This window comes from Gopherus flavomarginatus, chromosome 11 (assembly GCF_025201925.1).
Source record: "Gopherus flavomarginatus isolate rGopFla2 chromosome 11, rGopFla2.mat.asm, whole genome shotgun sequence".
Taxonomy (NCBI): Eukaryota; Metazoa; Chordata; order Testudines; family Testudinidae; genus Gopherus; species Gopherus flavomarginatus.
This window is the reverse complement of record NC_066627.1, coordinates 50,903,153-51,025,381: the sequence shown is the minus strand read 5'-3', so window position 1 is coordinate 51,025,381 and position 122,229 is coordinate 50,903,153. Positions and strand designations below refer to the sequence as shown.

The window sequence follows — 122,229 nt, the reverse complement described above, 5'->3', positions numbered from 1 at the left end:
ACACACTCCTCACCACAGACATGGCCATTCACCCTCGTGTGAACACCCTCCTCACCACAGACACACGGCCGTTAACCCTCGTGTGAACACCCTCCTCACCACAGACACACGGCCGTTCACCCTCGTGTGAACACACTCCTCACCACAGACACGGCCGTTCACCCTCGTGTGAACACCCTCCTCACCACAGACACACGGCCATTCACCCTCGTGTGAACACCCTCCTCACCACAGACACACGGCCATTCACCCTCGTGTGAACACCCTCCTCACCACAGACACAGCCGTTCACCCTCGTGTGAACACCCTCCTCACCACAGACACACGGCCGTTCACCCTCGTGTGAACACCCTCCTCACCACAGACACACGGCCGTTCACCCTCGTGTGAACACCCTCCTCCCCACAGACACACGGCCGTTCACCCTCGTGTGAACACCCTCCTCACCGCAGACACACGCCGTTCACCCTCGTGTGAACACCCTCCTCACCACAGACACGGCCGTTCACCCTCGTGTGAACACCCTCCTCACCACAGACACACGGCCATTCACCCTCGTGTGAACACCCTCCTCACCACAGACACACGGCCGTTCACCCTCGTGTGAACACCCTCCTCACCACAGACACAGCCGTTCACCCTCGTGTGAACACCCTCCTCCCCACAGACACACGGCCGTTCACCCTCGTGTGAACACCCTCCTCCCCACAGACACACGGCCGTTCACCCTCGTGTGAACACCCTCCTCCCCACAGACACACGGCCGTTCACCCTCGTGTGAACACCCTCCTCCCCACAGACACACGGCCGTTCACCCTCGTGTGAACACCCTCCTCCCCACAGACACACGGCCGTTCACCCTCGTGTGAACACCCTCCTCCCCACAGACACACGGCCGTTCACCCTCGTGTGAACACCCTCCTCCCCACAGACACACGGCCGTTCACCCTCGTGTGAACACCCTCCTCCCCACAGACACACGGCCGTTCACCCTCGTGTGAACACCCTCCTCCCCACAGACACACGGCCGTTCACCCTCGTGTGAACACCCTCCTCACCACAGACACACGGCCGTTCACCCTCGTGTGAACACCCTCCTCACCACAGAGAGACAGGGCCATTCACCCTCGTGTGAACACCCTCCTCACCGCAGACACACGGCCGTTCACCCTCGTATGAACACCCTCCTCACCGCAGACACACGGCCGTTCACCCTCGTATGAACACCCTCCTCACCGCAGACACACGGCCGTTCACCCTCGTGTGAACACCCTCCTCACCACAGACACGGCCATTCACCCTCGTGTGAACACCCTCCTCACCACAGACACACGGCCATTCACCCTCGTGTGAACACCCTCCTCACCACAGACACACGGCCGTTCACCCTCGTGTGAACACCCTCCTCACCGCAGACACACGGCCGTTCACCCTCGTGTGAACACCCTCCTCACCGCAGACACACGGCCGTTCACCCTCGTGTGAACACCCTCCTCACCACAGACACACGGCCGTTCACCCTCGTGTGAACACCCTCCTCACCACAGACACAGGGCCGTTCTCCCTCGTGTGAACACCCTCCACACCACAGACACACAGGGCCGTTCTCCCTCGTGTGAACACCCTCCCCACCACAGACACACGGCCGTTCATCCTCGTGTGAACACCCTCCCCACCACAGACACACGGCCGTTCATCCTCGTGTGAACTCCCTCCCCACCACAGAGAGACAGGGCCGTTCTCCCTCGTGTGAACACCCTCCCTACCGCAGACACACGGATGTTCACCCTCGTGTGAACACCCTCCCCACCACAGACACACGCCGTTCACCCTCGTGTGAACACCCTCCCCACCACAGAGAGACAGGGCCGTTCTCCCTCGTGTGAACTCCCTCCCCACCACAGAGAGACAGGGCCGTTCTCCCTCGTGTGAACACCCTCCTCACCACAGACACACGGCCGTTCACCCTCCTGTGAACACCCTCCCCACCACAGAGAGACAGGGCCGTTCACCCTCGTGTGAACACCCTCCTCACCACACACGGCCATTCACCCTCGTGTGAACACCCTCCTCACCACAGAGAGACAGGGCCGTTCACCCTCGTGTGAACACCCTCCTCACCACAGACACACGGCCGTTCACCCTCCTGTGAACACCCTCCCCACCACAGAGAGACAGGGCCGTTCACCCTCATGTGAACACCCTCCTCACCACAGACACAGGGCCATTCTCCCTCGTGAGAACACCCTCCCCACCGCAGACACACAGGGCCGTTCTCCCTCGTGTGAACACCCTCCCCACCACAGACACACGGCCGTTCATCCTCGTGTGAACACCCTCCCCACCACAGACACACGGCCGTTCATCCTCGTGTGAACACCCTCCCCACCACAGAGAGACAGGGCCGTTCTCCCTCGTGTGAACTCCCTCCTCACCGCAGACACACAGCCGTTCACCCTCGTGTGAACACCCTCCCCACCACAGACTCACGGCCGTTCACCCTCGTGTGAACACCCTCCCCAACACAGAGAGACAGGGCCGTTCACCCTCGTGTGAATACCCTCCCCACCACAGACACATGGCCGTTCACCCTCCTGTGAACACCCTCCCCACCACAGAAAGACAGGGCCGTTCACCCTCGTGTGAACACCCTCCCCACCACAGAGAGACAGGGCCGTTCTCCCTCGTGTGAACACCCTCCCTACCGCAGACACACGGATGTTCACCCTCGTGTGAACACCCTCCCCACCACAGACACACGGCCGTTCACCCTCGTGTGAACACCCTCCCCACCACAGACACACGCCGTTCACCCTCGTGTGAACACCCTCCCCACCACAGACACACGCCGTTCACCCTCGTGTGAACACCCTCCCCACCACAGACACACGCCGTTCACCCTCGTGTGAACACCCTCCCCACCACAGAGAGACAGGGCCATTCTCCCTCGTGTGAACACCCTCCCCACCGCAGACACACAGGGCCGTTCTCCCTCGTGTGAACACCCTCCCCACCACAGACACAGGACCGTTCACCCTCGTGTGAACACCCTCCCCACCACAGACACACGGCCGTGCACCCTCGTGCAAACACCCTCCCCACCGCAGACACACAGGGCCGTTCTCCCTCGTGTGAACACCCTCCCCACCACAGACACACAGGGCCGTTCTCCCTCGTGTGAACACCCTCCTCACCGCAGACACACGGCCGTTCACCCTCGTGTGAACACCCTCCCCACCACAGACACACAGGGCCGTTCTCCCTCGTGTGAACACCCTCCCCACCACAGACACACAGGGCCGTTCACCCTCGTGTGAACATCCCCCCCACCGCAGACACACAGGGCTGTTCTCCCTCGTGTGAACACCCTCCCCACCGCGGACACACAGGGCCGTTCTCCCTCGTGTGAACACCCTCCCCAGCACAGACACAGAGGGCCGTTCTCCCAGGTGTGAACACCCTCCCCACCGCAGGGACACAGGGCCGTTCTCCCTCGTGTGAACACCCTCCCCACCGTGGACACACAGGGCCGTTCTCCCTCGTGTGAACACCCTCCCCACCGCAGACACACACAGCCGTTCACCCTCGTGTGAACACCCTCCCCACCGCAGACACACGGCCATTCACCCTCGTGTGAACACCCTCCCCACCACAGACACACACGGCCATTCACCCTCGTGTGAACACCCTCCCCACCACAGACACACAGGGCCGTTCTCCCTCGTGTGAACACCCTCCCCACCACAGACACACAGGGCCGTTCTCCCTCGTGTGAACACCCTCCTCACCGCAGACACACGGCCGTTCACCCTCGTGTGAACACCCTCCCCACCACAGACACACAGGGCCGTTCTCCCTCGTGTGAACACCCTCCCCACCACAGACACACAGGGCCGTTCACCCTCCTGTGAACACCCTCCCCACCACAGACACACAGGGCCGTTCTCCCTCGTGTGAACACCCTCCCCAGCACAGACACAGAGGGCCGTTCTCCCTCATGTGAACACCCTCTCCAACACAGGGACATACGGCTGTTCTCCCTCGTGTGAACACCCCCCCACCACAGACACACAGGGCTGTTCTCGCTCATGTGAACACCCTCCCCGCCACGGACACACAGGGCCGTTCACCCTCGTGTGAACACCCCCACTCAGGGCCATTCACTCTCATATGTACACCTTCCCCACCACCAACACACAGGGCCATTTACGCTCCTGTGAACACACGCAGAGTAATTCACATCTGAACACCTCCCACACACAGAGAAGGTTGTTCATGCTCATGTGAACACACATAGGCCCATTTATGCTTGTATGAACCACACCCCCCTACAGGGCCATTTATACTTATAAGGCGGGACACAGTTTTTAAACCACCACCATATAGGGTTGTTTGTGCTCACGTGAACACCTTCCCACACACAGCCATTCACTCATATGGACGAACACACACACAAACACTTTGCCTATGCTTGCACACTCACCTCTTGCAACCCTGTGTAGCAGACTGAGAGAGGCATGCACAAGGGTTAAGGGATTTGCCTGAAGCCATACACCTAATCAGTGGCACAGCCAGAAGTAATCTAGAGTAGGCCTTTAGGCTGCAGGCCTTTAAGCCCAGCTCCATCCTGAATAGAATGGGCACAGTCCATCCTAATATTACCCTTTTTGTTCTATCAGAATGGTTACTGAGCCTTGATCTATTTTCAGATAAGCCTAACTACCTTGCTTGTGAAGAATTCACAGCCATAAGTGCCATAACTATGACAACATAGCCCCTGGTGTAGATATGGCTAGGTCAGTCAAAAAATTCTTCCGTTGACCTAGCTACTGTTGATCAGGGAAGTGGATTACCTGCATCAACAGAAAAACCCCTTCCATCAACGTAGGAAGTGTCTATGGCACTACAGTGGCATAACTACACCTGTGTTGCCTTAGCATTTTAAAAGACAGAGCATGTCTGCAGTAAAGGCTTGTGTTCCAACTCTGGTCCAAGGCAAGTGAAGAGTAACAGTGAAAGACTTTGGCACTCAAAGTTTAAAAAAGACATTCTAGGAATAACGTTTTCTTACATTAGTGACAAAGAATAATCCCCCTTATAAGAGAAAATAATAGAATATTGTGTCCAAGTATCTTAAGATGAATATGAGGAGGACTTTACAGAGCAAGTGCTTTGCAGAATGAGACACTCAACTGAGAGGCACTATATTTACCAAGCCAAAGGAAGGTAGTTTCATAGGGACGTCACAAAGTACAGGCAAATGACACTGTTGCAGTCTCGGTGGAATCTGGTTTGATCTAATTAACAAAGAACTGGAATTGCACAGATAAAATAAACATAACCACCCCCTCACCCCCGAGATGCTATTGAACCCTTTCCTTTATCAAACATAATAGGTTGTACCTTTATCCCAGAACTAGAAGAAAAGGCTGAAATGTGACTGAGTATGTAATCCTCAGTTCCTTTCTTTTAGTATATAAAAGTTTAGGTCCAGATTTCTATCTCTACTCTGTTTGTGAAGAAGTTTGGGTCATAGATTTTTGCATCAAAATGTTGGAAATTTGTGGAGATAAAATCATTGGAGACAGGACAGTTGAAATCAGTGTTTTGACAACCCTTTTTTTGAGGCTCCTCACTCCTGGTCAGCCAATTCAGTGTCAGTAAGAGCTTCATTCACATAGGTTTGATCAAAACCTCATAATAAGCTAGGCCCTAAAATAGCAAATAAGTTGGGAAATGTATGTTTGATATCTAATCTTAGATACAAAAAAAATGACAGACATTAACAGTAGACTGCAGACTACAAATATGCCGCTGTGGTTTACTTATACAACTGGAGCTTTTAATTTTGTATGTCTTTTTATGTTTGAGGAATAAATATGCTTACAAAGTATATTAAATTTGTTTCATTTAACAAAAAAAAATGTTTTTCCTATTCTCATTTAAAAAGTGAGACTTTTTCCCCCTAAGTGGTGAAAATCACAACTTCCAATGCCAAAAGTCAACAGCTAAAGTAATAGAAAAAAAAGTACCAGAAGAACAATTTGAAAGCAAACCATTTTGTTTTAAAGAACTGATTTAGTCATATATTCAGTACCCTGTAATCTTATAACAAAAAGCCTCTCTCTATCTCATGCCATTTGAGAAGCAGGAGTGGTGAGGCAGGAGGGAAGAGAAACGGTTTGAGTATTTGACTGATACCACAGTATTTAAAAAAAAATAAAACTAGAATACAACAGATTAACATCATATAGTTATTTGGGTGCTAATTATATTCTGTGATCCAGGAGGTTGCTATAAATACATAATCAAAACTCAAATTTTTGCAATTAAAACAAAACTCAAAAGGTAAAATAAGTATTACAAATTGTAAAAACATGGCCCTCTAACTAAGTGGTTGGTACCACAAAGTCTTCCTGCTATAACAAACTCTCAAGGCCAGCTTTAAGTTGCTTTTAGTGATGGGTTGTATCAGTGCTTCCAATACAGCTTTTCCTGATCACACTTGTTTATCTTCTACAATCAGCTGAATTGCTGTCCTGTAGATGTCAAGGCTCTCAAGCAATGTAAATAACACAAGTGCTGGTTTGCAACTATCTTACTTTATAACCTTGACCACAGTGGTTCTCTTTACCTCTCTCTCATGAGAAAAATTAGAGACTGCGTGCACTTCCAATCTTACTTTCCTTGACCAAAGAATTTAGGCCCAGTTCCTCAAAGTATTTAGACTTCTAACTTCTATTTATATCAATATAAATTAGGATCCTAAATACCTTTGTAGAGCTGGGTCTTACTGCTGAGTGTGTGTAGTGAGAAAGGCTTGAAGAGAATGAATGCTTAGGGTTTTTCCATTGGAGCTTTTTTTTATTTTGGACACAGGTCCCTCATCATGTCATGTCACAAAATATCTGAGGAACAGAACACCAGCTTTCATTGAAAGATGAGGTAGCATTACAGCTTATAAAACTTAATACATTAAACAGAAAGACAGTGTTTTTTTTTCCCTCAACCAAAATACTAAACTTTCATTAGAGACCTCATTAGAGACCATACAGTGACTTATATGAAATGAGCTTAGTGGTCTCACTCGATTTTCCAGATGTTTACATCACAAAAACCTCCACCATAATTACCACTAACTGGATCCCTTTTTGTCGCTCAGCAGAAAGGACAAAAGGACTAACCTACCCTTCCAGCCCCACAAGTGGTCTCTCCAAGGTAGAGGTGAACCACATTTGCGGGGAGGGGAACGAGGATGTTTGTGCTGCTATGGCTTGAACTATACATATTCTGTTAATAACAAGAGTACGTTATTCTCTGGGGCTTCTGTCTGTCACCTGTCACAATGACATTTACATTCCACTGTTTAGTTATAATAAGGCTAGCTTCTGCAGACACTTTCTAATAAAACGAGGGCCTGGTGTTTTACAGCCACCTAAAGATCTGTGAATATTGCAATGATTTATAAATTCATTTAAGAATGAAAAACGGACAAGTTTTGGTAGATACAATAAATCAGATTGATTTTATTACACATCTTATTTTAGGATTACTTTTACATTCCTAGCCAAAAGAGATGATACAAATAAATATAAGTTGTAAAACCTATTGACAGAACTAGAGATGTTCTTTGTCTACAGGTCACCAAAGAAAAGGTCAAGATCAGTGTAAGACCAAGGAGTGAAATCTCACAGACAGTTATGCCCACAAGTACCCTTGGGCACTTCATTCCAGAAACAAGAGAAATCGGGCTGAGGGGGGTAAGGTAGTAAGTGCCTAAATCATAGGGAGCTAAATGACCACTGCACGGTGCAGAGCAGCCAGGCACCACTGTTCTCGTTCAGTTCCAACTGAGCATCTGATTATGGTTTTTGCATTGTGCACATATGTTTTTCTCATTTGTCTATGTGTTTAACACTGTAGAAAGCAAGCCACAAGAATCACTTCTTTCCCTTTTAAGGCCTGGTTGTATGATCAGATATCAGAAATTAAAAGACAGGACAGATAAAATATCCAGATTCACAGGAATCAATGCTTCTCTGAAACTTGGCAATGAATCTAGACACAGTGAGGAAGGACTGCAACTAGAGAGTTCTGTATTAAAACCAAACGTCTGTATAATGCATCATTACAGTTCAAAAGGTCATCACAGAGGTATATGTTCTATAAGATTCAAGCAGCATGCAAACCTTTCAACAAAGGATGATCAGACCTATATTAAGAATTGGAAGTGCTGTAATTTCTTTGTGTTCGGTTTCATGTGGGATTTGACTCTGGAACAGAAAAGCTACCCTTACTGCATGTAACTTGAAAAATAAAATCGTATCCAATTATACAGAGCAGAGTGAAGAGCAGGAGGATTTTAAACATTCCTCTGAAGAGACTGATTGTGCACACTCTCCCAGGGCCTCTTCCAGGAACTTGGTGGATTTCCTGTCTTCTTTGGCTGTTAGCTTGCAGGAAGTCCAGATGGTTCAGATCATACCCACATGCAGCAGAGAGGCACAAGCCTGGCAGGATCACTTGTTAGACATGTCGATCCTGAACTTCACTAACATTGTATAATTTAACACAAATGTATTCATTTCACCCCAATGTCACTGCCACAAAATGTCTGCACTGCAATTAGATACCCGTGGCTGGCCTATGAAAGCTGACTTGGGCTCACAGGGTCAGGCTCAGAGGCTGTTTAATTGTGGCAGAGATGTGCGGGCTTGGACTCCAGCTTGAGCTCAGAGACCTTGCAGGATCCTGGAGCTCAGGCTCCAGCCTGAGCCCAAAAGTCTACCCCACAATTAAATAGCTCCTTAGCCTGAGCCCCACAAGCCCAGGTTGGTTGCCCCAGGCCAGCCACAAGTTTTTAATTGCAGTGTAGACATACCCTATGGATTTGCTTATTCTCTCTTATTCACTGGACATACTGTTTAAAATAGAGCTGTGGGTAAAGGTAACTAAAAGTCAATTTTATACTTTGCCTACCCCATTCCCTTTCTCTCACCTTAACGTATACACATTTATAAACAGGGCTTTCTGAGGCGTAGCCATTCCAGCACATTAACAGTAAAAGCAGAACAGTCTGGGTTTGGGCTGTGATTTCCAATGTACTGATTCCTGCCCCATGGGAAATCTTACAAATTTCATACAGAAACCCGGTGGTATAGTAGTGAGTGAAGAAGCACAGCTATATCATGTATATATTACCATCTCAGGCTATACAGTCACTTCATCTCATTTCAATTCTCTGAATACTTAAAACTATACAATCCTCCTTTTCAATTATGAAGTAAACAAGATTATATACCAGGAGGGTGGACAACCGTTGACACTCTGTTTTATACCACAAGAGAGAATTAAAAGGCTTTTTGTACAGAAACAGTGGTTTACAAAAAGGAAGGTTATGCCAGGCTTCCATCATTAGAACAGCAGAAAATGAGCAGATGGCTCCTCCCTCACCCATAGGCAAAACTCTCCTCCCCGCATCAAAATTTTAAAAAATATTCATCTGGTCCTCATCCAGAAATATACTCCTTGAATCAAAGCAGCTGATTTAGAACTTAATCCAAGTCCACCCAAGCAGCTGACTCACCAAGGCACCATGCCAGCAAGATGCAGAGGAGAGCTTTAAGCTAGAAGTGTTGTGTTCCTTCTGCTCATGGCGGTCAGATACAATGGAGTTTTTCCAGACTGGACAGAGTCAGTCAGTGGATACTTAACAAGAACACAAAGTAGAGTCCTTACATTAGAGTATTTCTAAAAACAGGCAAGTTCTCATACACTGGTCAGTTTAGGGAGAGGTCATCTGCAAGGGAGAGGTAATAGGTAAAAACAAACAATCACAGGACAACAGTTGACAACAATCAAGAAAAAAAAAATAGCCTGACTCTCAAAATACAGGGAACTAAAACTTAGAAGCTGAACAGTGAGATGCAAGACAGGAACACCTTACTCTGTCTTCTCAGCCCATCCAATACAGCAACTCCTCTCTCCTCACTGGACCATGCAGGCCTGTGATGTTAGTCATAGGGCAAACTTTGAAAAGACACCACCTAAAGTAGGAGTTCTTCCCCTTTCAATTTCAGTGTACCACCCCTGGGATTTATATCAGATTTCCTTGCAACCCCAAACTGGTGATGACACATTGCCCTCATTCCCATCTAGCCTCACTGTATTCAGGAAAGCTTAAGACTGAAAAGGGAATGTTCTTAACTTGGAGTACGATGAGACACAAAAGGCAGCTCCTGCACTGAAGCGCCTCATAACATCAAGGGAAAGATTGCACACTTATCAGAAAAGTGCCGTCTAATATGGCTTTGCCTCATAGTGCTCCAGATTCCATCCATGTCATAGGGAATGGCAGAACTGGCCATGTGTGCCTCTTGGCAGAGACCTAGCACCAAGCTAGATCTACATTTCCTACAAATGGTGGAAGATCTGAGAAATGGCCATACACGGTGTAGGGTTTAGATATTCAGTATGGACGCTGGTCTAAAATGCCAGGTGTGGGATGGAGAGAGAGAGGAAGAGAGCTAGTATGGAGCTGGCACTGGTATGCAGATTTATTCTTTGACAAGGTGGCCCCTGTCAATAGGGGTTGAGTCTTTAGCAGGGCAGTTTAGAAGAGCTCTTACTGATGTCTGTAAACAGACAGAGAACTTCAGTTTCTATTGCTTCCATTCTACAGGAGCAACATATACTTCCAAGATCCTCTCTTGTTCTACATTTCTAAAGGAAAGCAGAGAGGTCTAGCTTGAAGTGCATGGAAACAGCTCTCCAATCCTACCCATCTCAGGGTTGTTCAAGCCAACTCTAACCCCAGATGAAGATGCCATTCTTTCAATAGAAAGAGGAAAAAAAATGCACCTAGTCAAGTTTGGATACGCCCTCCACTTTTTAACCTCACTAAGTTTTCATCCTGAGGTTCTGGAGAATTGATTCTGTTGAGATGACTTTCAACTCTTTCCTGTTGCCCAAGAGCAAGAGAGCCCAGTACACCAAGGAGGCTGGAACTGAAGGAGAGAGGGTGATGCTGTGAGGTGATCCTCATGCTTCCCATTGCTTCTAAAACACTTTAACGTACCTCATGCATTTCTGATTTCCTAACTAAAATCTGTTCCCAATAGGGGCTGATTGCTAGATTGCGAGCAAATCTTTTCCTGCAAGGTTCAGCACACCTGGCTCTGGCACATTTTGACACAAGTCAGTTAAACTGCAAAGAGGCCATTGCTATTCCTCAAAGGAAAGGGCTTGGAGTCTGGCTGAGAGTCCTCTCTGCAGGTTTTCACTTGTCTTTGCTCTCAGAAGGCAAATGCTGTTCACGCCCTGGAGAGGAATTGCTGTTTTCACTTAGGAACCAGCCCCCGGGACTGTGGATAGAGCTGAGACCCAGAGGTGCCTGAGGAAGAGGATCCCCCTGATTTCCTTCCAGTTTTAGGCCTGAAGAAGTAAAAACAAAGAAAGCTGCCTGTCACACATCAAAACGAATCTCCCAAAAGCTGAATGAGTTTGACTGGATATAATTCTCTATCAATCTCAGCTTGCTCCTGTGCCTTATTTATCCATCTCTCTCCACCGACCTCAGAGCTCATTTAGTTTTCATCCCACTGACCAGTCCTGCAGACAGATAGTGACCTATGCATGCATACATTGCTGACTGGGGTCCAATGGACAGAGGTGGACATAACCTACTTTCTACAACTTGACTCACCTGGATTTTGATTTTTTATTTGACATGCTCTCAAAAGTGGAGGCATCCACCTGTATCTCATCTTCATCCTGCAGAGCTGCTTCTAGAGCAGCCTGCACTTTAGGAGCAATGGCTGGGCCCTCGTAGTCTCTGGTTGTTCGGCTAGGCATATCTAGCTCCAGTAACACAATGTTTTCTGCCTAAGAAAGTGGAAGCAGAACCGGAACCATCAATGTCCACACATACTCATACTTTCCACAAACTATACTGACGTATTCCACGCTTTGATAAGGATTGTTACGAGAACTCCTAGATTTACTGGAAATTTAGATATCCTATGTGCTCATGGTCACATTACCCTCTCACACTCTCGGGCCACTTCATTCTCTCTGGCTTGTGACTTTCCTATCATCCTGCATAAGCTTTTACTTTGCCACTTTCGATCTACACCAGGTGAAGGTAACTTAGTAGCAGCATGAAGGTGATAAACTCTTCTTGAACAACACCAGACTGCTGGGTTTAAGACACATTTTTAGTATGTCAAGAGGGAGGCTTCCTCTCCACAGTCTTCTGCATCTGTCACACAGTTTATGTATATATCCTCAGAAATTCATACTTCTCTGAAAACAAGAGGAAAACAGATGCAGGCTGCATCCATGTTTGGGCTTACCCTATAGCGGGCCTCTGGACGAATCATCATGGACATCCTGGCATGCTGACTCAAAGGCCTCTTGTATCCCACTGCTGACACTGGCCTTTTCATCATCTGCTGGTTACTGAAAAGGAGATGATTACTGAATCTATCACATGTCAAAAACTGACAAGATTTTTCATTGTTTAAATAAATCAAAATATCTCCTTCCTTAGAATCTCCTTCCTTAGAGGTTTTTAAGGTCAGGCTTGACAAAGCCCTGGCTGGGATGATTTGGTTGGAGATTGGTCCTGCTTTGAGCAGGGGGTTGGACTAGATGATCTCCTGAGGTCCCTTCCAACCCTGATATTCTATGATCTGCAATGCACTGAGGCAATCCAGTGTATCTATTTGGAAAAAGAAGATTGCTACAGGCACCTAGGAATGTGCTCCAACTGGACAGTAAAAACCCAGCAAGCGGTATTAGATACAGTCCTTCACAAGTTGGCCTCTCCAATTTCTTGTTTTCTGCTTACTGTGGGATTCCTATAGTACAAACCATAGGATGATGTAGAGTGAAAGGGACAGAGGAATGTACATTTGCTCTTTGGAACCTCTTATATATAGTCAGAATTTGCCAACAGTTTCTATACACTGGCCTCTGAGATATCTTATCTTTAAAATAGGAAATACCTATGGTAGTAGATATGTTGAATCTGCTGACTTTTTAAATGGTGAACACAATGCTATATGCAGTTTGCAAAGCAATTTGCAATCCTTTGGAAGAAAAACGGTGTGTGTGTGTGCGAGTGTGAGTGAGACATTATCAGTAGAAATTCCTTCCTCTCCTCACAGGTTAGAATTTTCCTAACTCTGCCTTCACCTTTACTGTACTCAGGTTACAGTTTGGCTAAAACTTTATTCTGACTTTAAGCACTCTTGCTGGATGAGGCTAAAACTGTGTGGAGAATCTTGCTCTGGCCAGCTTAAAGTCTTCATGGGATCCAGTCTTAAAGTAAGGTTAGGGGGTAAACTCACTCCAGCCGGGTTATGGGATACAGTTTCCACTGGTCTTCCTCTTCATCAAAGAAAGATCTGTTCATGATTTTGTTCTTTTCCTCCAGGGGAATAAAGTTCTCAATAATCAGGTGCCTGTAGATAACAGACAAGAACAAAGATAGGACGTATGCAGACAGGAGAATTAACATCTCTATTTTGAATCTCCCCACCACCTCTCCAACACAGCCCTAGACAAAGAGAAGGAATTTCTAGTTCTCTCTCTTGTTCTGTAAGCAATTGGCTTGCAATCCACATCCAAGAATAAAATTCCTTTAGTAAGAGTTAAGGGCAGCATATGGAGCAATGGGACCTACTTTAGTTTTAACTCCCTGGTAAGCTCATTCTGGGTCTGTTCTAGTTCTTGCCGCTCCTTGATGTGCTCCTCCTGGAGGTCATGGATCTCTGCCTTCACAGCTTGCAGCTTGGAAAATAGCTGGAACAGGTGAGAAGAACCAGAGCAATGACTATTCAATGTTGCTATCACCTTCACATGCAGTGCCATTCAGTTTCTAATTCATCTGACCTAGCATTATTTACTTTTTACCTTTTTGAGTTTTTTGGTTTTGATGTCCACCTCTTGCTGTAGGGAACTATAGGTTTCTTTCAGCTCCAATGTTTCCTCATCCCGACTTTCCATCTGTTGCTGGATTTCTCGCTCCCGACGTTTCTAAGGAATACCACAAACAAGACTAGATCAACACTGTCATATTGTTGCCTTCGGTGCCTGCACACATGAAAACCACATCCAAGGCATCCCTTTAGCCTGGGATCCAGGACTCCTGATTTAGATTCAAGTATCAGAGGAATAGCTGTGTTAGTCTGGCTCTGTAAAAGCAGCAAAGAGTCCTGTGGCACCTTAGACTAACAGACGTATTGGAGCATGAGCTTCGTGAGATTCCAATTTCAAGTTGTTTTTTACCTTAGAAAAAACAAGAACATCAACCCTGTGTTTATTTGACTTTGAAGAGTTTGTTGGGTGCCTCATAGGACATTTATTGTGAATAAGCTCAGTTAAAGAAGTGGGAGTGTTGAAACCGTAGCAAGGACCTTCCTTCTCCAAAATCTTAATTAGTCATTGCAGTTAAATATGCACCAACAAAAACACGAAATACCAAAAGTTGTAAATAGTCTGACTAAATATCCCTCCCCTCATTTAATTGCTGCAGCTTTCACTCTCTAGGGCCTTAAGATATCATCATTTCATCAGTTCTCCACCACAGAAATTTCTAACCAAGACAGGACCAGAGTCTCTAATGTAAAAAGCAATGAGGAAAAAAGTTTACAGGCCTTCTTTATACATCATAAAGCCCTTTTCTCTCTCTTTTGCCAGTAATCACTAAACTAGGGCTAGGGATCAATCATTAATCTCAGGAACACTAGTTTATAGTTTCTCTTACCTTCATGTTTTCTGAATGGTCTAGAATAGCAGCTCTTTGCTACAAAATAAGAAATTGTTTCCCCCTCTCTTACCTGTTCTGCAATTTCCTGACGTTTCTGCTCCAAGATTTTCTGCTGTTCATTTGTGTGATCCACAATGTTTTTCCCTCCAACAAGGAGCTTGCTTTCCATTGCCTGAAAAAAAAAAAACATACTGAGAGGTTAACCTCTCAGGCAGCCATGTAACTCATCCTTTTTAAAAAACTCTAACAACTCCTTAGATAGTTACCACTGAACTCTCCTTTATAAGGGGTGTCACTCACTCAACATCCAAATTTAAACCTGTTATGGAAATTGTTCTCTCTGTGAAATCCTACATAATTGTAAGGTTAATGCACTAGTAACTTGTCTTGTGTTCTGCATTGTGCCAATCTGTCCCACATTTTGTCTGAGAGGTTGACATGGAGGCTTTCATATATATAAATTTCTAACAATCAGTAACAGAAGGAAGCTTGTTAATAAGTTACAGCATAATAAGTGTGTATATCACATTTAATCTCTTGTACTGACTTCCCAGGGACCTACAAGTAGGTTCTACAACCACAGTTTAAATTATAAAACATATTACAAATGTGAACCACTAATTGTAAATTCAATTTTTAACGGAATTCCCACCTCTGTTTACATAAAGTTGATTTTTAAAACTTCTGACTCAGGCACACCCTCTCACTATTACTCTGAAACTTTCTCTACATGGTGGTTATCGTCCCACTTTGATGAACTGCCATCCTTCCCTAAACCCAGAGAACATTCCCTTCAAGGAATCCAACAAGCACTCTACCTTGATTTTGGCACCCAGCATTTCTGCTGCTTCCTTCTCTCGCTTCAGATCCTCCATCTTCTTCTCCTTCTCCTTTAGCAGCCTCATCTTTTCTTCTGCCACCAAGCTGTGATCCTCTACAATAGCTTTCTTCTCAATTTCCAGCTTTTCCTGCTGCTCTCTCCAGTAGTCATCTTTGTCATCCCCTTCATCACCCTCTTCTCCATCCTCCTCTTCCTCTTCCCCACCATCTCTTCTCCTTTCTCTCCTCTTTCTTTTGCCAACAGACCTTTTTTCCAATTGTGCCTTGAGCCGAGCGATTTCTTCCTGGAATTCTCGTAGCAGTGCATCCTTAGGATCCTCATTAACTCTTGGTTTGTTCTTGATGTTTTTGGCACGGTTGGCATATCGCAGGGTAGTAAGAGTTTCTTCTACATTGTAAGAGGCAGGGCCTATATTGGCCACCATCACAGTCTTAGCATTGCCACCTAGTGAGTCCTGAAGTAGCCTAGTTAGTTTTGAGTCCCGGTATGGAATGTGAGTGCTTTTACCATCTACTAGGGCAGATATAACATTGCCCAAAGCTGAAAGAGAGAGGTTAATCTTGGTAGCTTCCTTCAACCTTTCCCCCTGCGCTCCAGTTTTGGCCTGGCGTTCACTGCCTGCAAGGTCCACTAGGTTGAGTTTTCCTACACGGATGTGATTCTCCCCATCAAGTCCCACCTCACTGCACTCAATAGTGATCACAAAAATGGCATGGGAACGGGAGCTATGCTCATTCATGTTGGTAGCACCAACGGAGCGGTTTTGGTTCCCCACATTCATGACGTGCTCGATCTCCTTGACACTCTTTGTGACAAAAGATGACAAGTCCTTCACATACACCCCAGTGTCTGGTCTCTCTTTCAGCTCCAGCCTCTTGGACTGATCTTTTGATAGCAAATCTCTGATTTCTTCTTGGTATATTTCCAGATAAGATGCTCTAACCAAATACTGCTGGTTTTGAGATCGAGAGATGTGGGTGAAGATGTGGTCAAATGAATTGGGGATGACCCCTCTTTTTTCAGGATCACCACGCACTCCTTCCATTGTATATGTTTTCCCTGTCCCAGTCTGTCCATAGGCAAAGATAGTCCCATTGAACCCTTGCAGGACAGAATCCACCAGAGGTCTAAAGGTCTCATCATAAAGTTCAAACTGCTTGGAATTCCAGTCATAGACAGCATCAAAGGTGAAGGTTTTAGGCAGCTCATTAGATGTTCCCCTGGGATTCTTCACTGATACCTGCCCTAACTTGACATCCACATCAACAACTTTATCATATGAAGCTGCCTTCTCTTTCCCATTCATTGGCCGGCACCGCACCACCACCCTGACAGATTCAGAACTCTTTAACTTAGACATGACGACAGGACGGTGGGTGGGGAGATTTGACAGGCGGGTGATCCAGGAAGGCCAGGAGAGCTGAAAACCTAAAAAATAAACAAAGAAAGGGCACCTGACTAGTTTTTAGTAAATTTTTGTGCAAAGGCACAGATTCAACTCATTTAATTCCGAAGGCTTTGGGTCAACTGAACTGTGAAGGATTCTAAAGCACAAAAATAATGGTTACGATAAACATTTTAAAAGTCTTAATTATTTGAAACGAACTCTCAGAATCTTACATATCGATTAATATTTAGTTACATAAAGAAATGTTGCAAAGAATCCCCATGAAATAAAATCACTATAGTTGATAAATTTACCCCTTTCCCTTCCTTTAAAAATAATTAGAAATGCTGTTTATTGCAATGGGTTTATCTAATTAAAAAAGTATTAAACTTCTTCTACATTCTGGTTTGTAATAGTCAATTAAAAGTATTAGTTTCAGGTTCTAATCACAGCGCTTATAAATCTAACATACACGTGCACTTTTGAGCCACTTTATCTGGTGCTTATGCTGCTGCCTACTCCATTAAAGATGCTGTTTAGAGGTTCTTGTGAGGAACCCAACCAGTGTTTAGATCAAGTGCTACAACACATCCAGCAAAATTATAAATTCAGGACAGAACTGAAGAAATTATACATATATTTAAAGTTGCCTCTGATGAAAAACTACCTTCTGTTACTAACCATTTTCATTTCATAATGAAGAGTTTACAGTAGCCACTCCCTTGCCAATACCCTTCCTGGCAGATCACATTTAATTTCAGGGAAGAGGCATAAAACAGTTACATTAACCTAATGTTGCTGCCTCCCCCTCTTCAGCTGCCCTTATTCTGCAGAGAAATGGAAGGTCACAGAGCACCACTGCAGGACAAAAAGGAACCGGTGAACAGCAGCCTTTGTGAACCCTCTTATGCACTACCAGCTTTAACTGCCTGCATTTTTAGTTGCTTAAAAATTGTCCTTGACTAGATTGTGAGATTCTTTGGAAAACAAATATAAATACACTGGATTCTGGAGGGAGTCACATTTGGGTTTTGGCACTTCAGGGTCAGGATTCAGATTTAATTAGTTCTATGTTATTTACATGTTATGTCATCAGAAAAATGCAGTGCTTCAGTTTCCTGCCATAGGTTTAAAACTCATCTATAGAATCTCTTAAAGGAAAGATATTGCCTGGAATAGTACCACGGATGCTTTTTCCTTTTCTTTGTTACATTTTAAGTCACCTTTTGTAGATCTAATTACAGTACAATAAATCTTTAATGGACTTGCCATTGCTCCCAGGATTCAAGAGAAACCCATAAAGCTTCTTTTCACCTTTCAGCTATTATAGCTAGTGCTGTGTGTAGTCTGTGTTTCCAGAGAATTTAATGCAGAGAGTCTACTATCCATGATAGAAACATGTGGCAGAATCTAAGGGCTTGTCTACACTTACAGCACTGCAGTTGCACTGGTGCAGCTGTGCCATTGTAGCGCTTAGTGAAGATGCTACCTTCACCAACAGGAGATCTTCTCCCATAGGCACAGGTAACTCCACCTCCCCGAGAGGCTGTAGCTATGCCGACAAGAGAAGCCCTCTCGTTGACATAACACGGTCTACACCAGGAGTTAGGTTTATATAACTACTTCACTCAGGGGTGTGGTTTTTCCACTCCCCGAGAGATGTAGTTATACTGACATACATTTGTAGCGTGTATCAGGGCTAAACAGTCTCTCTCTCTCTCACATGCATGCGCACACACACACAAATGCATTTCTAGTCCTTATAATTGCAAAGAAAACTTCAGTGTGAACTGGCATGCATGAACTAAGGCAGAGTTGTTTGCACACTTGGGAAAGTAGAGTAAACCATCCCCATTCATCTTAATGGTGTGTTAACTCTGAAACCAACTGGCAATTATATAATCAACTCTTAATTTAACTACTGTGCTTGTTGCAGATGTTAGAGATAGTGGATGATGCTGGGGCAGGCGCAGTCAGACAGCTTTTTGCTGTTAAGGACTGCACTGCTGGTTATGACAAAATTTCAAGTCACCACCAACTATGCTCACAAGGTGGAAGGAAGGAATATTCCCATCCAGTGTTAAAAGCTGTAAAATTCTGCTTCCCTCCCCCATTGTTGCCAAAACCTTCAGGTTCCTCCTTACCAACATCTATGGTGCAGTTACGCATTTGCAATAGAAACATCTGTAGCATGTTAAAAATAGAGGATGCAGTTCCAATTCACAGTTAGCATAGTGGAGCGGGTAGGAAGAAGCCATGAAGATGGCTCTAGGTTATGTTTATGCCTCTCTGGTCTTGAACCAGCCCCTAGTGCAACTTAGATCAGCCATAGGCTATTACAACTTATACAACCTAGGACAACTAAGCTAGCAAGGGATCAGCAAAGTGCACTGCAGTCTGGTCCTGGATCTTCATCCTCCAACTCCCATCATGCCCCTATCCCCTCACATCCTGCCCCAATACATATTCTGCATGGAGCTGAGAGATGGAGAATGGGAGATTCGGGATGCCAAATTTACATCAGCCCAACATTCCTCCCTTCTAAGGCTGGTTTAAGGCCCATTTGCATCACTTCGTATGAGAGGCTGAGGACCCTGTCCTTAAAAATTAGAGGAAAGAATAAAATAAATTTAACTTAATATCAAAATAAATAACATGAGCAAAAAGTAAATGGGTCTTTGATCATACTCCACCTTCTTCTAGTGTACCTGCTACTTCAGGGTTGGGGCTTGCAAAGTAATACCAGTTTCCCCCAGCTTCATCCCGTACATCTTAAGCTGAAGATAGCCATGTGTACTCTAGATGTCATGGGGTCAACAGTTTTCAACAGATCTATGCCATAAGTATTCCCATCTCAATATACTTTTATTTGGATTCTTTGTATAGGCCAGCTCTGCTCCAGTACCCAGAAAATGATTAAATATATTCCACATCCAAGTTCTAAAGTACTAAGTGATCGAATGCCATCTGGTTTTACAAGGTTCTACATTACACAAAACTCATGCTACATAACAATTTGATTCACAAAGCCCTGCAGCTTATGGATTGTGTAATGAGGAGACACCTGGAGATGGTGAAACATGTTGATCCATCCTCAATCATTAGCATGCTTAGCTTCCCTTTAAAAGAAAATATGTAGCCATTCATTGATGGGCTGCCACTAAAGGCATGTGACTGCATAGCTCATGAAATGCAACTGAGTTTTCAGACAAACCAATTTTTAAAAAATGAACCCTCAAAGAAGAATGCCTGTTTGAAATCTTTCCAACAGCTGGACCTAAGTATAAAGCAAGTTCAGAAAAGCCCATCTAGGATTTAAAATCAATTTGTTTGGTTCCCTCAGGGCTTTCCCTCTATTCTAACGCTAGCTGGATCTGTAGCAAAAATACCACATTTGAGGACTAAATTTTTGATTCTATAATTGCATCTTGCCTCTGTCTCTTTACTTGAGGGGACCTCCTGAGAAGTTCAGATGTAGAGCTAGAGGACCAAAAACATTTTCTATCTCAATGCCCGTGCTGTGAACAAGGCATTTATAAGAACAGGAGGTAATCTTAGAGCACCGAAGAAACACATGTAATAATATTTACTGAAATTTCAGTAAGACCTTTAAAATTATCTCAGTGTCTTAATGGAAACTGCTTGCCTCCCTGAGTGGAGAAGGTATGCCATGTGAAGACACTTGGAACTCAAAGTAGATGATCCGGAATGTGCATCAAGTTGACCAAAGTGGCTGAGCATCTGCAGTGCTTTATAAACTTGCATAAAGGATTCAATACAGTGCATAGCCAATGAGTCTCCAGATGCTACTGACTAAAATACAGTGATCTTTTCTCTCCTGAGTTACAACTCCAATAAGGATAGGCTCACTAATATATATTTAAAATGTCAGTCTAGAGAAAATATGAAAGTCAGATTCAAGACTTGTAAAAGCACACAAAGCATACTCTCCTTCTTTGCTGATAAACTCGTGAATGCCACCCAAATATACGCTGCTCCCTCCACTTCTGCCCTGGCATTCAATGCTCCTGCAACTGAAAATATCTCAGAACTGCATGGACAAAAATGAATGTGCATTGTATGCACCTTTACCATCACACGTACGTTCAAATTAGGCATGGAAATGCTCATGAGATTCTATATGGGCTATGATCTGTTACGGAAATGCCACCTCTAATCAATGTGGTTAATCTCTGAATAGGACTATCTCCGACTGCTTCGGTAGCACTCTTCTGTCAAACAAATTAAACTAACATTTGTAGCAGCCAAACTGTTCTACCGGATTCTTTGAAGCAGACTCTGTTAATCAAAACTATATATAGGATATATTCTCCAGATTCTTCTTGGGCCAAAAAGTTTATGAAAAATAAAACAAAAACGATACAATAATTAACATTGCTGGGGATGTACCTTATCAACAACAGACTAATTTTTTATTCACAAATGAAATTCATTCAGCAGCCAGAACCAGAGGTGTGTTTTATCTTGAATGTTATCCTCTTGCCTTTATCTCTGATATCTTCTGCAAGAGATATTGACTAGGATTATGTGATCCTAGGTTCATTTAATCTACTGGTAGATTTTTTTTTTTTCAGTACAAGAGCATATTGGTATTTACATGTGGCCATCTTGAATGTAAAAGAAAACATACATAACAGTAGAGGACTCAACCCTCACTGTTTGGTATCCTGTATATATTTAGTGAGAATTATGTTGTCTATTTGTCAGTCACCTAGGACTGCCTTGCTCAAATGCACACCTCAGATCTACTTTTGCCAAAAACCAGTCAGTCCCTTCATTTTATCTCACCCCTGATTTGCACTATTGTCATGCTAACACATCACGATCCATTTCCATCGCTGCTGGCTGCTGTTGTTAACAGTTACTAGTATATCAATTAATTAGTTGAACTCTTCTTCCAGGTGAAAGCATTACATGTTATTCTGGGGAATCTGAACAGAAATTTGTCTCACCTAAAAATTAAAGGGCAATTTAAACTATTTTTTATAGTCACCAAAAATTATATTGCAAAATTTGCACCAGCTCCAGCTGTTTCTTGTAGATGGGATAGAATAGCTTGTAAACTATCACTTGCTTTACATCACAGCATCATTTATTTGTATGCTATGATTAACAGTTGTTCTTCATGAAACCAGTAAATCCAAAGAGATCTGGATAAAATCCCAGATTGCCTCTAATCCGTTAGACTTCAAGACTGAGATTAGTGTATTTTAAATTTTGCCTTGAATGACCGCAGGAAGAATTTTAAGCCCTATTCTCTTTTAATACACTGTGAAGTCATGCCTGAAAAAATAAGTGATGTCACAGATTGTCACATTTAATCATCAGAAAATTTTATAAATTAAAGATAGCAGTGAACAGTTGGACCAACCAGTCCATGTCCCTGGGGCCAATGCAGGACTGGTACCATACTGGACCTGTGCTAGTGTGCTTTAACCTCTCTACTTTTAACACTCCCAAGCAAAGGAGCAGCTATACTTCCCTGCAAAATTTAACAGGTCTTCCTGTCAGGAAGACTTTCTTAATATGCAGCCAAATTCTTACTTTTCATAATCTCATCTCATTACTTAGGTTATACTGCCAGGTAGCACCCTAAATAACCGCATTCCCCTCTTGCGGTGTACGGTCTTCAGATATTTGTAGACTTATGTCCTCACTTAACTGCATTTAGTTCTTTTAATCTTTTCTCAGAACCCAATACCTCCAAACCCCTCTCTGTTGCGCTTTCCCTCTAATTTTTCTCTCTCACTCCCTGCTAAAGAAGTGACCAGAACTGAACAGATTATCCCAGGTGTGAACACACCACAGAAAAGGACCATCACCCCTCTGCTCCTTTTTTGCTGCCATATGACAGTGCAAACCCATGTTTAATTTGTTGCCCACTACCATCCCAAGCCTGTTTGGGCATTATTACTTCCCAGATACCTCCCTCCCACTGACAGAGAAACCAGAGCTTACAGAGAGCTATGTAAACCCCAAGCTACATGTAAACATTTGAGGCTATAACTTTATCTCTGATTATGAGAGCACAAAGTTTCTGAGTGTCAGCCTTCATCTTCAAACCAACATAAGAACCACTCTCTGTAGACTAACAGTCCTACACTGTAGTTACTGTGACACATTAGATCTCTGATACGACATTAGGTGTCATGATAACACACAATAAAGGCAGCTGAGCAATAGTGAACTTTGTGGTAGAGAGAACTCAAAGCTATTGCAGTGGGTTATAAGATCATGCAACAGCGTGTAATGCCACAGAAATCATTCTGGAAATACACAGCAGGCCTATGAGGAGGCTGACACAGGCATAGGAAAGGTGTGGGGGAAGGAAGAGTGGCCATTTACATGCCCACATGAGAGATTTCTTCTTTTCTATACTCGTGGGGTTGGTTCCTCCTTCACCTGCTCATCTGGGTGGAAACTCTCCCTCTCTGCATGCCCAGGTGTATACATACATGCATGACAGAGGCTGCCATCCCTCCTTTGCATATAGATGCACACATTATAGACAACAGGGGCTGCCATGCCCCCTTTGCATGCAAATGCACAAACGTCACTGCTTAGCATGTCCAGATATGCACACGCATATATGACAGGGACTGCCATCCCACGTTTGTATGTGTAGGTGCACACACGCATGTGCAACAGGGGCTACCACCCCACACCTTTGCATGCCCAGGTGCACGTGCGCGCGACAGGGTCTGCTGACCCTCCTTTGCAAATCGACGGGGGCACACACGCGTGCAACAGGGGCTGCCGACCCTCTTCACACTCAGGTGTGCACACGTGCGTAATAGGGGCTGTCGGACCTCGTCTGCACACCCAGCTCCACACACGCGTGTGCAACCGGGGCTGCCGGTCCTCCTTTGCACACACACGTGCGCGACGGGGCTGCCATCTCTCTTTTTCACGCCCAGACGCGCATATGAGTGTGCAACAGAGCTGCCCGGCCTCCTCTGCTCGCCCCTATGATGGGGAGGGGGCTCCCTGCAGGTAGCTACGAAGCCCCCCACCCCCCAGCGCCTCCCCCCGCTGGGGCCCTTTAAGGCCCGGTTCGGACCCTGTCAATGGGTGGCGGGGTCACTGCGGGACTCACCTGCGCTGTCACCATGGAGCCTCCTCCCCCGCCGCCGCCACTCCTGCTGCACCGGATACGGCGGGGATCGACCACCGCTCACTTCCTTGGCAACCCGCGCGCCCGCCCCCAAGCCATCACTTCCTTAGCGACCGGCCCCACAGGCCGCCTTGGCAACTGGTCTCACTTCCTTGGCGACCGGACAGAAACGAGGCGCCTTCGCTTCCCTAGCAACGAGCCCCGCCCTCCCAAGGCGAGCTGCATCCGGGGAAGTGTGTTCAGCTGGCGGGCGAGGAGGGAGCCCGGGGCTGGTAGCTGGGCAGTGGCTGTGGGAGTGCAGGACGGTTGGATTGGCTGTGTGGGGCCAGGGAGACATATAGGATGGGGTGGGAGGGCGCGGGAGTAAGGAGCTGCTTTAACTAGCCAGGCCGCTGTTGGAAAAGTAAGATGGCAAAATCATATTTCTGATAAATTCTTGGAACATATTGGGGACAACCTTTTATTTCAGAAAGTCAGGGATGTAACTGGGGGCAGCCATTCTGGGCTTGACTCTGAACAGGGAGATGCAAATCTGAAGGTTGAGGGCAACTTGGGTGAAAGTGACCAAGAAATGATGAAGTTCATGATTCTAATGAAAGGAAGGAGTATCAGAATAAAGACAGTGGAATTAAAACAAAAAACCACCCACAGACTTTAACCAATTAAAAAAACCTGATAAATAAGGTTCCATAGGAAGAAAAAGGAGTTCAGGAGAGCTGGAAGTTTCAGTCTTCAGAGTGCAACAACAAACTATCCCAATGTGAAGGAAAGATAGGAAGAATAGTATGAGGTCAATATGGCTCCATCAGGCAATCTTTAATGGCCTGACAATCAAAAAGGAATTCTACAGAATGTGGAAACATGGATTAATTGATAAGGAAGAGTACAAAAGACCACCACAAGCATGTAGGGACAAAATCAGAAAAGCTAAGGCACAAAACGATTTGCATCTATCAAGGGACATAAAAGGAGCTAAGAGGCTTTTAAAATACATTAGGAGCTACAGAAAGACAAAGGAAACCGTAAGTCCTCTCCTTAACGGGGAAGGAGAGCTAATAATGGGTGACATCAAGAAGGCTTAGGCGTTTAATGTTGGTTTTGCTTCAGTCTTATTACAAAGGTTAATGGTGACCAGAGACTCAGCACAATTAATATTTACAACAAGGGAGAAGGAACACAAGCCAAAATAGGGAAAGAACAGGCTAAGGAACATTTAGCTAAGTTAGATGTATTCAAGTTGGCAGAGCTGGATTAAATTCATCATAGGGTACTTTAGGAAATAGCTGAAGCAATCTCTGAACCGTTATCAAGTATTTTCAAGAACTCATGGACAATAGTTAGGTCCCAGAAGACTGGAGAAGGGCAAACATAGTACTGATGTTTAAAAAAAGGGAACAAAGATGACTTGGGGAATTCTAGACCAATCAGCCTAACTTTGATTCCTGGTAAGATACTAGTGGCTAGGGGGAAATAGTGAATGTGTTATATATTGATTTTAGTAAGGCTTTTGACACAGTCTCACAGGGAAATGTGGTCTAGAGCAAATTACTATAAGGTGGGTACACAGCTGGTTGAAAAGACTTACTCAAAAAGTAGGTACCAATGGTTGGCTGTCGAATTGGGAGGGTTTCTCTAGTAAGGTCCCACTAAGGTCACCCCTGGATCTGGTACTATGGAATATTTTAATTAATGACTTGGATAATTGAGTGGAGAGTATGCTTATAAAATTTGCAGATGACATCATGCTGGGTTGTCTTACAAGCACTTTGGAGGACAGGGTTAGAATTCAAAATGACCTTGACAAATTAGAGACTTGGGCTGAAGTAAGATGAAATTCAGTGAAGACAAATGCCAAGTACTATACTTAGAAAGGAAAAAATCAAATGCACAACTACAAAATGGGGAACAACTGACTAGGTGGTAGTACTGTTGAAAAGTATAGTGGATCTCAAACTGAATGAGTCAACAATATGATGCAATTGCAAAAAGGCAAATATTCTGAGGTGCATTAACAGGAGTGTTGTATGTAAGACATAGGAGATAATTGTCCTGCTCTGCTCAGCCCTGGTGAGTCCTCAGCTGGAATACTGTGTCCAATTTTGGGTGCAAAATTTTAGGAAAGATGTGGATAAATTGGAGAGTCCAGAGGAAAGCAACAAAAATGATAAAAAGTTTAGAAAACCTGACCTATGAGGAAAAGTTAAAAAAAAAACTGGGTATGTTTAGTGTTTAGAAAAGACAACTGAGGGGGGAATCTGATAAGTCTGAATATATGTCAAGGGCTGTTATAAAGAGGATGGTGATCAATTGTTCTCCATGTTCACTGAAAGTAGGACAAGAAGTAATCCACTTAATCTGCAGCAAGGGAAATTTAGGTTAGATGTTACAAAAATGTCCTAACTTTAAGGATAGTTAAGTTCTGGATTAGGCTTCCAAGGGAGGTTATTAAATCTTCATAATTGGAGGTTTTTAAGAACACATTGAACAAACACCTGGCAGGGATAGTCTAGGTTTACTTGATCCTGCCTCAGCACAGAGGGGTGGATTTGATGACCTTCCAGCCCTACATTGCTGTTGATCTATGTGGGGTTGCAGAGGGTGGAATGCAGGATGGGGGTGGGAGGAAGTGGATGTGGGGTAGAGGGGGAGGAACACAAGATGGCTGGGAATGGGGAGCACTGGTCATGGATATACATAGGAGTAGCAGCCTGTAGCAAAGACCACTGAAGAATTTGGGGGCAAGCCCACAGGTACTTGGCAGAGATGAGGGGACAACTATTGTCCTTAGCTAGGTAATTACTAGATGCTTAAAGGCAGGGAGAGAGAGTCTTATGGTTGGACCACTGTGCCTACCTCCCACATTGCATGCCAAGTAGCATATACATTCCTTAGCTCTGTAATTTCACAGGGATAAATCCATGCACAGGCAGCTTGCCCTCTGAATTTTATATTCCATTTGCCATGCTTCTTGAGTTTTGACACAAGCTGCATATAGCAGAACACAGAACTGAGCTGAAAGCATGTATAAGTTTAAATTGGGGAATACATCAGCCTTGGAGGTTGTTGACATTTTAATTGTGGTTTATGTATTGTGTGGGACATTTTAAAGGATTTTGTAAGAGATAAAGGAAATTGCATTTCAGGCTCTAAACCCCTCAGGTTTCTGGAGCTTGGGCTGCTGCCCACAGCCCTTTGCAAGTTTTCTGTAACTGTCCAGCATTCCATTTTCAAAAAGGTGGCAGCTCTAATTTAGACTCCAATGTGTTTTCAGATGTTAATGGTTTCCATTCTCAAGTGTCTGATGATTTTTTTAAAGAAATTATGACAGGAAATTCCAGCTTATTCTTTCAATCTTCTCTTGACTAGCAGGGTACGCTCTTTCTAATGTGACAAAGTTCCTCCTCTACTCTGGTGGGTCCTGCGCTTATTGGCATATTTGCTCACCTCAGTGATCTTCCTCACAATCTGGGTCAACTCCTCCTGTGTCTGTTCAGGATTTGGAAGGTTTGGGGGGAACCCAGGCCCACCCTCTACTCTGGGTTCCAGCCCAGGACCCTGTGGATTGCAGCTGTCTGTAGTGCCTCTTGTAACAGCTGCATGACAGCTACAGCCCCTGGGCTACTTCCCCATGGCCTCCTCCAAACACCTTCTTTCTCCTCACCAGAGGATCTTCCTCCTGGTGTCTGTTAACACTTGTACTCCTTAGTCCTCCAGCAGCTCTTGCTCCCAGCTCCTCAGACACACTTCATCTCCTCTGGCTCCCTCCACCTGACTGGAGTGAGCACCTTTTTAAACCCAGGTGCCTTGATTAGCCTGCCTTGATTGGCTGCAGGTGATCTAATGAGCCTGTCTGCCTTAACTGGTTCTAGCAGGTTCCTGATTACTCTAGTGCAGCCCCTGCTCTGGTCACTCAGGGAACAGAAAACTACTCATCCAGTGACCAGTATATTTGCCTTCTACCAGACTCCTGTATTCCACTGGTCTGGGTCTATCACACTAAATTTAAGATATATCCTTACTTTAAGGCAGAGGTGGGCAAACTATGGCCTGTGGGCTGGATTTGGCCCACCAACTGTTTCAAGCTGGCCCTCAAGTTCCCGCTGGGGAGTGGGGTCTGGGGCTTGCCTTGCTCCGGCGTTCCAGCCAGGGAGTAGGGTTGGGGGCTGCTTCATGCTGCTTCTGGAAGCAGCAGCATGGCCCTACTCTGGCTCCTATATGTAGGGGCAGCCAGGGGGCTCGCTGTGCTTGCTGCTCCCACTCAAAGTGCTGCCCCCACAGCTCCCATTGGCTGGGAACTGTGGCCAATGGGAGCTGCAGGGGTGGTGCCTGCGGATGGGGCAGCACACAGAACCACTTGGCTGCGGCTCTGTGTAGAAGACAGAGTGGGGACATGACCGCTGCTTCTGGGATCCACTTGAGCTAAGCACCACCTGCAGCCCTGAGCCTCTCCCCATGCCCCTGCCCCAGCCCTGATCCCCCTCCCACCCTCCAAACTCCTCGGTCCCAGCCCAGAGCACCCTCCTACACCTCAAACTCGTCTCCTCCAGCCCCACCCCAGAGCCCGCACCTTACTCCTCTGCCCCAACCTGAAGGCCCCCTCCCAATTAATTTCTGGCCCCACCCTGGAGCCCTCACCCCAACCCCAATTTTCTGAGCATTCATGGCCCACCATACAATTTCTATTCTGAGTTGTGCCCTTGGGCCAAAAAGTTTGCCTACCTCTGGTTTAAGGGCTCACTGGTTGACTAGCCAAATGTCTTTTATTGCTAATAGGTCTAGAAAATTTGGTTCAGATTCCCTTTATTTTCTTATGTTACTGTTTTTGCATTGCTTAGATGGTTGTGTGATATATATTGAGCAGCAATATCTTTCTTGTACACAATACAGATTTAATTTTTCTAGTTGAGAGTTTCAAGGGTAAAGGATATTTTCCTGATCCCAAGAAGAGAAGTATATTCTTTTAACTTCAGCTCTTCTATAATATTCCAACTTAGTTTCTATAGGGGAAATAGTGAGCATGTGTGTGGGGAAGGGGAGAGTTCTGAATTTGTGCAAATTAAACTGCGTGTTTTAGAACAAATGTGAGTTTTACTATCCAGACAAATCAAGCTCCAGTTGTGTATAGTATTAGTACAGCAGCTCATTTTTTATTTTGTAAATCTTCCCTACAAATAAATTAGCTAGAGAGAGGCTATTTTTTTTCATTTTTGTTTTGTAATTTATATTTGAGAAGCAAATTGCTCTCTGTTGCAGTCTGCTGCAGAACAAATACTGGAGTAAACACTGGAATTACCATACTAGAGCAAGTTAAGATCAGACCAGAAGTCCATTTTGTTCTATCCAAATATGGACAGTACCACATACCGTAGAAAACAATTTAAAACAACCCTGCATTGTAGGCAGTTATGGAAATACAAATATGGGCAGAAGTATTCATTCTCAAAAAATAATTTAAAGGTTGAGGTTTGCAATAAGATATTTGACTGAAGTTAGTTTATAAGGTTCCATCAAATTGTGTTTTAACTAATGATCACTCCAAAGGCAGTGTAGCATCATCCTTCTGACTGGACTGAACCATTACACCAAGTGACAGGGGTAGCACTGTTATATTAACATCTGACCCCCAAAAGTGCAGCGACAACAAAACATTAGGGCTGTTCATTTTAGAAAAGAGACAACTAAGGGAGAATATGATTAAGGTCTATAAAATCATGAATGGTGTGGAAAAAGTGAATAGAGAAGTGTTATTTACCCTTTCACTCAATACAAGAACCAGGTAACAGTCAAAATTAATAGGCATCAGGTTTAATACAAACAAGAAGATGTACTTTTTCACACAAAGCACAACTCCCATGGATCTCAGTGCCATAGGATGTTGTGATGGCCAAAAGCATAATTGGGTTCAAAAAATAACTGGATATGTTCATGGAGGATAGGTCCATCAATGGCTATTAGCCAAGATGGTCAGGGCCACAACCCCATGCCTGGGGCAACACTAAACCTCTGAATGCCAGAAGTCAGGAGTAGAAGACTGAGTAGATCACTCCAGAATTGCTGTGTTCTGTACACTCCCCCTGAAGCTCAGGTATTGACCACTGTCAGACACAGGATACTGGGCTAGATGGACCATGGTCTGACCCAGTAAAGACTGTTCTTATGTTCTTGTATCAGAGGGGTAACCGTATTAGTCTGGATCTGTAAGAGCAGCAAAGAGTCCTGTGCATGCATCCGACGAAGTGGGTATTCACCCACAAAAGCTCATGCTCCAATACGTCTGTTAGTCTATAAGGTGCCACAGGACTCTTTGCTGCTCTTATGTTCTTGGATATTCCTAACTGAAGTGAGATGACAGTACTGATTGACCTTCGTAGGGGATTTGTATTTATATTTTTTAAAAAGATGTGACAGCCTTAGAGTATATTGATCTGGGCAGAACTATGGCCAAACATGTTAATCCAAACTGGGGAGAAGGGGAATCAGTAAGCTCTGAAACACTCAAGACAAAGATAAATTTCATTGTGTTTTATTATGAAAAAAATACAAAAAATATTTTCTTGCCAATGCTCCTTAGGTCAAAATACATCCTCTAAACCATGATATTTTGCAAATCTCAGTAATCGGTCTAAATCATTAGCCATTTCTAATCAATGCAGCCTTTGATTGCATCTTTCAATACCATCATAAATTGGAGGAAAATACTGATGGATCTAAACTGCTTAGGTTTATGAGCTTCCACAGTTACATAAATTTCCAGCTAGCCTAAATCCTGCTCACAGTTAGCACCACTGAAATAACCAAATCTGACACGTTTTTGAAATTAGCACTGAAAAGCACGAGGCTAGTGTATAGTGACACAACACCTTAGTTAGCTTTCAATTTAACATGGGCCTCAACTCCTCTGACATTTGCTATAAGGCACAGGAACACAAATAAGAGGAGACAGAGTTAAACCAAAGAAAAATGCTCAGATATGAGTGAGTTCCCCAGATGCAAAGAGCACATCAGGAGAAGATGCCCTAGCTGTACAACTAATCCCTATCGAAAAGGGAGTGAGTGCCAAAACTCAGTAATTTACCAATAGCCACAGGAGTAACAAGATTGTTCCACACAGGGATAATGATGTGGATCATCACAGTTACTCATGCAAAATTAAACTGTACTGGTCAAAAGTCTTAATCCAGGTTTCTGTTAGCATCTCACTGCAAAGGGACAATGTCCCTAATTAATTTAATGGGAACCATCACTGTGGATCAGATTTTGCTGTCAGTGGAGAGGGCTCTTTGTGAGAAAATGCAGAAAAACCATTAGCACAAACCTACATTGGATAAAACCCACCATACTGCCTCCTAATGCTTTACTGAGGTTATTTTAAAATTTCAGTTCCATTTAAAAATATTAGCTTCTAATATTTACTGATCTCCACCGATCCCTGTGACCGAATGTCAATCTCCCTCTCAAAGCAAGAGACAACAGCTATGAAATCATAAAACACCAGTCCACGACAAGCTAAAGAAGACTGCCCCCATGTGTTCTCTGTGCCATGGTCAGCGCAGGTACTAAACAGACAACTGCATCATTATGATATAACAACGCCATACTTCTGCAACACCCTTTGGCGATCTCAGTAATTTACAGACATTATTAAATATAGTCTCAACACTCCTGTGAGGTAGAAGTATTAAACCCATTTTACAGATGGGAAACTGAGGCACAAAGGTGACTTGCCCATATCGGACACCAGCAGTCCTCAAAATAAAACTCAGATCTTCTGATGCTCAGTTCTAAGCTTTAGGCAAATGCTTCCCAGCACTTGCAGGAGAAACAGTAAGATATGGGAAATGAAGAGAGGGGAATCTGAGCCGCTATCTGATTCTGGTGGCTGCTAGATCCCAAATAATGAGAATGGAAAGTTTCCTACAAGAGGTCACCCCATAGTTTAAAATTGATTTTCCATTTCTGATCTTATGCTGACATCATGGAATTACTGAGAAGGTGATCAGAAATGAATCCAAAGATTAATGTGAGGCCAGGATGAAGGTATGGGGACAGGCTTGTCATAGTGGAATTGAATGTCCTAAGATTACATTTTTATCATGATGTGTCTGCTAACAGTGCATTAGTGTTCAGAACTATAAGAACAATTAAAATCTGCCTCTTCCTCTCCTGATCAGAATTCATCCCGCAACCTTGGGGGGTGGTCCATGCCAAAAAATGAGGAGGGCCTCCCATGCACATCACGTTCTCGTTTCACAAAGGCAGTAAATGAAGAGACACAGTTCCCAATAAAATGGTCAGACTGGCCAAGGATATACAAGTCTATCTGAGCCACTTCGGGCTGCAAATTCACCACTTTGATCTGCAAAGTGAAAGGAGAAGAACAAATTAATCCAGCCATCACTGTACAGAACAGATAATCCCAGAGCATAAGAGTCCTGGCCATAACACAGCAAATGGGTACAAACTGGAATCAATTTAAACTTGCCTTTTCAAAGGCTCCAGCAAGTACTGCTATTACATAGGCATCTCAATTCAGCTCAAGTCCTTGCCAGCACACAGGACTGGATCTTTTAGTTCTGGAGGAAACTGAATTCTTCAAAGGACCCTTAGTACTTTAGTCCTGTAGCTGTGGGTAAAGCTCACTTCTCCTTCCATGCATCAGTAATTAAAGTTCCTAATATGAAGGTTAGCGGTCCCTGAAATTCAAACTGATCTAAACTAAAAGGACTTGAAAATTTTACACTTATTAGCCCAAACAGTAAACCTACTAGCCCGGGTGGAAAATATCTGTGCTACCATATTTTCTGTTTCTCTGAAACTTCTTTTTTCTAATATATCTCATCAATTTCTCCCACTACACTAACATGTGGGCTGGGGCTCCACTGCCCAGGGACAATGCCTGGGTGAAAACTGATGTACCCCACCCCAACTGATGGGAAAGGGGAGAGAGTGTGGGATTCTTAAAATGTTAGGATTATTTATTTAGGACCGAATCCTGCAAGGCTTGAGTGTCCAATTCTTATGACACTCAGAACCTCAAAGGATCAAGCCAATAAACATCCAATCCTTTGACACTCACTGAACTATCTACCTCAATTTTACCGCAGCACCAAGGCACAAAGAGTATTTCCTGTCATCTGTTAGTCAGTCAGTCTTAATTTCACTGAACACATACGAGACAATCAAATGTCCAGAGCATGCAGCAGCAGCAAATATTGCACTAACTGGGGAAGGACATTATTAGAGCAGTCCTGTCAGTCTGAAAGACTTACTTTTCCTTCGAAAAGCTGCTGTATTTCTGTAGTGTAGGGCTCAGAATCAGTGGCAATGTAGACAGACTTAGCTTCCATCTTCTTCACCCAGAGCTTGAGCGCACGCTTGATTTCCTTTAGGTCTGGCAGGCACATGTCCATTGTGAGAGGCACAGCATTGTTTCGGTCATAGCCTACGCACTGTGGTGAAGCCATGAAGTGTGATCCAGCTGTCCCATCCTTCAGCATATTACATGCATTCTTCTATTAGAGGACAAAAAGAGAGAATACCATATGTGAACAGTAACAGCTAAGAATAAAGAACTGACTCCAACTCAGTCAGCATTTCTCGTATCTAAACACAGGCAGTTACTGAGTGCAAACTAGGTTTAGACTCATCTCAGAATGACTGACCATATCAATGCTACTCCATTTCTCTTTTGGTGTACTTTCGATAGGGTTGTGTGGTGATGACACTGACTGCATTTACCAGACCCACTAAAATCTACATAACAGCATAAGAGCCATACCCAGTCAGAGCCGATCCGCAGATGAATTCCTACATAGGGTTTAACCAGGAGAGAATGAATATAGGCCTCTCCCTTCTGCACCATCTCATCAGACCACACAACATACTTGTGCAGAGGCCGATGCTCCTCTAAGACTGGAAACTGGGCTGGAGCCCCAGGCAGGGCAAGAACAGGGTGCTCTGATGGTGGAAACCTGGAAGGAGAAACAAGACAGGAGCTCCATGTGTTTTCATCATCTCTGGGAAAGAGACGGAAAAAAAACAGTTGTGCAGGAAATCTTTTGGCCTTGTTAGAGTGCCAGGGTAAATCAGACAAGACAGTTACTCCATGGAATGGAAAGAACTGAGTGATCCTGCATTATAGAAGTCCAGAGAAACAACAAGCAAAGAAGTAGTTCAAGCAATACGTGTAATTTCAGACTAAAAACTATGAAGAGATGACATGGACAGCCACTCATAATCAAGAATTGCCAAAATTAGAGCTGCTTGAATGATTTTAACTCCACCCCTTTGGGTACATGCATTAGGATTCAGTCATTAATTACTTGATCACTGACATTCTCAAGAACAAACAAAATGCATTCTTCACCCTCACCATCCTTGCAGTTCTCTCACTTGTCCTTGGGTCTCTCCATACCTCACCCCCATCGATTGCCCTTCCAAGCTCTGGCCAGCTATAGCTTCTACATCCTAAGGGATAGAGAAATTCCTACTCTTCCCATCTTGTGGGCCTTAAGAGGTGTAAGGAGGAGTCTAACTTGTGTGCACTTTAAAACAACCATAAGAGAGATGTAGGCACTGAACCCTAGTCTCCACTCCTGCACTACAAGTTTCAGTGCATAGCTAGTTAGCCCTACATGCACGGTGTAGCCATCCTTAGCTGTGCACTTTATGAGTATAAAAAGTATAAAAGCTTGGTATAAAAAGTACTGAAAACAGTGGATTGAAATGGAAACCATTATGCAACCTGAAATATAACAGTGTCTATCACTCCTGCTGTCAGAAAAAATTAATCTTCACCATTTCAGCCTGTGAATTATACACAACTCAGTCTCAAGACACTGCTTTTTACCTCAGACTCAACAGCAAAGCAGAAGTGAATTAATGAAATTTGAGGGACAGAACAATGACAAGACAGCCTTGACATTCACAGCGGTGGATCAGTTATAACAGGGATCGGCAACCTTTGGCACACGGCCCATCAGAGAAAGCCCCTGGCGGGCCAGGACATTTTGTTTACCTGCCGCATCCGCAGGTTCGGCTGATCGCAGCTCCCACTGCTGCGGTTCGCCATCCCAGGTCAGTGGGGGCTGCGGGAAAGGTGGCCAGCACATCCCTTGGCCCGTGCCACTTCCTGCAGCCCCCATTGGCCTGGAGTGGTGAACCACGGCCAGTGGGAGCTGCGGTTGGCTGGACTTGCAGATGTAGAGGTAAACAAACTTGATGGGCTGTGTGCCACGATCCCTGAATTATAAGTTCTCTTTAGTTAAGTGTCTCTCACTCCAAGTTAAAGTAGTTCTGATGCCCAGGCCCACTGCTGTAATAAATATTAGGCCACTTGTGGCTCTGATAACAGATAGATATTGGACTCTCTCGGCTCTCTGAGCTAAGAGGTGAAAACATTATCTAAAAGTTGTTATCTGATCTTTGTTTATTAGCTGAGACCTGAATTATTTCTGATTTACTTCTGAAGAGTACAATTAAAGACTCAGCCAATAAACATGGTAATTAAATGTTATCACTTATTGGCTGGCAAGTTGCTCAGCCTTACATACTTCACACCTAATACTGTCAATAGAACACAGTGTTGGGTCAATTGACCATGGAAACAGCTTCAAGGTTTTTGTCTCAAGATTATATACTCCTAGCTGAAACATGAAACTATCACTTCAAGCCATCCCAAATGACACTGGGGCTCAATGGTGTGACTAGAGTGAGCGTTTCCCTGAGAGCCACTTCAAGTGCCTAGACAAGTTCAGCTATTGGCATCACTACTCCACCACTGTGCACAGCTTCCCCAGGTTCTTGCTACCTTTGGATCCAGTGGTCCTTGTAAGAGACACTGAAGGAAATGCCCCCAAAGAGCTCAGACTTATTGAAGTGCACGTTGAATTGATCCCAAAATGGACCAAAGGGATTTCCATCCTGCAAAACAAAGATAGATGCTTATTCACCACAGCACATGGAGCCCTGGCCGTGTGGAATTAACAGGATCCCTAGCCTTAGAGCTGGAATGTAAAAAGTGGAGGACCTGGAGAGGTCTGCAGCCAGAATTCTGCTACAGAAAGACATGCTTACCAGGGGGTTGACTGCAGTCTGGTATGCCTACCATCTAACTTACTGGGAAGGAGCAGATAAACTAAGGAGATCCTTGTATTAATATAAAAGACTATTCCAAAAGCTGTCCTAAAATATATCAAGTAACAGGGGTCTGGTGCCCAGTGACCATTTGTCCTGAAGGAGACGGACTTTTAAAATCAGTTGGGGATAACTGCTGTATAGATGTGATAGCTGGGTAAAAGGCCAGTAGAATATCTGCTTTTTTTTGTGTTAAGGTCTTGTTTTTACCTAAAATTACAGTTACTTTGAATATGATAAATACACACTTAAACATACATCTCTATCGACTCCCAACCCTTTACTGTAACCACCAGACCTGAAGGTAAGTACCTCACAGATAGGTTTAGTGGAAGAGCAGCACATGGATGGATTGCCTGAAATGCTCTGCAGAGTGTATAATCTGGAATGCAATGCCTAAAGGGATAGGCAGGGGAAGAAGTGCCTCATATAGTGATCTAGGACACCAAGCCTTAGGAAGGTCCCAGAATAGCGAATAAATACCAGTCTCGGACTCAATCATTCCTCTGACCTAAGCTAGCAAAACAAGAGTGAGACACTTACCTTCATGGGACAAGTCCTTTTGTCACTGCTTCTCTGAGCTGCTGCTTCAAAGCAGTAAGCCACACGCTTGCCAGGGGGCCAGTGAATGGGTGCTAATCTCTTCATGAAGTCCTCCAAGCTGATAACCCGGTGATATTCTAAGAGAGGTTCCAGCTTAAAGTATTCCTTGTAGGAAACATGCAGCTGTGAATGAAAGAATGAGGCCTACTCATAGTGCAATTGGAAGTCACTTCCAGCTAAATCTACTCAAAACGAATAGAAAACACTGCGGTCTGTACCCTCTTCTTCATTCAGTGATGGCAGGATGAACAGGTCAGAACATATTATGATCCAAGTAAACAAATGCTTTAGAATTCACAACTCTATAGAATTTGATGGGGGGGAAACAAGGCTATCTACATAAGAATGGCCATATTGGGTCAGACCAAAGGTCCATCTAGACCAGTATCCTGTCTTCCAACAGTGGCCAGTGCCAGGTGTCCCAAAGGGAATGAACAGAACAGGTAATCATCAAGTGATCTATCCCGTCACCCCTTCCCAGCTTCTGGCAAACAGAGGCTAGGGACACTATCCCTGTCCATCTTGGCTACTAGCCATTGATGGGCCTCTCCTTCATGAACTTATCTAGTTCTTTTTTGAACCCTGTTATAGTCTTGGCCTTCACAACATCCTCTGGCAACAAGTTTCCCAGATTGACTGTGCGTTGTGTGAAGACATACTTCCTTTTGTTTGTTTTAAACCTGCTGCCTATTAATTTCATTTGGTGACCCCTAGTTCTTGTGTTATGAGGAGTAATTAACATTTCCTTATTTACTTTCTTCACACCAGTCATGATTTTATAGACCTCTATCATATCCCCCGTTAGTCGTCTCTTCTCCAAGCTGAAAAGTCCAAGTCTTATTAATCTCCCCTCATATGGAAGCCACTCCATACCCGTAATCATTTTTGTTGCCCTTTTCTGAACCTTGTCCAATTCCAATATATCTTTTTTGAGATAGGGCAATCACATCTGCACGCAGTATTAAACATGTGGGCCTACCATGGATTTACATACAGGCAATATGATATTTTCTGTCTTATTATCTATCCCTTTCTTAATGAGTCCTAACATTCTGTTCACTTTTTTGACTGCCACTGCACATTGAGTGGATGTTTTCAGAGAACTACCCACAATGACTCCAAGATCTCTTTCTTGAGTGGTAACAGCTAATTTAGACCCCATCATTTTAGTTGGGATTATGTTTTCCAATGTGTATTACTTTGCATTTATCAACACTGAGTTTCATCTGCCATTTTGTTGCCTAGTCATCCAGTTTTGTGAGATCCTTCTGTAGCTCTTCACAGTCTGCTTGGGACTCAACTATCTTGAGCAGTTTTGTATCATCTGCAAATTTTGCCAGCTCACTGTTTACCCCTTTTTCCAGATCATTTATGAATATGTTGAATAGGACTGGTTCCCAGTACAAACCCCTAGGGGACACCACTATTTACCTCTCTCCATTCTGAAAACTGACCATTTATTCCTACCCTTTGTTTCCTATCTTTTAACCCGTAACCAATCCATGAGAGGACCTTCCCTTTTAAGCCATGACAGCTTACTTTGCTTAAGAGCCTTTGGAGATGGACCAGGTCAAAGGCTTTCAAAAATCTAAGTACACTATATCCACTGGATCCCCCTTGTCCACATGCTTGTTGACCTATCTCAAAAAAGTAGCGGATTCTACTAGTAGATTTTAGTAGATTGGTGAGGCATGATTTCCCTTTATAAAAACCATGTTGACTCTTTCCCAACAAATTGCGTTCATCTATGTGTCTGACAATTACTATAGTTTCAACCAGTTTGCTCAGTACTGAAGTCAGGTTTACTGGCCTGTAATTGCCGGGATCAACCTCTGGAGCCTTTTTTAAAAATCGGCATCACATTAACTATCCTCCAGTCATTTGGTACAGAAACGGATTTAAATGATAGGTTACAAACTATAGTTAGCAGATCTGCAATTTCACATTTAAGTTCCTTCTGAACTCTTGGGTGAATACCATCTGGGGTCCTGGTGACTTATTACTGTTCAGTTTATCAATTTGTTCCTAAACCTCCTCTAATGACAATTCAGTCTGCGACAGTTCCTCAGATTTGTCACCTAAAAAAAAGTCTCAGGTTTGGGAATTTCCCTCATATCCTCAGCTATGAAGACCGATGCAAATAATTCATTTAGTTTCTCCGCAATGGCCTTATCATTCTTGAGGGTTCCTTGAGCATCTCGATTGTCCAATGGCCCCACTGGTTGTTTATCAGGCTTTCTGCTTCTGATATATTTAAACAAAAATGTTGCTATTACTTCTTGGCTAGCTGTTCTTCAAAATTTTTTTTTTGGCCTTTCTAATTATATTTTTACACTTCATTTACCTTTCTATTTTCCTCACTAGGATTTAACTTCCACTTTTTAAAGGATGCCTTTTTGTCTCTCACTCCTTCTTTTACTTTGTTGATTAGCCACAGTGACATTTTTTTGGTTCTTATTGTTTTTTAAGGCACTTTTGGGGTTTTCTTATGTTTTTTAAAAGTTTTAATCTAGAGATTAGAAGAGGGGACTTTAAGTCAGGACTCCTGGGTTCTCAGCTCCACCACTGGTATGCTGAGACCCTGAGACATAACAAAGAATAGGCAATTATATCTTTCCCCAATGCCCCTTACAAAGAGTAGCTGATTAAACCTTGTATAGTACATAAGTATTATCCCTAGTTTACAGATGGGAAAGCTGTGTAAAGTTATGTAATTTATGTGGCTCAATGTTTATAATGTGCTTTGACATGTTCAGATGAAACGGACTATATAAAGGCAAAGCTACTCTAAAGAGAAAATAACCAGTGTGTACCCTTATCACCTCCTAATGGAGTCATCAAATGCAGCATCAACATCCAGGTTGGCTTGTGAGAAGCACCCCTGTGATCACTAGTTATCACTTTGACTTTTATACCCCATTTACAACAGGGTGATACTTTTATAAAAAGTAGCACTGGGCCCCTGTTACAAGGATGCAGAGTTCAGCAGCTGATACAAACCCCTCAGTAATAATGTTTTCCCATGACAACACTGACTATGTTAACTGGGACACATGTGGGACTTAAAAAAAAAAAACAACCCACGAGATGCCATGTTTTTATTCACATTCAGTATCTTCAGTGCAAGAGAGCATACTGGTGGTGAAAGGAGCTAACTTAATAGCTCCAAAGACTAAAATCCTCTGGGTATCCACAGAACAGGTTTGGTGCGTGCAAACAACAGGCCAAGAATCCCCACACTGCCTTGGCAATGTCCCTTAGCTGTAGGGACCATTTCTACCAGCACAATGGAAATTCAGTCCCCACAGTCCATTCAAATCTTGGCCCCCCTGCTGAATCTGCCAATAATGGGGTCATTTAGAGCCAGCGGAGTCATGCAACATCTGTTCACTGGGAGCTAATCTAAGATCACCAAACTCAGGAATCAGAGGGGAAGGCCATGTTAGTCTGGATCTGTAAAAAGCAACAAAGAGTCCTGTGGCACCTTATAGACTAACAGACGTATTGGAGCATGAGCTTTCGTGGGTGAATACCCACTTCATCAGACGCATGTCAAACTTAGGAGTCCCTTTATATATTGTGCATCAGCACATCAGTGCTTAATAAATAACAATAATAATGCTGAAGAGGCAAAAACCCAACTGGTTTTCACATTTCAAACCCAACAACCAGAGCCATTATGTAAATATGCAAATAGCCATGTAGAATCCTGTCTCCCTAGAATATTAGAATGTAAATTGTTTGGAGCAGAGACTATTTTTTTCCTTTATGCCTGTACAGCACTGAGCATGTTTGGCCCCAATTGTTTTATTAAGTTGTGCTGAATGTATTTATCAGGGACATGTATGTAGCATTACAAACGTATGTGGCACCACACCAGCAGCGAGCGGGACATGGTATAATTTGTAGAGAACCCAACATCGAAGTATCGAGGGGCTGAACAGGACTTACATTAGTATAGGGAGGCCTGTGGTGTCGGTACTCGATCCAGGGAGGCACAGCCAGGGTACGATTCAGAGTCTTGGCAAACGCCAAGGAGCCCAGGAAATGATCCGCCTGGTTCCCAAATCTCCCTAAAAAAAGTGTCAAGAGCTGGATTTACTGGCCAAATCAGGAATGCCCATGTTGCCACAAAGACTCGCTACAACTCCATGCCCTCCCCCATCTCTGGGTCATCAAAAAATGTGGAGGTTTTCAGGAATTACAGGGATCTGGGACCCACGGCAGGTGGAGGGTGGGATAAGAGAAGGCCCGGGGGGAAAGGTGCAGGAGTGAAGGGTGATGCACCCTGTTGGGGTGGGAGAAGGGAGGAAGGAAGAGTGGGTGTGGAGAGCTGAGTCCCTGGGGGCTGAAAGTCTGATCGCAACAGAAAAGACTGGACCGGTGGGAGGGAGCTCCGAAGGGGCGGGAACCCGGCAAGGGGGAAAGCTCGGGGGCTGGGACTGGGACACAAGAGGGCTCTGGGGGGCTAGGGGCCAGGAAAGGGGCCGCTGGGGTGGCTCCGGGAAGGGGGACGCCACGGGGGTGCGGCTCTGGGGAGGGGCCCGCTGGGAGCAGGGGCCCTGGACACTGGGGGTCCCGGCGGGGCCGGAGCCATCTGGGGCCCTGCAGCGAGCCCGCAGGGAGGGTCTCACCCATGCAGGGGCAATAGAGCAGGTAACCGGCTGGGTCCCAGGCGGGCGCCGCCGAATCGCCGGCCGGTACCAGCAGGAGCAGGAGCCGCAGCCCGAGCCCGAGAGCACCCATCATCGCTTGGCAACCAGCGGGGCGGGAGGCCTATCCCGGCATGCACCGGGCTCCGGAACGGAAGGGGCGCTCTAGGAGGGAAAGGGCACCATAGAGGCGGAAGGAGCGCGAGCGAGCGCGGCGTCACTCCCACAATGCCCCGCACAATGGGGCCGCCGGGGCCTGAGTCGGAGCCGAGCCTGGCGGGGCCCAGGGGAACGGGGTGAGTGCGGGGACGTGGGGAGCCCCGGGGCAGGGGGAGGAGCCTGCCAAGCCACGCCCCCCGCGAGCGGGCCTCTCCCCGCGGCAGCCGGCCGAGGGGCGCGCCTGAGGGACCCGCGCGCGAGGAGCCGGCGCCGCCTCATGCCCCCTGCCCGGGCCGTGGCTTGGCAGAAGGTTGTGGAGCCCCGGCCCCATCCCTGCCCCTGGGCGGCGTGAGAGACCCGCCAGCGTGCGGCGAGCCCGGGCGGGGAGGCTGCCCTGGTCCCGATCCGCACGGCGTGGGCCTCGGCTCCCGGCTGCGGGGAGCGCGGGGAGCCCGACCAGCCCCAGCCTACGGGCACATGCCCCGCACCAGGGGCAGCCCTCATTTCCAGCTCGCTCCTGGTCCCGTGTTTCATCTCTAGCGCTGGCTGCTCAAACCACGGAATCATATTCTGCCCCCACCCCCGCTTCTGCCCTGGCCTCTATAGTGATGGTCTCCCAAACGTTGTGCCCGCCATTCAGAAGGAGAAAATGATGATATATAGGCTGGTTAGTCTGACCTCAGTCCGGGACACTATCCTGGGGTAGGCGATGTGTAAATGATAAAGAATAGGAATATAATTAAATGCCAGTCAACATTCAACATAGTTTGATGGGAAATTGGTCTTATCAGATTTGATTACATTCTTTGGGAGAAGGGAGCAAGGAGTTTGGTTGATATAAGGTAACTAGATAGGCAAGGTGAGTGAGGTAATATTTATTAATAAAGATGTGATAGAGTTTTGTAAGGCATTTGACTTATTACTGTGTGACATTTCAGTTTTTAAAAAGCACTATACAAGATCAATAAAGCACATGTTAAATGGATTAAGAACAGACAGATTCATGGTATTTGTCAATTAGGAATCATCACAGTCAATTCTAGGTCCAATGCTATTCAACATTTTCATCTATGATGTGGAAGCGACTACTAAATTACTGCTGATAAAATTTTCTAATGACACAAAAGTTGGTGGTGTGTTAAATCAGGAGGAAGATGGGGCTGTCACACAATAATCTGGATTGGTTGGTAAAGTGGCCCCATTTCAATAAACTATGTTTTTTAATACAGCCAGAGTAAGGTATACATTTATGAACAAGGAATGCAGGTCATACCTATAGAATGGTGGGGGAGGGGCACTGTGTCCTGAGAAGGATTCTGGAATGATAGTGGACAAGCAAACAACATAAGCCCTGCTGTGATACTGTGGCAAAAAGGGCTAATGCATTCCTTTGACGTATAAACAAGATATAAGGAATAGGAGTAAGGAGAGGCAATTTTACCTCTGTATACAGCATTAGTGAGACAGATACTAGAACACTGCAGACAGTTAGTTCCGGTGTGCACATTTAAAAAAGGACGTTGAATTAGAGAGGGTGCAGAAAAGAGCACAAAAATTATTCAAGAGCTGGAGAAAATGCTTTTGTGAGGGATTTAAAGAGCTCGGTCTGTTTCGCTTGTTAAAAAGACGGTTGAAAGATGACAATAATAGTGTAGAAGTATCTTCATGAGGATAAAATAATGGGACACCTGCCAGCCAGTAGCCGACATGAAATTTGAGATTCCTGAACACCCTGGGGAAAGAGGAGAGGGGACCAGCACATTGCTACTGGATTTTAGAGCTGGGGTACCTTAGTTTCTTTTTTATTCTCTAATAGGTGTCTGGTAAAGTTTTCAAGCTATATAAAAACAAATTATCTTTCTTAGTATGACTTCAAAACACAATGCTTATAGATACTAATTCTGGAGTCCTCCCATCCTCACTATTTTCCATTGTCTGAGGGAACCATTTGTAGTGTCATGGTTTCATCCTGTATCCAGGGCCAGTTCTTCTCATCTATTTATAATCTTCATTGGGGCTTTGTCTTAACAGAAGGACTAGTTCTTTCCCTTCCTGGCTGCAGATCTGACCCACATGTGGCACGGCTGTTGATGTGTGGGTACAAAGTTCTTCCCTCATATGCAATAATTGAGAAGGGGTTAGAGAGTTTGATGCTATTTTAAGAAGAGTTTCTCATGCTGCTAAATTTAAAGGAGGAGGATATATTCCATTGTGACTTTGGTAAAAACAGTCATTCAAGTTAACCCTTTCCTACCACATGAGGTTGTGGAGATGTACAGGAAACAGTGTGAAGGCAAAACAGGGGAGAGATTAGATTCAAATCTCAGGAGCCTCCTACTAGAGCTGTAGAGAGAAATCAATATGAGTTTTAATCTACTAACAGAAACCCTCCAAGAGAAACCAGAAAATCCATAAGGATACCGCCAAACGTGTAGTTTTGCTGAAAAGCAACTGCTGTATAAGATCATGTCAGACAGTAAAAGGAGGGCTGTCTGTCATTACAGCAGGCTTGTTGATCCAGATAGCCAGGAACAATTCCACATATGGTGGAAAGAAAATTCTCAGACTAGTCAAACTCTGAAACAGGGGCAGCCTACATTAACCTCCCTCGGAGGGTCATATGTGCTTGTCTTATTGACCCATTTAGAGGAACGCACATTTGCTACACAGGAGCTACTTTTGTCAGCTCACCCAACTCTAGGCAGCTGTAGAATACCAAAAAAATATGAGACACTTTTGGAATTTCTGTGACAGATGCAAGAAGGAAAGCCCAGCAAAGCACAAGAGCGAAATATATGAAGAAAGGGACTAGGGTGAGGAGGGGATGTTAGTTTGAAGAAGTAGATGAGAAAAAGGTGACAAGTTTACAGGAGTAGAGGCACGACCAGCCACTATGTTCAAAGGAAATGAATGCCTCAGGCAGCAATGACTTAATACGGTAGTTTAAGTTATGTGATCAGATAATGGTTATTGTGTGGGAAAGTTCTAAACTTCACCTCATTTTATTCATAAAAAATTAGTACAAGTGCTTTTAGGACCCCTGAGATTAAGGGAGGAAGGGGACTGGTGAGAATGTGACCTGAGACTGGAGAAGAACTTTCTCTCTTTCCTTGGCAGCCTTCTGTGCTAAGAGTGCTCCAGCCTGTTAGGAACATTTCTCCTCACAGAGCAGATGATTGGGTAGCAGGGTTAATCTCATATCCAGATTTTACCCGAGTGGAAGCATTCTCAAACCAATCCCTTGTACCAGGCCATGTTATATTGTGTTTATTCAGAACAAAATGTGATACAGGAGAATTTCATATGTCAGTGGGCCAGCATAATATGCGTGGCTTCATACAGGCTGTTACTAAGGTATATTTGTACTCATTCAGGTGAACAGCTAGAACGATGCAGTACCTTTACCCCACCTGTTCTATTGTTTCAGATGAAGATTTCTTGCTGTTAAAGTCATATAATTGCAAAGGTTCCACCTCTACCTGGACAGCGTAACAGCAAGTCGCCCACAGATATGAGTTCTGCTTAACATGGCCCTGTTCTACTAGGCCTGCCATGACGGCATTTTATACAAGTGTTCCTACCTGGATTCAAGATGCAAAGCAGGAGGAGGAGGAGACAGGCTGGAAATTAGTCCCCAGGCAAAGGGGTCGAGAGGCCGAAAGTCAAGGCAAGTGCCAGTGTGAAATTTCTGGGACCTCCTTTACCAATGTGGACAAGCTGAGAACTCACACGTTTGCTCATACGGAGCAGAGACCTTACAACTGCCCTCAGCTGCACTGTGGAAAGGCCTTTGCATCCAAGTACAAGCTCTATAGGTAGGTGACTATGCTGAGTGTGTCCAATTAACAGTTCTCTCCCCTCATAGGACAAGGAGAATCGTGCTACACTGGGGTTTTGTCACATCTAGTGACAGGGTGGAGGAGAGAAAATCCTTGTTACTTTGCAAGTAGTTAAGTTCCAGGTGTTATCAAATTTCTTTAGCCCCTTCTATCTGAAGACCTCACACTACTTTAAAATTTAAGGCCCAGGATAAGTATTTTTTGTTTTATTGATGAGGATATTGAGGCGCACACGTTAATCTTACAAAGCAAATGGTAGAAGGCCAAGAATCCTTGTCCTATGCTTTAATCACAAAGATCATTTCTGTTACGCTTAGTAGCCAGCCTTGAAGAGCCAGACTTTGGTGCTGAAGAATGGGATGGGATCATTAAATTTGCTAAATAAATTCACTATGAAGATAGGCTGGATGGATCAAGGTTTTTGAGAGGGTAAAGAAAATTCTATCTGTAAGTTTCATGTAAGAATTCAGCCCAAATGGGTAGTGACAAAATGTTACCACCCTTTGATGGCTGCTGCTGAAATGCTCTGCTGGTCTCACTCCAGTCCCCAGTAGACAAGTGTCCAACACAAAAAACTACTAAAGTTGGCACTGGCTAGTTACCCTGGTTGGCAGGCTCAGTAGAGAAGGCAAGAACTGAATGGAAGATTAAAGTATACTTGTGTAGATGTGATGCCTTCTGTCAGGAGTGAAACAACTTAGAAAGGACATTGTGAGGGAAATTTGAAATGCTACTGCCCATGATCCTTTACTGGTTTTGTGGATGGAGGACTTATGCTTCTGGGGCTGTTAATACAACCACTTTAAAAAGCACTAAAATTTCACACAAGATTTTAAACAGAAAAAGGTTTGAGGGAGTAGGGGGAGAGCTTGCAAAAGCAGCACTTACTGTGCTGTGGGTCGAACACTACCCTAACTTTCCTTCTCCGTTTTCCCTCACACAAGGCACATGGCCACACACTCTGCCCAGAAGCCTCACCAGTGTATGTACTGTGAGAAAATGTTCCACCGGAAGGATCATCTCCGCAATCACCTGCAGACTCATGACCCCAACAAGGAAGCCCTCCACTGCCCTGAGTGTGGCAAGAACTACAACACCAAACTAGGCTTCAGGCGACACCTGGCTATGCATGCAGCTGCCAGTGGTGATCTGAGCTGCAAAGTGTGCCTGCAGACCTTTGAGAGCACTCAGGTCCTCCTGGAACACCTCAAGGCTCATTCCAGGAGGGCATCTGGTGGAACAAAGGAAAAGAAGCACCCATGTGATCACTGTGACAGACGCTTCTACACACGTAAAGATGTGCGGAGACACCTCGTGGTGCACACAGGGCGGAAGGACTTCCTGTGCCAGTATTGTGCTCAGAGGTTTGGGCGGAAGGACCACCTGACCAGACACATGAAGAAGAGCCACTCCCAAGAATTGCTGAAGATCAAGACGGAGCCAGTTGACATGTTAGGTCTCCTAAGCTGTAGCTCAACTGTGGCAGTGAAAGAAGAGTTGAGTCCAGTTTTATGCATGGCATCCAGAGACATGATGAGTGGTAAGACCTTTCCAGGCATGCTGCCTATGGGCATGTACAGTACACACCTCCAAGCTATGCCAAGCTCAGGGATGCCCCATTCTTTGGTTCCCAACTCTCTTCCACTTGGAATGAGTTATCCTCTGGAATCATCTTCTCCTGTCTCCTCCCCACCACAACCTCCTCCGAAGTACCAGCTCGGATCTACCTCATATTTACCTGAGAAACTACCCAAAACAGAGGTGGAGAGCTTTCTGTCAGAGCTTCCTGGCAGTCTGTCTCTCTCATCTGGTGAGCCTCAGTCCTCCTCACCTCAGCCAGTAACTCTGGACGAGACTCTGCTTTCCAAGAGCCCTGCTAACCTTTCAGAGGCTCTCTGTGCTGCTAACATGGACTTTTCTCATCTTCTGGGCTTCCTCCCCCTGAATCTTCCTCCATGTAACCCACCTGTGTCAACAGGGGGGCTGGTCATGGGCTACTCACAGGGGGAAACCCAGCCATTGCTTACCACTTTGCAACCTCAACCTCAAGAATCTCCTGGAGCTGGAGGCTCCCTGAACTTTGGTCCCCTTCATTCATTACCCCCCGTCTTCACCTCCAGCTTGAGCACAACCACCCTGCCACGTTTCCACCAGGCATTCCAATAAGATGACTGTGGCACTGGTGAGCGGATCTTCCGCTAATACTTGCTCAGAGAGCCTTAAAAATGCACAACTCTTGTACTTTTCTGCTGGGATGTGAAAGCTTTTGAAAGCTGTTTCAGACAGGACGATTCTGTTGTCTGGAGGGAGCACTTGTAGATTGGAACAGCAGATATCCCTGTGCATGTCCCAGTCCTCTATAGTGAAAAGGTTTCAGCTGTTTTTTTTTTTTTTTTTCTATTTTTTAATCTGTGAATCAGGAGCCACACTTAGCACTGACCTTCCCTGAGGTTTTGGAGCCTTGTTCCACTTTGGGAAGGGATTGAATCTGAGGAGCTGGGGCTGTTTCAGCTTGGGCAGACTTGGACAAACCTTTTTGAAGAGTCCAACTTCCATTTTTATGTTACCACATTGCAATCCTGGCATTACAACCAGTACCTGCAGGTGAATCAGGAGGAGGGGGAAATCTAGAGACCTATCCCATATGGAGCAGACGGGGAGAGCTGTCCTTCCCCATTACCCCCATCCCATCACCTACACAACTTATGCCATTTTGCATCAGTGTTAAGCAATGATGATATCATCAACACGATGGATGCAGACCACCTCATTTCTCATTGCCTCGTTTCTTTTTGCAGAGCCATCAGATTAGACTCATTCTAGTGATTTTTTTTTTTTAAACCACAACATGAGTCTCTTTCCATCATTACAAAAATAGGAGGCACCAGTGTACATTGGTTTTGTATCTGGTATAGCTAGAATACTGTTTACACAATGAAGTCAGGTAGCACTGATTTCTCCTCTTCACTTGTCACATTTTTCCCCCATGGGGAAAGTAAACTGACTTGGACTACTTCAGCCACTGCCATTTTAAATGGTAGTTCTTTGCACATTCCCTTTGACTTCCCATATGCGTCAGAGGGGGATGGAGCAACTTGGACATCTGGCTCACCTTTGTGGTGTTTGAAGTGAGCCCTTTTAAAAACACCACAACCACACAGATCCTGCCTCGGTATTGGAAACCAAAGCATGTGAAAAAGCAAGGTTTAGAGCTAGTAGCATCAAGTGCTGTCGTACAGGAGACCCAGGTTTGGGAGTGATCTCTGGGCTTATGCTCCATAGGTTAGGCATCGATATGAAGGACAGGGTATGAGCTGACATCTTTTCTGCCACCAGTATGCCAGGGTCAGTGCCCTCCTGGCTGATCCACAGAGCAGCGTCAAGAGACATATTTTGACCTCCACAGTGGAGTGATAGCATGCAAGAGTCAGGAGAAAACAAAACTGGCCCTACTTTTGTTTACACTTAATCACTGTATTTGAACTGTTTCCCCAACACTAATTGTCCTAATAGCAGCTGAGGTCTCTGGGATTACAGTCCCCCTTCCTCTCCTCTAGCCTGGAGTTGGGGGCCTTTTTTATTCCTCCTTTCTCCTGCCATACTCCCTGAACCCTGGGTTCCACTTCCCTCGCCCCATATCATCTGCAGCCCTTGAGTTCTCCTTTGTGGAATCTCCACCGATAGCAAAAAGGTTAAACTTTTAAGGGTCGGTGGACTCCTAGTCTGATCAGCTCGCATAGTCTCCTGTTCACATCATGCTCAGTAGCCCATACTCTTGGGTATGTTAAATCCAGCTATGTTTTAATGCACATCTACAAACACAGACATGCAGCTTTTCATACCTCAGCACATAGGAGCATAACAGGCTAAGATAACCCAGGGAGTTTACCAACATCTCTCTTTACGAACTCCAAAAATAGAGATCTACCTCTATCCTGTTATCTTAACTCCATAAATGAAAGTCAGTTACTGTCCTCCTGCATTCTCTTCTTTCCCAAGAACATGTCCACCTTCTCTTCACTTCAGCTGACATTTTTTGCTTCTACCTTCAGCCATTTGTCTCAAACCGACAGCGTGCAATTAGTTCTGTTTCATTTGCTCATATACCTGGCTCTTCCTCCACTTTACTCAAGGATTTCCTATAATTTTTTAGTAATATCTTCCTAACCCCAACTGGTGAAAGAGCTGGACCTTGTCATTTAAGTTTAGCCAGTGAAACTGCAAATACTACTTTCGTTCATATCAGTGTAAGTTTTTACCTCAGCAATATCCTGTGAAAATGAGTTCCCTGGATTAAAAGTAGTACTTCCTTTTATCCATTTTCAAATGTTGCCTTTCAAATTTCAGCAAGTGCCTTCTTTTAATTTGAAAAGGTAAATAGGGGGATCTCAGCTGGTCTTCTCATAACCATTCTTTATTTTTAAATACCTCAGTCATGTCTATTTTTCTCTTTCCAAATTAGTTTCACAATTTCACTTTAAGTCTGATTCCCGTCTTTATATATATATATTTTTTAAACAAAAGCAAATATGGAAAAAAAGTCAGAGAGGTGATCAAAACTGAAAGCGTTATTTAGATTTATGCAGTGTCATAATAATTTTTCCTCATCTCTATATTTGTAACATCTGATTCTCTTTTGGGTTTTTTTTGCCTTCATTGTGCTTTGAGAACAGGTTTTCACTGAAATATCTTCAGCGGTAGCCAAGTCGACAGCCAGGCAAATGCCTCCATTTTCTACAAATACTCTCTCAAAAAAATCAATGGAATTCACTTCACTAGGTTTTGCACCTCTTGGTTTGCTTTCCATGGCTATTCTAGCAAGCAAGTTTCAAAGGATGTTCACATATAAAATGGTTAACCAACATTAGGGAATATATTAATGGAAAGCAAGTCTGGAACTCAAACCAACGGTTTACTTTGGGAACTTGATGCAAAGATTCATCCTGACCCATAACAGGTCCTGTTGAGTTCAGTGGATATAGGATCAGACACTAAGTGTGCAGATAAGATTAAAATGTTAAGTGTTGTAAATACCATTGTGGACATAGAAATAATGCAAAAGAGATCTAGCGAGATGGGAAATAACTAAAGAGATTCATGCAGGACAAATGCAAGTTAAAACATCTTGGCGGAAATAAAGAATTGGAGAGGAGATTTGGAAAGCAATATTGTGAAAAAGACTAAAGGGGTGATAGAGGACAGCAAGTTAGATGTATGTTTACAATGAAATGTGACAACAAAAAAGCCCTGTGGGATTTTAGACTGGATAAAGCAAAGCAATTCATAAGAGGAATCAATTTCTATAACTGGTAAGACCTCATCTGTAATAATTATATTGGCATGTATGTAGTGGTTTACATCCCTAAGGCCTGGGCTACGCTAGCGGGGGGTTCAAACTAAGATACGCCACTTCAGCTACGCTATTCGCATAGCTGAAGTCCAAGTATCTTAGTTCGACTTACCTGGCCATCCTCACAGCGGCGAGTCGACTGGCGCGGCTCCCTTGTCGACTCCGCTTACTCCTCCTGCCAAGGTGGAGTATGGGCATCGATTAGCGGATCGATTTATCACGTCCGGACGAGACGCGATAAATCAATCCCCGATATATCGAACACTACCCGCCAATCCAGGGGGTAGTATAGACGTACCCTATGTCTCCTACCACTTACAACTGAATATCATTTGCTCCATATATAAAAAATAGGGATAATGAGACAGAGGTTAAAGTCAACATCAAAAGTTCAGAAGTGCCTTTTAAGAATCTACATTTGGCTTGCTCAGTGGTAGAACCCATGAATCAACTTCTTGATTCTAGCCCTGCACCATGCCTGATCATGCTGTGTCCTAGAATTCTGTATGTTTATAAGCACCACTGAACCAGAAGGTCATAGACAAATTGAGTTTCAGAGGAAAGCAATTAAAATGGCTAAGTGGCTGGAGGAGTTCACTTTAAAAAGAAATTAATAGAAATAGACACCGTGTAATGACCCTCAAATTTAAAGACCCAGGATAGAGAGAGGAATTACTGAGGGTAGTACAAGGGGGATAATAAGGAAAGTTTAGGTTGAATAGCAAGAAGGCCGTCAGTCTCCCAGCGGAAGTTAAGATGTTTCAGACTAGACTGGCTCAATTTTAGTAAATATACAGTAAGGAATAACCCTGCACTGCCAAGGGAGTGGGCTTCCTGGTCCTTCCCAGGCTCAGATTTCTAGAACTGGGAGAATGTCACTCACCTAGATCTTTCCCCTGAGGAGTTACAGCTGGTTCAAGAACCCTTCTGTGTGCAGGTAGCATAAATAGGAAGAAACAATGTCCATTACTTTGCATTTGTCTGTGCTGAATTTCATCTGCCACTATGTTAGCCACTTACCTGGTTTTGCTAGGTCCTTCTTGAGTGCTTCATAATAGCGCCTGCTCTTTAACCTGAGTAATGTTGGAAAATCGCCTCACTGTTCATCCTCTTTTCCAGGTTAAGTGGATGATAGATTTGATTACTTTTGTTTGGAAGCTTGGCTCTTTGTTCTTTTAATTCCTTCAGCACTGACAGGTGAACAGCAGCTCTCTAGGTGACTTATTGTAATTCAGGCTGGAGTTTCCCCATCACTCCTTTCTGACATTGGTGCTTTACCTTCACTGCCTGGAAAAAAATAATACTGGAAAAGGCATTTCCCATTGTTTTCGGTGATGAAGGCTGGTGGAAAAAAATCATTTAAGATGCTTTCCCAGTCTTCGTACACTCTGGTCATCCCTTTTACTCTCTTCCAGACCCACTGATTCTTTCATGGGCTGCCTCTTTGTAGTTAATTGCTCTTCAGGTTCCCCCTTAACCACATTTTGATGATAATTTTCAGTTGATCGAGAGTGTAGGTGGTTTTCTTGTCCGTAATGATCTCAGTAATTACGCCCATAGTCCACAATTGTCATCACAGACAGCAACAGCCAAAGTCTCTAAATTACAACAGTAGTTAGACTTATTGGGCTTGCGTACACAAATCCAGCACCAGACACCTAGTATCCAGAATGTTCTATGCTGGGAACAGATCACTGTACAAATTGTTTAATCTCCCTAAAACACTATAAATGCACTTCTCCCACAAAAACAGAGTGGAACCTGCCTATAGCGAAATGGTTTGCACAGAAGTGTATCATTTAAAAGGTCTTTCCATCCTAGCTGGTCAATATTTCTTCATCTCTGCTCCTACAGCCACTTGTATCATTTTAATCCCCTCTCTGTATATTTTAATCTTCGCACTGAGACGGCTGATACCTGGGATTCTGAATACCGCTCATTTGATTTTTATACTCTGCTGAGGGGCGGTGTTGCCTAGTGGATAGAGCACTGGATCAGGACTCTGGAGACCCGAGTTGTTTGCAGATCTACCACTGGCCTGCTGGGTGACTGCAAGCAAATCACTTCTCTCTTTCTCAGTCCCCTTATCTGTAAAATGGGTATAAAGATGATACTTCCCTCCTTTGTAAAGTGCTTTGAAATCAATAGATGAAAAAGCACTAGTTCAGAGATATGTCAGTAATAATACCTACGAGTTCTTTCCTTTCACAGGACACCCTTGTTTCCAGTCCTGGACCTGTTTTTCCAATGTTAATTGGTCAGTCCCAGGTTCTCACTATACTGCCCAATAATGAGTTTGTGTTTGTCTACCTTAGATCTAGAGAGATTGACTTCCATTTCCTCTTTATTCTTTGAGGATGCCAGCAGATTACAAACCAGAACCTTTGTTTAGAATCCAACTGTACTCTGAGTCTCACTGTTTTGGCATGATTCTCATTCCTTCGGCCTCAGCACAGGCGAGAGCCCATACCTACCAAGGTAGTTTCATAGACTGCTTATTAGACACTTCCTCTCCTTTCTATAAAGGCAGGTTCAGCAAAACCCTTTGAGTTGATCACCAAGAATATTAGACCTTCAAAATGGAGAACACACAAGAACTTATCACTTTACTTTCAATTGGAAAACTAAAAAAAATCCACATTTTGCTTCCTGTGTTACTAATAGGGTACTGGAAACTATATGTACAGTCTTACAAGAAAAAAAAATCTGAGCAGTATCTCCTCATACATGAAACCAGGTGCTCAGTTCTATCGTATGCTGTACATGTCCCTCCCCTCAGCCATGCAATCTTGCTTCTCACCAGCCTCATTCACAAAGTGAACACAAAACTTGGAAAACAGGGAAAATCATTTCAAATTATGTTCTTGCAACATGTAGCAAGAGAAACCAGTGAAAGTGACCAGGAAACTTAAAGCCTGACAGAAGAAAACAGCGAATTTGGGATTTTATTTTCATTTATTAAACAGGGCACTTGCACAACCCTCAGAGTGAAAGCATCTGAAATTCCTTATTTTTTAAGACACAAGCATATTTTAACAATTCTTCCACTCCATTGCTGTATTCTTAGTGATTAGCACAGGCACTGCATCTTACTCTGAAAATGCTATAAAATCAGAACAACAGGTCTATTGCATAAGATATGCTGAGATGATAAAGGGAGAGCTCTGTGTGAAACAATTTCTGCAGTACAGGAATAACACCACGTGTCACTCAGAGAATGGGTCCTAATTAAATTAGATATCCAACTGAAAAGACCAGTTCACATTTGGCATCTGTGCCAGCAAACTCAATTTCTTTCTGCATTTTGTTGTTCCTCTTCAAGGTAATGTACCATTAAGGTTTCTGCTTGTGGAATTCACCAGGACATTCTGTTCAGAGATGCAGCCTTTGGCAAGTTTGGAGAAAGAACCTGAATTTCAGCTCTTTCTGAACGCTGAAGTCTGCCTAGCCGATTTGATTGCTTGTGCTGAAAAGCCTCATGTCTTGAGCTTATGAGTTCTCCCCACCCCTTTAGTGCCTCATTAAGTTCTTGATTTTTTTTTTGTAGTTTTTCCCTAATAACTAGGAGCTGTTTTAGAAAGTTTTTGTAACATTTGTATCAATATTTTACTTTAACAAGGATATTTAACTAAAAAAAGAGAAAGAATTGCCTTAGTGTAGATTCAAAAACTGGGTGGTAACAAAAGGGACAGTGCAGGGAACTTCTGGAAACCACCCAGATTCACTCTTCGAAGTAGTCAAGCTCTGAACCTGCTGCTGGAGGAAAAGCTACAGTGGCCTTCGCAGCTATGGCAAACTCAGGCTGAGGATCCTCTTCAAGTCAGGGTGAACTTTGTCACTAGTGGAACAAATTCTGCCTTCAGGCTCCAGTACACAGGAGTGGAACCTCCAAGGGCAGTATTTGGTCCAAAGGCTGGGGGCACCCCTTTCCAAAAGCAGCAACTTGGAATTTCTCTGCTACTGTAGCTGGAGTGGAAGGGAGTCAGCATCTTTTTTCTATTACCAGGGATGCAACTCAACCTTTTCCATGCTGCACTTTCAGAGCACCAGTTCCCAACTTCCTTTCCTACAGCCACAGCTGTCAAGGCCAGCAGCTTCCCCTCCTTAAAGCTGGATTATTTTTTTAAAGAAACTTTCTAGCACTTTTATACACACAGTGAATAACCTCTTTTTATTGGAGTATTTTTGGGCTTTATATAAAACAAGGTTTTGAATTGTAAAAATTATCAAGTGCCATTAGGAAATGTACAGCTCATCTCTGTTAAATTAGCTTTTCCATTGTCTTACAGAATTAAGTCCAAAATGAAAGGGTTTTTTATAACGAAGTTGTTTATTAAAAATGTTTGAACTGTCTGCCTTGAACTTGCACTTTCTCTCAGAGGCTGAAGCCCAGGGTAGATCACAAAGCTCCAATTCTTGATATGGATGTGGATGTACTTTTAATTTCTGCCTTCATGTATATGGAGTATATCTGAGCTAATGGATAAAAAGGCAGTTCTCTTGTGTGTGTCTTTATGGGGCTGGTTCTGTTTATCTTGTACCAATGAAGGGATGAGAATACAGTATTTTGGAGGCTTACATTTAAACACCCTGGCCACTTGATTAAAGGTAAAGCTACCGGCAGTGTTGAAACATGACTGTTCCTGGTACCGTAGTACCAGGAACCTTAGCACCATTTTCCTGACCAGAGTGAACAAAAGTCTTGTTTACTTTCAAGGAAGCATGCTAGCTAATTCCCCCATCTGTATTATACAAAATCAGTCATAGCGGGAACCTGTTCATAACATAGTTAAAAATGCAGTATCAACTTGTAGTGTAGGCTAGAATTGTGCTCAAGTATTGAATGAGATTAAAAGTCATACATCCACACTGCACCACTAAACCACAGCAGGAAATTTTCACATTACACTATGAATTCAAGCAGGCTACGGATAGTAGACAGAACCTGTAATGCTTCTCAAAAAAAAAAATCCCTATTAAAAGTACTAGCGACAATCTTGTTTTGACAGTTTGTTGATAATGTGATAAACTGATGTGGTGACAAGTCTTTGATAGGTTCTGCTGAAGCTTTTAAATCAGGAATCAGAAGTTACCAGAGTCAATCCCTTAAGCACCCACTGATGAAAGTTAAACGGCTGTTGTATCATAAATAATATTTTACATGTAAGGCACTTTTAAGAGCACTTCAAACATTAAAGTTTCACAGTACCCATTACATGGGGATCATCCCCATTTTACATAGTTTCCCTGGGTCACTGGTCCCACCTAAGTAACTTGCACAACCACACACAGCAACTCATTGGTAGAGCTAGGAATAGAACCCTACAAGCCTGAACTAGTTCTGCTTTAACCTCTGCACAGTCCTCTCTCAGAAGAAGCTAAGAGCCCTACAAATGAACCTTGATTTCCATGCAAGTAAAGAATCCAGCACCTTTCCTCTCCAGAGACGTTTTAACGCAATCTGCATTTCTTAAAAGCTTCACTAGCCCAACAACTGTGGTCAGATCCAGACAAAACAACTAGGAATGTGGGAGGAACCATGCATCCTCTCAGACATTCTCTTCATGACCCTAAAACCTCCATTAGTCACTTCCTAGACTTCAAATTGCTGTTTTCCAGGCTAAACAATATTGCAGAAACCCCCAAAAAAGAGTTAAGAGTGGCAGTAAGTGGCCACCTACCAACCAAGCAACCATTAATTGTTCTATGCAGAGAGGCAGGTGCAGATCTAAATTTCTTAGCTTGACAGAACTTTGCAGGCAGAAAGGAACATGTATTAAGTTGTACAGCTCAGCCCAGCCCAGCCCAGGTTCATTGTATAGATAACAGCAAATTGTCACTTCCTAACCACACATAAGTCTGTGATGAGCCCTGTAGGGGCCTGTACATCACCACCACAGTAATCAGAGCTAAAGATGGAGATCCAGCTCTCCTCTTTTTGGGAAGGATACTTTTGGGAGACTTAGCCGAAGTGTGAAAAGAGAGCCCCTGCCTAGCCAGTCACTGAGATTTAGGGTGAAATTGCTGCTTTAATAACTTCACATGCCTGCACCAAGCTGCAGCAATATTTCTGAACTCAAACCGCTCTTCCATCACATCTCCAATCACTTTATAAATGTGACGCCTAATTCCTTAACCCCAACCATAGGAGACAGAGGAGTATCCTCTCCATTTTACAGGTGACAAAACTGGGAGAGAGAGGTTAAGTGCTTTGTCTAACATTGCACAGGAAGTCAGTATCATAGCCAAGAACAGAACCTCAACTCATGTTATGTTTTAGCCACGTGATTGTGTTTCAGTTCCCCTCAGTATGAAGAGCATGTTGCACTGGTAAGAGCCTAAATGTTACAGTGAAGTTTGCTGGAGCAATAAAGTTAAGTTTTCTCCCTAAGTAGATTCACATTGTACTTCCTATTGCAATTACACATCAAGCTTTATCATCTTTTAAGAACAAAAGATTGGGTCACAACCGGTGTTATGGGAGAGAAGACCATGAAAGGCTGCTCACACAGGACAACAGGACAATGGCATATTTATTTACAATAGGACACAGAATACATACATTAATTAAAAATACAAAGTAGAATACAGAGAACAGTATGGAGGAAGAGAAATTAATGCTGGCTTAAACTCTCCACTAGGAAATCAACCAGAATCTCAGAGAGAAAGATATTTTAAATCACCACAGTTAACTAGTGAATCCCGTGTTCCCGCTTTCCATCTGATTCCAGGCTGGGTAACTGAAGATTATTAGGTGAGAAGTAATGCACAGGAGAAGCTGAATGGTTTAGGAGTCTAGTTTTCCATTCTTCCTGCTTGGGGAGTGAAAGGTCACCATTAAAGTCAGAACCACTTACACAGTACGGACTGTTAAGGTGATACCCAGGGCACAGAAAGCCTCAAATATGCGTGACGCACTGTTAGCAACGGAGAGAAGTTTTGTTTGGTGTCGCGTCTATTCTGTCTTTGAATCCTATCACTGTCACCTGTGACAGAGCAGAATATTTGCAGATTTTTTCCCCCTGTCCTGTTGAAGAAATAAAAGGAATTCTTATAGCTCTGACTAAAGTGGCCCCACAGATCTGGGGATGGAGGGAGGCTTCACTGCAATTTGGGACTAGATTTGCCAGGAGATGTAGTTTTGTTTTAAATGAGTCAAATAAAAATTCAAATGTATTTTTAAAAGCACCTCCCGTGGCCAGAGCCAGGCATCCAACTACGGGAAAGGAGGAACCCCCTATAGAATAGCACTCTTGGGCTATTCCTGACGGCTCATCGCCTTTGGCAGCGAAGAGCAGAATGCAGGTTACTGAGGTGTGAATCTTCCCTGCTCTCTGGAGACAAAGTGTCTGAGAACAGGAGACAGGAATTGAGAGCGGGACCAGCCAAGAGACAGAGTAGATGGGACGGATACCTCTCCTTTAAGAAATAGAAGTGGGGAGGAAATCCTCAGGAACCACTGACTTCATCTCCCCCTGGCCACTTCCAGACAGCCTCCATGCACCTTGGTAGACATGTCTCCACACTGATGCAGAGATTTCTTGGCACTAAAGCAACACAGTAATGAGTTTCTCTACACAGGGCTTTACCCAACCTCAGAGGCCTCTCCTAAGTAGTATGACTATCCTGTTTCCTCAGGTGGCCAAAGCAATTAATGGAACAAAACCATGTGGCCATCTCATAAATGCTCTCCAGGGTACACGGCCTTGTGCTCTAGAATCAACAACTATTTATGCTGCTTCTGGTACAACTCCATGTTCTGCTTCTTCACGCTGCCAGTAAAGGTGACCCAGCTCTTCCACCTTCCAGAAGAGAATCACTCCTGCCCTCCTCTGAGCCCCTCCAGTTTATGCATCTGGGATGTTATACACTGTCCAAAGTAGGGGGAGGGAGAAATGGTGCAGAGGGTTACGGTTCTCAAGCCATCTCAGAGTGAAATTGCACTTGCCAGATTCTGAATGGCACTTCCATGGAACTGTAAACCAGATGGAACTGAAATCGCTGTAGTCAAAGCAAGCCAGACTCATTCATGCAGGGGAAGCCTTTGAGATTCTCCTAGCTCACCATGGACTGAAGCACCCTCCACCTCTTCCAAGCAGAACCAAGACAGGAGACAAACCCTGTGTGTTAGTGGTCTGAAGACTCTCCCTGAACCCAAGTGCCATAAGGGCTGAAAAAAATGTTTCACACGTTTCCATTGCTGATCAAATCCATTCGTTATTCAACATAATCAAAAGAATGAATGACCAAAAAAAGGGGCTTACTTACATAGAGGATATTTTTCTGCTAAAAATCCCTCAAAACTGGAATAAAATAGTAAACTTAAAATGCAAGGTATCTACACACCCTCCCCCAGAAGTAGCCCCAGAATCCATGTACGCTGTGCCAAAAGTTACATTCCAAAATGAGCAGGAGTTATTTATTTCTCTTGTCACGCCCCCATTGGATTTTGTTTCCTTAAAAGAACTGGGAAAGGATCCCCCTCTTCCTTTCCAGGAGGAAATGCACACAGAGGTGTCTGCGTTGTGCTGAGTCTGTGCATCTTCAGTCTATTTTAACCGCAGCATAGATCTTACGGACAAACATGTAGGCTGCGTAGAAGCCAATGGTGCCAGTGAGGAGCCAGAAAGACAGGACCATGAGAGCAGTGTAGCCAAAATAGAGTAAGGAGGGAATGAACTCAACGATATCCAGCTAGAATAGACGAGAAAAAGCCAAGTGAGCCTTAATACAAAGTGATGCTAAGAGTTAACTCCCCAGCTCAGTCAATGGCCTATTCCTCTTCCACAAGAGGATGGTTGAGGGAAGCAGAGTGAGGAAAGAAAGCACAGGATAAGTTAGACATGGAAGCTAAATTCCTCTCCTCTTAGAAGATGGAGCTCCCTCCATGTCATAGCTGGGATTCACTGGGGGATGGGGGGGGGAGGGTAAAGCCCAACCTGAATTTCACCCCAGCTGGGGATGATCCCCCCCACGGCAGAGTTTGAGAACATTAAGCAAACATTACTCCCAATAGGTGGATGCAGGCCAGACTGGAGTCTACAAGTACCTGAACCTTCTTGAACTTGAATAGTGTAATTAACAGAATCATCTCTAGAGACACAAAAGAGCACTGGACAATGAACAAAAGAAGATACTGCAGAGAAAGAAGATACTGCACTGGCAGGGGGATGGACTAGAACCAGATGACCCAATAGGTATTCTCTCTTCAAATTCTACTATGCCCTCCGGGAAGATAGAGGCTTTTACACAGTGGGGATTGACAATACCTTATTCACAAAGTAAAAGATGGCATAAATCAGTACATAGAAGGCAGATCCTCCAGAAACCAAGAAGGTCCTCCACCACCAGCGATAATCCTGACAGGGTAGAAGAGAGAGAGACTGCATTACTCCAAGGACTTCATTTCCCTCTTGGGCTCCTAGGTACACATGACCCACAGTGCCTCCTTGGTCCAGATGGGGTACGAATGATCTCCTGAGGCAGGCAGGTTACCACCCTCCTTTTTTCAAAGGAAAGCCACCATTTGGGGAATCATTCATCTTGAAAGAAGAAACTACTATGAATCATTTACAAATTGTCTTAAGTATATCAGAGAACAAATAATGATCAATGAAACAAAGCCAGCACCTTACCAGGCCACTGTTATGGCAAATGCCATGGGAAATATGACAGAGCCCTCCCTCAAATAGCTGCAGATTGGAGGTATTTCTCCAGGAAATTATACTTGAAACAAGACTTCCTGCACCTGTCTTTTGCAGCTTCCTTTGAGACAGAGTCTGGGCTCCATCCTGCAAGGTGCTCAGCAACCTCACACCTTTTGAAGTCTGTGGGAGTTGAGGGCATTCAGCACCTTATAAGCTTGGGCCTCACATCAACGGACTAGACTTCTGTGGTGAAGTAACAATCAAGTAACAGCACTTCTTGAAAGACACAGGGTCTGTTCACAAATTGCTACTGAAACTGCAATGGGTAAGTCTCACCTCAGCACAGAGCTGGAAATATACCATAACGATGCTGATTTGGGAGCAGGATACCACCAGGATTATAAAAACCAGGAAGAGAAAGCCAAAGAGGTAATAGAACTGGTTCTCCCAGATCGCCTGAAACAAAGACAGTGTAAGTTCCTCACACAACACTGCAACAGACGACACTGGTGTAACTCAATAGACATTAATCTAACTTTTCATAACAGCTGACCCAAGTAACAGTAAGTGGTTTGCTCACTGCTAGGGTGGGTCCAGCAGATACATGAAGCCTGTTATACTTTACAACATGCCTTGAAAGGCATTAGGCTAAAAGAGGAAATTCACAAAGCTAGGCAAGAAATAGCTGCCTGGACCCTGAAAAGCTAAAGGAAAGGGGCCAAGCAATCTCAGGGACACAGTATGAGGCGGGAAGAGCCACCATGGTGACACCTTCCTTCCCAAGATAAGGATTCTTGCTCATGGAGCAGGTCTTTGTTCTCCACAGTAACAAGACCTCTATAATTTCTTCTGGTCACTTCCATGTGAAGGTGAGAAATGGGAAGAAACTGCACTTGTCTCATCTGAATAGCTTGACACCTGTGGTTTTTATGCTTTGTAGCAACCGTAGGGCATCCCTTCACCCTGGCTGTCCTTAGCCAAGAATAACCCAAAAAGATTCTGTAGGATCAAATCTAATCCATGACATCTTCCAAGAATCCCAGCAAGAAAACAGTCTGGAAGACCTATGGTCCAGTGCTTCCCATTCACAGGGCCATAAAGGGGCAGCAAAGCTGTTACCCACTCCCTGCATGCACATGCCAAGATAGGTCTACTCCAGGTGGATAATCCCTCTCTCCTTAAAGGCACAATGCAGAAGTGGTAGGATTCTTATTTTAAAAAGAGGTGGATTTGGTGCTTACACTGAAGATGAAGAACAGTTCAATGAACATGGCTCCAAAAGGGAGAATGCCAGCCATAAGAATCCTATGAGTGAAGGAGAAATTCTGTTACCAGCAAAACATGACTGTCTTTACTCAAAGACTAGAAAAACCACCACCCAGAGCCAGATACACTTAGGGTCAAAGGATACTGCTAAGAACATAAGAACGGCCATACTGGGTCAGACCAAAGGTCCATTCAGTATCCTGTCTACCAACAGTGACCAATGCCAGGTGTCCCAGAGGGAGTGAACCTAACAGGTAATGATCACGTGATCTCTCTCCTGCCATCCATCTCCACCCTCTGACAAACAGGCCAGGGACACCATTCCTTACCCATCCTGGCTAACAGCCGTTAATGGACTTAACCTCCATGCTGCTGGAGTAAGTCTCTCACAATTAAATAAGCAATTCCTGCTTTTCTGGCACTTACTAAATGTCATTAGATAGATAGTTGGCAGGTACTAAGATACAGACCAGGGTACATTTACTATTTCTCTGAGCAGCACAGTTTTACAATGAGTAAAGTGGGGTGCAGTGGGAGGGGCTGCCCACGCACCTGCAATTCACCTGTGATGTCCAGAGACCCCCAGATGGCTGACTTGTACAGTGGGCAGAGGGGCTTGGGGGAGTCTTCTAATAAACCACCAGATTTACTACACATTTGCCACTCACCCAACGAATCTGTTCATGTACCACCTCTGCTCCGGGATCTGCCTTGGAATCTGATTGGTCCGCACAGGATTATCATATGGCTGTTTGCGAAATCCAAAGTAGTATCCCAGGTAGACCAAGGGCAAGGAGATACCGAACCACATGCAGAGCAAGGCCACCATGGTGGGGAAAGGAACCTGGAACCACAGCAAGCGTCACCACTAGGGTCCTAGCAAGTCTACTCACTAAATTCTCCAATGCCAAAAATCAGACAAGACTTGTCAAAGTCCGGCTCACCAACCAACCATGGGATGTCAGTGAGGGACCAGAGGTGGCTCCTCATCACATCATGGGAATGCTTTAGATTCCACCATTCACACTGGCTTTAAATTAGCTCTGTTTCTGGGAGCGCGGATTCCCCCACAACTGAAGCTCCTGATACCCTGAGTCCCTCTGAATCCTGGAGGAACTGAGGCTCTGGCCATTTTTAAGCAGAGACTCTGTACTGACCATACAGGACAGAGCAATTAGAACCTAAACCCAAGAGGCTATGTCCCATAGCAGCCAGTTTTATCTAATCTCTCATTCTTTCATGTCCCCACAGGTAACAACTCCCCTGCAGCATCTTAGCTACAGCTGGAAATGCAGCTGATCTGGGCTCCACCCTGCCTGGGGTTCAGGCATCCCTTTCACTTCTCCCTGGAGCCCTCCTCACATCCTACTTGTGTCCAGGGATAGCTTCAAATACCTCATGGTGTGCAGGCAAGTCCTTTTCAACATGCACTTATTTGCTTTTTTAAACTGTTCCTGCCTTTGTGTGTTTGCTTGTCAGACTGTGGCCCTCTCAACAGGCACAACCAAGGAGAGGCCCCTCACCAGGGCATTTGCAGATGGAACACTTCCCTTCAACAGCATTCTGGACCCCACCAGCCTAAACCTGCTTTGAGACACTCACCATTACAGGCCCAGCTCTTGACTGCAGGCACCTCCATAAACTAGAGGAACCCAGAGATTAAGCACCCTCCCAAGAACTCTATGATCACCCTACCCAGCCAGGTTTGCAAGGAGAAGTGGGTACACACCGCTCCAGAGGAGTGCTTCCCCCATATGAAACAGTTCAGGACAAAGCAGATACCGAAGACTACACCAGGGTACAGGGTTGCCGTCTGTGGGAAAGAGCATATGTTAAAAGAGAGAGTGGGAACTCATTATTCCCCAGGTCACTGGTCCCCAAACTGGGGGGGCACGCCACCCTTCAGTCTCCAACCACTCCCTGTAACCTCCATTATGGGCGGGGGGGTGGGGGAAGACAGGACGACAAGAGGAAAAGTTTGGGCATCGCTTCCCCAGGTGTTCTTAATGGGCTCATCACTGGGGTAAATTAGGTGCAGAAAAAAAAACACCCCTCCACTTCATGCATGCCTCTTCTTGTCAGGATTTCCCGCCCACAGAGTTGCCAGGACCCCAACCCCACACACAGCTTCTCTCTCTCTGATACAGCCAGGCAATGCCCACCTGCTCAGCAATGCCTACAGCAGGATTCTTAACTACGATCAAAAGCAAGAAGTGTATTCTGCCTCGGGAAAGCATGGCAAAGAGACTCAAAGAGTCACTTACACAGAAGGCCCCTTTCTTCCATCTGTGGCCTTTTAGCGTCCGATAGAGACGGCCAGCAGAGAACCCACCAAAAACCCTGGGATGGAAAACAGCAGAGAAGCCAGGTTATCTCCCATTACCTGACAGGCAACAGTATCACAGTACAAGGGCAGGAGACACACCTACCCCATGAACATGAAGAGAAAGCAGGCTGTAGTCATCAGGGCTCCCCGGCTAGAAGGCGACAGCATCCCCAACATGGCAACAACTGCAAAGCAAAACACGAGAGAAAGGTTGCAACTGATGGACATGCTCTAGCGAATGCTCACTAGAGGAGCCCTGGTTCACATCATCTGGCTGGAGAATCCAGCAGCCTGGGATCGCTTCACCTCCCACACAGAACTCATTTTCTCAGGTCAGACCTGAGACCAACAGCCTCTGGTGGCCAGAGACAAGGAGGGAGATAAGACTCTTCCACGCAGCACCAAGGCTTTGGTCTCAAATAGGAGCAATACATGTCAAACCTCGTAGTGTTTCTAACTACATTAACAGGTGCAGCTCAGGAAGACTGTGTGCTTTACCTTTTAGAGTCTGCCCACAACTCCACCAGCCAGCCCAACACAGAGCTCTCAGATCACTGGTGGACCCCAGCATCCAAACCACTCAAAAACAGGTGACACTACATAGAAAAATATGGGTGCTTTCCTTAGGGAAAGGCACCTAGAAACCTGGAACTACTGAGTATGGCTCTATAGTCTGAATCTGCCCTGAAACAGGACATAGCCAGCAAATGGAGAGGCTCATCCTGAGACAAGGCAAGCATCACCTGCTCCTGAAGCTCTGCTGGTGATCAGGCCTATATCATTAGATAATTCTCCTTCCCCTCTGTTAAGACTGCTCAAACCCAGTGGTGATACTCACAGATAACTATCAGGATCATGCAAAAGAGTTGAATTCCAGAGCCCAGTAGTGAGCTGAGAATCATGGGATATTGTGGAGGCCTGAAGACATCTCCATGCACAAGTTTCCAACCAGATTCCTCCATTGTATCTTCCTGTAGCAAAACCAGAAAAGGGGGCATTAAGATTCTATCACCCAGATGGAAACACAGGCTCCTTCAGGATGTCACACTCTCCCTACACCAATTCCCTTTCAGGGATTCCATCATTCTGACAAGAGACGGTGTTCTTCTTGGGTTTTAAACTGAAGGTCTCTAAACACAGCTTTAAGATCTGGATTGTCACATACCAAGACACCTGTTCACTGAGCTAGCTACTCACTCAGTAAGTCTGGAAGAGTTTAATCACGTCAATGGTAATGAACCCCCAGCAGCATGGCTGAGCAGCTCAGCTGCTGAATGCACCAGTGGCTCGCCTAACCAGCCTATCCTTCCCATCAGTTTATTACAGAACTGCCCCTCCCACCTTCGATAGTGCTCTCTAACAAAGTGGGGGTGGGAGAAATGCATCAAGTCTTCAGAGAAGGGCCCCTTCCCACATGTTCTGGTTTTACACAGCTCCCCGGCAGGAGAATAGATACATTTCGTACAATGTCATCTTCCTTGTTGTAGTTGGCAATGTCCTTCCTGAGAGTGCGGATAATGATCATGCTGAGAATACCTAAAACACACAAACCCAGAGTGAATGAGACATTGTTACAAGGCTCTCAAGTAACCCTGCCATGCCTACTCTTCTAGATGCTACAGAACCACAACTTGGACTCAGTTCCTTGGCTCATTCCTTCTGTGCTTGGTCCCACGCGACATGACTTAGGCAACTCAGCTGCTCTCCCAGAGCCTACTCCTGCACCACTACTGTCAATTGGAGCTTTGCCATTGCCTTTAGTGACCATAGGATCAAGCCCTCAGAGGGCAAAGAATAGTACTTATGCACAAACAAGGCCATGTTGTCTTTCCAGATTTGTTCCCAGTCTCCCTACTAAGCTGTGGAGCTCTAAGGAGCAGAGACAGTTGCACACCAATACTCGTGAGCATGGTGTGTGGCAGAAGTCAAAGCGTGAATGGACTCCTCCACCCCAAAGTCCAATTGGACCATACAAGAAACAAAAGCCAAGGGCTGACTCCAAAGGTGCTGCCTGGGGTGGGAGTTTTACACAAACTAACCGTGTCAATACCTTTTGTTTACTGCACCTATTTGGGAATTCAGACATGCCCACCTGCAGCTGACGTTTAAAGCAAGTTCCTGACCCCCAGTGGCTAGCAATGGGGAGATTAACCCCCGCCACAAGGTCTCACTCACCTGAAAGGAAAAAGACAACCACGACGGAATTAATGATGGAAAACCAGTGGATCTGCACATCACTCATGGTCAGGTAGGTGTCCCAGCGAGAAGCCCATTTAATGTCACTCTCCTGGAGAGAGTGAGCAGCATGTTCAGAAACTGATAAGACACCCCAAAGCCATCAGCTCCCCCTTCTTGCTCATCAGTGTACCCACACACTACTCATTACTCCCGTCTGCAACACGAACACCCACAGCACTTTTCTTTCTGGAGCCCAGCACATGCTCTTCCCTCATCCCAGGGTACTGGTCAGCCAAGTCCCTCCTTACTCCCTCACCTTCCAATGGACAGAGTAGGTGAAGAGCAGCTGGTTGTTCTTAGTGGGATCTATCTCCTGAGGGGCTGAGCCTGCAGCTTCAGGCAGCATACAAATGCCCTTCTCATCTGCCTTCAGATCTATAGGAGAAAACATCCACAGGTTGTATGTACCACCTTAGCATTTCCCTCCACCACACAAAGGGAAGGGCAACCAAGCTTCCCCCAGAAATCTAAGGCCCAGTCTTGCTCTTACTGAAGAGAGCAGAATGCACTGAGGGGACAGCACGTTCCCTCCCTTGGAGGCTGAGCGCAGCTCTGCATTGTTCAGAAGCTATCCTTCCAGCCAATAAAGGACCAGCATAAACACACCCTGAAAGGAACCCTGGCTAGGCCCCTCCTTAGCTGGAAAGATGGAGGCTACAGAGATAGAGCTTCATAAGACAGGGGTGTGGAAGAGAAATACGCAGGTGGATCCTCAGCTCCACCAGAAACACAAGACCCATCAACCCCCCACCTCCTCCCACACCCAGGGAGGTAGCAGAATCATAATTACCACCATACTAGATGAGACCAAAGTCCATCACCTTCCCAACATGCATAGGATAACAGAACCCGTACAGGGAGTTTCATTCCAACCCCCAACAGCGAGAAGTTAGCTCATGCCCTGAAACAGGTGGACTTATATACCATCTAACAATTTTTTTAAAATTCCATCCAGTGTAGCCGTGGACGTTCTCCTTATCCATATTAATGTCTAAGTCCACGTTCTTTTTGAACCTTGGTAGCCTCAGTGAAAGCTAGTGGCAATGAGTTACAAAGGTTAGTTATGCAAAAGGATATTTCCTTTGATCAGTTTTCTCATGTGGTTCATTTCAGTTTCACGCATGTGTCTCACTGCTTCTGTATCAGAGCAGGTGCTTTTATTTACTGGGGCATATTACAAAACCCCTCATTCCAATGTCCAAGTCTGCTTTGCAACTGGGACTTGCCACCTGGGATTTAGGTTCCCCTTTGGACCTGCAATGCAGATGGCAGTGCCTGTAGGGAGCTCTGCTGCCATCCTTACAGGCCAGGGTAGACTACATAATTTACCTTCAAGTTTAATGCTCTGGGGAACCACTTCAAACCGCACAACCCTGTAGGTGGGCTCCTGATTCTCTTCCACCTCCTCTCTGTGGTAGTAAAGGATGAAGGAGAGGTGGTTGTGCAGGTAGAACTAAAATAGATTGACATTAAAAAAAGTGTTAGTGGCTCAAGGGAGAAACAGACAACAGCTGCACATTCCCCAGAAGGTTAAAGACTCCAACAGCCTCAGATAATCTGGGCTACCCAGCAAGGCTGCATTCTCTCTCTCTCTGCGCTCTCGAGAGATCCTGCTCCTTTACTCTCTCAGGCTTTTGGTCACAAGAAGAGTGAGTGTTTCACTCCATTTCAGATCAGGTGACCAGAGACATACTAAGGGGCAGAACCCAGCCAACTGTTCAACAGTATTTGCATGGTACAACTCCACGAGCAACAGGTGCTCCTTTGAATTTACTGTTCTACAGCCCCGATCATGTATGGGCAAAGCACAGCAGCTCCATAAGTACATAAGGCTTCCCTCATCCCCAGTGATCAGAAGGGCATGTGCAACTGCACACACAATTACACCACATACGAACAAATGATGAGTCAGACACATAGCTGGCCATTGGCACATGCAATAATGGTACTTGTGCTTGCAAACTACACATACATGTGCACACAAGTCTGAAATCTCCACAAAGTGGCCAGGTGGCTGTTCTTATACCTTGGCCAATGTCTTTTTATTTCCCCTACTATTATATGCCCTTTACCTCCCTCCTTAATCATATTTGTTTGCGTCACACTTAAACATTAAACTGGCATTAAACATTAAAAAGGTTGTAGAGCAGTTTTTAAACTAGGAGATGGGGGAAAGCCGACTGCTGCAGAGGAGCATGTGGATCAGACACAGACTTCTCTTAGGGGAGAGTCTAATGATAGATAATCTCCAGGTTATAGTCAGGAGCAGAGGATGGAAGAGGATAATGTAAGGGCCAAATCAGATGATAAATAGTCACATAAAAAAGAATCTGGCACATCAGAAAAGAGCAGACATAAACAGGGACAAGTTTTTAAAGTGCTTGTACACAAATGCTAGAAGTCTAAATAATAAGCTGGGTGAACTAGAGTGCCTTGTGATAAAGGAGGATATTGATATAATAGGCATCAGCATCACAGAAACCTGGTGGACTGAGAGCAATCAATGGGACACAATCATTCCAGGGTACAAAATATATCAGAAGGACAGAACAGGTCGTGCAAGGGGAGGAGTGGCACTACATGTGAAAGAAAATGTAGATTCAAATGAAGTAAAAATCTTAAGCGAATCCATATGTTTCATAGAATCTATGGATAGAAATGTCATGCTCTAATAAAAATATAACATTAGGGATCTATTATCGACCACCTGACCAGGACAGTGATAGTAATGATGAAATGCTAAGGGAAATTAGAGAGGCTATCAAAATTAAGAACCCAATAATAGTGGGGGATTTCAATTATCCGCATATTGACTGGGAACATTTCACTTCAGGATGAAATGCAGAGATAAAATTTCTCGATACTTTAAATGACTGCTTCATGGAGCAGCTGGTACGGGAACCTACAAGAGGAGAGGCAACTCTAGATTTAATCCTGAGTGGAGCGCAGGAGCTGGTCCAAGAGGTAACTATAGCAGGACCGCTTGCAAATAGTGACCACAATATAACAATATTTAACATCCCTGTGGTAGGAAGAACATCTGAACAGCCCAACACTGTGGCATTTAATTTCAAAAGGGGAACTATACAAAAATGAGGGAGTTAGTTAAACAAAAGTTAAAAGGTACAGTGACTAAAGTGAAATCCCTGCAAGCTGCATGGGCGCTTTTAAAAAACACCATAATAGAGGCCCAATTTCATTGTATACCCCAAATTAAGAAACACAGTAAAAGAACTAAAAAAGAGCCACGGTGGCTTAACAATCATGTAAAAGAAGCAGTGAGATAAAAAGACTTCCTTTAAAAAGTGGAAGTCAAACCCTAGTGAGGCAAATAGAAAGGAGCATAAACACTGCCAAATTAAGTGCAAGAGTGTAATAAGAAAAGCCAAAGAGGAGTTTGAAGAATGGCTAGCCAAAAACTCCAAAGGTAATATGTTTTTTAAGTACATCAGAAGCAGGAAGCCTGCTAAACAACCAGTGGGGCCCCTTGACGATCAAAATACAAAAGAAGTGCTTAAAGATGATAAAGTCATTGTGGAGAAACTAAATGGATTCTTTGCTTCAGTCTTCACGGCTGAGGATGTTAGGGAGATTCCCAAACCTGAGCTGGCTTTTGTAGGTGACAAATCTGAGGAACTGTCACAGACTGAAGTGTCACTAGAGGAGGTTTTGGAATTAATTGATAAACTCAACAGTAACAAGTCACCGGGACCCGAAGGCATTCACCCAAGAGTTCTGAAAGAACTCAAATGTGAAGTTACAGAACTATTAACTAAGGTTTGTAACCTGTCCTTTAAATCAGCTTCGGTACCCAATGACTGGAAGTTAGCTAATGTAACGCCAATATTTAAAAAGGGCTCTAGAGGTGATCCCGGCAATTACAGACCGGTAAGTCTAACGTCGGTACCAGACAAATTAGTCGAAACAATAGTTAAGAATAAAATTGTCAGACACGTAGAAAAACAAACTGTTGAGCAATAGTCAACATGGTTTCTGTAAATCGTGTCTCACTAATCTATTAGAGTTCTTTGAAGGGGTCAACAAACATGTGGACAAGGGGGATCCAGTGGACATAGTGTACTTAGATTTCCAGAAAGCCTTTGACAAGGTCCCTCACCAAAGGCTCTTATGTAAATTACGCTGTCATGGGATAAAAGGGAAGGTCCTTTCATGGATTGAGAACTGGTTAAAAGACAGGGAACAAAGGGTAGGAATTAATGGTAAATTCTCAGAATGGCGAGGGGTAACTAGCGGTGTTCCCCAAGGGTCAGTCCTAGGACCAACCCTATTCAATTTATTCATAAATGATCTGGAGAAAGGGGTAATCAGTGAGGTGGCAAAGTCTGCAGATGATAGTAAACTACTCAAGATAGTTAAGACCAAAGCAGATTGTGAAGAACTTCAAAAAGATCTCACAAAACTAAGTGATTGGGCAACAAAACGGCAAATGAAATTTAATGTGGATGAAGGTTAAGTAATGCACACTGGAAAAAATAACCTCAACTATACATACAATATGATGGGGGCTAATTTAGCTACAACGAGTCAGGAAAAAGATCTTGGCATCATCGTGGATAGTTCTCTGAAGATGTCCACGCAGTGTGCAGAGGCGGTCAAAAAGCAAACAGGATGTTAGGAATCATTAAAAAGGGGATAGAGAATAAGACTGAGAATATATTATCGCCCTTATATAAATCCATGGTACACCCACATCTTGAATACTGTGTGCAGATGTGGTCTCCTCACTCAAAAAAGATATTCTAGCACTAGAAAAAGTTCAGGAAAGGGCAACTAAAATGATTAGGGGTTTGGAGAGGGTTCCATATGAGAAAAGATTAAAGAGGCTAGGACTCTTCAGCTTGGAAAAGAGGAAACTAAGGGGAGATATGATAGAGGTATATAAAATGAGTGATGTTGAGAAAGTGGATAAGGAAAAGTTATTTACTTATTCCCATAATACAAGAACTAGGGGTCACCAAATGAAATTAATAGGCAGCAGGTTTAAAACAAATAAAAGGAAGTTCTTCTTCACGCAGTGCACAGTCAACTTGTGGAACTCCTTACCTGAGGAGGTTGTGAAGGCTAGCACTATAACAGTGTTTAAAAGAAAACTGGATACATTCATGGTGGTTAAGTCCATAAATGGCTATTAGCCAGGATGGGTAAGGAATGGTGTCCCTGGCCTCTGTTTGTCAGAGGATGGAGATGAATGGCAGGAGAGAGATCACTTGATCATTGCCTGTTAGGTTCACTCCCTCTGGGGCATCTGGCATTGGCCACTGTTGGTACACAGATACTGGGCTAGATGGACCTTTGGTCTAACCCGGTACGGCCGTTCTTATGTTCTTAAACAATTGGATTTTATGCGAGTGAATTCTGATTTTTGCTCTCTACACTGAATTAATACACTCTCCATGATTGTATTCCAGCCAGTTCCTTTTGTTAATAAAAATATTGTCAGAAATACTCAATGGCATTTATATAAGGATCTCAAAGCAAGTTACAAGTGTTAGATAATCCTCACAGCACTCCTGGGAAGTAACTACCGCCACTTTACAGAGGGGGACACTGAGGCACAAAGCATCCTCAGTGTCATCTGGTGAATCAGTGGCAGAGTTACGAACAAATCCTGGGAGTCCTGGCGCCCAGTCCCCTAATCAATAGGCCACACCATTTCTCTAACTGTTTTTTCCATTCCCTCAGGGCCAGCTAGAAAATTAGATGGACTCAGCTACTTTGCTCTGGGGTGTGAAAAACCCACATCCCCAGGTGACGTACTTAAGCTAACCTAACCCCCAGCATAGACAGCGCTAGGTTGACAGAACAATTCTTCTGTCAACCTAGCGACAGCCTCTCGGAGAGGTGGATTAGCAACAACAACAGGAGAACCTACACTGAAGTGCTCCAGTAGCATGGCAGCGATGCTGCTGTAGTGGTTTAAGTGATGATATTGCCTAGGCCTGAGGATCTAAAATACCATATTTCAGTCCTGCATACAGCCATTCAGCAGCACTTCCAACCCTCGCACCTGGTGGCAGCATCGAACATCATGGTGCACTTTATACTTTTTGAAGGAGGCCCACAAGGGTCTTCAGAACAGATTTTTTTCAGGGATCCTACGGAGGCTTTATACAGGAAGCTTCAAGAACAGGTTACCTTATTACTGTCCATGAAACCAAGCCTGTATCCATGCTCAAACTGCACGTCTTTTTCCTTCTTCTTCTCCTCCTCCTCACGATTTGAATAGAACTCCAGCCGCGTGGCCACAGGCAAGTTATCAGCAATACTGAAGAGACACAATGTTTTCATATCAAACCAGCCCACAGCACAGCGATTCCAACCCAACCCTGCCACAGTGAACATAAGAACGGCCGTACCGGGTCAGACCAAAGGTCCATCTAGCTTGGTATCTGTCTACCAACAGTGGCCAATGCCAGGTGCCCCAGAGGGAGTGAACCTAACAGGCAATGATCAAGTGATCTCTCTCCTGCCATCCGTCTCCATCCTCTGACAAAGAGAGGCCAGGGACACCAATCCTTACCCATCCTGGCTAATAGCCATTTATGGACCTAACCACCATGAATTTATCCAGTTCTCTTTTAAACGCTGTTATAGTCCTAGACTTCACAACCTCCTCAGGTAAGGAGTGAGATTTGGTGGCAACTCACAGATGGATATAGTAATCCTCCTGGATACGCTCTGCAATCAGCTTGCTCTGTTCCACTGTCAGGGTGACTGGCTTGTTGGGAAAGTTGCACAGAACCTCACATTTCTTCTCTATGTTCATGAAGACCTGGAATGGCGTGTTTACTATCCGGTCCCCCCGCAGAACCTCACCTGGGAAACAGAGACACAATGGGAGGGGTGAGGGACACCATTATCAAGCAACACTGATTCTGCCACCGGGTTTCTAGCATGCTGCACATCATGGAGCAATGAGGGCAGCTTCAGCGAGTTACAGCGTGGACAGCAGAGCCTTATGGAAGCTGAAGAGGCTACAGCATATGCTGACTGCATGGAAAGAGATGCAAAAGGACAGTTTGGAGCAAGGATCTTGTCTTGTTTGTCTGAAGCACCAAGTACACTGAGGGACCTACAGAAATAACAACCCACCAAAGAAGCGTTTCCCATCACTTCTTGGCTAACTGGGAATTCCAGCTTCCTGCTGCTGCCTCTGATCAACTAGCAAGATAAGCATGGTACACTGGAGAGCGCCTCCCCTCTTTTAAGGCACAGGTTATCATAGGCTACATTTGCATTTATTTCTCCCACTTAAAATGCACACGTTGGAGTCACTCACACCCATACCATGCAAGAGGTAGGGCTGCAAATATGACTGTGTTCCAAGTACAGGTGCTGCTACTGCTCAGCCTAGGACATTTCACAGGCTTAGACAGCAACATATTTACATACTGAGATCATGCTGCATGATGGGTACGTACCCAGATTCTCAGCCTTGTACGTTATCTTGCTGGGTTGGCAGAAAGGCAAGGAATAGTACTCATATGGCAGCTGGGTTCGTGAACTGGTGAGCTTCACAGCCTGAAGAAAGAAGCAGCTGTTATCTTCCCCTCTGTGACCCGCTAAGTATTCAGACCATTTCCTACACTCCCTACATCAGCTGGAAGTTTAAGTCTCATTCAGGAGACTAATTTCAAAGGGAAAAACACTTGGTCTCATTGGTGGGAAAGCCAGTCTTACAATCTGAACTGTCCTTCCCACCACCACCAAACAATTAATCCACTAAGTGTAGGAAATACCTTCACCAACCACGGCACGTTAACTCTCCAGTAACTGAAGTCTGTAAGGTTACCAACTCCACCAGCTACATCAGGCTTAGTGGAGCAATTTTCTTAAGCACAGGAACTATCACAGTGACACCTCCATCAGCAAAGTTAACTAGGGCACCAGAGAGCCAGAACGGAGTAGGACCGGTTGGGCAGCAGTGGGAGAGTGAACTCCACTGTGTATAACAGAAGGGTATCCCTCTCAAATTTTACCATGCAACTGTCTTCTTCTCAAGACACACACATATCCAGACACATTAGTTCCAAGCCTTTATTTGGAGCCCTGTTCTAGCAAAGGGGACATGGAAGTTATGTTTTAATCCGGACTTCTTCACCTCTGCAGCCTATTAATAGTTCAATGTGCCAACCTGCTGCAGCAGCCCCATCTTTAAGTAGCAAAGAAATGCCTGAAGCAGATGTGCCCAATGTAGTTGGAGCGTCACTCCTCTATAACTACAGTCCTCCTGATTCTCTCCCAAGCCTATTTTCTGAAGCACATGAATGGGTCACAAGTTCGTGAAAACGGTATGTCGTTACCACTGTCATTGCCTTTGGAAAAATCCTAGGCCAGCTCTACACAAGGTGCGCTTTGCCAGTATAACGATCCTGGCAGAGCACTCCCATTGTGGAGGAAGCTCATCCAAGCAAAGTTGCACTTTTGCGGGAATAACTGTTTCTGCAGTGAAGGCTTTTCCTCACAGTTGTGGTCAGAGATCTCCCTCCATGCACCCGACCAACATAGCTGTGTTGACAAAAGTTTGTAATAGAGACCTGGCCCTAGTCATGTCCTCAATCCTATATGAAGAGTTGAGCAGAAGCTGCTTCTGAAGACACAATGGATACTGACAAAACTGAATACTGCTGGCGGGCACCCACAAAAATGCAGGGCACAACTGAGGTGCAGAGAGATCCAATATAAAGGGCACATCTGTTCTGACAAACAGGAGCTGTTTGTAACGGAGGCCAACCTCACTTATTGGAAACGTACAGGAAGATTTGCCAACTGGTCTCATTGCTGGCGGACAAGTGGCTTTTGAAATCCTTTTGAGAGTTGCTATTCCAATCCAATCCCTCCTGAGGCTACTTTGTGATTTTACTGTAGCCCAGGGCTAGCCTTGTTTGCTTAAAAATAGCTTGGGTCAAGGGATTTGTGGCCAGAAAGTTGCATTGTGCTTGGTATATGACTAGCCAACCTCAGCATCCCCACAGACATCTACTTTTCTGGATGCCCTGTAAGGAATTAAGCCCACAGCTTTAGAATAAATAAAAAATTGGCTTTAAGACTGTTGCTGTCTAGACAGCAAGTCTCAACTCTCTCCCAGCAGGACAGACAGTTCCAGAGTTGGGTATTAATAACACTGTGTGGGAGTGCCAACACCCTGTGGCAGCCTTTGCCATCTCCGTGGGCGTTTGAGGTCTGGAGGATGGATGTGGGGGCATATTGTGGAGTTCAGTTTATTCCTGGCGAGGGGAAAGAGCTCGTGAGAACTAACAACTTTAAAGTGTTTGGTCTATCCTTGGCTTTATCCCATCATCTGCAGGACACAGCCACTTCACGCTTTGCTTGTGGCCGAAGTGCTGCCCGGAGGTAACACTCAGTTACCTCATGTATATATCATGCACAATATTGGGGACAGAGAAGTTTTGGTTACTTTCACTTTGTAACCAATGCCACTGGGAAACCTTGTGTGCCAAGCAGAGCGACGTCTATATGGATTCTGGCACAGCTGTTTGCCTGGTTCAAAGATACTTGAGAGAAGAAACGGGTGGCCAAAGAGAGAAACTGAAGAGAATAAAAAAATAAGTTGGGACCTTGAGCAGGGGAGGAGAAGAACAGGTATGGTCCCAGAAGCCTCTTTTTACTGACATTTTACATAAGCACTGAATTTTAGAGGCAGGATTCCAAAGCTTGACTTTGGTCATCCCACTTGGCTACTGTGCTATAAATAAATGTGTTCCCTCTTGCCATTTTTGTTCTGTGAAATCCATCCTACCTTGATTTCTACGGGGTCCTTCTGGTGGAAGTTGATAGGAGCTACACCTGGTACATAGAAGGAGCTTGTTTCATGAAAGAGCGCAAGCAGCATCAGCAAACACATCAGCCTTTCCTGGAAAGGAAAAGAGATATCACAGCTGTACCCCCTGCGGGACACACATCGGAGAAAAACCTGATGGAAGAAAGGTGGCATGGTGGACAAGAAATTCCCCACTCCGCTAATGACATTTATAAAGGCTGCATGGTCTAACACAGGGGTCTCAAACACGCGGCCCGGGGCTATTTCCTGCGGCCTGCCAAGCGGCTCGTGCCCACCTCACCTCCAGGCCAGGGGTGGGCAAACTACAGCCACAGGATTGCCCTCCTCAAGCGGCTGGAACCACATCCCTGCGGCGGGGGGAGAAGCCTGGCTTCCAGGCACACCCACACCCAGCCCAGAGTCTCCCGCTGAGCCTCACCCACCTTCACTCAGTACCCACCCCCCGATGAGCCCCACCCCAATGAGCCACCCATGCTCGGATCCCTACCCCACCGAGCCCCAACCAGCTGCATCTGGATCCCCACCCCACTGAGCCCCACTCCCCCAGCACCTGGACCCCCCACTGAGCTCCCCTCATCAAGACCCCCTGCCAAGCTCTATCCCCACACCTCTCCCACCACTGAGCCCCAATCACCTTCACCTGGACCCCCCTGCAGAGTCCTATTACTGTTGCACCCAGAGACCCCCAACAAGCCCCTGTGCATCCAGATCCCCCCTGAACCCGGATCCCCCACTGAGCCACCCGCCCGCAGATTGCCCCCCACACAGGATCCTCTCAACCCACACCTGGATCCTGCTTTGCTGAGCCTGCCTGCCCACACCTGGTGCACCTGGCACAGAGGGGCAGGGCCCTTGAGTGTTTCTGGGACAGGCCCGGTCCTTGCCCCATGTTTGAGTTGGGTGCAGCCTCATCACTGAGTCCGTGCCCCAAGGAGAACCAGCTGCACAGTGATCTCCCATCTCTGTGCAGCCCATGGCTTGTGCTCCCCACTGCCACGCTGGAACCTCCACAATTGTTTGGCAAATAAAATTTGCAGAATTTTAAACTATTGTGCGCAGAACTTTTATTTTTTGGCACAGAATGCCCTCAGGAGTATAACCTATAGCTGCATGCCCTGCATTGCAAGCTCAAGCATCAACCCTACCTCTCAATGGGTCTGCTAGCTGGAGTTTAAAGCACCACTTAACTCAAGCTAGAGATTTGTGTAGGGATGGGGGCAGGTTCGGGGCAACACTCCAGTTATACCTCGAGCTAACAGTGCAGTGAGACAAGCCTACAGTCAACACTTTCCCATGCAGTTTCCCTATAGAAGCAGCAAAGTCCATTTCACTCTGCTGGTGTTACTATGTCTATAGGCAAGGGTTGGGGGAAGTGGTGAAAGGAATCACAAGAGAGAACAGGAAGGAAACAGAGAAAATAGAAAAGAGGGAACAGGCTGGCCAAATGATATGGGACTAGAAGAGGAAAAAGGGAGGAAGCTGCACTGGTGGATCACTGCCCAGTCAGGGACAGAGTTTAGCTGCTGGGGCGAGTGAGATGGGTCTGGGAGTACTCTGGAGGCAGCCTGCTACCACTTCTGAGGATGCAGTGTCTTGCAGAGGCTATGCACTGCCTGTCCAACAAAAGCTGTATTGGCAGGTTCAAGGAAACTAATGTAAGTCAGAGGCAATGGACACCATGCAGAGCAGTGAGAATATGCTGGCCTCTGGAAATTCACAACTGCCCACCAATCATGACAAAGCACAGCCTCAAAACAAGGAGGGCGAGTGAGAACATCTAGCCCAAACTGTGAGTCTATGATAAAGCACCACAATATCTGTAAGCACCCACTAGATATGGCCCAAAAACTTACCCCTTCCTGGAGTTTCTTCATTATTAATTTAAGTAACAAACCTCAAGGTAAGCTTCCTCCTGAAATTAGCTATGCCGATGTTCCCCTACAGAGCCTCTCTGTACCTGGCTCTATTTCCCCTCTACTGTCTGTACCCTTGGAGCTAATAGGCCCCACCTGGTCTGGCTGCCTGCATGAGTCAACAGAAAGGACCTTGAACAGAGATGCAGGACCAAGCAATGGACACCCTGTCACACTAAACATAGGGGTGTTCTCTGATTTCTCATATTCATTCAACTGCAACACAATATTCCCCAAGTCCAATAATCTAATCTAGAGAATAAATGCTTTACATTGTAAGCCTCTGCATGAACCCAGTTTGGTCCCGTTATGATGAAAAAGGTCTTGCAGGGTGGATAAAACGCTAAGAGGAGAAATCATCCTTGCTCTGCATCACACATCTTCCCCACGGCTGCCAGCTCTGTCACGGCCACTACACTTAATGTTTATATAGTGTCAGAAACACACTGCACTTTACAAAACAGAGTATAAGGCACAAACCTTGCCCTTAGGAGCTTACACTGTAACTGGATAAAACAGAATATAGGGGTGTGGCTCAGGAAATCAGCAGACCTGGAGGCATCACAGGAAGGATTTAAGAAAGTAGCAGGTCTTCAGTGGACATTTTACAGAAGGAGACTGTTCCAGACGCAATGGCCAGCCAGAAAGGTGGTGTGAAGCTGAGAGCTGCAGATACAGAGACCCTCAAGGAGAGAGGACTGAGAGGAGAGAACAAGAGCAAAGATACAGCACAGGCAGAGATGAGATTGAGCAAGACCTTGAAGGTGAAGCCAAGAGGACAAAGAGGAGGAAGGAGACAGGTGGGGTTTCAGGGAACTCTCCAGTTTAGATTCCTGGCATAGCTGTCCAATGCATAACAACACGGAGCACGTGAAATGGAAGGAGTTCATGCAGCTACCAGGACCTTTGCTTTCACATTTGCAGGTTTGCTTCCTTGTTTTGAGACAAAAAAGAAACTTAGCTGCAACAATATGGACATGGGCCAATCAATTTGCACAACTTCAAGGCCTAGCCCAGCAGTTCCTCCATATGTGAGACTCCTTTAGGTTGCTATGGGAGCTAAACGAGTTCAAAGGTTGTAGGACTGTGTCCTGTCTCCTTAAAAAATCCCTAACTCTGCTTACTTTACTCGTGGGGGAATTCTGTGCCAAAAAAAATAAAAATGATGTACACGATATTTTAAAATTCTGCACATTTTATTTGTCAAAATAATGCAATATAATCACTCTGGTTTCAATTCTTTTGATAATTTATTTAAACTACGATACAATGGAAGTAGGAAGCATTGGAGGAAATCCCCCATCCTCCTTGCCAAACAGTATTGTAGCTAGGTTTGTAGCTCTTTATTTCTAGTTATTAGTGAACAAATATGTTCAGTGTTACATCATAGGCAACTGAAAAGCAAGTGAGGGCTGGGGAATCAAATTCACAATTTATATTGGCTACTGACCATCTCCAGTAGTAAACAGTTCAAGGAGCACATTTTGATAGGAAATTTTTTCAGTTCAAAAATTTAGACCAGTTCTAATCACTAAAGCACTGCAAGCATTTCTAAGGCCATACTGTCCTTTACATCACTCTGGCAAATGTAAAGGAGCCTTAAAACATTGGCATGACATTCTGACTGATACATCAAAGTAGACCTCCAAGAGGACAGGTCTCTGCAACTGTGGCTTCCACCCACACTGTATATTTCAAAAAGAAAAATCACTCTAGTGATGGAAAATCCCACTGGGGTAACTGGGAAGTTGCACCATGTGACAACAAGTGGTATCATGGAGTTACACAATTCCAGATCCCAACAGAAAACTTTAAGCACGAGAGTCATAATTGACTAAGTTTCATTATTTAGTTTCTCACAAAACTGCTAAGCCCCAAAGGAGAGAGAAAACAAGCAGCTGGAGCAGCATTATTCACTATGAAGTTGGATAGCAAGACAAGAACTAGTGTTCCCATTCCATTGTGATAAACCCATCAAAGGGACAGGCACAACATCTGGAGGAGAGGAAAACACAGAAAAAGCAGGAGCACTTTCTTTCAAATAAGGCTACTTCTAAGTCCTCTCCACAAGCAGAGAGCTGCAGAGGAATTCTATGCTTCTCTGCGGACCTGAAAGTGAAATCTCACTGAGATAGACCAGAGAGAGAACTCCCTTATTGCTCTGAGGCTAAGTAACCCTTTCTCACCAGGAATTCAGGTCCTCTCAACTACACAATCAAACCACCAGACAAGTGACGTTCCTCCAAGTGTGAAACTCAGGACTGAATGGCATCAGGCAGAGTCACATACCAAATTCCCTCCAAGAAGTTCCTTCCGAATAATCACCAGATTTAACATGAGCAAACTATTCCAGCAGGAAGTTCCACTGATTGTTATGAACCTAATTTATGAAGTTGTTAAGAATGGCTACCAGTTAATCTGTGAGTCTGTTAGTGATTTCCAAAACAGACACTTGTCTAGAGCTAAGCCCCCTGCCTGTGTCTTGGCTAGATGGGAGCTCACTAGATCTTTTTATTCTATTTTAAGAAGTGCGTGCACACAGCGTGAGACTTTACAGCCACTGAAGATGCCAGCACAAGAAACTGAGTTCCACACTTTATCCACAGAACAAATACCCCGCAAGCTTCTCTCCATGCTTGTCTGCCAGCACGCCTCAAACCTAAACTGGAGAGACCACCTCCAGGGGGTGAAAAAGCCAGTCTCAAAGCCCATTCAAATCAGTGGCCTCTCTGCCAAGACTGCCAGCAAGCAGGCCAGTGACGTGTCTATTAGGAACAGCACCAGGACCTTATTTCACACAGGCTAACCTCAGATGGCAGTAACATTAGTCGTATCACAGGCACTATACACAGCTTGCTTTGGGACTTCCTTCTGACCACAGTTTCAAAGTTCACTTGCAAACCCAGTGACATTGTAGGTGTACTCAAAGGGTGAAAGTGGAGGGGTAGGGATGCTGAGTGGTGACGGACACCATATACACTGATTTTTTTCCCCTTTCATTGTGTGATTTGCTCTTTCAGTTAGTGTGCATCTTTCCAACCTCTATACTGGGGCAGTGCCAGGCCCCTTTTAACTCACATAAAGCCATGCTTGGAAGAAAAGCCAGAAAAATAGAGAAGAGAAATCTATGTAGTGTGTCCCAATGTTTTTAAAGCAGTCTTGTTCGATATTCTTGGCAATTGTTTGGACAAGCTCATCTTTATTACATTTCTGACCAGCTTTCACATGCACTCAGTGAAGCTACTGAAAGCCTTTGGCAAGGAGACAAACGCTGCATTCACGCTGGTTTCAGACTGCCCCCTTGACACTTGGAGAGCTGTTAACAGCCTCCTGTGCTCTCACCTCTACACAAAACAGAGAGCTAGTCTACACTAGAATAGCTACAGTGGCACAGCTGCACCGCTGCTACTGCAGACGCTCCATGCACTCTCCTGTCTGCATCATTACTCCACCTCCCTGAGCTGCAGTAGCTACGTCGGCACAAGAGCTCCTCCTGCCAACACAGCGCTGTCCACACTGGCCCTTAAGTCAGAGTAACTTACATCCCTCGGGGGGTGTCTTTTCCATGTCTCTGAGCGACTTAAGTTACACCGAAGAAAGCTAGTGTGTACAAGCCCAGAGGCCTCAGCCTTCTAAATGGGCAAAGGAACAACTCCACAGCAAAAGAACAGGGCACTATAGATGTCTGAAGCAAAATAGATGAAAATTCCAGTAATTCCATGCAAAGAATCTTGAAACAATTTCCCATGGCATCCTCTGGTTCTAACATGACATACAACCCCTCACACATCCCTTCCCAGCTATCAGTGCCCCAACACTTATATCCACAAAGTATGTTGATGTTACTCATTTATAAGCCACACACATAACTTCTGAATCTGTATGAATATCCTTCCACAAAAGAATAGAAAAAAGCACTGCCACTGACTTACAGTGACACCTCAGGCAGGTCACCTGATTTCTCTCTGACTTCTTTTCCCACATCTGTAATACTTGCCTACGCCCACGGGTTGTTTTGTGAGGTGTAATAAATTAATGCTTGCAAAGACCTCCAGGACCCAAGGAGGGAAGGTGGGTATACACATCTAGTGTTATCACTGCAACTTGCACTAATATTTGACACATAAATATAATCCCCCTTTAAACCTGGCACTAAGTGTTTGGCCTAAGTCCATGTTTCTGTTAAATGGATTACATACAAAAGTCCTACTCTCAATTTTGCTGTTACCAAGAACAGTTCAACCTTTTCATATTGTAAACCACATGGTCTGATGGACACTTCCCTCCCAAACTGAGTCAGCTGAAATGCTTGGCTCCATAAAAAATAGTATTAGAGGAGACATGAAAATAGTTTTGCTTTGTGATGGGTGTAGCTGGTTGGCTCAATCCTCACACCTCCTGTTTTATCGCTGTTCTATTAATTTTCTGTCCATAGGTACAGGGTTTTAGCTTGCAAGTTCTTTTGGGCAGGGACTGTCTTATATTTGCACAACACCCAATACAATGGGACCCTGACCTGACTGGAACCTCTGGAAGCTAGTTATACAGCTAATAATTAGGAATCTACCACACTGCTCTATTGTCTCCAAGTTACAATACTTTGTGGTTTTGATTTGCTCTCCAGTGTATTTATTACCCCCTCCAATGTTAATATCAGCCACAAATTTGATTACAGTTGAATTGATACTAAAATGACCCCCCAAAAAACAAACAAACAAACAAAAAGCCTGCACCACCTGAGACGCAAAGTAGCAAAGGCAAAGAGGGGCTTCAAAAAAAGATGCATTGGTCAAAAACCGCTCTAGAAACCATAACTAGAAACCTGTGTTTGTATTAGCTTTTTTTGGGAAATCTTCATTTCACTACTGCCAGTGGTAATGCTTGTGCAGATGGGTTTAGACACCATAGTGGTAAAAGAAACAGGAGCCTTGCCTATATTAGCTCTGCAATTGTTCCTATCAACTGTGGAACTCTATTGGTAGCGGTGGAACAGTGGGAGGTTTATGTATTTTTTGAAGTGCAGAATAAAAAAGGCCTAAACAAGGTCTCAGACTGTGTTACAAAAGCAGGAAGACTCCTTGAAGACTATGACAATTCATCACTATGAAAGACGCAGCTCTGCAGAGTACATGAGAACCACTGTTTTAGAACAGGGGGAAAAACCCACAAAATGATGTTTGGTCAAGAATTCTTAACTACACGCCACCTTTGTGAAATATGTTCACAGCAACAATCTGATCTTTTTGCATAAAATGTAAAACAACAAGGCAGCAGAGAGATCAGTCTGCTAGTGAATGGAGGTGATAAGAACATCAACAGCCATGCTAACTTTCCTGTTTAACATAACACACCATCTATCTCCCTCTCATGCAGGGGTAGGGAAGATATGATTTAAACTTTTAAGATTTGTCCTGACTAGGAAAAGTGATTTAGGGCTAATCTACACTGGCAATGCTAAAATGCTGCCTTGTGTGGTCATGGACAGCGCTCTAAAAAAAACACAAACACCTCAACGAGGGGCGTAGCTCCCAGCGCTGGGGCACTGTTTACACTGGCGCTTTACAGCGCTGCAACTTGCTGCGCTCAGGGGGGTGTTTTTCCCCCACCCTGAGCGAGAAAGTTGCAGTGCTATTAACTGCCAGTGTAGACAAGCCCTTAATTTACGTTGGGTTAGGCTTGGCAAGTCAATCAATTGACCGGTCATACCAACTGACCGCTTATTTGACCACAGTCAAATACTGTCAGTTATTCCAACAAAAAAGCCCTGATGCAGGCAGCAGCCTGGCTATCTGCCTCTTTGATTGCACTATGATGCCATTCCTCCCTTTTTTTAGGACTTCATTTCACTGTGTTTTGCATTTTTGAGTTAAAATAACTCAGTTAACTAACTTGCTTTTTGTAATTAGTCATAAGTATTTAATTAAGGTTAAGCCTTTTGGAGACTGTACAATCTTATTTTTGTTTTAGTCTTCTAGTAACTTAGTGCTTTAAAATATTTGATTGTTTTTGACAATATTTGGCCATTATTTTTGGACTAGTCAAATGCCCAATCCTAGGTTGGGCTCTAACACTTATTAACTAAGCTCAACCTAAACATGACCACGGTTCCTAGTCAAGACAAAGTAATGAGTTTGTCCTACCTACAACTTCTGTGATTCTACTAGACTCAAGATTATTCCTTGTAACAGGAACCAATGAGCTAAGAGGGCTAGAGAAACTACTGCTACCAACTAACATAGAGGCTTTACACCTAATGCATCTCACGCTTTCCTGAGTTGAAGCTTGGCCTGCAGGGAGTCTGCATCTCCAGGGGGCTCAAGTCAGGGTCACATGTGAAGGGTATTTATTTCACACAGTTCAAAGGAAAGAGAATTTAAGGGAGAACAGTTATTTCAGGCTAGAGCCTCTTGCTCTCTGTGATCAACTTGGGGGGACAAATCCCACAGACAGCTAGGCTCGTTTCAGGAGACTCTTGGAAGAGCGTGTGTTCTGGGAGCTGCTGAAGCTGTGACTCCCAGCAAGTAGCTGGGTTACCCTCCAGAATTAAAGCAATGCCCGGACCAAGCCTGGGGCCCAGCAACCCCCCGCCCAGGTCCTCAAAGCAACCCCCAGTCTAGAAACTCCACATATTCCCGCACCGACCACCACTCAGCTCGGGCCTCAACGGGCCAGCCCCGGCCTTCCCCCCCCGGCAGTACCGAGCCCAGCAGCCACCCCCGTCCCAGGCTCCCCGCAGCCTCAGGCCCCACAGAGCCTCCGGCGCTCCCAGTCAGGGCTCGAAACTCACCCCTCGCCCCGCCACAGCCGTCCCGGGGCCCGGCCACCGCCCAGCTCAGGCCCCGGAGCGAGGGGCCAGGACAAGCCCCGGGGCGGGGGAGGGAGGTGGTGCCCGGAGCTCAGGCCCGGCGCGCTCCGCTGACGCCCTGGGAGGCTGGTACCGAGCCCTGACAGGGACCGTCCGGGCCGCTTCACTCACCGTCGCCCCCGGTGCCGCCATCTTGGATCCACGTGTCGGGACAGACGTAACCGGAAGTAGTTAGTGGTTGGTTGGGGAAATTTATCACCATGGAGACGGCGACGGGCGGAGGAAGCCGGTTCCGGGCCCAGCCCTCCAGGTGGAGCGAAGAAGGAGCGAGACCGGGCCCGGTAGAGCATAGGCACTGCCTCCGCGGGGCTAGGCTCCCTCGCCCCCACCCCCTAGTTACCGCCAGCAGGGCCCAGCTCGGGGGAGAGGACGGCCTGCAGCGCCATCTTTACTGAGGGCAGCAGGGCTCTGCCCCAGGCCGTCTGTGTGGCAAACGGGCGGGGCCATCTTTACTGAGGGCAGCAGGGCTCGGCCTCAGGCGGAACCTGTTTGTAACACTCGGGGCCATCCTTACTGAGGGCAGCAGGGGTCGTTTCCTCAGTTCGTAACCTATTCGCCCCGCTCCCACGCCATCTTTACTGAGGGCAGCAGATGGTACAAGGAGCCGAGTGTGAAATTCTCTCGTTCGCTGCCATGTGTGGTTAACTCTGGAGCATAACGACGGCGATCTGTCACAGTTGTTACACTGGTGATGGCTGATGGGCCCCTGGCTGGACAGAGGGGTGGTAGCCACACCAGTGGCCATTAGCAATACTGGCTACCTCTGTTGAGATAAATATGAGAAGGAAGAAACCATCCCCTGAAACCTGAGGTCTCTCCCTCTATTGGCCGACGGAGGACGGAGTATTTACCAGTAGCTAGAAACAGGTAATGCTAGGCCTTCTTTGCTATCAAGTATACAATGTTAAAAGAAAGCCACAAACAATGCAAAATGTTTTAATATTTATTGACTGAAAATCAAAGCTGAGATAGAAGCACATAATCCACTCTCTCTCTTCTGTTACTGTTATCCAGGAAAGTCATGTAACTATGTCAAAAATTCATTAGGAAAAAGAGAGAGACTTAAATATGTCAAAAATCTGTATCCTCATTCCTTCCACCCTCCCACCCCCAAATAATCTATCTTTAAATACTAAAAAAAACCCTGAAATAAGTGTGCAAGAAATGCAGGGTTCCTTAGTAAAAATGCAAGTTATTAAACTGCAAATTGTGCTACCCTCCCCTATCCAGAGAAACTGAAGTTAACTACTTTCTCTTCAGATTTCTACTCCCACCTACTCCACGTTGTAAAATGCGTGACACTATATCAGTCCCTAGCATCATGTTCCTAATATGTTTTTTAGGAAACACACCTGTAATTCTCAGACAATCGTAAAGGTGCCACTATAAAAATCTGCAGAAACAGCTCAAGAAAAGAGTTGAAAAATCAAAATTCTGCTATTACCCCAGAGCAACTGGGAGGAGGGGAAATCAGGCCAATGTCTGTTATTTATAAACTACTATATATGTTTGAGGCATTTTGCATGTCTTGTAAAAAGATGAGGTTCCTGCTCCAAAGAGCTCAACATCTAGTTCAGTTAATACACTTGCCAACAGTTCACCCATAAGAAGATGCAGATCAGATCCATGCAGGAAACCATCACAAAAGTGAAACAGGTTTGAAAGACACTTTACATGGCACCTTTAATCCAGTGATCCTAAAGCCCAAATCGCTTTACTAGCGACCACTTCTGGGGTGAAATCCAGCAGCTGTTTAACAGTACATGGCTCCAGCACATGACATTTTGTGATGAGGAGTGAACTATATTCATTTGAAACTGCATGGGGAGATTTTAGTCAGAATGCAGTTATTCATAATGTAATTTGCTCTGTTATCCTATCTGCGGAAAGCAAACAAGCATCATGGGATCTTTGTAGAGTCATGCCCACAGTTTTATATCTCATTGGAAAGGTGGCACCTTCTACATCACAGTGCCTTCTTGCATGATGCTAGGGCAATAGTTCTATATGGATTTAAAGGGAATGGAGCCACCTGCTGAAGACTTCCTGCAGCAATGGATTTCCCATAGCAGTCTCACACCTAAGTACTAACAAGTCCTAACAGTGTTTAGCTTATCCAGCGAGTTCACAGCCCAGGGAGGCTGAAATGTAATGCTACTGCATTCTGCCTCCCAGCTTCAATCAAGTCAGTGTCAGGAAATCTTTGGTGTCTAAGAAGAGGCTGATGGAAGTGGGCAATATGTGTAAAGGAATACGAAGGGAGGGCTTCGCTAGGAGAAGAACAGACGGGGTGTGTCTATTACAGGTACTATAGCATGCACAGTTATGGATACCCATTGCTGTCACTGGACTGTCTACATTAAGGTTGATGCTGGTACTGGCTCTCTGTTGCAGTAAAGAAATCCTCCAGAACACTCTGTGTGTACTCAAAGGTAGGACGATCTTCTGGTTTGGTCTTCCAGCATCTCATCATCATATCATACAGCTCTTCTGGGCAGTTTTCTGTGCGCGGCATTCGATATCCACGCTCCAGGGCACGGATCACTTCTGGGTTAGACATCCCTATAACACAACAATGGGCAGGAGGAGCATTAAAACAGGTGTTTTCATTTTGATTTCTAACAACCCCTTTAGGGAGCGTGATCCCCCTGATATAAGGACAGGAAGAAAACACAGGAAGAGGGGTGCAGATGAACTCCTATACCATTACCTGGGAAAGGTACAGCAATCAGAGACAATGACATTCAAAGCAGTATTAACATAATCATTTTTTATCCCAATAAGAGAGATCAGTTACAAAGTCCAGTTCTGCATAACACTCCAAAAATAAAGACCATACTCTTCATTTAATAGGCAGCAGGTTTGAAACAAACAAAAGGTAGTATTTCTTAATACAACGCACAGTCAATCTGTGGAACTTGTTGCCAGGGGATGTTGTGAAAGCCAAAACTACAACAGGGTTCAAAAAAGAACTAGATAAGTTCATGGAGGATAGGTCCATCAATGGCGTCCCTAGCCTCTGTTTGCCAGAAACTGGGAATGGGCAATGGGATGGATCACTTGAGGATCACATGTTCTGTTCATGTCCTCTGAAGCACCTGGCATTGGCCCTGAGTTTCAAAGGTCCTGACCATCCACAGTCAATCAGTGGTGCTAGGCGTCTCTGAAATCAAGCCGTGTCTCAAGCTGGGTACCCAGAAGTGGATTCATCTAAGTTTAGTGGACATCTTTGAAACTACAGACCTTAATTTCATGTCCATTTCTCAGTCGCTAAAACTGGGACTCCTGCAGCTTCTGCTTTGCACTCTGTGCATTTTGATGTCAGAGTTTCAACTGGGGTGTATTTTTAGCCTATAGACAGTGAGTAATCAAGGTTAAATTAAGTGCACCAGCTGGATTTCAGTCTTTCACACCATCCAGTGTGGGCTGGTATGTGAAACAGCAAACGTGGATGAATGAATAATACATGTTGGTCAGAGATGTGACCATGCTATTCCCTGGGTACTCTGCCTTTCACTTCTTGTTCCAAGGCTTTGTCTCCTGGGATCCTGTGCTCATGATCCTGTCTTCAGACGCTGCTCCCCAACTTTCGTGGTTCAAAGTTCTCAATGCATGCTTTCTTCCCTGATACCCTTCTAACTTCAGCTAGAAGTAGATTATATGGACAAGCCAAGAATAGATATGGAAACATTTCAACTTCCTACCTGGGTATGGGGTCCGCCCATAGGTAACTATCTCCATCAGGAGGATTCCAAAGGACCAGACGTCTGATTTTATGGTGAAAGATCCAAAATTGATGGCTTCTGGTGAAGTCCATTTAATGGGAAACTTGGCACCTGGCAAATAGATCAAAATTGTCAGGTGTAACTCACATGCCAAGTGAGGCACATAGCAAGATAAGTAACTAACAGAAGGATGGACGGAGATACAAGTTAAGTAGCCGCCATGCTGCATTAATCTATGTGGTAACTTCTTTCACACATCCTCAACATGCAAACTACGCCAACTCAGACTCCCGTGCACGTGGGTGGGTGGGTGTAAGCAGGCCTAAGGGAGTCCAAGTTATACCATCTTACACATCTCCTCTGAATTTGGCCATCCATGTGCATTTTGTCATGCCTATTAGGTTATGCAGGCTGCATTTGTGCATGGCATCCACAGCAGCTCTCTCTACCTTCCCGGGCCGTGTACTCGTTATCCTCTATGATTCTGGCCAGTCCAAAATCGGCAATCTTGCACACCAGGCTGGCTGACACCAGGATATTGGCAGCTCTCAAGTCCCGGTGGATGTAGTTCCTCTGCTCGATGAAAGCCATTCCTTCTGCAATCTTTAGAGAAGGGAGAAAGTGTTTGTGAGCCACAGAAACAGACCCTTCATGGGCACCATGAAAGACATTAGCTGATCATTAACAAGCACCTGGAAATCAAGGACTAGAACAATGAGTGCACAGTGGAGCCTCTCTCCTCAAAAGGAAGTGGGGTGACAGACTAAATTCCTGTCCCCTAAGGAAAAGGTTGTTAATTGAGCTTCAAGATGGGGGGATCAATTATGGCAAAGTCCAGGATTCTGGGTGGCATTCTGCCCTCTGCAGAGGGCCAGCATGAGGTTTATGCACCACTTATACCCATAGTGGGGAGATGGCAGAGGACAGTAGCTGATGAATTGATGTATCAGAACCAGCCTTTGCAAATTTCCCATGAACTGGAAGCTGGGATCTAACCTGTTCACCAACCATCATGCACATAGACTCACACAAACACCCACGAATCTGCAGACACAAACAGTCATCTTGAATTTGCCAGCACCCACACTTGAGCTAGTGTGCACATGATCATAACCCAAATCTTCTGCCACAGGACCTCAGCTCTACTATCAAGACCTGTGGGAATACACTAGGCTCGTGTCTGCTTTTAAGCTGCTTCAGTGATCATCTTTTTCCAAATCTCACTATAACTGCACATGTGGAACTCTCTCTGCTGAGCCCCCTGCCCCAATACATGAAGAAGAACGTAAGTGACAACATATACAGATCTCCCATTAGGATAGAGAAATTCTATAGAACTGAGAGCAACTCTCCCAGAACCTAAACATATGATGAGCAGAGTTCTCCCCCAGACATCTCTCTCATGGAGTTCAGTGGATGTGGTGCCCGAGATGTTTAACTGGAGAGTGGGAATTTTAAATTCAGACTTGCCCATAGTAGCACTGAATAGAATATCTAAATAACACTCCCTTGTTATCTGACCATGCTCATATGTGGGAGAGCCCAGTAGATGGCACTCGCCTCAAACAACACAGAATGGTCATCAAGAGGCACTCAAGACAGAGCAATGGGACCTGGAGGCAACAGAGAATGGGACACTAGGGATAGACCATGGAGCTGGAAAGCAAGGAATCCATGGGGATGAAGTATGCATACTGCACTTGCTTTCCCCTGTGGAGAATCTGGCCCATAGAATTTGGGGGCCTAAATTTTCAGTACTTGCACCTGTGATGTCTATGTGAAAAACAAGTGCCACAGACACAAGGGGGTAATTTCACACTTAGGAACCTATTTGCACCCACAGTTACTCATTCTGAATGTGCAAATGTGCTGCTCACGCAGCTGCCCAGGAGCTATTTGCATGTATTGCTGCCTCTCTCTGGGAAAGCTGGAGGAAATACTAATGTGTTTGCATTAAAGGTTCTAGCTAGGCCCTTTGTGAAGGCTCAGATCCAGAAAAATGATGTGCACAAGTGCATATCTAATTTGCAGAGGCATTTACTCGAGGCAGTGTGCTCTAGTGCAGAGGTTCTCAAACTGTGGTCCGCAAGCTCCATTCAGGTGGTCCGCAGATAGTTCCCTCTAAGGTGCGTGCCTGGGCGGCCACACACAAGAGAATGAAGGGCCACCCACCTAATTAGTGGAGCCGCACAGGTGTGAGAAGAGGGGGTGGGGGGAATTTGGGATGTGCAGGGCTGTGGCCAGAAAGGCAACTTTCCGCAGCTCCAGGGTTATGGCTTCCGGGGAGACCCCCTCCTTCCCAGCTCCAGCTCGGGGGACTGCCATGGTGGGGGAGAGACCGTCACATTAGAAAGGTAAGATTACTGATATTAAAATATGAGTTGTTTGCTTTTATTGTAGAACAAAAAATGTTAATTCTTATGACTTTTTTTTATATAGTGGTTTTATCTAAAGCACTTTACAATAGTTAGCTAATGGTACAAACATTTCGAAAGATCATTAAGTGGTCCGCCAAGACCCTCAGCAATTTTCAAGTGATCCACAAAAAGAAAAGTCTGAGAATCACTGTGCTGGTGGATAGGGGCTGAACCAGGAGACCTGGGTTCTATTCCCAGCTTTGCCATCAGCTTGGGCATGACCTTGTGCAAGCCATGTCATATTTCTGCCTCTCCCACCTTTAGCTTGTCATTTCAAGGGTGAGCTCTCCAGGCCTCAGACACAGTCCAAAAGCCCTGGTCTGCACTAGAAAATTAGGTCTGTTTAACTAAGTCAGTCAAGGATGAGAAAAATCCCTGCCCAGTATAGTTAAGCTGACCTAAGTCCCTCTGTAGACAGTACTAGGTGGATGGAAGAATGCCTCCATCAAGCAAGCTACCACCACCTCTCAGGGGAAATTGAGTCTCTATACTAACGAGAGAATTCTTCCCATCAATATAGTTAGTGTCTACACCGAAGCGCTACAGCAGCGCAGCTGTGTCAGTGTATCATTTGACGTGCAGACTAGTCCTTACCAGGGGCTAGTCTACACTTCAGAAGCTTTGCTGATACAGCTATACCAGCATAGCTACATGGTAGAGTTTCCTAGCGTAGACACAGTGCATGCTGACAGAAGGTTTTTCTTCCAGCATAACACCACCACCTCCCTGAAGCACATTAGCTATGCTGACAGAATCACCATTCTGTCAGCATAGCTGCGTTTACACTGGGGGTTTTACTGACAGCTATGCTGGAGAAGGGGTGTGGCTTTTAACATGCCTGAGTGACATAGCTATGCTGGCAAAATTTAGTAGTGTAAACTTGACCTGTGTATATGTACTGTGCCTGCGATTCTGGGACCGGGACCTTGGCTGGGGCTTCTAGCTGCTGCTGAAATAGAAATAATACATTTGGATACACAATCAGATCACTTCACACACAAATTAGATGCACAACTGCACATCCAACTTATCTGAAGATCTGGTTCTGAAAATATTATTTCAAAAGCTATTTTCAGGGAGCATTTTGTGAACTCCTGTGAAATCTTTTTCCTTTCCTTAGCCCTATCTTCAACCCACTTTCCCCTCTGCTAGGAAACTCCTTTTAGGCATGGCTTCTGCTAACACACTTGTGCCAGGCAGTGTGTATAGAGCCAACGTTCATTATGCCCCTTTGCAGGAGCCTTGCCCAAGACAACACTAGTCTTATGCTTAAAATCATTTCCCAACATTGGGTAAAGTGGAAAACAGTTGGAGCCTTGGGGAGCTGGAGAAAGTGGCTGGTGGCTCAAAGCATGAATTTTTGACAGAGTAAAGAAGTCCCTGGCTGGAAAGCTGCATGGCCCTGCCCGAGTACTGAGATGTCTGGCAGAAAGGTGTCAGAGGTGGAGCCACCAGGTGGCCTGTGGCTTGTAAACCCGATCACCAATACACAGAGTTATTTCTGCTGCTCCTCTGAGTTACACACTTGGCAATTAGCTGACTTCAGCCATAACTGTTGTATCCTGGAGACAGGAGACAGCGAGTCTGGGTGACCAGAAATAAAATGGAAACTTTCCCCATCTAGACTCCTACAAAGAAAAGTCACCAGAATCTGTTGTAAATTCTATGACCACTGGACAGCATAAAACCGAGGCCCTTAATAGACACAGACTCCTCCAGATCCTGACATGGCAAAGGCTGGGACTGGTTCTGTGCCAGATAGCTGACCAACCGGATCCTTTACAACACTAAGCAGCTGCACCGTCCCCAGACCTCTAACTGCCAAATTCTATCGTTAAGGGGTTAATCATCAGAGAACAAACTACTTCCCCTCCAGCCACCACACACCTGCTTCTCCTAAGCTTCACACAGCTGCACTGTGGGGCCCAGGGACAGTTGTGAACAAGTGGCCAGTTGTTTCAGAGAGCGGAGTGAGAACACCAACGCATCAGAGGGGACACAGAGAAAGGAAACTCACTGGATTATTTCCAGGTTTCCTCTCTCAAAGCAGAAAAAGCACCAGGTCCTCCCCCACACCTGCACATATTCCTGGGGCCTATGAGGCCTATTTGCATATTCAAATCAGGCTCACAACTCTCCATTGTTAGATCCTGAACAGTTCGCTTCTTCACAGAACCTGGCTGGTCTCTACCCACTCCCTCATCATCAGCTTTTACCAGGGCGGAACCTCCCAGGCAGGGGTTTGCTCCCAGCAGCTAGTGACCTACAGGCCAAATATCTCTCCTGATCATTTCAGCTTTTAAGTCTAACACACTTTCTTCCAGTAACACAATTTGGCCCTTTATACCTCCCAATTGCTTCCCAAACACTCAGCTGTTACAACTCACAACCCCGAGGGAGGTAAAGAAGTACTGCTCTTTGCCTTTTAAAGACAGGGAAACTCAGCTAGACAGGCAGCCTGGCACTAATCTTTCTTACACTTGAGTACTTTACACTGCCCTCAGCAAGAGAAGGGGCAGGTCTCGAGTTCAGTGACATGCTCAAGGTCACACTGAGTGAAGTGGCACTGCAGGGTTCCTGGTACCTGGTCCCAGGCTCAGTACTCTAGACCACATTGCCTTTGAGTACAAGGGCTCTTCTGTTCTGTAACCACCCCCGTCTGCGGTCTGGTCTCTTCAGCTCACACAGGGCTCACGACCATGCCAAAAGACCAGTTGTTTTGACCCCAAAAGGTCAATTGCTGCAGGGAGTTGAGGCTTTAGCACAAAGACCTTCAGCACAAGCTGGCCTGGCTTTTCTCTCACCACTGGCCACTGTGCACAGCTCCATTCCTCCTCCATGGTTCACACCCAAACTAGGAGCAGAAGTTTCCCTGGCCGCCATTATGCCCTCACTGTGCTTTCTCCTCACCTGGGCAGAGAAATCAATCAGCTTCGGGAGAGGCTGCTTGTTGCCTTCATCACTTTTCAGGAAATCCAGCAAACTGCCTGCAAAGGGCATGACAGGGAAGTGGTCAGGGCCTGGCCAGCATGTTCTGTCCATCGCCAAGCCCCTGGGTCATGGCCTGCAAATTTAGCATGCTCCCCATGTCTCCTCAGGGAAACGCAGAGGGGCCCACTACAGAACCAGCCTCCCAGGAGCGATTTCTCAATCCTGAATGTCCCCCGAGCTGCAGCCAGAGGGATTGAGGCAGAAGATGGGACCTCTCATACTCTGATCAGTGAGACATGCTCCTGCCTCTTTTCTGCATGCCTGCAGGGTGGGGTTAGTCTGGGAGGAGGAGGGGTGTTAGCTCGAGTCCATGGGTTTCTCATGCTTCTTGCCGTTCTCTTTGTTCTCTTCCTGTCATTTCCCATGCTCCTTTCCTCTTTCCTGGCAACAACTGTTATCACATACTTCCAGCCTTGAACCGTATCCTGGCCAATTGCACGTGGGCAACGCACTCCTCCCACACCCAGAGACAGCACGTGTGGAGGGGTACAGACAACTCGTGTCTGGCGGGGGCTGCCAAGGAACATACCTCGGCTCCCCCTGGGAGGGCCCTGAACAGCGTTACCACCTGGTATTAGTGCACTTGAGACTCCATCTCTTCCTCTGCCCCAGAGGCAGCTCAGCTGGGGCGAGGGGGAGTTACCTTTCTCCATGAATTCAGTGATGATGTAAATAGGCTCTTCCTTGGTCACCACCGCGTGCAGCTTCACCAGCTTGTCGTGCTGCAGGCTCTTCATTAGGTTTGCTTCCGCCAGGAAAGCTTCCACTGACATGCTCCCTGGCTTCATGGTCTTCACTGCTACTTTGGTGTGTTTGTTGTAGGTGGCTGGAAGGGATAGGAGGACACCAGGATGCTTCAAGGCCATTCCCAACCAGCCTGGGGCTGCTGGCACCACTAGCTGCTTTGAGAGCAAAACTGTACAGGGCTTCCTCTCTTCCAGTGGCCATGGCCCTATCCCACCCTGCACAGTTACAGCTCAGGCCTGTTAAGGAACCTGATCCAGGTGCTAGCACCCTTGAGGCTGCTTCTCTCTTTTCCTCCACCCACAGTGACTCAACCCCTCTCAATTCACACCGAGGCTTCTCTGCCCTGGGAGAGCATTAGATTTCAGAGGCATGACCCTGGTTTGTATGGACACACTTGCTACATGAAGGCTCTTCTCCCCTTCACGTGGCCCAGTCCTGAGAGGCAAATCATAGGAGAAAGAAAAGCAGAATTTGGTTTCATATATCCAGTTATTCAAATCCTCCCTTCTCTGCAGCCGGAGAGATCATTTATTTACCTGCTTCCTTCCAGTGGCCTTCCTTCCTCATTGCCTACTATATCCCTTGCCTCTTGCCTTCAGAGCACCTTCATCATTACGTCTCCTGTCTCCCCTTGACCCCCAATTCTTGCTCTTACCCATCCAGACTTCTCCAAATTGCCCAGCTCCCAGCTTCTTCTCCAGCTTCAAAGATTCCCGGGGGATTTCCCAGGCATCTTTCTCCCAGGGTTTCTGTGGCTTTGGTGCAGTGCAGGGGAAAGTGAGCTTCTGGCACAGCCCATCGCTTTGGCCTGAAAAAGAAGAACAAAATCTACTGATCAGGATCAGTCGTTTCTGCCAGACAGGGTGAGTCTTGGCTACAAAGCTCTGTGCCTGATCCTCTCAGGCTAGCAATAGCATAAGGGCATTTTCACCACACGCAGAATTCACGACTCACATCACAGCCTGCCATGTAAATAATGCCATTCAATCCAGCCCCAAGGACTGTTTTTGATTTAATGGGATAAATGTTCATCCACATGGTGTGTGAAGTCCCCTCTAGGCACTAAGTAGGTACAGCTCAGGAGGCTTCCCCACAGTGCCCTGCATCCTGGGTTTTTGGAGGCCAGGGAGCACAAGCCACTTCCGGAGTATGGGAAAGTTTCTGACTGTGCAGCTCTCCAAGTCTCTGCTCCTGCATGCAGATCGCTAGGTATGGGGGTAGTTTGGGGATGTGGACACCTGCCGCTAAGAACTGGATTACAGCCATCAAAATTATGTCCTAGAGCATCAAACTGGCTGTCAAGCACTAATGATGTGCAGGCACCAATGACCAGGGCTGGATTCAAAGCAGTAACCTAGAGGCAGAAGAATCTGTAACTGATAGACAGCCCCTAAAATGAAGGAAAGAAACCAGGAACGGAGTCCTGACAGGCAGAGAGAAGGACAGAGGTAGCAGGAGTGAGGAGATGCTGCACAGAGATGAGCCTCTAGGGAAGCCGCCTGCCCATGATGATAGCAAGGCAGCCCGGAGGCGGCAGTGTGCTCAGGCAGCACTTTCTCCATGGAGGACCCAGCACGTGTAACGTAGGACTCACCCTTATAGTGGCTAACCAGGTCCTGGAGCGTGGCAAAGCTGTTCCGAGGGGAGATGTAGAAGCCACCGCTGTCCAACGTCCGGATCTTATAGTGCTTCACTGTCTCCCCGTTTTGGGGATCAAAGTCTCTCACAGACAAGGAGTAGCTCCCTGATTCCAGAGACAGACACACAAATGCAGACTCCAGGGGTATCGGCAGGCCTTGCTGAAAGCGGGTAGCTACAAGCTCCTGCTCTGTAAAGCTTCCACATTTGCACAGGTTACCCCAGTAATGCCAGCCTGAGCTCCCCTCCACCACACCACTGCCTACTGCCCGTGCCACAGCAACCTCCTCACTATGCAACCCAGCTCATTGCTGCCAACAGCCTGCAGCCCTGCTCCAGGGAAAGCAGCTCTGCTAACCGCTCCTCCCTTCTCCCCTAAGTGCCCGCATCCCTTTGTCTGTTGCAGGGGTTTCCAGAAGCATGGCTGTGGGATTTCTAGGCTGACATTCTACCTCTTACACCAGGAAGAGTTTGCAATGGGCTTGTTTACTGAAGCACTGAGCTGAGAAGCAGATAAGCTCTGCCCAATCTGATCATCTGCTCCTCCTAACCTCAAGAGGAGTGTCAAATCGGGTCATTTCCTGCAAGCCCACCCCTCCCACACTGATTAGGGTATTTTGCAACATTGCGGGTGACAGCGATACCTTAGCAGAACTGTATGTTCTGGTAGCAAGAGGAACCGAGTTAGATGCCCAGAGCAGAGAAGGGACTTGCAAGAGGGAACTTTCAGACCGCTCTTCTTTCCCTGCCTGATAACTGCTGCGTTGTCTGGATCAGGATCACCCACCCCCACCCAACCTCCTCCTGCCCTGTCCCAAACAGCAGAGGCCTTCTGATTCCACAAGGGGCAGCACCCCCTCTGCTGCCCACCCTGTTACCTTTCGTCGTCTCACTGTCTCGGATCATGAAGGACCCAATCATATTTCCCGGCGCGAGGAGGTGACGCTCTGCATCTTTCCGGCTGACTCCTTTGAAAAACCACCTGTAGGGCGAAACCAGCCACCTGCGCTGAGCACTCAGGCGGCTTCCCAGGTTTTCTGCTTCTCAGACATTCCTGAGACTCTGCCCATTTCCAGGACAGACTCAAGCCGAGGGTGCTGGTGAGTCAGGGGAGACTCCAGGACAAGCAGCCTGGTTTGCCATGGTGTTTCTACAACACAGCACTGCTTTGTCAGGGTCACTCCCTGTCAGCGTCTCCATCACTGGGCTGTGAAGACCTCACCCCACCCCCACCATTATCTATGCTCTGGGGGACTCACCATGGCTTCTATGTCATGCCTTTCCAATGGATCTCCCTGGGACACAGGAACAGGAAGGAGGCTTCCCGGGTGATCTCTACCCCTGGCCTCACTTTCTCCTCTGGACTCTGAACAGCAGGGTTGGGGGGCTGGAGCCCACACTTAGCCATCCCTTCCACACTCCAGGTATTCCCACCCCCTGAAGGAGGCCTGGACAGAATTAGGGCAACTCATTCTGTGGGGTGTGTGGGGAAGGGCAGGGAAAGCTTATGGTTCCCATGAAGGAGGAGAAGGAGTCTGTGGGGAAGTGGGAAGCGGAGACTCTGGTGGCCAGCCCCAAGTCTGTCTCTAGTTCAGGAGAAGAGTTTAACCTTCCTGGAGACGCAGCAAGCAGAACAGAAATGGGAAGGTTACGCCTGAAAAGGCAGAGAACGGCAGACACGATAGGCAGCGGAGTGCAGGTTATTCAGCTAAAGAGGGATCTGTGAGGTTATCCCTGCACAGAGATCCTGCTCCACCCAAACGAATGGCAGACTCACTCTTCTGTCTCCAGGGAGTTTACCCGGGCAACGTAGTTACTAGGGATGTAGCCTTCTTGCCCGGTCAGCGCCTTTGCTCTCCACCACTCTCCCGACCTGAGGAGAGAGACAGACATGAGATTGCTCCCATCACCCGACATTGCTATGGGAGTCTGCAGTGCATTTCCCGTCCTCCCTACCCCCCAAAGGCAGCAGTTCTAAGGCATCTCTGATGCTGCAACCCAAGCCATGAAGCCCCATAGCAGAGGAAACTCTACAGGGCCATAAGCCTAGAGAAGCGTAATCACAGGGAATAAGCCTTCAAGGCTCCCCAGGACCCACAGAGCCAGGGCACAGCAAGGGGCTGCCAGGCTCTCAAGAAAAACAGACTAGTCTTACGCAGTCACTCATTTAACCTCAACGCCTTCCACTCCCACAGCCTGGGATCAGGGGTGCCGGGGCTGCACTTACTTCTCCAGGACCTTCAGCTGGTCTCCTTTTTGAAAGCTCAGGTCCTCATGGTGTATCGCTTCATAGTCATACAGGGCCAGGACGATGTAGTCGTCAGACTCTGCAGAGCGGAACACACAGCCCATCCCTCAGAATGGCAGAAGAGCTTCTCCTGGGCACGGGTGGTGCGGTGGGGGGAAGCAATTGACTAAGACACGAGACCCCCTCATCCCTCTCTGTCCGCAGGTCATGGGGACCCCTCCATTATTCCAGTGGATCATGCACATTCAATCCTGGCTGACCCCACACTGTTTCCTCTGATGGATTCCAACCCTAACGTGCCAGGATCAGGGCTCTCTGGTGGGTCCTCCCCTATTCACCCAGCCAACCCCGTTATAACAGCGGAGTCCCCTCCACTCCAATAGAAAACACAAAGCCAACAGCACAGTGCTCGTCTCCCTCACAGTAACATACACACTCACGCCTCCCCTCCCCACATATAAACACATTTGTGTACAGCAGGGACAGGAGCAGGGACTGCAGACCTGAGCGAGGTCCCATGGGGGGATAATGATTTATGGACTTGTCTGTTTTCAAGTTTTTGATGAGCTAGGGACATGCCTGAGCATTCAGAGGCACCACACTGAGACCATTACAGTCACTGGCATCCAGGACCCAAGTGGAATCCGAACTCAGGTTCCCAAAGGTGAAAGGCTGGTGTATTACACGCAACGCTCAGATGTCTCATATTAGGGAGGGGTCCAACCGGGGCACTGGAACAGATCCTCTGCTCTGGAGGAGTTTGAACCAGATCTGAAGGCTGCAGCTCACATCCATCTCCTACGCTCGCTCCTAACAGAGCTGGCGCAGATCATATTTTATACATACCATCCACTGGGGGGGGCTGAGTCTCGCTGGAGGCATTATTGCTCTGGAAAGCAAGATAGGGGGAACGGTTAGAATATGAAGTCTCCAGTCGTCACACAGACCAATCACTCCCCTGCAGAATGGAGATAGGCCATGGACAGCACTGGAGACCATATGGAGAGGTCATACGGGGGGAGACTGGGCTCAGCAGAGCTGGGAGTTGCACTGTGAAAGTCTGGATGGACAGTGGGACGGAGCACACACTCCTATGGGGTGCAACAGCCATCACCCCCCGCAGGACAGCCCATTATGGATGACAAGCTCCTGCAATATTTATTTTCTCTCTTTAATCCATTCACTGCTGACCTCTAGTGGAACCATGACCTTCATCTCCTCCTCCTCCTCTTCCTCTCTCTCAAGTGTCTTCCTCCTCTGACCCCTTCCTCTCTTTCTCATTCTCCATTAGCTTCTTCATTTCCATCAGCTTACCCTCTTGCCCGACTCCAGGAAGGATTACAATGCATTTGCATTCCCAACCCAGAACAAACCAGCATTACCCCCAAGCCACAGGCCCGTGATCGTGGGTGGTGACAAGTAGACTCCTTCTGGTGTGCTGGTCCCAGATGCCCCAAGAGCAGTTGTCCTACTGCCTACTTCAAATCCAAATAGAAACATTGGCTGGTGGGGGGGAAAGAGGTTTCATAGCTCCCTTTTCTCGGCTGGATCTTGCACCTCATTTCCCTTTGCCCCTGGCCTTGACCCATCCATAAATATAACAGCATCAGTGACCTTCCCTAGTGCTCAGAAAGAAATTTCCACTGACATTCCCACTTACTTTCTTGTTAGTGGATGTGGGGTCTTTCACATAGTGGGGCTGCAGGAAATTAGGACTAGAATCAGCTTTGATGTCCTTGCCGAGCACTCTGGCATCCTTGGATTTCACACAGCCCATCCTGCAGCGGAAAGAAGAGAAAGGAAATAACTTTAACACCAACAAACCCATGTTCATGCTTACATAGCCATCAGACCCCCACTCATCTAGCCTACTCGGTCACCAGCAGCGGCCAGTACCAAGTACTGGAACCCCACAATGAACGATGACAGAAAAATCAGCCCAGAGGAAAATCTCTCCCTAACCCCAGGCAGTTTGCGGTTGGCTTACATCATTCAGCAGGATTATTACCACGACTACTTCCAAAGGAGCCCAAAGACATGGCAGAAACTTCCCAAAAGGGAAGGAATCCTGACCCCAAGGAGCTTACAAAATACCATTAGACAGGACACAAAATACCATTAGACAGGGGGAGGCATGAGGGGTCTCAGCAGGAGGATATTGTGGTTACTTAGGAAGGGCTGGAACTGGAACATCATCATGAAACTAGGAGATGTTTTTAAATTTGTTTTATTCAGAGAAAAGAGAGGTCTGAGTTGGTGAATTTCAGGAGGTCATCGCAGTGGAGAGGGACCTGAAGGAAGGACATGATTGAGGAGAATTGCGAGCCTTGTAGACTGAGCATCCCATGCCGAGGAACCACAGAAGGCACCTGGAGACAGCTGGGAGAAGTGACAAAAGACATACGGAGGCCAACACCACTGGGGGCACAGGGGAGGTGTAGAACTGATGAATGAAATTGTTTTTAATTGTTCACTTTATTATTGTAACTTCTGTTCACTGTTTGCCATCCACTACACTTGTCTATATTGTAACTTCTGTTCACTGTTTGCCATATTGTAATTCAAACCCCATTTTAAAACGCTCACTCCATTTTGTAAAAGCTTCCTCCAACCTTCATTTTTGCAAATCCTGCTGTAATCTTATTAGTTTAGTTTAGATGTGTGACTGAGGTATGTATGGATGATGGAATCAACCTCCAGCTCGAGCCTGTCCTGAGAGTTCAAAACACCAACGGCTGAAGATGCAGACAAGAGCCCTAACAAAGTATGCAGAGTCCACCCTGAAAAGAAAAGGTACAATAGAAGGAAGATCAAAGCCAGGTCTAAGGCTGACAGTCATGCCTGCAATTGACGGGTGATCAATCACCAAACCCAGAGGCAGCGTGACACAGCAAGACCTATAGACTCTGGATTAAAACTAAAGCCTACAAAAAGGATGGGTGAAATGGAAGACTTTGGAGGGTAATATTCTGCTGCCAACATGGAAGGGCATCGGTGCACGCGCAACAGAGACCCAGCTTGTCCTTGTGCCTGGCTTTCCTGGCCAGTTAGCCGCCACAAGCTACAAACCCAAGCTGCAAAATCAAGCCACGAACTCAAGCTATCTTCAGGACTGGTAACTGTGTAGCAGCTGCAGAACATCTGATGGATGTGTGTGTGTGTATATATAGGTATTAGGTATAATGTGTGTGTATAAGGATTAAGATATTAGTTATTGGTCATAAATCAAATTGTTATCATGATAAATGTGGCATCTTTGTCTTGCCCCCTGAAAAGATCCTGTGTAGTTTTGTCTGTACAACAGAGGCAAGGAGTGAGGACACCCTGTTTCTCACAGTTCTGGCTCACAGAGTGGAGAGAAAACTCCTCGAACAGCCGCAATCACAACCCTAGCAGCATGCTCCCAGACGTGGCCATTGGCACTGCCCACTTGGGAGGATCTTTGGGGACTGAGATACAAACAACAGACCAAACACCGGGGCCTGTACTCAGACAAGACTCCCACCAGCCCAGATCCTGAGCGGTGCTGAGCAGCCGCAGTTCCTATCAGCTTTCAATGGGAATTGCAATCGCACAGCACCGCTGCAGATGCAGCCCACTGAATGCAGTGTGATTTCCCCTCAGTGAGGGCGGCAGGACTTGGCCAGATGATGATAATCCTTGTTAAAAAAAAAAGAAAAAGAAAAGTCTTTGTGGTAGCCGAAATACCCTCCAAACACTAGTTAATCTGCGCCCCTGTGCGGAAGGCAAGGACATTCACATGGATGGCCTGGTGAACAATCCAGCACCCACAAGAGTAACAGGTGCTCAGCACCCTGGAAAATCAGTCCGCCAGTCACCTGCTCTGTCGCACGCGTCCCCCTTGCAGCAGTGCCTGTGCTCGACCGTGCTTCTCCCACTCCACAGCTCAGTAAACTGCATGGGACTTTCTGGGCCTCAGAGTCCAGGGAAGGCAAAACTGTGTTCCCTGCCTTTTGTTCACCCAAGCCATCCCCGTGACTGTACTGCCTTACTCCAGGCTCAGTGCTGTATGCTCAGAGCCTTCATCTCTCTTGGACTGCATGCTATTTTGAATCATATTTCATCAAAACCAGCCACGTTGTGCTGTGGTCACAGGCCCAAGGCAGCAGAGTAGCTGATTAACTATGTTTTAAATAGACATAGGGCCTGAACCACAGCATTCAGATGCAAGCCAAGATGTCCCCACACTTCAAGGACTTTCACGCCAAGAGGTCAGCATTGGTCTATTTGCACCATGGTGCTGGATCTAAAATGTGCATCAAAACCAGTGGTTGGGGGCTTGCTTAAAAAGAAAACCCCAATGTAAAAATGTCATGAAGGTTTCATGTCCCTCCTGCCCCCACCTGCAGGGTCTTTCCACAAGTTAGGATTTACAGGCGTTGAGTTGTAAGACCAGGGGTCCAGCAGGAGTGATGTTCTGGAACAGCCTTCCCAGGAGAGCAGTGGGGGCATAAAACCTAACTTGTGATACGACTGAGCTTGATAAGATTATGTGGGGATGGTATGATGAGATGGGCCACATGCCATTGCAGGCAATCTGTGACTGCTAGTAGCAAATACCTCAATGGCTGGAGATGGGGCACTAGATGGGGAGGGCTCGTAGTTACCACAGATAATTCTTTCCCAGGTGTCTGACTGCTGGGTCTTGGCTGACAGGCTCAGGGTCCAACTGACGGCCATATCTGGGGTGAGGAAGGAATTTCCCCCCCAGTTCAGACTGACAGAGACCCTGGGGGGTTTTCACCTTCCTCTGCAGCATGGGGCCTGGGTCACTTGCAGGTTTAAACTAAACTAGAGTAAATGGTGGATTCTCTGTAACTTGAAGCCTTTAAACCATGATTTGAGGCCTTCAATGACTCAGCCAGAGGTCAGGGGTCTGTGACAGCAGTGAACGGGTGAGGTTCTGTGGCCTGTGATGTGCAGGAGGTCAGACTAGATGGTCTGTTCTGGCCTTAAAATCTACCCCAGCTGTGAGCTCAAAAGTTGGAAAGCAGGTGAAGGTTTCTAAGCTGTCACAATGACAGTAAACAGAAGGGGAGCAAACAGGAGATTAGTTCTAACACAAAGATCTCCTGCCACCGTGTAAGCACCGTGTTACGATCGTGACTGGTAAACAGAAGAACAACTGAACCAGAAATCAATGGCCCAAAACTGGCGCATCAGACCCAAGTCCTAATTGGGGGACAAAATAACGAGGTGATGAGCTATTCCACCCATTACTCCCTTTTGGGGGCTGTGAAAAGACACTTTGGGAAGGACCAAAATGAGAAGGGTAGACTGAAGGCACCCTCTTCAGCATCATTAGCTGCTACCCTCACAATCTCCTGGGACTCCGAAATCCTCTGATGACATTGCCATCTCCCCCAGCTCCCACTAAATCTTGACCACTACTTGGAACGCGAGCAGCGCTCGAGTCAGGCCAGAATGCCGTTCCGGCACCGTTGATTTTTTTCTTTAAGAGCCAGAACGGCGTTCTGGGACTTCTGCTGGTCCTCAGCCAGGCAGCTCCTTTCCCTTCCCCAGCAGGGTAGCAAGGGGGCTGGAGCCACCAGGAGCCTGGGCATGTTGGGAGCCAGGTAGCAGGGCCACCCAGAGAGCAGCACACCATCCCCAGACCCTTTCTGCTTTCTCCGGGGCCTCCCGCTGCCCTGCATTGGAGCGGTTTTTTATTGGTTTAGGACTGGAGCATGGAATGTGAGACTGGGTTCCTGCTGTCACCTCTTCCTCCTGTGGCCTTTTCCTTACCCACTTTATTTCTTCTCCTTCCTCTCTCCTTTTGCCTTCTGTTTAATGCACTCTGGCTCAGCCCAGCCAAAACAACTGCATCTTTTGCAACACTGCTGCGAGCCTGGGACCAGCGGAGCTAAAAGCAGTGCCCTCAACAGCCTGGCATTGGTACAAGTTTGCAGGTCTCCAAGTGGCTGTTAAGACCATGTGCTGGGCCAGTGTTCTCTAGCCGCAAGACTGCAAGTAAGAGTCTGCCTTGGACACAGACATTACATTTTCTGTCTTTCCTGTTGTGTTCTCTCCATTCTTGTGTGTTTGTCTTGTTTTATCTTGCAGGAAGTGGGGCCGTTTAACAGCAGAGCAGCTCCAGACCATTTCAACTCCCTGTTTCTCTTTTGCCCAGAAAGGACTCAGAGTGGTAGTCGTGTTAGTCTGTATCAGCAAAAACAACGAGGAGTCCTTGTGGCACCTTAGAGATGAACAAATTTATTTGGGCATAAGCTTTCATGGGCTAAAACCCACTTCATCAGATGCAACCTGATGAAGTGGGTTTTAGCTCACAAAAGCTTTAACCAATTTATTTGGGCATGTCTCTAGGGTGCCACAAGGACTCCTCGTTGTTTTTCCAGAAAGGACTGTTATTACCATCTTTAAACAAAAAAACAGTTGTCAGATGGGGGCTTCCTTATGAAAAATCTCTACAGCTAATGGAAACAAGGGATATTGTTAAAATGAAACTTTACTTGATATTTTACATGTCAAACACTTTGTTTTCCCTGCTTTTTGGTATTCTTAATAAAAGATTATAAAGCTTTGTAACGGTGTGTTTATCTTGGGGCCAAGCAGCCTCAGGTCACTGTACTTGAAACCTCAAGCCGTGTTTAGCTGCGTAGCATTGTACAGTGACAGGATCATGTTAACACCTTTGACTCTCTGGGCCCATTTATTCCATCACAATTAGTACAACAGTAGACAATTGCTTTGGGGCGGGGAGAGACACAAGAAGGGAGAAAGTCACTACAAAAGCCAGCTACTCTGGTGATATCTGCCCATTGCAGTTCCCTCTGTTGGGAGCTGTCGTATGCACCCAGAACAAGATTCCCAGCGTACCCCTGCCTGCGGCACTGCCAGAGTGACAAAACAATATGGGCACATTGGTGACTGAGGACCTGGGAATTACGGGAATGGCAGCCACCCGGCATAACGGGTGGAACTAAGGGCAAATTATAATGTACTCACAGAAATCTCTTAAACTGGCACATGTAGTATCTGCTCCTAAAAGCAGACACCCTCCCCACCCCCAGTGAAACACCATATAAGGAATTGAAAGAAAAAAGGAATGGGTGAGCAGGGAGGGGAGGGGGGAGTATATGAAGTACTCCCAGGGCTGAGGGGTTCAGTGTGGGGCTGATGGGAGATGCAGGTTGAGGGAGCCCATCACATGATCTGAATTTGCCAGAGGTGAAGGACTTCTGGAGAAAAGTCACAGAAGTAAGATGGAAAAGACCCAGGAGATCATCCAGTCCCTCCTGGTGCCAATGTGGGATTGTCCCCAATTGCACATTCTCTAGGGCTCTGTCCAGTCTGTATTCTGAACATTCCAAATGACGGAGCGTCTGCCACCTTCCTTGGGAGACTATTCCACTGCCTCGGGGAGCAATTCCTAATATTCACCTTAACTTAACCTCTCTAGATCTCATCCCGTTACTCCTCATCCTAGTCTCTTGCACTGCCCCGCGGCACCCTCTCCATCCCTGCAGTTTCTGGGTTCCTCATTGTCCTCTTACGTACTGAGTTAACTGTATCAGCTGCCATCCCTCACCCAGCTTTTGTAAACACTGGGCTTTTCGAAGTTCCCTGCAAAAGGTCAGTGAACCTTTAAAGTATCAACAGCGAACGGGCCACAAGAAGCAGAGAGAGCGGAAAAAGCATCGTCCCGGTGCCCTGTGGAGACCTCACTCAGAACGAGAGAAAGGAGGTGCTTGGTGCTGCAGAGGGAAAAGGAAGAGAACCACAGCATAAGCAAGAGACACCGTGTAACTGACAGCACACACTGTACTCCTCCCGCCATGATGGCGACCAGGAGGTGGTGAGCAATGCCAAAGGGATTCTTTCACCAAGAGAGAAGTACAGCTTCTCTTCCTGCAAGAACTCCCTTGGCTCCCAGCAGGAGCTGAGGACACCCAGCACCTCTGAGGATAGAGTCTGTACCTAAGCAGCAGGCAAAGCTGTGAACAGCAAACTAAGAGACATTTGAAACCAGTTCTCCATTTTGGAAGGAGCCTTGTAGCCTGCCCAGAGATATAACCGCATTTCTCCAAACAGCAGAGAGAATCAGGCCCTTCCTCCCTCCCCAAGATCTATTCCAGGGCTCCTCTACTCTGCCAGTACCAACCTCCTCAGAATCCAGGAGAATCCAGGCCCCTCTCCAATCAGTGGTGCTACAGCACCCCCTAGGTTCAAGTAGTAATAACAAACACCAAATACATAGTTTCCATCAGCAGCACCCCCCACTATAAAAATTGTTCCAGCCCTCCTGTCCCCAACAGCTACTCCCCTCCATTGCAATGCACTGCTCCCTTGTAACATAGGTCTCCTACCAAGGGGCTGCAAAGAGCCCCTCCCATGAGCGGTTGTGCACCTCATTTCTCAGTGGAGCTACCAGACTGACAGACACTTGCCACAATCTTTATGAAGACCCCTTTGGGCCCCCTGCCCTGGGCTGGGGGCAAAGCACTGAGCTGCAGCACAGCCATAGCTGTCTACAAAGGGAAAATAAAGTCCCAGAAGAGGGCTTTAGAACACAGGGCAGAGTCCTGGCCTTGATGGCTCATTCTGCCTGGGTGTCTGCAGGCCAGCCTCTGGAGTCCTTACTCAAGGAGTCAGGAGGAGTTTTTTGGGATACCCCAAAAGTGAGTTTTATGCAGTTAGAAAGTACTAAATGTTTGCTTTGTAACTCTCAGCAGTAGCATGGATGGCATCTTCCTGATAGCCCTAGGACAGTGGTTTTCAACCTGTGGTCTGCAGGCCCCTGAGGATCCACAGACTATGTCTAAGATTTCCAGTGGCTTCTGCACCTCCATTTGAAATTGTTTTAGGGGTCGGCAAATGAGAAAAGATTGAAAAACCCTGGGCTAGGAACCTGCTTACTAGAGACTCTATTTTTACTTTACTGTTTTCTTTCATCTCCACTCTCAACGTGTTTGGGTGCACTTAGTGTCGGCAAAAGGGTTCAGATTAACAGGCCCGGAGATGGAAGGAGTCCTCTATCCATAGAACAGGTCCAGGACGCGAGGAGGTACTGTGCAAGCTTCCCCCATACACCGCTCAGCCAACAGGTCACAGTACAACACTTGTGTGATGAGACAGAACTACTAGGAACTGGACTGAGTGCTTCCTTCCCTTTGTTTTACCATTGTGGGACTTTTCTCTGTGGCCATTTTCATAATAAACGAGGGGTATTTAAAGGTGCCCATTCTCCATATTGCTATCTAGAAGTGGGGATGTTATGACACAGTACTATGAGTTAGCATTACATTTTTGAAAGCTCAGGCCTCCCCTTTCTACAGGCTCAAAATTGTGAGAGCAAATATTTGGAAATGGATAGCTTGCAAATCCTGTAGTTAGCTGTCCAGCAGCTAACTTCTGCACGTGATAGTCACTAAACTGGGGGGGAAGTTGGAGTGCAATTCTGCAGATGCAAATTGCACCTCTGAACAAGGAAGAAGATTGATCCCCTGCTATACATTTGGGGTTTAAGTTTGTATGGTTGTGTGAAGAAGAGGTCAGGGTCTGGAACAGCTGTCACTGCTGAAATTGATAGTCATTGTACTGGAAGTCCAGATCTAGTGACTGTCACGTGGCTCCAGCCTGAGATGCTGACTTCACCATGAGCAAGGGTCTGAGAGAGAGGATACAAGACATATTCTGGAGGAGGAGAGGGAAAGAGGTGTTGTGCACCTCATTTTTCAAAGTCACCACAATGTGTGAAACAGCAGAGGCCAAATTCATTGCCATGTCACTGAACTGAAGTCAGCAGTTACATCAGCAAGGACGAAATTATCCCCAGACCTGTAGCAATAACAGAAACCCCTTGTGATGTAACAACACTGCCTGCCTCAGAGTGCAGGAAGCCAAGCTCCAGTTGTAGATTTGGGGCATTGTACAGTGGAGGAGTGTAGCTGGTTGTAAGCGTGTTTGGGGGGGAGGGTGTCTCATTAAGAGTTACCAGTACCTAACTCTCAGGGATGCACACACATCAGCAATTTTTAAGGGGAACTGAACTCGTGTGTCAATATTTCAGCTATTTCATTTTACAAATGTAAAAAAAACAACCCTACCTCTATGTTGATAACTTCAGTTCCTTCTCCACAACCTGGCAATAAGCTTCAGTTCCTGAAAAAAAGACCACACGGTATGAAAAGTCGACCTTCAGTTCTTTAATTCATAAATAACCTTCCAACACACTCCATCCAGGTGCTCCATTTGCAGGCACCCAAACATACAGTGTCTGTGTGTGCACATTCCCCGGCACAAACTTTACTAGAGTGGATTAAAGGGAAGGAGGCAGAACCCTGCCCTGAGGACAGGTTATCCCATCATTGCCCTGAATCATTTCTTGCACCTGACTTTGCAGAAGCTGGTACCGGTCAGGAACGGAGACAGGATAAAGTCAGACAAGCCACTACCTGCTCCCATCTGGCAGTTCCTCTCTTCCTACACCACTAACCTTGCTGGGACCCAGCCACAGCTCTGCTGAACTGCTTGGCCTTTCCAAAGCACTTTCCAAACATTAAATAATGACTCCGCACAGCAGCCTGGCCAGACGCGAGGGTGACTTCGGGCTCAGCTGAGCCCAGCCTGCCCGGGGAGCCCCTGCAGCCCAGAGCATCGCACCGCGGTGCAACCAGCCCCCTTGCAAAGCTCGCCCTGCAGAGCGCGCCGCCTGCCCACGCACCTCCCCGCCCGGCCGGGGGTTCGCGCACCGCAGCCGGGGCGTCCAGGCACAGTCCGCGCCCTGCCCTGGTCCCACCCACGGCACCTCCGGAGCGCGGTGCCCGGGCTCTGGGGCCGGCACGAATCCTCCAGAGACCCCGGCTCAGCCCCGCCGGCCGCTCCTTCCCCGGGGCCCCACCGAGCGCTGCTGGCCGCCCGTCGGGGCCGGGTGCCGGGCTCCCCTGCTCTGCAGCCCGGCGAGCTCACCAGCGCCTGCAGCCGCGGGTCCGCCTGGGGCTCAGCCCCCCTGTCTGCTGCATGTCTCCCCGCGGAGCCGCCCGGCGACGGGCCCCTTCGGGCTGGGAGCCCCCGCTGCTCCCCGGCTCTGGGTCCCCCGCCAGCCCGGGGCCGCTCTGCCCTGAACCCGCTGCGAAGTGGACAGCAAACCCTGCCCCCGCCCGCGGGAGCCGATCCTGGGCGCCGCCCACAGGCTGTGAACCCTGCTCACTATCCGCTTGGCATCTGCCGAACCCTCCTGCTCCGCTTCCACTCCGGCCACCGGCCCCTGGGCCTGAGCCCTCCTCTGCCCAGCGAGGAGTTCGGTCCCTGCCCCTCGGGAGCTGCTTGTCACCCGCCCTCAGAGACGCTGGGCCCGGCTCCCCGCTCCCGGCTACTGGATTTATGCCGGTATAATGCCCCTGAAGGGGGCAGAAGCAGTGTAACGGCTCCGTGTCTAGGCTAGGCAGCCGCAGGAGGGCGTGTGCCATGCTGGGAGGAGAGCAGGGGGCGCCAGGCTGGTGGGAAGAGACGGAGGGGGGCACAGTGCGAGACTGCAGGTCTCTCAGGCTGTGACAATTTTCATGAGAGAAATTTCAAACAAAAAACTCCGGAGTGAGATTTGGGAAAATACTGCAGCACCGAGCACCCGAGCAATGACACCGCCAGCTCTTCTGGCAAGACCTCGCTCTTCCCTAGCTTGCAGCATCCAGGAGCTTGCTGTGCCCTACAAACCTCCAGGAGTTCAGTGAGAGGCTTTAAACATCACCCCAGCAATGAATCCCACGTGAAGGGCACTTGGCAGCTCCATGTGGCCTGCGCTTTGGACACACACACACACACACACACACACACACTCTCTCTCTCTCTCTCTCTCTCTCTCTCTCTCTCTCTCTAAGAAGAAACCACCTCCAGGCCCCCACCCAGAGAGCTGGTTTGGAGCCAGAGGCATTCCTAATCACTCACAGAATCAGAGAATAATAAATGCAGAACTTCCCATCTGTCCCTGTCTGATTTATTGGGGAACATCATGATGTCCCACCCCCAACCAGAGCTCCCATCCCCCTAAAGGGAGCCAAGCCCTATGGTGTGAACTGGACGTGGGAGCATGGAGTTTGCCAGGATCAGCACGCTGCAGAAGCTGTACCCATAACCAATTCTTTAGAGAATGTATTTTCATATTTATGAGGCAGTCACAATATAATTTGCATGTATATATTAGGAATTCTCACGGGCTTCATTGGATTGTAACTACACAAAACAAACATAATGGAGAAAAATATCCCTGGCCACTCCTACAGCGGTCTCCTCCCTGCCGCTCACTCTCCCTTTGTGAACTTAATGAAGCTGATTTGGCCCCTCTCCCCAAATCTGACTCTGCTCAGAATATTCACACAACTCTCACGGGCCACATCAGCTGTGAATCCCATGGTGAGCCCAAGCTCCTGGGCATCACCATATCGACCCCAAAACTGTTGTGTCAGCCCACTAGCAACCAGAGTCTTGGACAAAGATGTTCATTTGGTGCAAGACCATCATCCAGGGCTTGACTCTCCATTGCCTTTCTCCCTGTGTTGTCACCAATATCTGTGAAAGTGGATTTAAAATGTTACCATTCTGCTCTGGCAACGGGGCATCAGACTCCCCAGTACGTGCATTATCTCTGGAGTTACTCTGGATTTAGACCCGTGCAACAGAGATCAGAATCTGACCTATAGTCCACTTTGCTGAAAACCCCTTTTGCATCATCAGAAAATAACGTTATCGCTTGACATCAAAGGTCAACAGCATTTCACTGGGGCTGTTTCTAGAGATTGAACACTCATGGCTGCCAGTAGATCGGTTCTTCTGAGCAAAATTAAGGAACTTGTTGTATGACGACACCTCAAGTTCCTTCTTAGTTATTGGAACTGACCCGGAATGCAATGTTAATTGCAAGGAACAGGAACTGAAACAGTCCATTCTGTGTCTCTGAGAGTCCCTGCATCTCTCCCGAAGCATCTTTTTTGCTCTCTCCATTTCTGTCTCTCTAAATATGAGAGAGAAGCTGCATGAGGTAATGTCTTTTATTGGATGAACTTTTAGTGAAAGACACAAGAGTATAACAACTTTCTCTCTCTCTTTCTCTCTCTCTCTCTTTGGGGTTCTTAGCAGCAGCAACTAGCACTGCCTATTATTAGGTTGCCTGACACTTCCCACTACAAAACCCTGTTTTCAGTGGCTTACAACGTTGCCAAACCTTAACTGTTCAGGCTGAAATTTTCCATTCTGGATGTCTGACTTTTTTTATTTCTGCCTAAACAGGTTGGCCATTTCTGAGAACGAGGCTGGCTAAGGGGAAAATGTGCGTTAAAAAATTCTGGTGAATTTTTCTTTGAACGGCCCTAGCACCTCTATGCATTGGAGCAGGGACCTGAAATTTGGCAGGGGTAGATTTTGTGTTAGGGATGTTCCTTTTACCATCCCCATGAAAATCTACCCAAATTTGGCCAAGCTAGAAGCCTTGGAAAAATTGCAGTTTGCACATGCTTGGTAGAGCCTTCTCCAGTTTTAGCAACTAAAATCTTGGAAGAGTCCATCCTCACTAAGCACACTCCATCCTCTCACAGCTCCAGGGCTGACCAGACTGTGTATGCACCATCCCCACAGAACATGTTCTCTATAGCCCAGGGCTACAGGAGAGAAGCTGTAATGACTGCTCTCTCTCTCTACGCTGGGGTGGGCTGGGCACCAGAACTCAGAGCAGGGATCATGTCTTGTCTGTGCTCTCAGTAACCACATGGAGGGCCCTCAGGCAGTATAGAGGAGGAAGCTGTCTGATTCGAATGCAGAGGGAACAAAAACGAGACTGCAGGAGAGGGAAAGGAGTGGATTGGGATATGGAGTCTGGGGAGACTGGGACTGGAAGGGGGAGAGAAATTGGGACTGGGACTAGGTGAGCAGGAAGGCCAGGAGGGTGAAGCTGGGAGCCAGGGATGGGTTGGAAGACTCAGACTAGTTGGGTAAAGAGACTGGAATGGCGACTCAGGTGGGGAAGGTCCAACTGGTTGGGCCAGGACTGTGGGTGCTGGGGACTGGGAGCCGGTGAGGGAAAAGTGGGAGCCTGGGATCTAGTTGGATGCGGGATGGGGGGAATCATACACTGATCTTGGAGAAGGAGAAGGAGCTGGATGATGGGGGAAAATGGGACTGTCTGGACAAGAAGACTAGGACCAGGCACTAATATGGGAGAATGGGGCAGGACGCAGGGTGGGGGAGGCAGATCTGACAAGGAGTTGTGGGTCAGGGGAGAGAACTGGGACTGAGACTCAGACAAGGAGTCATGGAATGGGGAGACCTGAGCAAGGAGCCAGGGAGGGAGGGTGGAGACTGAGATTGGGTGAGGAGTCTAGGGAGGGAGACTAGGACTGGGAGATAGGTCGAGGAGGGGAGAGATAGACTGAACAAGGAGCCAGGAGGGGTGAACTGGGTTGGGACTTGCTGGGCAAAGAGACTTGGATGAGAAGCCTAAGCCCGGGGCAAGAGACAGAACTGGGAGAGGAACATGTTGGAGGGATGAAGCAGAAGGGATCAAGCCTCGGGGAATGGACAGAAGAGTCTGTGTCACTAGAGCACAACTCGCCCCAGAACCTGGAATGGAGCCCGAGATGCCAGAGTCCGTTACTTGGCTGTCAGCAAATATCTGTGAAACCCCTGGCAAAGTGTGTGGCTTAGTCCCCTCTAGCGCTGGTCCACCTAGAGGATGCAGCCTACTACTGCTAACAGCCTACTACCGCATTATGTCAAGAGGCAGAGGTCTGAGTGGCTGGATCTAAGTCCTGGTCTACACTACGCGTTTAAACCGATTTTAGCAGCGTTAAACCCATTTAACCCTGCACCCGTCCACACGAGGCCCTTTATATCGATATACAGGGCTCTTTAAACCGGTTTCTGTACTCCTCCCCGATGAGAGGAGTAGCGCTGAAATCGGTATTACCATATCGGATTAGGGTTAGTGTGGCCGCAAATCGACAGTATTGGCCTCGGGGTGGTATCCCACAGTGCACCATTGTGACCACTCTGGAAAGCAATCTGAACTTGGATGCACTGAACAGATAGACAGGAAAAGCCCTGCGAACTTTTGAATTTCACTTCCTGTTTGCCCAGCGTGGAGCTCTGATCAGCACGGGTGGCGATGCAGTCCCAAATCCAAAAAGAGCTCCAGCATGGACCGTACAGGAGATACTGGATCTGATCGCTGTATGGGGAGACAAATCGGTTCTATCACAGCTCCATTACAGAAGACGAAATGACAAAGCATTTGAAAAAATCTCCAGGCTATGATAGACAGAGACCACAGCACAGTGCTGTGTGACAAGCGTAACGGGAAGCCAGAGACTCAAATGGATGCTCATGGAGGGAGGGAGGGGGTACCGAGGACTCCAGCTATCCCACAGTCCCCGCAGTCTCCGAAAAGCATTTGCATTCTTGGCTGAGCTCCCAATGCCTGTAGGGTCAAACACATTGTCCGAGGTGGTTCAGGGTATATCTTGTCAAATTACCCCCCCCCCCCCATGAAAGAAAAGGGAAAAAAATTGTTTCTTAACTTTTTTCAGTGTCACCGTATGTCTACTGCATGCTGCTGGTAGACGCGGTGCTGCAGCACTGAACAGCAGCATCCTCTCCCCTCCCCTCCCCTCCCCGGTGGCAGATGGTACAGTACAAAATGACTGACAGCCGTCCTCATCATCCTGTGAGTGCTCCTGGCTGGCCTCGGTGAGGTCGGCTGGGGGCGTCTGGGTAAAAATAGGAATGACTCCCGGTCATTCCCAGCAGATGGTACAGAACGGCTGGTAACCGTCCTCATCATAGCAACTGGGGGCTGAGCTCCATCAGCCCCCACCCCTTCATGTCTAAAGAAAAGATTCTGTACTGCCTGGACTTCATAGCAGTGGGAGGCTGGGCTCCTCTCCCCCCCACCATTTAATGTCCTGCCTGGACTATCATAGCAGCTGGAGGCTGCCTCCCCCTCATTTTATCTCACTAAAAAGTCAGTTTTTCTTATTCCTGCATTCTTTATTACTTCATCACACAAATGGGGGGCCCTGCAACGGTAGCCCAGGAGGGTTGGGGGAGGAGGGAAGCAACAGGTGGGGTTGTTGCAGGTGCACCCCCTAGAATGGCATGCAGCTCATCATTTCTGCGGGATCCGGCATGGAGCGGCTGTGCTCTCTGGTACACTGGTTCTCTAGTACACTTGCCCCATATTCTAGGCAGGACTGACTTTATTTTTAGATAAAACATAAAGGAGGGAATGACCCGGGGAGTCATTCCCATTTTTGTCTTTGCTCCCCCGGCCGACCTCAGTGAAGGCCAGCCAGGAGCACCCATGACAGCAGTAGATCGTACAGAATGACTGATAATCGTCATCTCATCGTCAATTTACAGTGGCATGGCAGACAGTACAATAGAGATGATAACCGTCTCTGCTACCTTGCAAAGGCAAATGAATGCTGCTGTGTAGTGCTGCAGTACCGCCTCTGTCAGCGGCATCCAGTACACATACAGTGACAGTGAAAAAAGGCAAAACAGGCTCCATGGCTGCCATGCTATGGCATCTGCCAGGGCAATCCAGGGAAAAAGGGCGCGAAATGATTGTCTGCCATTGCTTTCACAGAGGAAGGAATGAGTGACGACATTTACCCAGAATCAGCCGTGACACTGTTTTTGCACCATCATGCACTGGGATCTCAATCCAGAATTCCAGTGGGTGGGGGAGACTGCGGGAACTATGGGATAGCTAGGGGATAGCTACCCACAGTGCAACGCTCCAGAAGTCGACGCTAGCCTCGGTACATGGATGCACACCGCCAAATTATTGTGCTTTGTGTTGCCGCGTGCACTCGACTTTATAAAATTTGTTTTACAAAACCGGTTTATGTAAAATCGGAATAATCCCGTAGTGTAGACGTACCTTAGAGGTTCCAACCCTCCCAATGAGCCATGCTGCTGTCATTATAATGCTACATGATGGAATTTCTGAAGTGGTTTTTTGTTTGTTTGTTTGATTGATTTGTTTTTTGTTTTTTTGCTTTGCTGTTAGAAATCTAGGAAATTAGTCCTGGTAACTATGTTAAAAGAACAATATTAAGATGCCAAAGTCAAACATAAGGAAATGCTGGAATTCAGGTTGCCCTTGCAACCTTACTTCAGCCCCCTTTTGTGTATCTGCATGATGATACAGTCTTTAATTACATGATCACATACTGTTTTTTGATGGAAGCACTGTCTCCGTTGGTGCACAACATGAACTGGCTTTAGGGTTTAATCAGGGCGGTGTAGCGAATGAGGCGTGGGTTTGAAGGAAGGGAAAGGATGGTCTCATGGCTTAGGCAGATGAATGCTGGATTTTATCCCTGACTCCGGAGAACTGGATTCTATCCCTGACTCTGCCCCAGAGTTCCTGTGTGATGCTGGGTGACAGAACAATTCCCAGCACTATCTTTGGGGTCCATTGTTTTAAACAAATGGATGATGTCTGATTGTGTTCTTCTCCAAGGCGATGGGCTGCTACAGCTCCTCAAGAACTAAGCACTATGGGTAGTGACTAAGGCAAATCAACCAGGTTGTAACCCCCCTACACACACACACAACAGGTACTGCCTCTTGGGGACACTTGCATATACTAGTTCAGACTGGATTCTCCAGGCACCAATAGACAAAGAAATGACTTTTGGATGAATAGCCTGAATGTAAACTGGCTCATGGCCTGCTTTCTGATCCAGCAAATGGACAGGACCTTCTGTCTAAGGGGAGTCCCAATCCTTGGGGAAGGGTTGGAAGGATTTTACCTACTAGTGCCCCATAAGACGGATGCGTGACATCTGGTAAGATTTTTAGCATGCATGTAGATTCTTTCATTGTTTTAATATGTTTTCTCTGTAACACTTTTATCTCAAGAATAATGTGCTTGCCTAGAAGGAGCTGTGTGGTGACATAACTACAGGCAGTTCACTGGGACACTTGAATTTAATATGTAAATCTATTATAATGTTATTCATATTACAGTGCACTGGCTAGTGTATATGTGTGCCACTTGCCTCTTCTGGAGAGCATCACAACTGCTCAGCTGCATGTCATATCACCTATAGTGCTAATGGAGAGTCTTCTGTGGCTAAGGGAGTAGGAATCTGTGATGCTGAAGCAGAAGCAGCTGAGTTTTCTCCCCATCATTCCTGTAAAGCTCTAAATGGTTGAGGGATGCAGTACAGTGACAGCTCTGACTCCACTCATAGCCGTCAGAGAGAAAGCAAAGCACAGACATTGACCTGTTTGGGCAGCCTGGCTTGCTGGGGATAGCACAGTGAAGCAGGAGTTGTTTTAGCTTTTTTGCCACCCCAAGCATGGCATACAGGCTGCCTTTGGCAGCTTGCCTGCAGGAGGTCCCCAGTCCCACAGATTCGGCAGCTTGCCCACGGGAAGTCCACCAGTCCCGCAGCTTCGGTGTACCCGATGCTGAATTGCCGCCGAACCCACAGGACCAGTGGACCTCCCGCAGGCAAGCCACCGAAGGCTGCCTGACTGCCACCCTCGCAGGGACCGGCAGGGCGCCCCCCATGGCTTGCCGCCCCAGGCACGCGCTTGGAGCACTGGTGCCTGGAGCTGCTGCTGCAGTGAAGGCAGGGAGCTGTACAGCCTTAACATCTTCAGCCAGAAGGGAGATAGAGATGTGGGTCTCTGCCCAAGAGAAGTGATGGATGGGAAACAGAAACCTTTAAATGGGTGCCCTCAAGGGACCACAGAAGGGGAATGGAGTTACCCTGAAATTATGACACTTACTTAAGCCAAGCATTTCCCAGGTGGTCACTAATTGTGTGCTCCTCATTTTCTGAGTGCACCACTTGAGACCCTGGCATCTGATTTGCAGAAGTGCTGAGCACTCACAGCTGCTCTGAAGTCAGTGGGAGCTGGGCTTTGAACATAGAAAGTGCTAAGCAATGCCAAGTACAGTGTATGCTGCAAAATCAGATCCAAGGCTTCTGAATTTGGGCACCCAAAATTAGTGGAAACTTTTCATAATCTCTCTGTGCCTCAGTTCTCCATCTGGAAAATGGGGGGAGAGGGGGTCACACCACCCCTTCATCTCATGGGATGATAAATTAATTAGTATTTGTGAAGCACTCACACAGTATAGTGATGAACACCATAGAAAAGATCTATGAGGAACTTAATAATTCCATCCTCAGAGCGGTGTTTGAATAGGGTGTGGTAGATAAGGGCTGGGGCACACACTGAACAATGACAATCAAATAAAATGTTGAACTGTTGCTCATTAACTGGCCTGGGCATTGAATGAGGCAGAGGCCTGTGGAAAAAAATAGTATGGCACCACATAATTACAGGCTGTATTGTATTGCATATGCACACGGGCGGCACTGGCATCCTTAATTCTGGTATTTCCTAAATTTTGAGTGCTTGACTTTGCAACCTTAATATGTGTGTGTGTGTGTGTGTGTGTGTGTGTGTGTGAGAGAGAGAGAGAAGGAGAGAGAGAGAGACATTGGAGTTGTGGCATTCCAGCATCCTGAGCCTTTGAAGACCATCACACACTCCCCCTTTTATGATTAGGGTCTATACAAATCACGTGCAGTTCTGGGGTTCGTTATACAGACATAAGTAGCTGACGTCCCATTGCCCTTTCCGGACTACTCCATGTATTTCTAGCTGGTAATTAGCCACACAAATGGGGGTCAGGTATTTAGACATGTTGCAATATGCTGCTTTGGCCCCTATAGTGTGTAAATCCCCAGCCTCATCTCCCTCCTCCCAGCGGGTCCAGGAGATAAACCTTGTTCATGAGAGAACAGGGGGTGCATCATGAATGGGCAGAGGTAATAGGAAGAGATGGTGAGGAATAAAATCCCCGAAGGGAGAATGACACCAGATGCTAAGTACAATGACTGATTTCTCTCCATCCAGAAGCTGAGTCCAGGCCCACCTACCAACTCCTTTATCTCACTGCACATTGTATCCCCGCTGGAGCCAACTAGGACTTCACAGCTGTCACTGTACCACACACCTCGACCCTTTGGAGCATCACAGCAATGATATGGAAAGAACTCAGTTGCTTCTGCTCCAACATCACAGAGCCCTACTACCTCAGCGACAGAAGACTCTCCATTCGCACTACAGGTGATATGGCACACAGCTGAACATTTGTAATTCTCTCCAGAAGAGGCAAATGGCACACACATACACTAGCCAGTGCACTGTAATATGACTAACATGATAGTAGATTTACAGATTAAATGGCAGTAAACTTTGTCTAAAGAAGCCCAGTTTTATGAAAGGACCTCAAATCAGATCAAGTTTTATAAGCCAGTCTGGGCTTGTTCTCAAATCAAGGGCAGCATGAATTTAACATCCCGTGAGTCCTCTAAGAAGGGGACTGCATCCTGCATGGGTAGCTGGATGAATTCCCTGACCTGTCTTTGCCAGCTCCAGCGTCTATGCCCTGCTAGGTCTGGGAACAGGGCACTGGCCTCCGCTCTGCTAGTGACTCTCTGTGGAGCCTCAGTCCTATTGTTTCACCCCTCTACTTTGGCTTCAGTAAGATGGGGAGAATGACATTACTCACCTTAGAAAGTGCTCTGAGATCCTTCGATGGCAGCTGCTAAGTATTATTAGTACGATCCAGTGTTTTGTGGTCAAACTCCCTCCAGAGGTTAGGTGAAGCTGCTAGGCCATGTTCTGGGATTTTAGCAGACTTCTAGCGGGCTGAGGAGGTCCCCAGCAGACTTAGATCTAAGGGCACAATATTCACATAGGACATAAAAATATTCCTTTCCATCCGTTAATTTGTGCCCCGGCAGCTTCCCATCCCCCGGCGAGGCAGAGCGCGGACAGTCTGGGTGAATGAAACAAAACAGCAACAAAAGAAGCCCACAGCCCTGCAGAGGATGTCCTGAAACGGACAGAAATGCCACAGGAACTGCTCAGAGACTGTTCTTTCTTGCTCAGCTGCACTGGAATGCCCAGCTGGCCCTCTTCCCATCAATGGGGCAGTCACAGAGGTGGAAGAGGAGGGGACAAGGGGAGGTCATTTGTCTAAAGCATGAACTAGCTCACAGTCTCTGGGGACGAGAAAAGAGGAAATACCCCTGAACTTCCCCTCCCTGCTCTCCAAGCCATGACGTCTGCATTAGGCCATACAGCTCAGATGTTGCTCAGGTGCTGGGGGGTGGAGGGTTTTGGCTGTTTTTCTTCTCTGTCTGATATTTACCTGGCAAACAGTGGTTGGAGCCTTCCTTCACCAGTATCCACAGGGACCAGTTTCACAGTTACTCATAGACTCTAGGACTGGAAGGGACCTCGAGAGGTCATCGAGTCCAGTCCCCTGCCCTCATGGCAGGACCAAATACTGTCTAGACCATCCCTAATAGACATTTATCTAACCTACTCTTAAATATCTCCAGAGATGGAGATTCCACAACTTCCCTAGGCAATCTATTCCAGTGTTTAACTACCCTGACAGTTAGGAACTTTTTCCTGGTTAAAGGTGAGGTAAGAGATGCTCAGACTTGGGGCTGCCATATCAGCACAGGGGTGAAGTGCTGGGCCATATCAACATTTGTCAGTTCTTATAACATCCAGACAGTCGGCAGGAGAAAGTCCAGAAGTTCTGATGGTGTCCCTGCCATGAGGCGCTGTCTCCTGAAATGGCTTCCCATCCTAGTTTGTGCCTCCTTAGAATCTGTTCCCTGCTTGGAAATGGCTAAGGAGCATTTCTCTTAGCAGTATTGGAGCTGCTCTGTTAGAGCCAGACTGGATCAGGCCCTTAATGAACACTCAGCACCTCCTTCCTCCTCCTTGTTAGCAGTGGCAGATCTGGGAAGTGTTTGCCCATTGCCAGCATTCTCCATCCCCATTCCCTTCCCTGGAACAACAGGCAGCAAATTCTGACTGGCCATCTCTCCCATCTGAATTCCTCACTCTTCCTTTCAGACTGCTGAGTATCAACCTGCTCGTGTCTGCAGAGAATGGGCCAGGTCAGGAGCCTGCTGGTGGGAAGACCCCTCTCAGAATATGTAGGAAATTGCTCCTGGTGACCTTTGCGGTTGTGGTTTTTCACCAGGAAGCATAATTTGATGGTCAAAGGACCTTCATTCTGAGCTACCTTGAGTAAAACCTGAAGGGGCGGCATTTCCAAGCAGGTGGCTAGCTCAGTGCCGTGGGAGGCAGCAGCCTTGGAGGAAGTGGTAGGAGGGGAAGCAGCTGGAGGAGGGTATCTGAGTTCAGCAGAGCAGGAAACTGCAAGTCAGAAAGGGTCATTTCCCTCTCCCTATTGCTAGGGCCAGTAGGTCTCTCTTGATTTTAGTTTTCTTTGGCACTGGCAGGCAGGATAGTCTTGGTCCCGCCCCCACTTCCCAGCCAGTCAAATGACCAAGCCTCTCACTCTACTCCCATCTCTTGACTTCTTGCACTGAAGGCAATTTTCATGTCCAGGCTTTAGAAAGCTAGAACCATGCCAGGCTCGGTGCTCAACCAATTAGACCCAGAAGCAGCTGTTCTGCAGCCTGAGCTGCTGACGATCTATGGGTGTTCCCTTCTGCAGCACTGGCTGCGGCGTCATGCAGAGGGAAGATGGCATTTTAGCAGTAAAATCAGAATTGGAAACCTCTGACCAGGGAGGTAGTATGGGCTAGCACGGCAGTACTGAGACTGAGGCTTGCAATCCACAAGTGGCTCTTGAATGCGTCTGCTGCAGATCTTCGCAGAACATGATCTTAAAACAGTGCTTGATTTAATTATTAACCGATCTAAGTTATTAACCAACTGGGGGGCTTTTATTATGTTATTAATCAATTGTAGTTGATAAAATAGTACTTGGTCAGTCATTTTGCTGTGGGAATATATATAGAGAGAGCGAGAGAGTGAGTAAATGAAACAGTGAATTCACACTCCTGTGGCTCTTTTGCATAGTGTTGAGCACTAATTTGGCTCCTGAGCCATTGAGGTCTGAGTATCACTGGTCTAGGGTGTGGGACACTGGCCAGGGGTGTGGAGCAGCTCTAGTGTAATACAGTTTGAAGACTCCAGAAGTGAGAGCACAACCTCTACGACAGACAAGCAGGGAGGGATACACACTTATCTCAGACTGGGGCTTGCTCAAAGTCATGACACAGAGGGCCTTACTGGAAGCTTCCTAGGAGTCCTGAGAATGACACCCAATTTTCATATAAATTAGCATATTTCTTTTTTGTTTTAAATAAATAACTAGACGTCAGCTGGCGTTTCCTTGTATGTTCCTGTGCCTTCCTGGTGACACAAATCACTGACTGTTAGCGCTTAACAGGAGCACAAAGTTGCAGACTCCTCCAGTGGTCCTCAGGGAAAGTGTAGCTAGGAGGCGGGGCCGCCTTTCAGAGCTCTAGTGTCCACATTTGCCCAGGGCAGACATGCTAGGCACATCTTTCCTAGATGCGCGGTTATTTGGACCATCAGAAGGATAGCCGTGTGAGTCTGTGTCCACAGAAACAATGAGGAGTCTGGTGGCACCTTAAAGAATAACAG

The 122,229-nt window shown here is 46.3% G+C and overlaps 5 protein-coding genes and 1 long non-coding RNA gene across 12 annotated transcripts; 2 read left to right on the top strand and 4 right to left on the bottom strand.

The window, feature by feature from the left end:
- Positions 1-7,502: 7,502 nt before the first annotated feature.
- Positions 7,503-24,185, bottom strand: KIF3B (kinesin family member 3B). Its single transcript, XM_050918275.1, has 9 exons — positions 24,119-24,185; positions 15,592-17,042; positions 14,844-14,945; positions 13,918-14,040; positions 13,688-13,806; positions 13,353-13,466; positions 12,354-12,459; positions 11,705-11,883; positions 7,503-11,433 (listed from the first exon to the last, which is right to left on the bottom strand). Exons 2-9 carry the CDS (start codon positions 16,972-16,974, stop codon positions 11,340-11,342), a joined length of 2,220 nt encoding a protein of 739 aa, XP_050774232.1. The 5' UTR covers positions 16,975-17,042; positions 24,119-24,185; the 3' UTR covers positions 7,503-11,339.
- A 6,458-nt stretch (positions 24,186-30,643) lies between these two features.
- On the bottom strand, positions 30,644-41,694 carry POFUT1 (protein O-fucosyltransferase 1). 2 transcript variants are annotated; one of them, XM_050918365.1, is made up of 7 exons: positions 41,509-41,694; positions 40,826-40,947; positions 36,815-36,997; positions 35,946-36,058; positions 33,915-34,107; positions 33,406-33,648; positions 30,644-32,492 (listed from the first exon to the last, which is right to left on the bottom strand). In XM_050918365.1, exons 1-7 carry the CDS (start codon positions 41,621-41,623, stop codon positions 32,304-32,306), a joined length of 1,158 nt encoding a protein of 385 aa, XP_050774322.1. In that variant the 5' UTR covers positions 41,624-41,694; the 3' UTR covers positions 30,644-32,303. The 2 variants fall into 2 exon arrangements, with proteins under 2 accessions (XP_050774322.1, XP_050774323.1); XM_050918366.1 differs by having other exon boundaries at positions 41,579-41,642.
- A 30-nt stretch (positions 41,695-41,724) lies between these two features.
- PLAGL2 (PLAG1 like zinc finger 2) lies at positions 41,725-63,299 on the top strand. Of its 2 annotated transcripts, XM_050918341.1 has the most exons (4): positions 41,726-41,822; positions 45,113-45,500; positions 46,469-47,064; positions 63,039-63,299. In XM_050918341.1, the coding sequence occupies exons 2-4, from the start codon at positions 45,238-45,240 to the stop codon at positions 63,062-63,064; spliced, it is 885 nt and encodes a 294-aa protein (XP_050774298.1). In that variant the 5' UTR covers positions 41,726-41,822; positions 45,113-45,237; the 3' UTR covers positions 63,065-63,299. The 2 variants fall into 2 exon arrangements, with proteins under 2 accessions (XP_050774297.1, XP_050774298.1); XM_050918340.1 differs by lacking the exon at positions 63,039-63,299 and having other exon boundaries at positions 41,725-41,822; positions 46,469-47,719.
- On the bottom strand, positions 57,390-85,353 carry TM9SF4 (transmembrane 9 superfamily member 4). 3 transcript variants are annotated; one of them, XM_050918288.1, is made up of 18 exons: positions 85,064-85,351; positions 76,133-76,246; positions 73,794-73,893; positions 73,020-73,188; positions 72,508-72,637; positions 67,681-67,804; positions 66,608-66,726; positions 66,289-66,400; positions 65,579-65,649; positions 64,952-65,084; positions 64,217-64,298; positions 64,052-64,127; positions 63,517-63,600; positions 62,456-62,631; positions 61,763-61,826; positions 60,858-60,977; positions 60,144-60,233; positions 57,390-59,568 (listed from the first exon to the last, which is right to left on the bottom strand). In XM_050918288.1, exons 1-18 carry the CDS (start codon positions 85,082-85,084, stop codon positions 59,419-59,421), a joined length of 1,935 nt encoding a protein of 644 aa, XP_050774245.1. In that variant the 5' UTR covers positions 85,085-85,351; the 3' UTR covers positions 57,390-59,418. The 3 variants fall into 3 exon arrangements, with proteins under 3 accessions (XP_050774245.1, XP_050774246.1, XP_050774247.1); XM_050918289.1 differs by lacking the exon at positions 85,064-85,351 and adding an exon at positions 84,875-84,930; XM_050918290.1 differs by lacking the exon at positions 63,517-63,600 and having other exon boundaries at positions 85,064-85,353.
- A 150-nt stretch (positions 85,354-85,503) lies between these two features.
- On the top strand, positions 85,504-101,987 carry LOC127031529 (uncharacterized). The gene is made up of 3 exons (XR_007768560.1): positions 85,504-85,819; positions 94,193-94,314; positions 100,954-101,987. It is a non-coding gene; the product is annotated as an uncharacterized LOC127031529 (long non-coding RNA).
- Positions 85,882-119,679, bottom strand: HCK (HCK proto-oncogene, Src family tyrosine kinase). 3 transcript variants are annotated; one of them, XM_050918331.1, is made up of 14 exons: positions 119,294-119,679; positions 108,807-108,861; positions 100,379-100,496; positions 99,565-99,607; positions 98,698-98,797; positions 98,248-98,343; positions 97,349-97,452; positions 96,427-96,576; positions 95,488-95,640; positions 94,729-94,911; positions 94,005-94,081; positions 89,127-89,280; positions 88,657-88,788; positions 85,882-87,514 (listed from the first exon to the last, which is right to left on the bottom strand). In XM_050918331.1, the coding sequence occupies exons 3-14, from the start codon at positions 100,493-100,495 to the stop codon at positions 87,312-87,314; spliced, it is 1,512 nt and encodes a 503-aa protein (XP_050774288.1). In that variant the 5' UTR covers position 100,496; positions 108,807-108,861; positions 119,294-119,679; the 3' UTR covers positions 85,882-87,311. The 3 variants fall into 3 exon arrangements, with proteins under 3 accessions (XP_050774288.1, XP_050774287.1, XP_050774290.1); XM_050918330.1 differs by lacking the exon at positions 119,294-119,679 and adding an exon at positions 109,669-109,809; XM_050918333.1 differs by lacking the exon at positions 119,294-119,679 and adding an exon at positions 109,196-109,214.
- Positions 119,680-122,229: the final 2,550 nt, after the last annotated feature.

Coding starts and splice junctions, on each gene's coding strand:
- KIF3B (XM_050918275.1), bottom strand. CDS start 16,974: ATGTCTAAGTTAAAGAGTTCTGAATCTGTCAGGGTGGTGGTGCGGTGC. Junction 13,807..13,917: donor AAACCAAAAAACTCAAAAAG/GTAAAAAGTAAA, acceptor CACCTGTTCCAG/CTATTTTCCAAGCTGCAAGC. Junction 11,884..12,353: donor GTCCAGAGGCCCGCTATAGG/GTAAGCCCAAAC, acceptor CCACTTTCTTAG/GCAGAAAACATTGTGTTACT.
- POFUT1 (XM_050918365.1), bottom strand. CDS start 41,623: ATGATGGGTGCTCTCGGGCTCGGGCTGCGGCTCCTGCTCCTGCTGGTA. Junction 36,998..40,825: donor ACAGGCCTCCCTATACTAAT/GTAAGTCCTGTT, acceptor TTTCATTCACAG/CTGCATGTTTCCTACAAGGA. Junction 36,059..36,814: donor AAAGGACTTGTCCCATGAAG/GTAAGTGTCTCA, acceptor TTTGTTTTGCAG/GATGGAAATCCCTTTGGTCC.
- PLAGL2 (XM_050918340.1), top strand. CDS start 45,238: ATGACGGCATTTTATACAAGTGTTCCTACCTGGATTCAAGATGCAAAG. Junction 45,501..46,468: donor TCCAAGTACAAGCTCTATAG/GTAGGTGACTAT, acceptor CCCTCACACAAG/GCACATGGCCACACACTCTG.
- TM9SF4 (XM_050918288.1), bottom strand. CDS start 85,084: ATGGCGGCACCGGGGGCGACG. Junction 66,401..66,607: donor CCTACTCTGTCCATTGGAAG/GTGAGGGAGTAA, acceptor CACTCTCTCCAG/GAGAGTGACATTAAATGGGC. Junction 64,299..64,951: donor CATGATCCTGATAGTTATCT/GTGAGTATCACC, acceptor TTTGCTTTGCAG/TTGTTGCCATGTTGGGGATG.
- HCK (XM_050918331.1), bottom strand. CDS start 100,495: ATGGGCTGTGTGAAATCCAAGGATGCCAGAGTGCTCGGCAAGGACATC. Junction 99,608..100,378: donor CCACATCCACTAACAAGAAA/GTAAGTGGGAAT, acceptor CTTGCTTTCCAG/AGCAATAATGCCTCCAGCGA. Junction 98,798..99,564: donor TCAGCCCCCCCCAGTGGATG/GTATGTATAAAA, acceptor TCCGCTCTGCAG/AGTCTGACGACTACATCGTC.